Consider the following 114,796-nt stretch of genomic DNA (forward strand, 5'->3'; position numbering starts at 1 on the left):
GCATATACCTGCATAACAAACACAGTTACAACCCTAACAAAAATGGGGTGTGATCACACATGAGGTTTTATCTCTTATACATGTGTATAAGTAGTCTCAATCCAATTATATGGCCCTATAATACCTCAAAAACCTCATGTTGAACAACTACCAAGGGGATGAATATATAAGGTAGAGCTAAACCAACATGTAAGATGTAAGAGAAATAAGGAATTTAAATAAATAGCTAGGCCTATCCACACTCATCTATATCCTAAACAAATGAATAAGTTTTACCTAATTCCAAGAGGTATAAAAATAATTGATTTTAAATAGTTCTTTAAAGAAGATAACCAATCAACAAGGAAATACATTGCTAAATTCAAGGATCAATATTGTAATGGTATACAAAATCCTTTCATAAACTTATAAGTATTTTGTTCTTTATAAAGCAAAACAATCTTTCATTGGTTTCCTACACTGCCACCTAACTTTATCAATGATTGGGAGAAATAGAGACATTTTTATAAGCACTTGTATAAAATAAAACTAGAGGTGACATTGACTGACTTATTCATATTAATCCAGGATCTAAAGAAGTCTATAGGAAGTTATGATCTTCAATTCAAAACTCTAAAAACTAAGTATACTACAACTATAATAGAGCAAGAATGTAGTAGACTCATTTTATAAAGGATGTAGCGGAATATTAGGAAGAGGTTTATATGAACTAAGTTCCTTAATATAAACAACCCTTATAGACGATGCTGCTTTTTATGGAAAGATGTTAGCAAAACGAGCAGGAAAAAAGCCATTAAAAAGAACCTACCTAATTGGTTACTTGAAAGAGGTTACAATAAGCTATTTAATAACTAATTCAAACTCTAACAAAGAGTTTCTAGAAGATCAACAACAACTAACTTTTATTGTATAACTTAATTAGGGAAGACTATTTAAGATAATTGTATTAAGAAAGTTTTAAAAAATTTAACAAACCTGGTAGTAAAGATACAAAAACTATTAAAATGGTAGATGAAGGTAAATATATTATTTTAAAATCAAGATAACAGAAGAAATTTTTAACTGATTCATGTGTGGAGAGGTGAATCAAGCTCCTTGGTAACCATTCAATCCCTTCTAGTGACTAGATCAAGGAGAGAAATACTTCAAGTGGCATGACTCATAGAGAGATGACACAACAATTGCATTATCTTCAAGAACTAAATTTAAAAGCATTATAGTCTAGTTGCAATTATTTTCTAGAAAAGAGTGATAACCACTCCTAAACTTAAAACACTCTTTGGTAAAGTACAATTATAAAAAGTAAGGCCTCGTCTACTATGATAAAGGTTAGAATTAGTCACAAATGCTACTACTAAAAAACGTTATATAAACCATGAAAAGTCCAAGGATTGGCTTTAGAAGTTTAGGGAATAATTTCCTCCGAGGTATATAGGTGCTCTATTTATCATAACATTCTTTTTAAATGAGAAGACTTAAGGGGCAAAGTTGAACAAGTTACAACTTAATGATAGGCTAAAACCTCTAAAAGACCTACTAAAATTAAATGGCATAAACATCAAGCACAAAAAAGATTTAAGAGTTGGGTCCAATTCCTTTAATGCAATTTTTTCAGGGTTGAAGCAAATATAATCTATAACTCTTTACTTACACGAGAATGGATACAAGCTAACATATGTATGCCATCATCCTTGTATCAAAATTTGATGTTTTGGTTACTAGATAGATTAACTAAGATAATTAAAGATATGAAAAGGCATTTATAGCCAGCTTAAAGATGATATATGTATGGCTATATAGCAATGGTGTAGTCCTAGTCCAATTAATAGGCATGAACAACATGGCTTGCCCAATCAACTTTCCAATTAGTAAAAATATAGTATGAATAGGGCAACTAACAATAATCTTTGACAGACTAAGTAACCTACAACAAAAAAAAATGGCTAAGGATTCAAGACATAAGAATAAATGAGTCACCAAGATGTTTTGACATGTTTTATGATTTTTGACAAAGCATATAAACATATTAGACACAAGGAAAAAAATTGATCATAGAATTATATTAAGATTATCAATTGATCATGCCTAATATGACAATTTCCCCCCAGCACTACTAAAAATGGATAATAGACAAGCTAAAGTTTAGAACCCTTTAATTAAATTAACTTGGGGATCGAAGATAAACCTAGTTCAACTTTTATAAATGAAAATTTATCTCAAAATTATAAAAAAGACCTATTATCACTACTTCAACTTATAAAAACTATGTTTCCTGATATTATGATGAAAATATCTAGTTTAGATAGAAGTTTGGTCGAACATTCATTTCCAATCAAGATTGTGTTTAAGTCATACAAACATCATTAACAAAGAATGGCTTCAAATATGGTTGATCATGTGGAAGATGAAATGAAATGACTTTTGAAAGCTAGATTTACTAGGCCAATAAGATATGATGAACGGATACCGAACATAGTTCTAGTATTAAAAAAACAATGGTAAATTAAAGGTATGGATATATTTTGAAAGCCTTAATTTTGTAACTCTAAAAGATGAATATCAAATATCAATGGTAATATGTTTATTGATTCAATATTTGGTAATGAAATCCTTATCTTTATGGATAATTATTCATGCTATAATCATATCTTTATTATAGAAGATGATGTGTCTAAGACTTATTTAAAATATCCTAGTTCACTAAGGAAGTATGAATAGTTGGTAACACCATTTAGTATAAAGAGTTCTGGTGCTACAAACCAAAAGGCCATAAATTGGATATTCAATGATATGATTAACCATAATATAGAGGTCTACATTAATGATATAAAGGTTAAGTCAAAGTCTAAAGCAATCACTTAGGTGGATTATATTCTTCTGTCTTTGAATTCATGAGATTACAAAGTCTCAAGATGAATATACTAAAATGTGCATTTGATGTATAATCAAAACGATTCTTGGTATTTCTAGTATATCAACATGGAATAGAGATGGATAAAATCAAAGAAAAGTCCATCATAAAAGCATAAACTCCTTAAAATAAAAAGGAATTATAACACCTTATTGACAAAATCAATTTTCTTAGGAAGTTTGTATTAATTATTGTCGAGAATATTAGGCCATTTACTAAGCTCTTAAAAGAAAATATCATAGATAAGTTTCAATAGACCAAAAAGAAATAAGCTACTTTTGAATATATACAAACTTATTTGGCTAAATCTCTATTATTGGTCCCATCAAAACCTAGATTTAGTAGAGGCATTTGATATTGATGAAATTTTTGTTAAGGAGAATTCTTTATTCTTATAATACAAAATTTAACTTTTCTCTTTCTCTTCTTTCCCAAGACATATACACAAGTTAACCAGACCTCTTCATGGTAAATTTCCTCATTTAATTAGCTTATAAATGGGCTTCCTCAATACCATAATCCTAAACTCAATTAGGGTTCTTGCTTAGCTAAAATTCAAGGATTGAATGCTAATTTTTCACTACAAAACCAATGATTCCATGAATTTATTTATTTATATATAAAAATAGATAAAATAAAAATATATATAAATCAAAGAAACTAAAGATAAATTAAAAAAAGGGTAAGAGTGATAAAAATCACATAAAAATTAAGCACATCATTTGTTTCACCATTTCTTTTCTTTCTTAAAAATCTTTAACCATTGTGTCAACTCTTTCTATAACAGCCTTATCTGTACCATTATCATTGATATATAAGGATATGAGGGATTTTCTTTTCAAGATCATGTCCATTTTCGCTTCAGAATAATCAATGACTAGATAATGAATCCTAAAAGTTTCTTTTTCAGAAATAGAAAAACCATAGGTTTAGTAGATTCATTTAGTGGAAAAGAAAAGGATCTATCTTGGACATTTGCAGGAGTTGATTGAGGATTAATTTTAGAAAGGGTAGTAGAAGAAGTTGGTGGCATAAAAGTAGGATTTAATAAAGCATTCTTAAAAGAAGAAGCAACAATACTTTGTACTGCAACAACTATTGAAAGGGAAGCAATTGGCCTAAAAATAGTGAGCTTTTTCAAAATCATATCCATAGTTGGAACAATTAATGAAAGAGTAGTTTCAAGGATTGGTACCTGAAAAAGACAAGAATAATGGGGTAAGACAAAATTTTAAAAACAAGTCAAAACACGATATATTTTGATCAAAATATTTAACATAAGCTCAGTCCTTAACCTAGCAATTAGAGCCTCATCAGGTTAATCCTCTTTTACTATGATAGGATGTTAGGGTTTGGTAAGACCAAGTGTTGCTGAGTGAAGAAGCGCTAGTAGGATGAGATGATAAACATAAAATAAAATGCATATTTTAGAGTACAAAACATTATTAAATAAATATAAACTATCAAGCTAAAGGTGATATTGTTCTTACCAGAGTCTCTTTAGGTAGCCCTTTTGGTTAGCCTTGTACATGAGATTTTAGAAAGTTTTCTCTTGTTTATTTAAGTCGATGGTTTTTCATCAAAAAAAGATTTTTTTTTTGCCATCTCTTCTAAGAAAGCATTAAAGAGGATATTGATAGCCTTTTTGTATAATAATAGATATCTTAATTGATGGTCCATAATTAATGAAAATCTACCATCTTACAGCTTTCTTAATGAGATTTTATTGCTAAAGATTCATTATCTATCTTTTCTAGACTTCAAAGATTATTTGATCTAGATCAACCTTTTTATGATCAACCTTGTTTATGGCATATATATTAAGAAGGGTATACATTATACAAACCCCTAGTTATCTTTCCACAAAGTGAGGGCTGTAGGGTTCGCAATAACAATAGTTGTTCCTGTATATTGGATCATTCACCAATCCATATTAAAGATCCTTGTAAGTTAGAATGCTTCTCCAAACTACAACATTATCCTTTTTCTTAACACTTGTCATTTGATGTTAAGGTATCAATAACCATTTAAGTCTAGTCCTCATACAAATTACGGTAATCATGGACTTATCACTTCCCTTTTATCATGAATAATAAGGTTTTTACATATATCTTAAAAAGATAAATCATGATATCTAGTTCTAAGTAAGCTTTCACGTATACATCTTAGTTGGGGATTTAAAGTGGTTTTGGAATTTCTAAATTTATGAAAATAAATGGTAACTCATGCTTGAAATCATCACTAAAATCTATAAACATTTCACTTGATCATAAATGGGTAATCCTAGTCCTTGTCTATCATTTCTCTAGTGCCCTATAGACGTGGCTATACACGAAGGTCCTAAAATAATGGTCTTACCCTCAGCCAAGTTCATATTTATCTTCAGATAAACCTTGGTTGGCCTTTTAAACCTGTAACAAATTAAATACCTACACACCTAATAAAAAAGGAAGGCTACATGCTCTCTTTGTGTGAGATGATTTATTTTTTTCTTTTTCCTTTATAATAGTTTCCTATACTCTATAGTTCCCACTAACAGGTCTTTAAATTAGTTAGTTTGAACTTGTAAAGAAGCACAAAGTTCATTATTAGCAAGATACAAACCTTTTATTAAGGACAAATTATAAAGTGTAATAGTTTGTATCTCGTACCTAAATAAAAAGATGTTATTGGCTTTTGATCAAAAAATTACTAGATATACCAAAAATAGGATTGGGCTGCTATAAGTTTCTTCATTTAGTTTGGTAAAAACTTGTGATAGTTAGATGTGTTTAAAATATTTTAGCATTTTTATTCTTCACCAAAGTGTTTCTCCATTCTATCCAACCAACTAATATGTTTAGCGATGGTAAGGCTTGGCACTTTCACATGTTGACGTTGACAAGATCATCTTAAAGTATAAGCCACTCTTCTTTAATGTTAAAGGGAAAAATACTATTTTCTTTATGAGTGACTTTGTTCTGGTATGGTCTCATGTACTCCCCTGACATTCCTTACACTACTTGTTATTCTCGAATTAATATTAGGAATACAATCTATGCAATTTTAAAAACAAAGTAAAAAAGATTGATTTTAGTTGGGTGGATTGCTGAAAGAGGTCATTGACGAAAGATGAGGTATTATTCTTGAAATTTTGAGTTTTTACAGAAAAAAGATGGAGGAATTCAGAAAGGCTTTAATTTTTTTAAAACAAAATTAAAGGGTTTTTGATAATAAATTGGTGAATTAATTACAAAATAATGTTGCAGTTCTAACCTAAGCATAACAATTAACATAGCCAGATCAAACTTGTTTGAAATGATTATTTGGTTGACATGTCAAACAAAAACTAGGAGCATGATCAACACTTTTGAGTAAACAAAGGTTATTATCAACATTATAAATGGTTAGTTTGTTTGATCGATTCAAGCATTATATGATGAAGAATATTTCTTTATTTAATCTAGAAATAAATGAATATGAGGAGGCAATTATATATATATAAAAATAAGCATCCACATATCGATTATGTAAGAACAATGATTGTTCATCACCAAATAAGAAAATTAAGGCTAAAATTGATTATCAACAGTGAAATCAACCAATTACAAGAAGAGTCCAAATCAACCAAGAAAGTTAGAAAACAATCGATCATAGTAACAAGAGTTTGTATAATTGACCAGAAAATTCAGTTATATTCAAAGCAAGAGTCATCAATGGAATAAACTGATATATGTAGAATAAATTAGGATTCATGTAGTTACTAGAAAATGAGATGTGTAATAAGTTAGAACTTAATTTGTATTAGAATTCATCATGTAATCTTTTTATCTAACATGAACAATCTGTATATGATTAGATCTAGATTCTTAAGTGAAACTCTAATATTGTACAAATAAAAATAGGTCATCTAATTACTGGGAAAGATGATTAGCCCCATATATATAATTTCTTTAAAGCTTTCTTGCAATATATCTTTCATTATCATTTTTTTCTTTACTGTTTTATTTACAAGCTTTCCTTTACATACTAATTTATTTACTTTTCTTTTTTCCTTTTACTTATTTTCCTAATATTTCTTAGAATAATATATATTTTTTAAGGATTGAAATATTCAACACTTACATTCTATTTGAATTTGTGAGGTTTTTATATATCTTTACTCAAGATTTAGTTTCTAATTGTAGTTTTTCATAAAAAAAATAGAAATGAAGAACAAATAACATAATTGATCTAAAAAATATTTGATTGGTCAATAAACACCCAACTATATTCACCTTATCTGAAGAAGGAAAGTGACTAAGTGTCATTTTCTTATAAAGCATTTAGTTTGTTAACCATATCATCATACCACTTAATCAAGTAATTAGCCTCTTTTAAATTTCTTAGTTCATTAAAACTAGAAAATAAGCAATAGGTGTCTTGACACTCGAGGATGAATGGCCACCACTATTGAAGGCTTTGACTTGGACATATGGCAAAGTACCAAGCTATTGATTCAAATAGGTTATTGAAATGTAAAAGTAGCAGTCTCGATAGTAGGTGCAACAAGTGGCTAGCCATTGAAAGGAGGAGGATCTAAACTTGAAGTAGAATGTATCATATAGTCGCTAAAGTCCACCATCAATTAAGCCCCGAGTGAGAGGTAGAGGCTAGAGTAGGGTCTAAAACCTTGTTTAGATAAACCCAAAAAGGTGATAAAGAGAAATAATGCTCCTCTATAATCATCGAAGATGAAAAAGAAATTAGAAAATAATATAAATTATATCTTGAGATCCCACCTGAACAACTTAAGCTTCTGGGTTGAAATAGTTCTTTGACATAGTATCAGAGTATTGATTACCAAATGATCACAAGTTTGAATGTCATTACTCTTATTCTAACAAATAAAAATTAAGCATAAGAAAATGATGGACTTGTGTAAGTTTAAAGCCCAAATGACTTTTACTTAACTATATAATAATATAAATTATATATTGAAATCTCACCTAAATAGCTTAATCTTTTTTATTGAGATGGTTCTTTGACAAGAGACTTGCCTGAAGTTTAAGTTCTTGGTAATCACTAAGTAATGGATTAGGAAGTGATGTGGTAGATGCTGACACAAGTTGAGATAGTTATTTGACAAGAAACTTACATAAAGTTCAAATGTTTGATAATCATTAAGTAAATGATTAGAAAGTGTTGTGGTAGATGTTGGCAAAGGTTGACTTATGATCACAAGTTGTTTGTGGTAAGTAGGTTGTGAAACGAGTAAAAGGGTTGTAATCATTGGACATGAAAAAATAGAAAAAATCACTTTACTTCTGATCAACATGTGTAAATGAGAAAATAATTTCATAAAAATAGAAATGCCCAGCCACATAAATCTTTCATGCAGAAATATTGAAACATTTATAATCAAAACAAGAGGTATTATAGCTAGTAAGAACACATTTAGTGAATGAAAATTAATTTTATGTCTATTATATATTCATAAAAAAAAATAAAGACAATGAAAGATTTTAAGGAAGGAATAATCTGATTTTAAATTAAATAGATACTCAAAGGGAGACTTTTTATCCAAGATTGACATGAACATACTCTTAAAATGATAAATAAGAGAATCAAAGGTGATGAATTCTAATTTCTTTAAAATAGGTATTTGATTTTTGATAATCATTGTCGCACCCTCGCGAGAGCACGGCGTCCCTTCCAGGGAGCAGGGATTGATTTCAGGGTTTTTTTTTTGTGAATAAAAGAGTCGCCACTTAGTATTATGGTCACTAGAAAACCTAACTGGTCTTTCAGAGATTTTAAGGCATGAGACTGGTTGCGTAAAGGGAAGGTTTTAGCACCCCTAGTATGCCCTACCTAAGGTAACCTGCTTGGTGTTTGGTTTGTCTTATAATTGCTATGGTGTTGGTGTTCTCTAATTAGCTTTCCTAGGATAGGTTTGTTATGATGAATGGACTTGGGTTCAAAGTCTAAAAGAAAGAACCCTTAGCTAATATGGATCATACCTTTAGATATGTCTATAGAGTGCCAAGGAGGACTGATGCAGATCTCTTGAAATCTGTGTTTGATTTGAAATAAATTTACAACCTATGAATTAAGAGACAGCTAAGATAGAAACCTAAGGAGATTCAATGTGCTTAAAAGCTCATTTTTTCATAGTATTTCAAGTATTCGCGACTTGTAAATTGCAAGGAAGAGAAACAAAAAAACTAAGTTAGAAATCTAAGGAAATTCAAGGTGCTTTAAAAGCTTATTTTTGCCTTAGTATTTCATATTTTCATGACTCATAAACCGTAAAAGAAAAATTAAAATGTCCCCAATTATAATTGAGGCTTCTTTCAAGGATGTGCAATTAAATTGTTCTAAATAACATATTGGGCATAAATCTACCCTTATGGTAAAAATGAACAAGTTGTATTACCCTCAACAATATTTTGGACATTTACCTTTCATAGGTTTCTTTGTCCTTATATTATTAAAGGATAATGACTTATTATTTTTAAAATATTTTGGATATTAACCACTTGGGGTTTCTTTATCCAAATATTAACAGTGAATAATAGATGAATTCCCAAAAATAAGATTTTTATATTTTTGGAATATTGGCCAACACCCTTTGGAATTTACAAACATGTTATAAAATCCAAAATGCAAGAAAATAATTTTTGTGTTTAAGAAATCTATGCTAAAACACATTTTCTTTTAAACTTTGAATATTTATGATTTTTTTAAAGAGAAATGTTCAAAATATGTTAAGGTATTGGCCGTAAGCAACACACAAGAAAACGTTATATATATATATATATATATATATATATATATATATATATATTGCAACATTTCATAGAAAAACGGGTATTTTAATACCAGATTTGTATTTCTACAATATAAAAATACAAACCACAAAATAAATACACGAGAACAAAGAATCTCACTCAATTTTTTTTTGGGCTGGGTCCAGCTCGGCTCATGTGGCCGGGCTGAACCCAGCAAGCCTAGCCGGGTCACTGGTCCAAACCAGTGACTCGATTGGGCACTGTTGCAGGTTGCATGTGTGAATTACTCACGCATACACTGCATAGTGCGAAGGTAATTAATTTACCTTTGCACAACGCCAAATCTTTTAAATGCAAATGCAAAACTGAGAAAGGAGAGAAATGACTTACCTAGTCTGCTAGCGGTCTGGTTTTTAGTTCTCCACTGTCTGTGTTCGTCCGGCCTTCTTTTTGTGTCCTCGTCTTCTCCCTGCCTTCGGGTTCCCCTGGTGCTGGTGCTTGCTGAAGATGGAGGTCTGGGAGTGACTACGTCTGAATCTTTCTCTCTGCGTTTGGCTCCCTCTCTTTTCCTTGTATCTTCGTTCCTGTGAAGATTTTCACAGTCGAAAAGATGAAAGAAAACTTCCCTTGTTCTCCCTTGTTCTCTGTCTTTTTCTCTCCTCTCTTTTTCTCTTCTTTTTTTTTTTCTGCTCCCTATTGCCTGCCTCTCTTTCACTTTTCTTCTCCCCCCATTAGGTCAGCAGAGGAGGCATATATATAGTCTATATACGCATCTCTATTTAGGAAACAAACATTACACTAATCTAGGATACAAATCTAGGTTGATTTACAATTAAATAAAACCAATTAGGAAACCAAAATATTCTAATTTATATTCTAATGATTCCCGTAATCACTTTCCTCATTAACACACCATCCCAGCCATCTGTGTTAGGGATAAAATCTCAGCCATTAGATGATGGTGAGGTCTCCCTTTTCATGTCATTTTGCTGCTGGCACAGAGGAGGCATAAATGCTGCTGTCTTCTTTGGATTGAAGCTGGAAAAAAAACATGATCTACAGCTCCAAAATCGGGCAAGGGAATCATGAAAACCAGTCGGAATAGTTGTGCAGAGAAAAGGAAAGAATTGCAGACGAGGAGGGTTGTGTAGAGAAAAGGAAAGAATTTCAAACGGGAAAGGGTACTGTTCAAAACACAAATGAACAGTACCATGCTAGAAAGTCGTATTTCCTTATCTGGCGTGGTAGAATTCCTATCATTTTCTGATGATCCAGTCCCCCTCTTCAACTTCTTAAAAACCAGCCCATTTCCTTCTAATTTCATCTTTAATTAAATCCCTCATTTTAGCACTTTTCAATTCAGTTCTTGGTAAAAAACAAAGTCCTTCAAACCGGCCTGTAATCCCTCAAATCAGACCTGCGAACTCGGGCTAGAACCCTTCTCGCGGCAGGATTCTTTGCTTCCATACTAGACCTTCAAACGAGAATATCTTGAGCTTCTGATATCGAAATCATGTGATTCAAAAACTCAAATTCATCTATACGTACATGACTACAACTTTCATAAAGGATTTAAGGTTAAATAATTTTTTTTTGAAGAATAGAATTGCAAAAAAAATTAGGGTTGGAATCCTTCTCGCGACAGGATTCTCTGCTTTTACACTAGACATTCAAACAGGAATATCTTGAGCTTTTGATATCAAAATTAGACGATTAAAAAACCCAAATTCATTTACATGTACAGGACTACAACTTTCATGAAGGATTCAAAGTCAGATAAAATCGTTTTGAAGAACATAATCCGGCCGCTATTTGGTTGGTCAAAAAGGGTTTCCTGATCTGATTCGGGAACTGACAATACCGAGCATCCTCATATGATTGAGAGTTTAACCTAAGAAAAGTGGGCCCTAGGACCCAATAAAGGTGTGAATCAACTCTTTAATATGTGATGAATGACAACGTGTAGCTGAAATAGCCAGATATTGCCCGAAATCAAGTCAGAATCAAAGCCTAAGTTGGAACAAAATTGGTATTACAACAGAATTGCGATAGCAACAGAATCAGTTTTTTAATGCAGATTCTAAGGGATTTATTCAACCTTAAAGACTAGATAAACAAGGAACGAATTTAGCATTATGAAGACTCCTAATTAGCCTAAGAAACCTGATATTTTGACATCAAAAGGGGAGGATAAAGAGAGCAGAAACCAGCTGAAACATGGTTTGAAAAACACTTCTTTCTTCTATGCTTTTGTCAATTCCTCAACAATCATGAACTAAACTCCTGCATTTTGTTCAAGAGAGGTACACACCATCTCCAACACGTGGGGCCAAAAAATGTGTAACAACAATCATTACACCAATTAATTTGGACCATTTTGATTTTAGTATCAAATTGATGTTCAATAAGTTTATAAAATTATAGAAAAATTTTAAGAACTCACATTTATATAAACACAGATAGAACCAAATAAACAAACATCTATAAAAATAATAAAATAGTGAAATTCATTAAAAAAAAATCATTGGAGTGTAGTCTCATGTATGACTAAAGATGAAATCTGAAGTAATGTCACACGTGTGAGCGTGTTATTACGACGCCAAGATCAAGAAGTCACCACTTAATTATTTGGTTCAGGGTCACTACGAGACCCGAGTAAACTGGTCTTATATGAAATTCTAGAGTAATGGATTGATTGTGGTCAGGGAAGGTATTAACACTCCTTATCACATTTTACTTGAGATAAGCTGCATTGTGTGGTTTGGACGTGGTTTAAAGGTGTTGATGGGTTCCTAACCGATGGTCTGTCTATGACTTAGAACAAATATTTATGCTTATGAATAAATCTGACATTTCAAATTTATTATGGGCTTGTATGCCCAGGTAAACTCTTATAGGAAGAATCTATATAGGTGCCTTGACAGGGATCACCTGTCTTGGAGATATTCTAATGAAAAAAATACTCCTAATTAAAATGAGTGAATATCCAAAATAATTCTGAGAATTTTCTAGCTAATTCTTGAAACTTAAATGCTAGCCTATTGGTAGGTTCAACTTTTATACCAGAATATTGATCATTAATTTTCACGAATTAAAATTTATAGGGTTATTGAAATATTGATTAAATCCTTAAGGAATTTTACAAACTTGTAAATTCCAAATATACAAAAAAAAAAAAATAATTTCTATAAAGATAATGAAAAACAATTTTCTCTTCTTTTTATAAATAAAATATAATTTCTTTATAAGGATTGAACCATATGCAACAAGCAAAATTCCTTTTTGGTTTTTTATATTATTATTATTTATTTCTGTAAGGCCATGTTTAGCAAAATTATTTTTTCTTGCCCTAAAAAACTGTCAAAATGGACTTAAGGGTGTGTTTGCAAAAAAAAAAATCCTTAACAAAAAGTTATCCAAACAAATAAAGCTTTAAGTACTTAACCAAAAACAAAATCAAATGAGTCAACCCAAAAACACTGGTTCAACCATTAAATGAACCAAAAACCAAGGCTTGAACCAAAAACAAAACCAAAATAAAGGTTTAAACTAAAACAAAATCAAAGTTGAAAATTAACACAAATCATAAAAAAATTTCACAAAAAAAAAAAATCAAACACTCAAATCATGAAAAACATTCATCAAGAACCCAACAAATACAAATCTTAATCAAAACAAGTTTTTATGCAATCAAGGGCAAAGTTTTATTTGCAATCATGCAAGGATTCATAGTCTAGCATCCATTCACTTTAATTATCAAAGAATCAACACGATTTTGTCAAAATAGGTTTTGATTTTTTATTCAAAACCAAAACTCTAGAATTAAAACCCTCAGAAACTTATTATTGATGCAAATAAACCCTAGATTGCATACTAGTCAAGTTGTTTGAATGGTTTAGTGCAAAGAATTGGACCAAAGATGATCCAAATCATAAGGCTAAGACAATATTTTTTCCAAGGAAGAAACTGACCCAGCAACCCATAAATTCTCAGCTTTCTGTTAAACTCTGAACTAGCCTCTTAGGCATCTAAAACATGCTACTTTTAATCCTCACAAATCACATTACCAATACTAAACATATTTGAATCTAAAGAACTAACAAATAACATCAAATCATCAACAACATGCATGAATTTTCTAAGTTAAAACTACCAAAGCTAAACAACAATTATATTCATGCTATTTGGATTCAAAACTTGACATCTTTAACATCTATATGCTAAAACATACTTGTATGAATCATGAACTTGCACTAAAAGACATCAAATTGATCAACATACTTCTAAAATCTCTAACCCACAAATAAAAGCAACTTACTATTTTATAATAAAACAGAGTCAAACACTAATCAAAATACTTCATATACATCATCAACATGCTATTGGACTAAAAAAACAAAATCAAACAAGCATCAAAACCAAGAATCATGCCTTTAGTGCAAACCTCTTTAACACATTATTGACCAAAACTAAAATAAATTATCATAACAAAAGCTTGAGCAATCTAAAACATGCTTAAAACAAGAACAAGAACAAAACAAACTCTGCCAAAAAACATCAGATTATTCCAACATCATAATCAAACTAAAAAATACAAGATAAGCTCAAACAACATCAAAAGGGATTTGAACATTAAAAAAACATGAATAGGCAGGCCATATGGAGTCCACATTTGAACTTTTACATGGTTATACCTTCTCCAAGCTTGCTGGTTATGGACTATTATTTTCCTTCTCTTTTTTTTCCTCTTTCCCTTTCACTATGTTTTCCTTCCAAAGCTTGTTAGACCCTCTATGTTATTCTCTTGAACTTTCACACCAGAATCTTTTCATAATGTATTTCTCCATATTTTTTCTCTTATTTTGTTTTTATTTTCCAGGGGTATTTATAGGATTTCGCAAGGGTTCTTGATGGATTCAAATATAAATTGATCAAAGCTTAGCCCTTTGATCAAAATGAGAGAGTTTTGGACAAATATTAACAATTGAAACCTCTGTCCTTCATTGGTTTTGGGATGGTGGTTTTGTAACAAATTTGCCTAGGTGATTTTTTTTTGCTTGAAGACAAAGATATGCATCCCTCACCTTCTGATTTTAGAAGAAAGATTTATGACCTTTGATAAGAACCCTTTGGGAATTTTTAAGTGTAAACATAATAAAAAGTTGAGTGGTTTGGCATAAATGGGTATCTCAGTCAAGGCTGATTGAGTTGGCCAATTTCAAGGCTTCATCGGAGCAACTCCGATGTAAACGTAATTAGAAACCACCTAAACTTGGTAGAGGAGAAGCATACCTTTCGATTGGATCCATTCTTGCTTAATTTGAAGGTTTGTAGCTCCAAATTCATTCATTTGAAAATGCCAACTCAATCAATCGAGAACCTAAAAATGCAGTGATGACTAATCAGAGAAAAGATGTTGTTGAGTTCGTTGAAGAAAATAGGATGTAAACATTTGATATGAGTAGTTAATCTTTGTAGAGGGGTTGTTTCTTAGTTGAATAGTGGTGGTTATAGCCTTAAAGGTGGTCGGAGACGCCACATTTATTCTCTTGAAGGTGCTTACTCAATCAGCCAAAACTGTCAAAAAGAAACTAAACAGTGACTAAATGACACATCTTCTAGGTTAAACCCTAGAAATTATGGCATTTAATTTGGGATTTGACAAATTTCACTTCAGTACCTATTATTTCAATTGCTTTTAATTGCACCCGTAATTGACTCCCAAACTTTTAATTTCATATAATTTCACCCCTGCTAAACTCAGTCATCAGCCCCAAAGTTCAGTGCCATTTTCATGTTGGTCATTAGTTTTTAATTTGTGCACTTGAACCCTTAATTAACATCAAACTTTCAATTTTCTTCAATTTGGCCCCTGATTTGGTCAATTTCAACCCCTACAATCACGCGCCTTTTTTCAGTTTGGTTATGGATTTTGGATTTCTTCAATCAAGTCCCTAATTGCCATTCAAACTTCAATATTCTTACAATTAAGCCCCTGATTCGTTTAATTAAACCTTCCAAAAACCAATTAAGTCCCCAGACTTTAATTTATTCCATTTAACACCCAAATTGACTCCAAAAACTAATTGTCCTTGCAATTAAGTCTTCAATAAGATTAATTAAGCCTTTCAAAATTCTCATTAAGTCATTACCTATCCAAATTTGTATTTCTTTACCTCAAATAAAAATAGTTTCACCAATGAGGCCCTTTGTCAATCAGAATGAGGTTGCTAATTTTGTCAATCTTATACACTTTGGTCCTCCAACTTTTCCACTTGTCATTTTGTTTCTTCACCACCAACCTGTGCAATCTTCTAAGATTTCTTCATGTATATCCTCTTGTATTTTGGATTTTCTTTTTCTATTTTTTTTGTTTTTTCTTTTCTTGATTTTTTATGGGGTTAAAAGTGGATAACATCAAGTAGCATAAGTTCTATGACTTGTAAGATCCAAAGATAATCTAGACGACTTGTCTAATGGTAAGAAGAATAATAAAACTAACCTTGAGATGCTAAACTTTGAACATTTTTTACTATTAGGATGACCAAGTCTTTGATGCCAAGTTTTAAGGAGAAACACAAGTAGTTAGGAGAGCTTGAGGAATAAATATGGTAGATGTCTTAGTGAAAAAAATAAAGTTCATCCTTACTCCAATTGGAAAGAAGAATTTTCTTAGTTTTAAGTTCCTCAACATTAAAATAAAAATGTTAAAAATCATACTTAGTAATAAATCAAGATTTATTAACCTTTGAATAAAATTATAATTCATATGACTTTGTTTGTCATGCCACAAGTCACAAGACTCAAGTAGGTAAGAAGAAGATGTATCATCACTCTTCTTCTCATCTATGGTTTTAGTGGTTATTATATTCATTTTAAAGAGGTCATCATTACGATACCCCTTTCTTATAAACATTATTTTTTAAAGAGAATTCAAATTTATCACTTTTGAAGATCAACTTAAAACTATTTTTACTCAACCATGATCCAAACATTAAGTTCAATTTCAACCTTGAATCACATTATCGAGGGATTTGTTTTCAAAAGTATCTTCAAAATGACCTTCCCAACACTTAATACCTTGGATGTTGATGAATTATCTATGTATAAATATTCATTATCCATTTCTATATAAGTGAAGAATATCATTTTCTCGGCAAATACATTTCTTGTTGTTACCCACCAATGCTCAGGATTTTTTAAATCATGTTGACTTTGGAAACAACAATAAACATGTTCATTTCTGAAAATTTTTCAGTAAGGTGATCAACCTCGTTGATATTGACTTCATTAGTCATTTCTTTTCTTGGGTTACTTTTTTGAACCCTATTTTGTTCATTATGATTTGTTCAATTATCACTATTTTACATTTTAACTGCATTGTATATGAAAATAGTATCATGTGAATAATACTTTTATTAAGTAAGTTCCTATAAAAGATTGGAGGGGTCATAAATGATCTCGCTTAAAACTTAATTTCTTTAGACAAAACTTCTTAGACCGTATATACTCACCACATTAACTTTTCTTATATGTAAACAATAATGTATACAAGAATAGTGTTGTATACGTGAAAACATTTGACTAGATAACTTTGATGTTATTTTTAAAGAGTATGCATTTATTACTCTTTGCTGACTATGAACCTTTTTATACTGACAACTTTAGCCTTGAATTTTTTGTCTAAATCTTTCCAAAATGCAATCCATTCAGGATGTAGTTTTTTCACATGAAATTACTATGATTCCAAGCATCCATAACTGCCATAAAAGTGGGATCAGATTCATCATTTGATTGTTTTGGCACTTCTTTAAAATTCAATTCATTAAACCTTTTGGGCTTCTCACCATTCACTATAAAATATGATGGTAGAAACCTTATTATCAAAGTAGTAGGTGCTGAAGCAACATTGGTAGGTTTCTTGCCAAGCATCATAAAAGGTGATGGTGGAATCTTCACTACCGAAATAGAAGCAACATTGGTTAGAACAACTAATACTCGAGATGGTGCCGTGATCAATATAATTTTCTTTGTAAAGAATTAGCCAATAATATTAATAAATAAATATTTTGGCTCCACAATAACCAAGTAATATAAAACAAAATTGTAATAAAGTAACTTAACCAAAAAAAACTAAGCAAGATAAAAAAAATAAACACTTTTGTTTATTTTAGTTCAAATTAAACATGCATTGTGTCAAACTAATATGCTTAAAAAGATTGACAAAATTCATAATCATATAAACAAGTTTGCAAGTAACATGTATAAACTAAATAAAGATATAAACATGGTTTATAAAAGCCTAGTTCATAAAATTATATACCATGTAACAAATCATAAGGATTCAAATAAATTGCATGAATGTAGCAAACTAGATAAAATGATAAACTATAACAATTAAAAATTAAATGCTAATTTTTTTAAAACAAATAATTTTTTTAAAATATTTGTTCTAAAAGAAGTTTAAGATGTATGAAAGTATATGATATTTTCTCTCTCTTAAGACTAGTTAAAACAAATAACAAGCATAAAAAAACCACACATGATAGCATAAGCACAAGAACATACTAAACAAAAAACATGTTAAGCATAAAGTCTTAAGATTGTATTGGAGGGGTCATAAAAATAAGCATAGATTAGATTGTTTAGTTTATCATAACAAAAATATAAATGTGAAATATATATATATATATATATATATATATATATATATATATATATATATATATATAACATGTTATCAACACAAACAAAAAAACATATATAAAGATTGTAGCATGCATACTAAACATACATCAACTTATAATTAATATCAAAATAAAGTCCTAATATGCGTACTAATTAAAAAATATATCTATGTTTAAATTAAAATTTAAAAAAATGTACTTACTTGCTGGAGCACTTTAACTAATAAAGTTTTTATTATTATAAATGATAAATTCATTATATTTAATACTTTATTACTTCTCTCTTGGTGCAAAAGTTATATGCAATATGTCACCTAAGATTTCAACAACAACACCTTAGTTTAGATGCACTTCTAAATATGGTCTTTGAATCAAACTAGATGAACTCAATAAACTCTCAACAAAATAAACATAAGCTTTAGATTTTGGAGATATAAAAGCTTAAAAAAGAAGGAGAAATACACTAAATCTAAGGTAAAGAAGAGTATGTAAAATCATAAAATTCTCTTTAACTCTTCATTCACTCTATTTTTATAGCTGATTTTGAAAGATAAAAAGTTGAAAAATTAATTATGGTATTAACCATAAATAATTTTTACATCAATAACTTTTTATTAGCCACCATAAATCCATAATAATACCTGAACATTATGGTCATAAAACAAATATTTTTTGAGTTTAAAAAACTTGTTCAGGTTCTGTTGAAAAAATATTGGAAAAACTATTCAGGTTATTATTTTCATGGGTTAGAAAAAATAATGGATTATAAGAAATAGTTCTTCATAGACCAAATATAAGCCCAAATTTAAGTTGGTAAAAAATAATTTTTTATGGCCTATAAAGTTATTTTACAATGAACCCAACCTAGGCCCATTGTTTGGGTTGACATGTGCGTATGAGCTTAAGTTCAAAGTCCAATTTGCTTAGGATCTCTCCCCTCTAAAAGCTTTGGTGTCATTTAGGCTCAATTTTAACTTTTCAACTTTTCAATTTATAAATACCAATAAAGTTTTGTTTCTTTTCTATGTGAGATAAAAGCTTTTAGAGAGTTTTGGGTTTCACCAAAACATGTTAACTAAGGGTTCTTTGAGATTAATTTCTTATTCACCTATAATTTATTTAAATCATATAAATGTTCAATGTTAAAGAGATTTTGCTGGAGACTAAACTCCAACAAACTTCTACCAAAAAATGAGTGGACCTCACTTTTAATTTGGCTTTAAATATGTTTATTAACCATGTTTTAACACAGTTTTCCAACATATATCTCTATGGTCCTTAAAATTGTATAATAAAAAGATTTATTTTTAATTCATTTACAAGTCAATTCATTTAAATGTATCAACAATAACCATTAAGCACAAAAAATGAACATAACTGGAAATTTTTAAGAGTTTGAATTTAATGAATTGGCCATTAGCTTTTAGGAGAATGAAAGGAAATCCTGCTTAGGAAAAAAGGATATAAAAATTTATTTTCTTGAAATGTTAGTTGCTTCATTGACAATTTTATTTTATGTTTTTATTAGTTTCGTTTATTGGTACAAGTAACATGTAAATATATGTGACGAGGTTTCAAAATCTAAGATGTTTACGAATAAGACTTATGTGTTGGACAATCGATTAATCTCTTAGTTCAAACAATCTGATACTGATATGTAAATACTGATAATAGTTTTGCCTGGACCCAATGGGTGCTTGGTGTACGCCTAACACCCAAAAGTAATTGGGTCCATGTGTTGTATTTGGTTTTGAGCCTATTAAATTGAGGTTTATTCGTATCCCCCAAAGTCTTTGTGATATTGATACACAAAGACTAGTAAAAATACTCGATTATCATGATAAGTTCATCAAATTTTCTTTATTGAGAAGAATGATGGAAACCCTAGAATTATTTACCAAAGAGCCCATGTGTAGGCGTGCACCATGTTTGAAGAAAAAATCTAAGTAAATAGAGGGGAACCATGGAGGAACCCATACTTAGAAAAATCTCTTTGAGGGTTAAGTGAGATATAAAAGACTCTATACGTAGAAAATCTTTCTAAGAGATTAAGGGAAACTTATGGAGAAAAAAAACTCATACTTAGAAGAATTTTTAAGTAGCCGAGAGGAAACCGTAGAGAATGAGCCTATACTTAGAAATTTTTTTAAGAGGCAGAGGGGAACCTGTAAAAGGTGAGCCTATTCTTAGAAAAATTTATAAGAGGTCAAAGGGAACCCATAAATGGTGAGCCTATACTTAGAAAAACTTATAAGAGGTTAAAGGAACTCGTGAAGGGTTGTTCCTTGTAATAATACGAGGCTCGGAAGCCATGTATCGATCCGAATCATACTAAAGAGAGATATATAGGCTCATGGTTTCTTAGCCAATGGTGTAGGGCTTAAGATCTCACTTTTATAGAAAGATCTTATAAAAGAGTGGGAGGCCTATAGCCTCCTTAGTGATGGCGTGGAGACTTATGAGCCCCCTTCTAGAGAGTGGTCAAATTAAAGTGGATGAGGTGTGTTACCTTCCTAGTTTTTTCATGGGGCATGGGATCCCCCTATTAGAGAGTGATTGTACCTGAGGGTGGGAGATCTAAGATCATCCTTGGAGATAGCTTGAGGACTGAAAGCCTCACGAGAGAGTCGTGTTAATCCAAGACTATACTGGAGAATATAAGATATAAGATCAATCTTTGATGAATTGGCGAGAGGCCCTTAGTTATCATTTGAAGAATGTGTCAGTCTAAAATTGCACTAGAGAATAAAGGATTAGAGGTCAACTCCTAGTGAATTGGTAAGAAGCCATTAGGCATCACTTGAAGATATATAGATAACAAATGTATGTTAGAGATACACTATTTTTATTTTAAAAATAACCTTACATTCTCATTGAGGATTATGTACCCTAAGGTGACTTTAGTGATAGGTATGGACTCAGATGATGGTATCCCAAAATTAGTCTAAACTCATGACGACCTAGCTCTTGAAGTCTGACTACTCTTTAACCCTCCCTATCAACCTTTTTTTTTTCCGGTAAGCAGCCGCCAACTCGAGGATCTTATTAGTCAAAGTCTAGAACATGGATTGTTCTTTTAATAAGGGATGTTATTAGAATGAACATGTCCTAGAAGTGGTACGTGTTTGCATTACTACCCTAAAATTTGAATGGGTGATCCTATTTTGACTTAAGGGAGTAATAAATCCTTATAATACACCAAATGCCTATAGGTTAGTCCTTCATGTGTTTTTTCTTCGAGCTTTCATTTCTACTAGAATAATGATTTTGCTTGGAAGATCCTTTATGTTGGTTAGCATTGTAAAAATGAGGAGGCCCATATTGTAGCACACAAGTGTTTTCCACCCGTATGTGATTTTTCATGATTTGCTTCACCTTGAGTAAGCTTTTGTTTGGCAAGGTATAAATTTTTCTCCAAAGCATGTTCCTTTACTTTTCTTATCAAGGCCTTTATGTTTACTGACCTCAAGAAACTCTTCCACCTTGAGCATCTCCTCATTAAACCTCTTTAAATATATCTATGTAGGCTTACCTTTTTGCTGGGTAACACCAAATAGCTTCGTGAAGCTTTTCTTGGTAGGCATGTTAGGGCTAAAACGTGCCACTAGCTTGACACAAAGGTCAATGAACCCTTCGATGGAGTTTGGCTTGAAATTATTGTACCAAGCATGTGCAGACCTTCGACAAGGCTGTGAGAAGGATTTTTCACATTGAGTCGCTATCTTAGAAGACCAACTCTAAGCTAATACACATATTCTGCAATGCTCCCACATGCCATCATAGTTTTTTATATTTATTTTTATGAAAATGTAGTTCTTAGGGAGTTGAGTGTTTAATACTTGTTTGGACAAGAGAGAACCCCTCACATAATAGGGGTTATAGATATATATAGACCGTCTCTTAGTCCTTTTTCTGTTAGTCTTTTTGGAGCCCGAGGAGTTTGGCATGGAATGATGGCTACAGTAACTGGTGTTCATCCCATGATAGTTAGGAGGAGTACATTCAAAGTACCGACTTTGTGCATAAGTAACACAATGGTATGAGCAACCCCTTGAGGGACTCTCGTGAATGTCATTCTGCTTAGTCTCCTCTGGGTAGTGTAATCATCTACGATGGTGCGACTGATAGCCATGGTGCTTAGACATTGTGTTGCTGAGGGTGTTAAGACTTGTTGAGGTGGCAATGTCTGATTGTATTTTTAGGTTGCCAACATGACCCGAATGAGAACTTGCACATGATCAATGAGTTGTTGAATGTCTGGTTGGGCAGAAGTGCCCGAGATGGCAGGTAGATTCATCATGCATCCTGTCTTAGATGTGTCTTTGTTATTTGTCATATATAGAATGACTTGGAAATGTCAAAACCAAGTTTTAGAAAGAAACTGATAGCCTTTTGATTTGTTTCTTACATATGACGCCAATTGATGAGGTCTCAAAATCCAAGATGCTTAGGAATAACGCTTATATGTTGGATAATCGATTAACCTCTTAGTTAAAGCAATTCAATCCATTCTCCCTAACCAGGGTTTTTGACGGCTTGATATGGAAAACCCAGGTGGTTAGTTATTGGTGGTGCTTGATAAGCCAATGTGAATGGTAGCTGGTACATGCAGAAAGTCTCATTGGATGAATGTAAGGACTCTCAAATGCTTAAGTTAGCAACTTTATGGAGAGAGAAAATACAATGATAAACTCTGAAAATATGTATGCTAAAAATATTAAGAATGAAAAGATTGTGAACCTGAAACTTGAAGGATTCATAGGGTATTTATAGCCTATAAGTCTTGTCTTTTGTAGAGAGAAGAGGTTGAAGAATCATTTTATCCTTGTGATATTTTGAGTTGTATTATACTTAAAGTAATACGTATTGGATCAATATAAAATATTGAAAGACCTGCACAAGGGTTCAAAAAAATTACCGAGCTAGAAACACTCGTGGGGTCATCCTGGAAAAATCCCAAGGAAGTGTTGGGCTCAGAGCACTTGCTTGAGCCTATGGAGATGCTGGGGTGCATGCCCAACAAGGTGTTGGTCGTGCGCTCAGTACCAAGAAATAATTGGGTCCAGGCATAAGGCGTTACGCCTAGACCTAATGGGTATTGGGCGTGTGCCCAACACTTAAAATTAATTTAATTGAATCTAGGCGTTATGTGTGGATCTAATGATAGGTGCTTGCATGCCCAACATCCAAAATTAATTGGGTTTAGATGTAATGCCTGGACCCAATTAATTCAGGCAATAGTCTTGGCTCGTTTTACTTGATGGAGGTTTTTAAACCCGTTAAATTTAGATTTATCAATATGATATTTTTTAAAAAAAGTCTCAAACACTGAAATATTATATTATTAGATGTTCTTATAACTGTAGAGTGAATGACAAAATGAACATTTTTATTTATGAAAACCTTGTGCAAGATATTTTGCATCTTAATTATGTTCGCACATGGAAGATATGGATAAGTTCCATAAAAGTTGAACTCTTGGGCTGATCCATCACTAATTAATGATGTATTAATTAGATAATCATAAACTTTTGGTCAAATATTTTGCTCCGAAGGTCAGCATTTTCCAATGGTACCTTAATTTAATTATAATATCATGAAAATATTAAATTTATTACTGGAAATTCGGCAGATTGTTTTTTATTTTTTTTTAATCATCACACCCTATTGTGATGGTACAGGGAAAATTGAAATGAAGTCAATAAAGTGGGTTTTACTCACTATTGACCAGTGTGAATGATAATATGGAGTCATGGGTCATTCAAACAAATAAATATATAGTCCATGGCATGATATCTTGTCAATTATCTCTCCATCAAAAAGACGTGGAAATGGAATCTCAAAATTCAACGTATCACTATTACCTTCTTTTGTTTTACATTATCTGATCGTCATATTTTCCACCACTGAATCATTTCGATTCTTGCCATTAAGTTCCCAACACTGCCTCTGTATTTGTCTTTTTTAGGGCCCTGCATGATCCTTTTCACCTTATCTGGAGATCTGGGTTGTTGGCTGATGGACTAGGAGGACCTTATTAGCTAGGAGCTTCCGTGAGCTTAATGGCTTTTGTTCATATTCTCATTGTCAATGATACTAAACTTTAGACCCACATGCAGGCATGACTACATCTCTATAGATGTACACACAGATGAGAAATCACACTAGTCAGATATATTCCTGCCGCCGAGAGAGACGGGAATATTGTGTATATACGTTGGCTCAAACCGCATATCATCAGATTTAGTCACCAAGAACTCGTTCTCTCTCTTCTTGTCCAGGTAAGGTGTATTCTATTTAGGAAAATGATTCTTTGGCAGGGCAATAGTGCAAAGGAATTCGGTACTGTAAAATATTCTTCTCTAATTTTACATAAACGTATCGTTTGTAGAAAATTTATTGATAATTGCTGTTATGTACTATCATTTTATATAGTTTTATATATATGGTATTATTTTTTTTATTAACGTGGGTGTCCGAGCCAGCTTGCGCACCACGAACTCTGAAATTAATGACCATGTAAGCTTCCAGTGACCCTAAGGTTTGTGGGACTCGAACTGGTGACCTCTAAAAAGCAAATTTAAAACCTGACCAGTTAAATTATATCCCTTAAAATTAGTTTTATACAATATTTTATTGGACTGGTGCGTGCATATCATTTTCCCCCCATTATTCCCTAATGAGTATATATCCTTATATTTACTAAGACAAAAATCTTCGAAGGTTAACTCTATGACTAGTTGTCATTGATCTAATTATGGAATAACAAGATGGAAGTCAATATATATTCTATATATCTTATAATAATACTAAATAATTCTAATAGCATTAAGAGTCTGCCACATGATCATACTTTCTCTTTTTTCTTTATCAAATATATGTAATTTGGTTTCTATAATTAACAAACAATGATCTGAAATAACTCTAGTATTCTAAGAGCACTCATCATTTCATATTTCATCTACTTAAACTATGTATACTAATTAAAAATCATATTAAAATTGATATGATTTTAAGTGATTTAGAAAAATAGAAATAATATATGAAAATCAAAACAAGAACTATATATATCGACTTTAATATGTTATATTAATTAGTAAATTTGATAAAATATAGTATTATTCTCTCTTGTTTTTTTTTTCTTGAACATTAAAATATAGTATTTTACAATGAAAAGCTGAAGGGATAATTGAGAGTTGTGACCCCTATTGGTATGGGAAATGTGACGACGATATGGAAAGGATGAAAACCAGATGCGAAGTGCTAACGCCGAAAATGATGATTATACGCACAAGAGTTTTCGGAATAGGGTTTTCTCTCTGCATAGTGTTATACGTTGACAGGGACATTATTTTCCATTGGTGAAAGGAAAACAGAAATAGAATCAAAGGGAGGAGCAAAAATTAACCGCTAAAGGGTAGACAATATATACTTAATTAGGTGATATGGACAAACCATTACAAGCCGAAACGCAAACACAAAATTAATTGCCGGAGTGAAATTCGTTATAAACTGTAAAACAAAGCCATGATGGAGTATTGAAAACTTTTAATGATCAGGTGCATTTTGTATTGCATTCACCACCTGCATATATATATATATACCTTTTGGACAAACACAAAGATGCTTCTATATATATTTATCTCCATATAGTGACATGATCAGAAAAGGAGAAATATTAATGCATGGTGATGTTGTTGTCATGTCGAGAGATGATTGATGCCATTAAAGCTAACCCTTAATTTGTTCATTCTCACTCAATCCTGGTCGATGAAACCTTTCCCTTCCCTTTTCCTTTCCTTTCCAAAGGTTTTGACAAATAAAATTCATATACTTTAATATCACTCCTAATCATGGCATGTATTATATATTGCGCTATAATTAGTAGCAAAGATAACAAGATTTGCCCTCACATGAGCAGCTCATCAAGCTGGGATTCTTGTGCTCTATCCATGTCTAATGCCTTTACACCTCTTATCATGCATGGACCCCCAACACCACTTCAAACAAACGAGAGAGAGAGAGAGGTGTAAAATGGAAGCAAAGCAAAGGCACACAATTCTAGGGTGAGAAATGTGCATGGTGGGGTCAAATTTTGTGGAGTCTAAACACTCTTTTGGTGCATGACAAAGTATGGGGCCGCCTCTATTCCACCCAATAGCAATTGGGTCCCTCGTACGGGGCTGGATGGAGACTACCACCTTTGTAAATTTTGCAAAATCACGCAATGAGACATAGGAAACATGCCTCAGTGGACATACCCCATTGGTGGGGTTTTACTGTCACAAACCTCTTATTTTGTGTGCCAGTCTCTTCGAAAAGGAGAGGTAAAGGTAAAAAATAAAACGCGAAGCAAAGAGCCTCATTATCATATAAATAGCTAGGGAGACAAGAAGACACCAAGGGAGTCTGTGTAGCCATTGACTCTTTCCTTGAGAGCCCCCCATCATAAGCCATTAATTATATATGTGTAGTATGTTTTTATGTGTGTGAGAGAGAAAGAGAAGCAGTATAAAGAGAGGTGGATGATGGTGAGAAAAGTATTTGACTTGTAGATTTCACAAGGTTGACATTTGCCATAAAGTGTTTTGTATCTTTACAAAGCATCCAAAGCTTAAAACATGCACTCTTTCAAAGCTGGCTCTGTCTCCAGCTCTCCTTTTCTCTCTTTCTCTCTCAATCTCTTGGATTCTTATGAATGAAGGGAAGGAGCTAGGTGGGAAACACTCTCAAATTGTCACCAAAAGGGACGGTTGGTTGGTGCTGGTCGACCTTAACCACAAAGTGAACTTTAGGGTTTAAAAAGCTACGTTTCTGATGAGATTTGAATTTGGGTTAACCTGGTTTTATTGGGGCTGGGGGGTTTATATGTGCTGTGCATGCATATATGCATGGTACAAGAATTCAAATTAATTGTGCTTTAGCCATGGAAATATATTATTGATGATCTTTATCGGCTCACATGTAACATGCCTTGAAACCCTAATATACAAACAATTGCCACTTGGCACGTAGAGGTCAAAAGGCATCAAGCATGCACAAAGTTGAGTTCATGATGACACTGCACATGATATATATCCAAAAGCATCGATTTATAGAGATTACTTGGAATTTTAACTTTGACTACCTAGCCATACATATTATATGCTATAGAAGGGATCATACACATAAAGAAATGAGATATCAATGGCCATTCTTGCTTCTATCTCTAAAGATGAAGCTATCGATCTAGCTCGACAGGCAGAACAGCACTAACTTGCTGCTCTCTTTTGCTTGCCATTTCTTCAATTTTAATCACTGGTTCTTATTGGCTCGAGCTTCTTTAGATTTATTTCTACCAAATGTAGGTGCTACGTGGTATCATTACTAAAATCAGTGAATAAACTCATCAACCACTCTTTGCCAAAACGAAAAGAATTAAAAAAAAATAAAGAATATAACAATAACAATAATAAATAACAAAACAAAAAAAAAGTTTATTTTAAATCTATGTTATTTCTCTAATTTCATCCTTCAATATTTAGTTTATTGGATATTGAGCTTCATAATTTATTGTGATTTGATTTTTATATGGTTATCTCAGTCTTATGACCCGTGTTGCAGGTTTCACTAGTTAACCTCGTTGACTTGATTTTTTTGTGTCTTTTTTAATTGGTATTTTTTTTCAATTTCATCTTTCAATATTAAATTGATTAAGAATTAAATTTCATGATTTTATTTTGGTTTGCTTTCTATGAGGTTATCTTGGTCTTATGACTCGGGTTGCAGGTTTTGAGAGTTAATTCGACTGACTCAAGTTTTTTTTATCTTCTTTTTTTCCAATTGGCATTTTTTTTCATTTTTATCTATAAACATTGGGTTGATTAGAAATTAGACTTCATGAATTATTCCAGTTTGCTTTCAATAAAATTATCTTGATCTCATTACCTGAGTCGCAGGTTTAATAGGTTAACCCAGGTAGACTCAAGTCATTTTATTGTGCCCTGTTTTTATATTGATTTTTTTTCATTTTTTCATTTAATAATGAGTTCATTCAAGTCGCGAGTTTGATAAGTTAACCCAGGTTGACTTGAGTTATTTTTTCTCTTTACTTTCTTTGAGGTTATCCTAGTGACCCAAATCAGGGGTTTGGTGGGTTAACCCAAATTATTTTTTCAGTTTACTTTTAATGAGGTTATCTCAGTGACTTGGATTGACTCAAGTCATTTTTGTTTATTTTCTATAAGGTTATCATCCCAAACTCATGATCCAAGTCACACGTTTAATAGGTTAACTTAGGTTATTTTTTTTGTTTTTTTAATATTTTCTCAATTTCATTCTTCAACACTGAGTTAATTGGGAATTGAGCTCTATAATTTATTTTGATTTGCTTTATATAGGGTTATCATGGTCTCATGATCTGAACCACGGATTTGGCAGGTTAATCTGGGTTGACTAGGCCGATCCAATATGCTTTCATTTCAATATTGTTTTTTTTTTTAAATATTGTCTTGAACTTTTGTGAGTAAAAGATGTTTTTACTAATTGTCCGGGTTATTTTTAGACCTATTAAGTTGATCGTGTCATATCATGTAACCTCTGCATGGTTTAAAAAGTTTTTTTACTAGGAAAATGTTAGCAACGTTTGGATGTTTCTTTTTATGTTAAAAAAAAAGTTTTATCCAACTTATAACGTAACACGAGCTAACTATCTAGTAATAATTAATATCCCATAATGTAACATTTCTTTTATAAAATATAGTTAAAACATGCTTTCCTTATCACTAAATCACCATAGTTTTGTTAAATAGTCTGTGATGACTTATATAATAGTTTTTTTTTCCCATTATATATATAATGAAACTACATTTTTGCCTTTGGGTAGAAAAAAAGAAAGCCTTGAAGGTAAGGGTACTTTGATTTTTTCCATTAGCCATTGGCCATTAAAAGATTGTTAGAGGTATGTTAGTTTTTTTTTCAATTTTTTTAGTATAGTAATAATACACTTTTACCCTCAAGATCAACAAAATCTAAAGTTGTTGATCAAAGTTTTTTTTTTAATACTTTTTATATGCTTTTAAACAGTAAAAATACTTCTTTACTCCTAGGATCATTGTTGTTAAAATCGTGAGTTCACTTGTAAAATCATATGATTTTACGAGTCAACATGTATCTAACGTGTAAAATCAGACTAAAATCTCGAAACCAGTAAAATCGGACTTAACTCATGTAAAATCAATAAAATCGATAAACTCGGTAAACTTTGTTCGATTTTATGAGTTTACTAATTTGTGATGTGAACCAAGTTAGGTTCAAATTTGGCCTTTAAATGTTTAAAGACTAGTTTTGCGAGATTGGACATATCTTTCAAACTGTACATTGGATAAAGCTAAAATTTTATAGGGAAATATTAGAGATATGAAAATATATTGTGGTAAATTTTCAGGTTAAATGAAGTTTGGAAACATAATAGTTCAGATGGTCAACGTTAGTAGATGAATCTTGTTAAATTTGTCAAACTAGACCTTCGTATATTGTTTGAGATATATCTGGAGCTACCGATGGAATTTTGCCGCGATTAAAGTTGGGCTGGAAACTAGACATTTGAAGGTTTCTAACCATATATTATAGGCTTAGTAATTAATCCAGACGAGAGACAATAACATGTTTGAAATCAGGACTCAAATCTGTCAAGAATATGCAAAAATTAAAGATTCAGGCTACATGAAGGAATTTTAACATTAAGACTTTTTTATTATTATATTTTATTTATTTATTTAATTTTAAATAATTATTTTTAATTTGAATTTTTTCTAGCACATTAGACATTGTTTAGGGGTTTATTTCATTATTGAATTTATGCTAGTTAATTACTAGCTTAGACTTATTAGCTTACAACCCAAAAGAGATCTATTAGAACTTATTGTGATGGGAACAATCAAGTTGTCACCATTTTCATATGTACTTTCTACCATTCAGTGATTCTCTTGTGTTAAGAAGTTTTGTTTTGAGACTTTTTATTTCTTCATGTCATTAATTTATTGATTCATACTATCTATCTCTCTCATTTTATTTAGATCACTCATTAATTATAATATTGTTGACTCACTTTATCATATTTTAATGTAATTAATTTCTTGGCTAGAATTATCAATATATAATTAATTAAAAAAATTACTTATGATTTTAGAATTCAAGTTTACAATCCAAGTTTCGATTGTATTTTTTGTTTCGTGTCAAAAAAGCGTTTTTAACAACCTTACCTAGGATAAAAAAAATGTTGGGCTGTGGGATTAGGGTTTTTTTTCCCCTTTCTTCATTTATATATATATAGTGAAAATACGTTATTGACCTTAGAAAAGAAAAAAAAAAACAAGGTTTGCATTTGGGGGTACTTTTGTATTTTCACACAAGTTTTTTTTTATATAATTACTAGGTTCATGGGGGTGTTTTGGTATTTTTCATATTGAATTTTTATTTTTTTTATTTAAGAAAGTTGTCGGAGCGTGTTCATTACGCGCCAACGAAAGGGTGGCATTGGCACCATTAATTTGGGCGACATGTATGATGTCATTCAGTGGCCAAATATGACATTTTGTCGTGTCTTTGGAAGTACCATAATGTTCTTTTTCTCACAGTGTGACACATGATGGTCAGATTATCGCTGGTGGTCATTTCCCCCCTTCTTTTCTCTCTCCTACAAGATGAAGTGAACAATTGTCCTATTTGTTTTTTATTTTTCAGTTTCAGTCCTCATTCTTTTGATTTTTTATTTCGTTCTTATTCTTTTTATAAAGTTTTGTTTGTTTTCAATGTAGTCCTTCAATTGTAATTTTTCATATGTTTTTTTTTTCATTTCGGCCCTTATTCATTTAATTTTTAATTTATTTCCTTAGCTATTTTGTTAAAATTTTATTGGCTTTCAATTTCATCCTTTAATCAAATTTATATTGTTTTTTTTTTTTAATTTGACCCCATTCTTTTGATTTGTTTCTCCTTTTATTGAAGCTAGTTTCCAGTTCAATTTAACCCTTTAATTGAAAGTTTTTGTTTGCCCTCTAATTTTTTTTATATATTTTTACCCTTATTCTTTTAATTAATTTTTTTCTCAGATTCTTTTGTGTAATTGATTTTTTTTTCTTGATTTTATCTTTTCACATTTGATTTTTTGGGGATTTAACCTCACTTTTTTTTATTTGTAGTGCTTCCGATTTAATGACTCAAGTCACGAGTTTGAAAAGTTAATGTCACTTAACATCTTTTTTTTCTTTTATGATCTTATCATTCTGCATAAGTTTTTTTTAATATTATTTTTGTGATTATCTTCTATTTATTTTCTATATGTTTATAATAGTTTCATGATCTAGGTCACGAGTTTAGCATGTCTTTTTGAATATAAGTTTTTTTTTTTTTAAATTCCTTTGTCTATGTTTGCTTTTTTAAGATATTATTCTAATTCATCTATATTTTCTTTTGTTTTATACCAAAGAAATTAATTTTTCAAAATAAAGAATATTCATTTTTAAATAATAGTTCTTATATGTTCAGCATTGCATGATTTCTTTTCTTAGGGTGTGGGTTTATTCAATCAGTTTTATTTTGTGTCTACTTTTATTATCTTTTATTAATTGAAATAAACAAGTTCAATTAATACAATCGAGTAAATATCTTATTTTATGTGATTGAATATCTTGATCTACATTCATTTCTCAATGTTTTCAATTTCTCTTTTAGTTATTATTAACGACTTTTTTCCGTTTATTTACATAGATTGTTATCAATTTCTTTAATTATATTCTTGCACAAACTTTTCGATTTATTATTTGAATTTTTTTATGCAAAAACACACATCGAGATAGCCTGCATAACCGATATTTTTTTGGAAAAGAAAAAATTACATCCCACGGTGAAGCACAAGTTAAATAGCTTTAATTTCTAATTTCTACGAGACAATTAGAATCTTTTCTTGTTAAAAATCTATAATTATTGAATAAATTAAAAATACCATAATACTTTTACGAGTACTTATTTACTCTCTATATTTTTTTTTATCATGTACTTATTTACAAACTGACTAGCCTGTTGCAATTACCATTTAGAAATTTCTTTCAAATCATTTAGGGCCTGTTTGAGATTATGGTAGTGATGACAGTTCAAAGTGTTTTTCACTTAGAAATATATCAAAATAATTTTTTTAAAAAAATCATTTTTGATCAGCACATCAAAACGATATAAAAACATATTTTTTTTTATTTTAAAAAAAACAAAATTTTTAAAAACGCGTTGCACAAACACACCCTTAATGTCATTCTTACAATTATAATATAAACTTATTTCATTTCTAGTCTTATTTCATCACCCTTAATTTTACAATGCCATCACTTCGTTCGTTTTGTTGAGTAAAAATAACACATGACTTCTCTCTTCCATGCATGCAATACGGATAAGCTTAATTTCTTATCGCAACCCTCCTCCTATCATTTATCAATAGAAAAGGGCCATCTCCAAAAATCGTATATCAAAGAAAATTATCTGGCTGCTGGGCCTCAGCCACATTTGCTGGCAAGGGGTAGCCGAGTTCACCGCCACCTTTTCCTCTCAATCCATGAACCAGACGGGTCAAAATCCACCCAGCTTGCATGCCCATATACACCACTAAAGTCCAAGCACTCTCTCTCTCTCTCTCTCTCCATGCCTCCCATGCAAGAAGATTGATTACCCACAATCTTCACATCCATACATGCATAGATAAAAGTGGACAGATGCTCCATACACGCATGCAATGCATCATAACCCATAAAATGCACCGCTGCTGAGGCAAGCAGCCAGCTAACAGCCTGCACAGAACAACAACGACAACAACACTATTCAGTACTGAATAGTGTAGATTCTCGATGTCTTTTGATGATTTGTAGATTCTCGATGCCTTGGCCTAGAGCCATGGACAGAGAAAAGAGAGAGAATTAAAACAAGAGCACGGCATAACCCCATTTTAGTTTTTTGCTTTCACAATCGTTGAATAAAAAAACAAACCCTCTCTGCAGTATCTGTGTGCCTCTCAGAAGAAAGGCATGACCAACTAAGATTTTCCTCTTTTGCCTAGTAAAATATACGGAGGAGTATAATAGTAGGAGTAGGGTAGCTGTAGTGGTAATCAATAAAATCCGGCTTGACCTGCCATTTCTCTTGCCATTTCTCCTGTGCTTGTCTCTCTCCTTGCTTTCTCTATCATATAAACAAAAGCACAAAATCCCTCTCTCTCTCTCTCTTCTTCAATTCAATTCAAAGCCCCGGGTTGTTTTGTTTTGATTTTTATTTTTAACAACAGCAAAAACCGAAGTATAGAATCTCGAGATTGGCGTCTAAGATAAAAAGTCCACAACAGCTTCCTCCCCTTACCCCCTCTATCTCCTGCTCTACTACTGCTGCTATTACACTTTGGTTTCTGAAAGATACAGTAGTTACTAAGAGAGCAAACGAAACCAATCCACAACACTTTCTCTGTGTCTGATGAACGAGAGAGGTGGCTCTCTTGGAGGAGAGAGCCTGCCTGTGGAAACCAACACTAACACGACTACTACTTCCACCACCAACATTGAAGAAGACACACAAGAACCAAACCAAATACTCTCCCTTTTTCATTAAGGGGACAAAAAAGATACCCCCCTCTCATTTAATTTGTTGTTGTTGTTAAGCATTTCAAAACAGCACCTGGGTGGTCGGTGTTGGTTTTCTTTTATTAGGTGTTTTTGTTGATTTTTATGGCGCTTTCTATACACAGTAAGGACAAGCACATGGATTCAAGTAAGTATGTGAGGTATACACCTGAGCAAGTTGAGGCATTGGAGAGGGTGTATACAGAATGTCCTAAGCCTAGTTCTTTGAGAAGACAACAACTTATTAGAGAGTGTCCTATTCTCTCTAACATTGAGCCCAAACAGATCAAAGTCTGGTTTCAAAACCGCAGGTACATTAATTCATTAAGAAACAAAGCTACAGAACCTCAAATCTCTCTCACACTGTTTGCATGTTTGTTTGGATCAAATTTGGAGATCTGTGGTTTGTTTCATTTGGATCCAAATGAGTGTGTTCTTCTTCTGTGTTGCTTTTTTTTTTCCTGTTTCAGATTTTAGCCTGGAAATGAGGAATGTGATATGGGTTTGATACCTCAACAAGGCTTTATAAATTGCATTTTTCTATTGGCTTGTTGATTGTTGTTTACTGCTCAAATAAGTTTGATGTCTTTTTCATGAGAAATTTAATTGTGGCATTAATGGTTTATTAGGAGAAAAATGGAAGGGGAAAAGGGTATGGTTCATTTGTTCTTTGTTTCGTGTGCTAACTTTGTTATCGTTGTTTAAAAATAATCAGCATGGTTGTGAGGCGCGTATTGGGGCTTTTCCTAGAAACTGTGGGCTTGTTTTGGGTTTGTTCTTCCCTTGTCTTCTAACTTTTTGAAGCTGGAAAGTATAGCTCAAGAATAAAAGATCAGTATTTTTGTTAATATTTTCTCAACTTTTCTTTTCTTTCATAATTGTTTTCAAATATTTTTTGTTGATGTGTTTGGATAGATCAAGTTTCAAAGGTCTTGCCTTTCTTCTGAATTGGTAATAAATTCTTCTTTTGTTTCGTTACTTTTTTAGAAAATAGCCTTTTGTTTTTGTCTTGGCTTTCAAGGAGATTAATGATCACAAGCAACATTCTTTGAGTAAAGTAATTGTTATTTGTTTATTGATTCTTCCTTGGAAAGGCCTTTTTTTTGTTCGTCATAATCTCACTATCGCTCAGTTTGAATGGATTACGAGGAGTTTACTCGGCATTCATCGTGGCTTTGAAATTGAATGGATGGTAATGACAGCTAAAAAATATGCTTTTGATGACGTCTTTCCTGGTTTTGCTGGTACTTTATCGTTTCCCCCCCTTATCTCTGTTCCTTTGCAGTAGAGAGATTAAGAAACGCATCTTTGTTGGCAGGGCATAACTTTTTGTTCTTTTTTTTTTTTCGCGTAATAGTGTCTTTCTTCAGCAACGTAATAAGCTAGGAGGCGGTTTGCTAAAAAACAAAAGAGATAGTGTGCCAAGCTTCATTGGTGTTCTCTTTCTACTTTTCTGTTATGCAACTAAAATGTGTGTTTTAACACAGCAGTTTCAAGATGAAGATATAAGTCATTTTTCTTGGATTGTCATGACAATATAATTGTGAAAGCTCAGGGACAATTCTGAAGGTTTTTGGAATTTTTTGGATGCTGGCTTTTGCGTTTAATTGTTTGACATGAAATTTGAATGAGTTCCTGCATTTTGACTTTATAAACTTTCCTTATGTCCGTTCTAATTTGGCATGACCATTATTTTGAGATTTGCGTCATTGTTGTTATGTTAATATGTTTCCGAATTTTATTTATTTTTGCAAATTTCTGCATTCTTTTGGTGACCATGTTTGAGAAGTGAGCTGTTTAAGTTAGTGGCTTGGGTTTTGATTGTTCTATTTTGTAGATGTCGTGAAAAACAGAGAAAGGAAGCTTCTCGTCTCCAGACAGTGAATAGAAAGCTGACTGCCATGAACAAACTGTTGATGGAAGAGAATGACCGTTTGCAGAAGCAAGTCTCCCATTTGGTTTATGAAAATGGGTTCATGCGCCAACAAATTCAGACCGTAAGATAACCTGCATTTTTCTATTAATTATGGTGAATTAGTTACCTGCTTCAGTGGTCTTTCTTGACATAGATCATTACCTAAATTTTGTCTGTTTTCTCTGAGATAGCTTTTGTAAGAAATCATCAAGTTTTTATTCATGTACATGTTGCAATAAGCTTTTATTTGGTGGATTCTACACAGGCTTCGGCAACGACCACAGACAATAGCTGTGAGTCTGTGGTCATGAGTGGTCAGCACCAACAACAGCAAAACCCAACACCTCAGCAACCCCAAAGGGATGCTAACAACCCAGCTGGGTAAGTTATTACATTTTCTTTGAGTCAATGTGATCAAGAGACTGTTTTCTCTTTGGCTTAACTGCATTTTGAACTTTACTTTTGTTAGTCTTCTCGCAATAGCTGAGGAGACCCTGGCAGAGTTCCTTTCCAAGGCTACTGGAACTGCTGTCGACTGGGTCCAGATGATTGGTATGAAGGTAACACCCATTGAACTTTTTGTCATTCTTATGTACTGTGTTATTTTTTGTGTACTTTAATTCTTATTGTGTGGTAAATCTAACTTCCTATGACAATGTAGCCTGGTCCGGATTCTATTGGAATTGTTGCTGTTTCCCGCAACTGTAGTGGGGTAGCAGCACGAGCCTGCGGCCTTGTGAGCCTGGAGCCCACAAAGGTACATATCTATCTAAATAATTTAAATTATACAGGCTCTTTTTTATTTTTTTTCCCATTTTATAGCATTTGATGAATGTGTCTGTTCAGGTTGCTGAAATCCTCAAAGATCGTCCATCTTGGTTTCGCGACTGCCGTTGCCTTGACATATTGAGTGTGATTCCTACAGGAAGTGGAGGGACAATTGAGCTGATATACATGCAGGTTTGTATATTTGTATATTGTGTATTAGGCCTTGCCTTAGCCTCTTTTTGGGCCTGACATCTGAATTAATTGTTGTATTAATCTATTCATTGTGTTCATCAGACTTACGCACCAACAACATTGGCTGCAGCACGTGACTTTTGGACACTAAGATATACTACAACCTTGGAAGATGGAAGTCTTGTTGTGAGTCTTAGTGGTTTTGTTTTTCTCTTTATTTTCTTTCTTAATTTCAGGTCTTTATGATATAAAGCATTCACTTTTCTCAATTTTGTGCAGATATGTGAGAGGTCATTGACTTCTTCTACTGGTGGCCCAACAGGACCTCCTCCTTCAAGCTTCATAAGAGCTGAAATGCTTCCCAGTGGCTATCTAATTCGACCATGTGAGGGCAGTGGCTCCATCATTCACATTGTTGATCATGTTGATTTAGATGTAAGAATATGATCTATTTCAAGTTTCCAAGTTTTACCGGAATTGATATTTGATTTATTCACTTTATGCATCAATTTGAAATATCTGTTTGTTATGCTAGGTTTGGAGTGTTCCTGAAGTTCTGAGGCCACTTTATGAATCATCCAAAATTCTTGCTCAGAAAATGACCATGGCGGTAATGCATCATCATGACTATGACCTTATTTCTTTGATTCAGTGAAATATGTTTCATGTTGGTTTTGTAATTTGATTCTTCAGGCCTTGCGGCACATAAGACAAATTGCTCAAGAGACTAGTGGGGAAATTCAGTATGGAGGGGGCCGCCAGCCTGCTGTTCTAAGGACATTTAGTCAGAGGCTCTGCAGGTAAAGATATCCCAGCATAACACTTGGTTACTGGGGCAGTGCCATTCTGTTGAATTGCAACCCCCATGATCCCACCAAGTCAGCATATTTAAGCTACCACTTAAAATATCTTTCTTAGCTGCTGCTCTGCCAGGTCTTGCTTGTTTTAGAGCATAAGAACCTGCAATGGGTTGTAATCTTTGTGCTCTCAATAGTATTGTTTCTTTGTTAACTAGTTTGTGGTTTGGATTTCAGGGGGTTCAATGATGCTGTGAATGGGTTCACAGATGATGGTTGGTCACTTCTGGGCAGTGATGGTGGGGATGATGTGACCATTGTCATAAATTCATCTCCAAATAAATTTCTAGGATCTCAATACAATGCATCTATGTTTCCTACATTTGGAGGAGGGGTGCTGTGCGCGAAGGCATCGATGTTGCTGCAGGTAATCTCTAGAAATCAGATTATTTGGTGGTGATTGTTTTTTTCTGATCTGCTCTAATACTGTGCCAGAAACTCTGCTTCCCCTTGCACATCTTTTCAGCTTATCAATAATAAATGTTGTGTTACCTTAATAAAATGGTGACTGTACATTTCTCTGCAGAATGTTCCTCCTGCTTTGCTTGTTCGTTTTTTGAGAGAACATCGTTCTGAGTGGGCTGACTACGGGGTTGATGCCTACTCTGCTGCATGTCTTAAAGCAAGTCCTTATGCAGTTCCTTGTGCCAGACCTGGTGGCTTCCCTAGTAGCCAGGTCATTTTACCTCTTGCGCATACCATGGAGCATGAGGAGGTAAGTGTTTTGAGTGTATTTATTTGCCTTTGGTTTCCTTTTTGTTACATCATAACAGTTGATGTACCATGTGATAATGTTGCTTTTTCTTGATTGGTAGTTCTTGGAGGTAGTTCGGCTGGAGGGTCATGCATTCTCCCCAGAAGATGTAGCATTGGCTCGGGATATGTACTTGTTGCAGGTTGGTTTACCTCTGCTTTTGAGTGGAAAATGAAACTTGTTTTTTATTTCTTTCCTATTTTTAATGGGGATCTTTGTCCGGAATAATTGATTACATTTTTCAAATCTAATTTGGCAGCTATGCAGTGGAGTTGATGAAAATGCTGTTGGTGCTTGTGCTCAGCTTGTCTTTGCGCCTATTGATGAATCCTTTGCTGATGATGCACCATTGCTGTCATCTGGATTTCGTGTCATACCTTTGGATCCTAAAACAGTTGGGTGACCTCTACCATCAATCTGCCATAATCATGACTCAAAAACTCTTGGATGTCGTTTTTGTTATGTTTTCATTTCTATAACTTGTTTTGGTTTCTTGTATCACAGGATGCACCTGCTACGACTCGCACTTTAGATTTAGCCTCTACACTTGAAGTAGGACCTGGTGGCACACGTCCAGCTAGTGAGGCTGACACCAACAGTTATAACCTTAGGTCAGTCCTGACAATCGCGTTCCAATTTTCATTTGAGAACCACATGCGAGACAATGTGGCTGCTATGGCTCGCCAATATGTTCGTGGTGTTGTGGGGTCTGTTCAGAGGGTTGCAATGGCAATTGCTCCTTCCAGGCTCAGCTCCAATGTGGGGCCAAAGACCCTTCCTGGCTCTCCTGAGGCTCTTACTTTGGCACAATGGATATGCCGAAGCTACAGGTATCCAATATTATCTTTTTATTCATTTAAATATGGCAATTTTTCCAGCTTTAAAATAGCAAAATCAAAATCAATAGTGAAATTGGTGTAGTTTTAGTCGATGTCTACTGAAATAGCTTGTTATTGTCCTTGTCTCTAGAATTTTCAAATTAATAATAATTGGTGACAATATAATGAATCACTTCTGAAGTTGTTTTGTCGTTGCAATGGATAAATTGAGGTACAGAAACAAAATAATTTAATGGTGTATTTTGAATAAAAATGGTTTAGTGCCTGGAAGGCATAGAACTCTCAGTGCACTGGGGCAGAGTGTTTGTAACTGCTGCATGGCCTGCAGTTTGTTTCTTCTTTCCATAAATTTACCGGGTCTTGTTACTATTGGTTTTTAATTTTTCTCAATTTCACCACTGATCTATTTATCATAATCCTGTTTATATTGAAGGATCCATACTGGAGGAGAACTATTTCGGGTTGACTCCCAAGCTGGCGATGCTTTGCTGAAGCAGCTGTGGCACCATTCAGATGCAATTATGTGCTGCTCCTTGAAAACAAATGTAACCACCACTCATTTATTCTGTCCATTGATCAACTAGAGGGAAAGAACTTTAGGTTCTGGCCAGGATCTTAGCATTAACATGATTGGATTAAAACAATTGCAGGCATCTCCAGTTTTCACTTTTGCAAACCAGGCCGGACTTGATATGCTTGAAACTACTCTTGTGGCCCTTCAAGATATTATGCTTGACAAGATCCTTGATGAAGCAGGACGGAAGATTCTCTGCTCTGAGTTCTCTAAGATAACGCAACAGGTGAATATCTCTATACCTGGAACCGAGTAATTGAGTTCCATTTGTGTTCTGCTTTTACCTGGAACCGAGCATCACATGGAAACTGTTTTAACGTGTCATCATGCTATTATACATTTCAGGGATTTGCTTATCTGCCAGCCGGAATATGTGTATCCAGCATGGGGAGGCCAGTCTCCTACGAGCAGGCGGTTGCATGGAAAGTTCTCAATGATGATGATTCCAACCACTGCCTGGCCTTCATGTTCATGAACTGGTCCTTTGTCTAATGGCTGAGAAAGATGTTTAGAGACCTTGGCTATCTATTGAATAGTTACTATCTATTTAAGTTATAATTCCCTTCTTGTTAGTCTCCCAAGACCCCCATGACTATATGTGGAATATGAAATGTAAGTGAAGGCAGAATATCATGAATGCTTTTGTCTATATGTGATGCTGATGTGCGCTTGTCCTTGTCAAATCTGAATATCATTGTCTTGGTAAATCTGGTGAAAATTTCAATTAAAATGGATGCCAATGTCGGGAGTGTGTAGGGCAACACGGAAGGGACCACCTTCTAGTAGGGTAGTTGGATTGAATTTTCAATCGAAGTGGTGGATAAATTTTGCTATTTTTCGTTTATTGAATGCCCTCTGGGTCAATCCACATCACAAATCATGCTGCTGGTAGTGTTCCTAGTAGGGCATGATGCTGTCTTCGTTTCTTTTGTCAAATGAGGCGTTAAGTAGTCAATTTTCCGGGGACATACTTGAGTAACTAGGACTTGAAAGGTTCGTAGCCCATGTAGATACAGCTTCTGAAAGTCTCTTAAACCTGTGAGCTACTGTCGTTTCCATGCTTGATAGATGTCATGCTTGTTTGTATAGAGTATAATAGTGTGGTATCTGGTAATAATATTTCTTTAATTTTAACATCAATATGTTAAAACAATTTGAAAATATAATTAATAATTAATTTGAAATAAATAAAAAAAATTTAAGTTTTTTTAATATACCTATTTGAAATTCAAAAACAGACTTCTACAAGGTCGTGAGTATATCTGAAGAAAGCTTGCATGTAATACATGAAATATTGGATATACGTTGATAATGAATTCCAGGTTTAATATTGTTTTGCTTTTGTAAGTTCTAAACCCCGTAACCTCTCACAGGAAAAAAGATAATGTCATTTAAAGTACGAACTTCACGGTTTCTGATGGCTGAGCACGTTGAAGTTGAAAGTGCTAGTGGCTGTTGCTGGAGCACACACTGCTCGCAACCTGTGTCAGCAAAATTACAGCTCTGTTCAAGAACTAATCAGTAGCCATAAATAAAGGGGATAGGGACGAAAGATCAAAGCAAGATGATAGCTGAGAGATCAAATCAAGATACCAAATATTTATCGAGAAGAGCTATTGGCGAGTGATGATTCAAATTCAAAGAATCCAAAAGGAGCGAGCTAGCAAGCTAGCTAGGTAGCTAGCTAGCTAGCATTTCGTTCGTAGGGGCTAATCTCCTTTGGGCAGCCAAATCCTGTCAGCTGTTATGTTAGGACAAAAAACAAAGAGAGAGACAGCAAAATCGTATGAAGAAGAGTATCCACAGTAGTACAAGGCAAATAAACTTATGACAAAACAGCTACGTAGCTACTAGTTCGCAGAGGGCGAATAAAAAGAACGAGCTTCTTCTGCCCTGCAATTTGCCACCTAGCTACGTACTAGATGATGGGATCTTGAAGCGAATCTATATTCCTTCAGAGGATCACATTAATGAACACAAACGAATCACTTTTTTTACTATTTTTTGCCCTCATCTCTTCTCTCTTCTCTGCTTGCTTGAATGCAGTGCATGTTGTTTTGCATTTGTTATTATCGGGCATGCAATTTTATGATGGAAAAATTAATCCCACTTCTTTTCATTAAATGTGAAAATCTCATTAATCAAGTTTTGTTGATAAAAGAAAATAATAAACTCTTCTATGTTGTTTTCCATGTTAAATAATTTACTTTATAAAAGAGAAAAAAACTCATCTCCTATTATATTGAAGTTTTTATTGGAGGCTTTTTTTTTAAACTAACATTGGATTAAAAAAAATTGATAAATTAGCGTAACCCAAAAAATCCTCGAAAAATATCCTAAGTTCATAAATTAGGCATAACTAACATGCAATGAGGTATGAACACAAATAATTAAAAATTTAACATTTAACATATATACAACTTTCTTCTTCAATGTTAATTGTTCATTAAATCTCTCTTCAAACACTAGGTTTAGAGAGGTTGTTGACTTGAAAATATCTTATTTCAGTGTTGAATAAAAATGTTATATAGTCTCTCTATTTATTTAAATTTATTATGATATCATAAAGTACTTGAAAAGACCATGACGAGAAATCAAATCTTATATCCGGGCTCTTTGACTGATAAAATATTTATTTGACCTATAAAAGGTCTATTGAACTAGAGTTGCAACAGGAATTAGCATCCAACTTTCAAGACATTATTAAGAACTTCTATCATATTTGTTATAATATTGTCATAATAGTGGTCCTTATCATACAAAAGTGCTTATTTTCCTTTCGGTTTAGATTCTAGCCATTCTTTGATTCATGAGTCCTTCTCATTTATTTAATCATACAATGTATTAAATTTTTTATTTGATGTTTCATTATAAACCATTTACAAATTTTTCAAAGTTAGAACTTTGAACCTAATGCTGAAATTGCTCACAAAGCGACACAAATAATACTGGTGAAATCCAAATAGCTCAAGCCATATCTTTACCACAGTATTTTACAGGAATTATGCTACTTTTAACGGGCTTTATAGTTTATTTTTATTAATATTTAGAAATAGACATGCAACAAAGGGCCTTGGTTCTCCCCAGAGGCTGTTAAATCTTCATTTGTTTACTGTCCAAATATAGCGTTTGGGCTTTAGGCCGATATTTTCAACGAAGCATTATTTGTTCAAGCCCACTACGGGGATTGTTCAGGTCCATTTTGTTTTTCAAAAACGAAAAGCTACCTTTTACAATAATAATTATGAGTTTTTTTATTAGTTGAAGGTATTATAATTATAATTTATTTAAGCTAGAAAATATTAAATATTTTTATTTATTTTTATCATAATCATTTATCTTACTATTTAGTAACTTAGCTAATTATCTCATAATTATGCTAGTTACTAATATTATTATAGAATTAGAACTTACAAAGTATATTGTTACTTTTAAAAACAATTACGAAAAACTAAGTATAATTTTAAATATAAAAAAAAAAGTTATTTCTTGCCTTCGAGAAGAAAAGGAAAACTACTTGTTGCATTTGAAACATTATTTTATTATTTTGTAAATTGAAGGAGCGATAATTATAATGCCTTGAAGTAATCATTAGTAGCTCCAGTTTTGTTTTTTTAAATAAAATCACTCTATCCACGTATTTGTATCTTACAAAACTTAATAACTGTTTATTCGTCAGAAAAAAATATTAAATAATTTTTTTACAGTGCACCGCACAAATAAATCAAGCTTTTAATCACTAAAATTATATAAAAAATATTTTTTAAAAAAGATTAGTTTTTTTTTAGAAACACTTAACATTTCTAAAGATTTTAAAGAAATAAAAATAATTTTGAGATAAAATAATTTTAAGAATTCTAAGACATTATAGCTTTCAAACTGTGTAAAAAGTTTTAAAATTTATTTTTTGCAAAGACAAATTGAATTTTTGAAATTGTTTTAGAAAAACACTCAAGAAATCAACTGCAAAAACTTATAAAAATTTATATTTCTATGATTAAACTCTTTAATAGATAGAAAAATTCTTAAACATTTCAAAAATTTATAATTTTATTAATTTCTTGAAAAATTCAAAATTTTTAATGGCTGAGCAATTTGAAATTTTTTGTTATTTCGTAGAAATTAGGATTTTTTTTATTTCCTAAATTTTTTCAAATGTTTAAGTTATTTTGGAACAAAATGATAATTTTTTTTTAAATATTTTAATGAGATAAGGAATTTTTATATCTTAGAACTTTTGAATATTTTTTCAAAATATATATTATTTCTGAAACATTTTTTTTTCTTGAAAGAAACTAAAATATTATTTGTAACATCCCTATTTTTTCAGGACATAACATAATTTTTGACATAGAAAATATGAGAATTTTTTATTTGAAATCCCCACCAAATTTCTACCAAAAATTTAGTAGTGTTTCCTCTGCACATGAAACATCCCAAGTTATCAACAATAACATGTATTACTTTTATATTGATTTCCAACCAAGATCATTCAACTATCACAACATCATTACATCAATCATAATTTCTCAACAATATAACAAAACAATCACAAAATGTTATAATTATAGAAATTAAGGAATTAAAAGAATTAAGCATATATCAATTCAAAATAGATAAGTGACATGTGAATAATCATCCATATTTTACATATAAAAAGAATCAAGTATTAGAATTTACATATTTTATTTAAAATTCAATTCAAACCAAAAAAGCAGAAATGATAAGGACATAGATAGATAAGACAGGTCTACTCCAGTCGGGAAGATGAAGGCCCTGGAAAATATAAGAAATAATATATAAACTATTTACATTTTACAAATCTAAATTCATTACATCAAACCAACACCCGACTACCCTTAATATATATATTTTTTGCCTATCTTTCTTAACATCATTAACCTTTTAAAGCCACATCATTATTATTCTTCTATCTTTTAAACCATAATTACTGATATCAGATTCCATGGTATTATTGGCCACCCATAACCCAGGTCGACTAATCATTGTTGATATCGATTTTAATATCAATATCATTAGTCATCACCATATAAATAATTAATCAAAAGTATGTCGATACATTTTCTCTATGTATCATTAGCTTCCACTACCTTAAACAATTAATCAAATTCAAATGAATATTAGATGACAATGTTACATTGACATTATTAGGCCCCATTACCCAGTACGGTTAATCAAGTAATAGTTTATGCCAACACCAATGCAAACTCATCGGTATTATTAGCCTCCAATACCCGGAGCGGTTAATTAAGTTATCTTCAACATTTCTCTTTTCAAGGTACTGTCGATATCAATGTAACCATTAGCTTTCCAACTTTAGAATAACCAATCAAATTCAAGTGAATGTTGATGTCAACATAATTACATCGACATAATTAGTCCTCAGTACCATAGTTTTGAAACCCGACCCGGTGGTCGACCCGATCTAATGATCGGGTCACGGGTCAGATGGGTTGACCCGGGTCAACCCAAAAAACAATTAACTTGGCAGGCAAAGATATCTCTGAGGGCCACTTCTTTTCAGCTTTTTGTTGATGGCATCATGGCAAGGAAGAGCTCCAAAATTAGAATGAAGGGAAAAACCTGTTAAGGTTCCAAGGTAGTTCAGAGTGACAAGAGTTCTTTTATTTTTAATAATGGGAAATGCTGATTTATGTTTTTAGTTTTTTGATTTTTTTTTTCATAACAAAAGGTGCAAATTTATGCATAAATTTTTTCATAACAAAAAATGAGAAATTTCAAGATATTTTGAAGATATAAAAACAACATAAAAGTTTATTTTGAAAGTATGGTAAATTTATTTTTAAAAATGATTTTTAATTTAAAATATATTAAAATAATATATTTTTTATTTTTAAAAATTTAGATAATCTAAAAATATATAAAACATTAATTTAAAACTAAAAAAAAATTATTTTTTTAAAAAATACAGTCGAATTGCCAAACAAGAAAAAAAGAAAGAAAAAATAACCGAGAACTCTAGACGCTATTGGATAATCCACGTGTCAAATAAAAACACTCCACGCACACCCCGAAGTTCTCAAAATATCTTGACATTTCTCATCTCACGGAAACTGCTCTTATTTTGATCCTCATCTACTCCCTTCCCCCACCGACACTCGAAAACTCAATTCTTCACTTCATTTCCCAGGCAAAAAGATCGAAAACAAATCACCTTTTCCTTCACTTTCTTGCCATCCAAACACTGCACGGCCACTGAATCATAACTAGAAAAAGAAAGGTTTGCTTAGATGTGGGCACAGCCGTACGGGAATACAATAGACATCAAAATACCATGTTTAACTTGGAGCTCATCATCGTACCAGATAGAAATAAATAGAGATGAAGATGGGGCTTACCTGACTTGCACCTCTGAAATTCATGGCAGCTTATAAAGGGTTGAGAAAATTGTAGCTGAGTTATAAGGTAAAAGAAGGACAGCAACGACAGCACAGCTGCTTCAATTCTAAGAAATCTATAGCCGGGTTTGCCCGGGTCGACCGGGTTCCGGGTTGACCCGCCGGGTTTGCCCGGGTCAGCGAAACCCTGGCCGGTTTTTACTTAGACCCGGACCGGTTCCAGGCCCGGGTCGGCCGGGTCCCGGGTCAACCTGCCGGGCCGGTCCGGGTTTCAAAACTATGCTCAGTACCCTAGAGCAGCTAATCAAGTCATTTTTAACATTTCTCTTTTTTTCCCTTCTAATTATATTTTCATAAAATTATAAATTTAATGAGTCTCCAATTTAAAACAATACAAGTTACTCTTAAATCAAGTCAATAAGGTGTGAACACCTACCTGCTACTTGTGATGTGCCTATTCTTGTTCCATGCTAGGGTACAATAACAATGATATTCCCTGTCAAAACAAGACCAATAAGTTACTAATATTCATAATAACTTGGAAACCTTGCCGAGTTTCCACATTATCAATACTTACTTTAAAACAACACACTCAAGGTTGTCAAAAACGCTTTTTTGACACGACACGAAACATACAATATAAACTCGACTCGTAAACTCGAATCGTAAAATCGTAAAATCGGAAGTAAAATTTTTTAACTAAAAATCGTAAAATCGCAAGTAAAATATTTTAACTAAAATTGTAAAATCGCAAGTAAAATATTTTAAACAATACAAATATCCAAACATCTTAAAATACATAATTCAAATAAAAGTAAAATCAACAATACAAATATCCAAACATCTTAAAATACATAATTCAAATAAAAATTCATACATGTCCATAGTATTTCAAAAACTAAAAGTTAACACACTTAAAACAAACAGTCTGTAGGTGTGTCATGTAAACTAAACACACCCTCTTTGCCTTTGTCTCCCTCATTATTCCTAAAACAGTCATCAAAATCATTACCATCTAAAGGATTATTACTGCTACTACTAGTACCAACACCGATATTAGGAACATTAGTGCTACTACTAGTACCAGGACCAACACCAATATTGTCAACAATATTTAACTCCAAGCTCCTTGAATTATCTGGATTGACATCATTCTGAATCTCCAAATCATCTTCAGTTCCATGACACTCCATCCCAACATCATTAAGATTTTCTTCATCATCACTTTCATCTTCTTTACCATTTTTCCTTCGTGTTGCACTATCAATGACACCAAGCAAATCAAAGTTGGATGAACCATCATGTTTCTCTCCCTCGGTTATCCAATCATCATCAGATGAGAGATGATCAAAAACTTCACCAAAATCATTAGCTTGCTTTTTGACTTGGTTATCATTTAATTTCAGATTGCACATTACAAATACCAAGTCATTCATTTTTTTCTGGTGCAAACGATTTCTTCGTTTTGTATGAACCTATGTAAGCAATTCAAATTAATACCATATAAGATTCTTATAAAATATACAAACATTAAAAGGAAAAAGGAAAAAACTTACCATCTCAAATGCACTCCAGTTTCGCTCGCATCCAGATGAACTACAAGTCAAGCTTAGAACTCGAATTGCAAATTTTTGTAGCTCTGGACATTCATCCCCATAAGAATCCCACCATTTAGCTGGAGTCTTTTTATCCCTTGTTATCTTGGCAGCCTTAATACCGAACAACCCACTTGCATCCTTGAATGAATCAAGTTGCAAGTCAATTTTACACCTTTCACTTGCGTCGGGCACCATTCTTTCTAAGCATTGATATAATCCAATTTTAATGTTGGCATTAACTTTAAAATTAGAATTATAATGATAATGAGGATTCAAATAATATGTTGCTGCATGTAAAGGTATGTGAAGTTGAAGTTCCCATCTTGCATCAATGATATTCCATATAGGCATATAACTACAAAATAAAAATAAGAATATTATCATCAACATTACATGACCTAGCTGGTAAACATTATAATCAACTGATAGTAGTAAATAAATAATTAGCAAGATATATAATCAATACCTTTTTTTCACAGAACCAAAATTCACTTGTATCTTCTCTTTTGCTTGATCCATTGCTTCATATATAAAACCCATAGCTGGTTTCTCATCTGAATCAACTAATCGAAGAACTTTTATCAGAGGATATGCTGCCTTAATACATGTAGTAACATCATGCCAAAACTTGCTGTCCAAAACACAACTTTGAATTCGCTTCCCTTCTTCTGTTTTTGAAAACCTACATGACCTCCATTGGATGGAAGTAAACATTGTCATCAACTGTATCTTACAATCACTTAAACATCCAAGAGTTAAGTATGCAATAGCAAATCTAGTGGCAGCAGGCCTAATCAAATCCTTTCCTTTTGTAAAGTGTCTGAGCATGGAAATGAGAATAGTTCTTGAATATATGTATGAGGTGATTCTCCTCCCATTAGCAATAGTTACTTTATGAACCTCTAGTTTCTTCTCAAAATCTTCCAATATCAAGTCAATACAATGGGCAGCACATGGTGTCCAAAACAATCCTTTTCTTTTTCCCATCAATAATTGCCCTGCTGCCTTATAATTTGCAGCATTGTCAGTGACTACTTGCACCACATTTTCCTCTCCAATCCTCTCCACAATAGCATCCAACATCTCAAATACTTTATCAGCAGTCTTGGATATATTAGAGGTATCTACGGATGATAAAAAAATTGTCCCTTTAGGACTATTAACCAAAAAGTTGCAAATAGAACGCCTTTTCTTATCAGTCCATCCATCAGACATTATTGAGCAACCTGTTTTTTTCCATTCTAACTTGTACTCTTCAAGCAAGTTGATCGTGTGATCTACTTCTTGCTTCAAATACTTCTCTCTAATATCATGGTAGGATGGTGGCTTAAAACCTGGCCCATGCTTTGCAACCAATTCAAGTGCTTTAACAAATTCAGGGTTTTTCACACAGTTAAATGGAATTGCACTGGTGTAGAAAAATCTTGCAATTTGTCGACATACTTCTTCTCTAAGATCCTTTTTTAGCAGCTGATTGATGGTGGTTTGTGTACTTCCACTCCCACTCGCTACTCTCTTTCCTTTGTCCACTGAGGTAATTTCATTCCCTTCATCATTATCTTCATCTTTTCCAATATATTGGAAAGCCTTTCTTTTCTTCTCAGATGCTTCTTGATTTTTCACCAGAACATTCAAAATTATCTTCTTTACATCTTCTGGTACTCGCTGGCATGGCTCAACATCCTTTCGAGTGCAAGCCAAATGATACTTGAAACGGTAAATGCCTCCACTAATAATTTTCTGACAAAACTTGCACTGCACTCCTTTTGAATTCTTGTCAACATCTATACCATATTGCCATCCCACGTCAAGTCTATTGCCACTTGTAGTTTTTTTAGATGCCATGTATCCTATAGTTCAAGAATCATTTGTTTCTTGCAGTTCAATCATTTGTTTAAGAATTACAAATATGCATGTTGTATCCTACAGTTCAATACATTTTTTATGGAAACTATTCTAGTGAGATAAAAAAGGCAACTATTCTAGTACCCAACAGTTCAGCACAGATTGTAATTTGTAAATCAACAAGGGATACAGTCCGCATATGGTAAACTGTATACATTCACACACCACTCTTATGGGGAAAATTCAAGCAAAGTCTTGACGCCAATTAATAAATTCAATTAAAGCTGGAAAGAATACAGTGCAAACCAAATATCACTAAACCAAGAATACAGTCCGCATTAAATTGCTTTCATTTTGTTTGCTAGTTTTCTTCTACCATTCACAGTCTAACAGGAGCTCATTTTAAAGCAACCAAACAACAAAATTATGAGAGAAACCAATTAGCATTTTACTGCAAAAAGCCTACATGGGGAAATGCATTTTTTTATGAAGGAATCTATAATTAGATGAAAAGCTTGAAACAAAAGAGAACCATACAAATTACAAAGGATAGACTGCATGCAGTCAGGGCTACTAATTATTGATTCGGTAGTGCAAGATTGTCTATTGATACCAGAAAGCTGCCAAAGGAAGTTCAGAAATCAAAGGAATTTGATATGAAGCTTGCAAAATATTAAGCAATAAAAGTCGCACCAAACAGAGAAATGAATTTTAGAAAGTGATTTTTACAGGAGAATTAAAATGATTCAGATAAGCCTCATTGACCTGTTTTTTTCCCCCTATAAAATTACTGGGTTGCAACATCAAAGACAAAAGTGAGATATGTATGGATGAAACTCATATGCTTCTATTTTACAGAATACCTGCAATCTTGGAAATTGGAATGCTTCGTTGCTTCGTTGCTTCCTTGCTTCGCTGAATCTTTGCCTATGCAGATTGCAGAATTACAGAATCTGCAACACCAAAGCAACAACACAGCAGTAACCCATTGTTAGAAAGCTTCACAGAAGAGAAACAAGGCTGCACACGATTCACAGAAGAAATTACTAGCAGCAGTGTAGCACCACTCCCCGTCTCCCCCTCCGAAAAAAATACCCAGAAGCAAATTGTAGAATACCCAGAAGATAAACATAGATTCACAGCATACCCAGATCATTTTTTTGTCTCTAATCACCACCATTAGACAGAAAAAAACAAAGCTTGGGATTCTTACCTTTGTCTCACCAAGAATGCTCCGGATCGGGGGGAAAGTGTTTTCTTAATTTGCTGGGGAAAGGGGAAAGGGAAAAGGGGAAGGGGAAGGGAGACTGGGAGAGTGTGAGACAGGGAGGGGACGATTGGACGAAGTCTGGAGTCAGGGAGAGTGTGAGACAGGGACGAAGTAACCGATGGGGTGAGGCCGTGAGGGTGGTCGCCTGGTTGGGTGAGAATTGGGAAAGAAAAGAGATTGTGACTTTGTGAGACAGGGACGAAGTCAAAATTTTTGCATTTCTAATTTTGCATTCGGTGACATTTTGGTGAAGTCGGGAAAACGTAACGTTTTTTAACGTTTTTGTGAGTTACAGTTTTATGCGATTTTGGCACTGTTTTATGCGATTTTAAAGATTTTTGAGTTTTGCTTCCGTTTCTACACGTTTTATGGGTTTTAACTCGTAAAATCGTACGATTTTACGAGTTAAAACGCATTTTTAACAACCATGAACACACTCATTCTAGTTACACAAGTATTTTCCTTTGATTATCTATGATTTTTCATTTAGTAGAAAATCCTATATTTATTTACTTACACTTGATTTCACTTTTCTAACACAAATTTTCCATTATCTCAATAAGTCCTCCATTTCCTATTTCTTTTACCAATTTTTTTTAATATCTTTTAAACATAGAAAACAAAAATTTCATCCCCAAACTACACCTAAATTTCCTCTATCTCCCCCTCCTCACAATAAGTTTGGTTGAATCAGCCAATGTCGTTGTCCATGGCATAATTAAATTTATCATAGACAAACTCATCTACTCCAATTTAACATAATCTTATACAAAATTAAAACTAATTTTAACATTATTTAACAATGACTATTTGGCTGAATCCTCCCTCTAATAAGGGTCAAGAGTTTTATAAATTTCAAAGCAAATTAATCCTTTATTTACACTTAAACATTTTTATTAATACAAATTAACAAAATATCTTAGTTATTTAAATTAAAAACCATTTTTTAGGATTTCAATATTTTTAAATGTTTTTTCTTAATTAAAGGTGGATTGATATTTTACATTAAAAAGCTAACTCCATAAAGTTACATTTAATCATGTTAACTCCATTATTGTTTTGTGTGCAAGGAATTTATCTTAAGGCCTAGTTGGTAGAAAGGTTGCCAATTATGTTTTGTTCTGTCTGGAATAGTTGTTATATCTTGTACCATTTTAAAAAATTAAACAACCTAAAATAAATTTCATCACGAGTTGAATCTCAGTTCATTCTAGATTTCTCAGCCAAATTATTGGCAAGATGTTCCAATTTCATTCCGCCTATTCTGTTACGTGAATAGTTTTTTTCATTTTCTTTTAAATCGATATTTTTTTTTCTAATTTCATCCTTCAACATTTGATTTATTGGAGATTGAACTTCATAATTTGTTGTGGTTTACTTTCCTTATATTTATCTCAGTCTCATAACTCATGTCACAATTTGGTTAGTTATTCGGTTGCCTTAAATTTTTTTATCTATTTTTTTAATTGATATTTTTTAAAAAAATTCATTAGTCAACAACATCTTCAATATTTGGCTGATTATGAATTTGGATTTGTCATTTGTTTTGGTTTTTTTCTTTAGAGTTATCTCAGTTCCATGACCCGGGTCAAAGGTTTTGCGAGTTAACCCGGGTACACTTAAGTAATTTTATTGTATCCTTTTTTAGATTGAATTTTTCTCAATCTCATCATTAAAAAATAGGTTTATTGAGAATTGAGCTTCATAATTTGTTTTGATTTGTTTTATATGAGGTTATCATGATCTCATGATCTAATTTGTAAATTTGAAAGGTTAACTAGGGTTGACCTTGGTCGATCTAATATTGTTGTCTCAATATTTTCTTAAAAGGATGTCATCTTAATATTTTTTTAGTTAAACTATATTTTTTTTCTAATTGTTCAAGTTGTCTTTAGACCCGTTAAGTCAATCAAGTCATATCAAGTTAACTTTCACATGATTTTTTTTTCTATTAGAAAAATGCTACACCTGAAAGTTTCTTTTTACATTAAAAAATTGATTTGACCCGCAACATATCACATGCCAACGATCTAGTAATCATTAAATAGAGATGTTTAAATTTTAAAATGTTGTTTAGATACTTGATATTATGTTTAAAATTTGAATAGCATAATTTCAATTGAATTGGAATTGAAATTTATGTATGTTGAATTAATATTTTGAATAATATATATATATATATATATATATATATATATATATATATATATATATATATATTTGAACAATACAACCCTGAAACGACAAGCTAAAATGCTCTAAAACCAAAATGTATCGTTCTAATTAAAAAAACAAAATCTTAACTAGAATAGAATTGACAACCTTGATTGGTAGCATCAAGTGGATTTATTCATCAAAATAACAAATAACAGTTTTACACCCCTTTCACGCGCGCACACTCATATATATTATTAAGTAAAAAACTAAAAGAGTTAGCAATTGACCATTTTAATTGTTGTAGCTCTACATTTATTGTCATTTTGGATTTACATAGTGTTAATTTTCTTTTGTTTTTTTTTCCTTAAACTTTTTTTATTTGATTCTTCCGCATTTATTCTATTAATGGTTGGGATTGATAATTTGTTTGTAAGAATTCAATGTTGGTTTCATGGGGAAAGAAAAACATTTTGCCATTCTTCTCGAGCTTAATTTTGGAAAAGATTATTTGGGTTTATTTGTTTTTCATGAGATCAAAAACCAAAAAACTGTAATTGATCATTAGAAAAACTTCAATCCCTCAAAATAAAAAGAAAAGTTGCAGGTTTTAAAGGAATGACTTTATAAGCATCCAAACTATTTTCTTTTAATTTAGTCCTTAGTTACAAAAAAAAACTCTTCAATTTAGACCTAAATCCCATCTGACCCAAGCTCAATAAAGGCCTTAGTTGAGGACATAATAAGGGTAGGGAAGTAAAAAAGATTGTTGACCAATCATGTTAGCGCATTTTGATCATGCCCATAACTTGGGGTCATGATTTTTGCTTTAATCCCGGGTAAATCAAGGGGTGATTCGTTATATCTTCGCATCAAAATTAAAACAGTTAAATATCTCATATTGATTATTTTTTTAAATTCATCTCATGTTTCTATTTATTATCCGAGTTTTCTTTAGCCTGTCAAATTAACTTGGTCACGTCGTGGTGGCTTCCACATATTTAATTTGATGCTCAACCTATGCAAACAATCAGGTCAAGAGATTTAAATGTTGATCTGCTAGGTCGATCTTAATGATATTATCAACGAGTTTTCCACGACCTAACTATTTTTTTCGTGTTGAAGAAAACAATGTCGATTAAGATTTTTTTTTTCTAGACATATCAGACTTCAACTAGGTTAGCTTTGTCCACCATGGGACTACACCTAATGTTTACAAAAATAAGTTCATAAAAATATTACTCACACCTCAAAATCTATACCTATAACGGAGCATAAGCAACAAAACTAGTTTGCATCTATAATAAAAGAATCAAAATATGGTGTTTTTATGACAAGGATAATTTTGCCATTTGAGAATATAAAATCTAATAGTAGTAGTGTGCTGAAAGAGAAATCCATAAGATTTTGGGTCATTATGTCTTCGTAAAAGCCCCATCTATTTTTTATTTTGTTTGTTTTATTTTTTATCGAATATTTTTTTTAATTTGTTATTAACAAAAATAAGTTCTAAGAACTTCAAATTGAATTTATTAGTTTTATCAAAATAACTAGAAAATTGATATAATATTTTTTTCTACATTATATAGAATTGGTAAAATCTTTTGATTTTACATATAGTCTTACAATTCATTTTTTTCCCTCAACAATTTTTATATGGAATCTTTTTTAATAAGATTGTTTCAATGAAAGTAATTCTTTTCCTTTAAATAACATTGTTTCTTTTAAAGTTTGTCATGGTAAAAGAAAAACCAAGGTTGCTTTGTAAAAAATTTTACTTCCTTATCTTATAAAATACATCCTGTTTTTTTTTTTTTTGTTTTTTTTATGATGAAATGACTTCCTTTTTAATACAAGAGATAAAAATCTAACTATTTAATAGAGATCAACATCATAAAAAACTACCTTACTCCATCGATTATCCACTTACTATGATGTAGAGTACTAAAACTAAATTAAGCTAATCTATATACTAAAAACTCCAAAACACAAATTTAATACACATAACATTATGATATTGTTGATACAATTTATTTTTAAAAAAATCAAGCCCAAACGGTTAGGATGGTAGTCTTTTTAACATCATATATTTCTCTCCCTTAAACCATGCACATCTCTCCCAAACAATATACACTTTGCTTGGTCAAAATAAGTTTTGTAGACAAATATAATGCCCTAAAAAGGAGTAAAAAGATCTAATGGATAAGATTGGTGTTTAGATCCAATGGCCAGAAAAAACAAGCAAGATATAATGGTAAAAAAAGAGAGAAATAAGATGCATATAAATCAAGTAGGACAGAAAAAAGATCTTAATGAGATGAATTCATGAACACATTGGAGGCCAAAGTAGGCCACATATAATGTCCAAATGCAACAAGTGGCTCACTTATTGGCTAGCCCAAACGACTAGCATTCCAGGTGTTTGGGCCAAACAACTAGCTTTCTAGTTGTTCGAGCCATGCCTAGTAGGCTAGAAACCTGGCATTTCGAGCCTTGACTTGATCTCGACTCACCTTATTTTGTTCAATCTTTTCTTGACACATATCTTTATGCTTTTCTTCAAGTTTCCAGATGATATAGATGGAAACAACATGAGAAAGACAATAAGCATAAGAACACAAAATTCTACAAAAAAATATCACACAAAAACTCTAATTTGCAATTTTATTACTGCATATTTTTCTCAAATAACTTGTCTCTGTAAGAGGTTTGCAACTCCTTAAATAAACCCAAAAATCAACTTAAACAAATCAAGAAATTTGAAAATAAAGGAAAAATAATAAAAGTCCTAAAAAAATTAGGAAAAAGTAAAATTATTAAGCATAATATTTAATTTTCTAAATTAAATAGAAAAAAATAAAATAATCGAGGAAAAATGATTTTCCTTAAAAATCTCCAACATCACCAAGAGTCGCATGTACAAACTTTTCATGCATATAATCTTTTTATACACACACAATACTTTTTCTATGTAGTGTAAGCACCATTTATCTAGTCAATGGTTATTTCTTTGTACTATAACCAGCCAACATCTCTATCAATAATGCATGCATGACAAAAAAAATTCTCAATTTTTTAGGAAAATATTGCCACCAACGCCTCCATCAATGGCAAGCACGACCCTACATCCAATGACTTAATTTTCTAGAAAAATATTTTTTTTCTCCATGAAATAAGTTCAGGTACTGGGTGTATAACACAAGTAAGAATGAACAAGTCCTAGACTCCATACATAGACTCAAGAGATAAAAATAGCCAATAACTTCATTTTATTTTATCATCACTCCCTGTCACTCTATTTTATTTTATTTTTATTTTATTATTTTCTCCTCTTACATTTATTAACTTAAATATCGAAATGTCTTCTATACCCACAAAAAACTTGGTTTTTCAGAAATAATCTAGGCTAGATATAAAAACATGCATTCAAGACTAGTCACCCACCTAATATAAGGTTTTTTGACGAAGTCATCATAATAAACCTACCCATCATAAAATAAACAGTTTTACAAACCCTAACCAATCTAAAATAGGAAATATGGATTCTAATAGTTTGGTGAACTAGATCATGGTCGTGTAGTAAACTCCGATGACTAAATGCCAATGGGTGTGTTTCTTTAGTACATTTTCTTCCGTCATTAGTCATACTAATAGCTTTTGATTATAAAATAATAATATCAAAACATAAAAATAGCTTTTCTATAAATGAAAATAGTTTTGATCTAGGGAGTGTTTATTTATTTATTTATTTATTGTATATAAATGGAGTTTGGACAGAATACTACTTTTACAGTATTTTTTATTAAAGTTTGAATGATCGGAGAAAAAAATTATTAGATTGTCTTGGTATTGGTCCTCCTTACTATACAAAAATATGGGTTTACATAACAATTATCTACAATATATTTCCACTTCTTATGTGAGGGAGGAAGCAATATATATATATATATATATATATATATATATATAAAAGGGATATCTCTCTGTAAAATCTTCAAATTTTTAAATAATGTTTGTAATTCAAGAATATTGAAAAAAGTCATTGTAATTTAACTTTTAGTTGAAGTAAAATGCGAGTCGAATATCTCATCATATCATCAACTACGAATTTTTCAAATAAAAGATCGGTAGAAGTGAAGGATTATTCTTTTTGAACAAAACTAGAATCTACCTTTTGAAATAAACAGAGTTAGAAAACATGTACTAACAAAAAAAAACTAACTCAAACCTAGCTAGAGAGATTATTTTGCTCATTAATTAAGGAATTTACATTCTATGTTTTCACTAATTCTCTAAAATTAAAAGAGAGAGTATTCAATGAGGATTGAAGAGAGTGGAGATGGTGGGGAGGGAGAGGGGATGATGATGCTAACATGAATGAAAAAAATAATGACTTAAATAGTGAAGAAGAATATTGGTGAAATTGAAAAATACATATGAAATCCTTTGATGAATTAGCAAAAACAGACGAAGCCAATAGTAGGTTTGGGGTTTACCTTTAAAATAATGCACATAAAGTTTCGGGTTATGTTTTATATATTGGGCTTGAAGACCATAAAAAATCCCAATAAGTCGTGTAAGGATACCGATTACAGGTAATCGGGCAAGCAAGCAAGAAAAACCAAAGGACATTTTTAAATTGTTAGTTAGCAAGGAAGGACCAGGTAATGGTAGAGGAATAAATAAGGTGGCGTTTTGCTACTGCCCCGTAATAAAATGATAAAGATAAAAATATATTTAGTTGAATAGGTATAGATAAATATATAAAAATAAATATGTTTCTATGATAATTTTAAAATGAATTTATGTATTTTTATAACAGAAGGTACAAGAATGACATGTCTCGAGAGACAATATTTATCATTTATTATTCCTCAAATATCCCTGCAAAAAACTCTTAATGCTAAAATTGTCTAAGACATATAAGGATAAAATTAATTATTATTATAGTTTTAAAACTCAACTCGAGGGTTGATCCAAGGCAAAGCTTGGGTCACTGGTCAAGGCCCGGATCATGAGTCAAGTTGACCCGAGTCAATGTAAAAATAAAAGTGGTTATTATCATAGTTTTAAAATTCAATTTGAGGGTCGACCCGGGGCAAGGCCCGCGTCACAAGCGGGGTTGATCGTTAACTCTGGTCAATATAAAGATAAAAATGATTATTATCATAATTTCAAAACCCGACTTGGAGGTCGACTGAGGCAAGGCCTAGGTCATGGATTAGAAAAATCAACACGAGTTGACCTAAGTCAATATATAAATAAAAATAATTATTATAATAGCTTTAAAACTCGACTCGGGAGTGATCTGAGGCAAAGTTCGGATCACGGGTGGGGAGAGTTAACCTGGCTGACCTAATTGTTTTTTAAATAATCAAAGCGACCTTATTTTAACCAACAAAAGTATTTTAAGATGAAACATTAACATGATTAAAAAAAATTATAGTTGAATTATAAATTGATCTAAAAAAACAATGGTTGACTGGTTTTTGTGAAATCCAAAACATGTATCCTTTATAGAAAAAAAATACAAGAATATCTTGTAATTTATAAAAAGACAAGTTGAAAAGTCATAAATGAGATTAAGCAAAATAGTTTGGGTTTAACCCACATGCATGTTTGGCTCAACTTGGCCTGGGCAAGGGTCTTAGGCGAGCCTCAATTCTTGGGCATCAGATTCGAAGCCTCGAGCTTGGGTCTTAGGGCTAAAGCTTGGGTCCAAGAGCTAGGACTTGCGGTCTAAGCTTGAGTTTGAGTTTATTTTTTGCTAATATTTATAGGATTTAAATTTATTAGAAAATAATTAATTATTTGTACCAACTCATATATATATATCTATCCCGTCCATGAATAAAAAAATATCTAAAAATCTTCTTCTTTAACTCTTTAACTTGAATATTTTTTTATACATAGAATGTTAGAATTTAAATCTAAAAAAACTGCTAGGTTAATTTATTTATGATGAATAATTAAAGCACAATGACAAGAATTATTTTTGATAATTTTCAATAAGTTTGTGTTTCAAAATCCACTATATATAAAAAGTCACAAACAAAGATTGTTTTACATAGAATTTTATAGGTTCTTCACCTCAATTTTCATCTTATTCTCCTCAATTTTAAGCTTTGTTTTTAACAACATTCCACGCACTAACAATACACCAAAATGGTGTCTTAAAGGCAACAGAACAATATTTCTATGGAAAGAAAATAAACAAATGAAGGAAACAAATACTTCAAATTAAAGGGTGTTTGCTATGTCAATAACAAATCGATAACGGACAGCTCCTTTTGCAAGACGGTCCATGGCCTTGTTCACATAATCCATGGGAATAACTTCAACGTTAGCCTCTATGTTGTGTTCGGCAGCAAAATCAATCATTTCTTGCGTCTCCTTTACCCCCCCTGCCATGCTTCCTGACACTAGCTTTCTTCCTGCATATATATCACAGATTTTATGAGAAAATTTCTTGTCAGATACATGGACTTCCAAGTGCTAGTTTTAAAGAAAGTAAATGAAAGAAAAGTGAGGAACATCAGATGGTTTTTCTTACCGTAGAGGGGCATTGCAGGCACCTCCAAGGGCTTTTCAAGACTTTGGGCACCCACCAATATTAGTTTTCCATTAGTCTTTAAGAGATCAAGCAATGGCTTTAGAGGATGAACTGCAGCGACAGTGTCTATGATACCGTTCATGGTGCCAGTAGCAGCCTGCAAGATCAAATAAATAAACAAGAAGAGGAATAGAGAGTGGACTTTTGACAAAAAAGTGCAAGTGTATTATTCCTCATTTACCTCCATTTGCTTCATGTCATGACTAACTATAAACGAGTCAGCTTTGAGTTGCTCAATTGCTTCATGCTGTTTGCTCGGAGATGTGCTGATCACAGTCACTTTCATTCCAAATGCCTTCGCAAACTTCACCGCCAAATGACCCAGGCCACCAAGACCAACCACCCCCAGATGCATCCCAGCCTTGTCGAGCCCAAAATACTTCATGGGACTAAAAACTGTAATCCCAGCACAGAGCAGCGGAGCTCCACCTCCTAATGAGAGATTATCCGGAAAACGAATGGCAAAGTGCTCGTTAACAACATATACATCAGAATATCCACCATAATTCTTGTCTCCGCCGTCATAAAAAATAGTGTAGGTGTAAACAGTTTTGGAGCAGTAACTCTCCATGTCGTTTTGGCAATTCTCACATTTTCCACACGAGCCTATTAAGCATCCCACACCTGCTTTGTCTCCGACCTTGAACCTGTCTACCTTTTTCCCAACCTGGGTCACCACACCAACGATCTCATGCCTGTGGTTGAGCAAGATAATGAATTAGGTAAAACCGGCTGGTAATGTTTCTTCTTCTTCTTCTTCTTCTTCTTCTTCTTATTATTATTATTATTATTATTTCGGAGATGATATGTTAATATTAAGGATAAAACAGAAGGTGCATGGAATTATGATCCGATGAAAGCGTACCCGGGAACAACAGGATAGATAGAAATTCCAAAATCATTCCGAGCTATGTGCAGGTCAGAATGGCAAATCCCACAATATAAAATCTTGATTGTAATATCGTTATCTCCATTAACCCTGCAGAAAGCATAGCAGGAAAAAAAACACAAGAAGGAGAAAGAAATAATCATATATAAAATCCATTAATGACTTAAAATGTCATACAATTGAAATTCTATACATATAACGTATGTAAATAATGAAGGATGATGCTAGAGATTTTCCTTTTTTTTTACCAAAATTCTTTATTAAGTGACAAAGTATATATCATGCAATTGATATGAAAAAAAAAAAAAAACATATTTCTCATATGCGCATACGTACCTTCTAGTAAAGTGGAAAGGGGATAAAATTCCTGAAGAGTCTCTAGCTGCCCATCCAAAAGCCTTTTGAGTTTCTTCTTCTGCTTGTAACCTTGACATATCGATATATATATATATATCAGACTTAATTGGCTTCACTGTTTTGATGTTTATGTTATTGGCAATCATATATGGTCCTACTTATATAAGTTTTCGAGGCTCGAGAGAAGATTTTTAGTTTCGGCGAAGGGTGAGCTAAGCATGGTTTAAAATCTCAAAGTGTTTAACTATTTTATTGATTGATTTTTTCAGTGATAATGAAAGGTTATGGTTAATGGCGGCTACTGGCTAGCTACCTCTTCGACAAGAAAACAATATTAGTCCCTCTTCTCGCTTCTTCTTGTTGATTTTTCTTGCGTTTTCATCATGAAATTAACAATATTCCATCTTCTTGCTTCTCGTTGATTTCTTCTTTACTTGTTTGTCAAGAAAACAATATTTTATGTAAGAAGGATTGTTATCATGTTAAGTTCTCAAGTAGCATGGTGTGATGATAAAGAGTTAAAGATTTGTATAATAAGTTTTAAATTAGAATTAAAATGTGTATTTTTTATAAAAATCTGAGATAGTCGGGATTTTATTCACTCACCTAAACTTATAAAATATATTTTTAGAGAAGCTCGAATCCAACAACAAGTTATCAACAATCAAGTTCTTATATTTATTATTGGAATTAAAAAAAAAAAATTTGCTTCTGAAAAGGACAAGATGTTGCTTTTCCATTATTAATTTCTCCCTTCTCAGATATTTGCATGTTTTTATTTTATTTTATTTTATTTGGAATAGAACGAATTCTAGTGAACCACTGCTTTTATCAATCTAGATCCCTTGATTTGGGGATTAATTCAACCTATGGTGTCTAAGGTTTGAAAATGTGCAATTAAGTCCCTCCGTCCACCCTCCTCCCTCTCTACTAGTTGGTCGTTAATGGTATTAAAATCAAAGGCATTAGTTTATTAATTTTCTATTGTTTGAAACTGACTTTTAAATGATGATGTATGAAAATATTGCATGTAATGTCATCCCAATCTCATCTAACATTATAGTAAAACATAACAAACGGATTGATAAATTATATACCAGTGATGACATATATGCCATATGTCTGTGTAAATAAATAAATAAATAAATAAATAATAGTGATATAAAACTAATGAAAATATTTTAAATTGATTTTTTTATGAAATATTTGTTGTTTGTTATTTATTTACTTAAATCAATTGAAATTTCATCCCATAAGCTATTGATTTAAGATATATATTGAGTTTTTTTTTTATTTACATCTAATATTAGAAAATAAAATTAAAAAAGGAAAGAAATATCTTTAATATGAGATCAATCATTATGAAGGTCATTGCAATGTCTTATAGGAGGCTCTAATTATATAGTTTTTTATGTGTGAATGTATATATACACTAGCTATGTGACTCGAGCTCTATAGCTGGTGGTAATTTTTTTTTATACACATATAAAAAGTATACAGGCTATTATGATGTGCCTTTTTACATAAAAGAATTCCAAGATATAAATTAAAAAGCTTATACAAGCATCTGAAAAATAAATCGATATTCATTTATGTAAATAAACAAAAACAATCATCAACAATAATTAAAAGAGAAATTGAAAAAAATAAAAGATGAATGTAGATCAAGATATTTAATCTTGTAAAATATAATATTTACCCGATTATACTGACTAAATTTATTTATTAAAGTCAATAAATGATAATAGAAATTATACAAAACCAAAAACAAAATATATATGAATCAAAATAATATCTTAAAAAATTAAACATAATTTTTAAAAAAACAAACTCTATTAAAAAAACCTGCAAAACTCGTGACCTAGATCATAAGATCAGGATAAAATGATAGAAAAGAAATTGAAGATAATCTCAAAATTATTTTTTTTTATAAAAAAATATAAAACAATAAAATCATAAAAAAAAATGAGAAATAAAGGATGTTGAACTGCATTAACTTTTCAAAACAGTGATCCAAGTCACTAGATCAAAAATAATATAAAAGAAAAAAATCACGAAACTCAATCCCCAACAAATCAAACGCAAAATAATACAATTAAAAAAAACAATTACACAGAAGGATAAAAAAAAATTGTAATTAAAATAATGAGGGTGAAGAATGAAATAAAAAATTAGAAGGCAACAAAAAATATTTAGTTGGAGGGTTGAATTGAAAATAAAAATAACTTCAACAAAAGAAAAAACAAATCAAAAGACTGAGTGTTAAATTGAAAAAAACAAAACAACATAAAATTTGATTGAAAAATAAAATTGAAAAAAAAAACTTTAACAAAAGGGCCAAGAAAAAAAAATTGAAATCAAAAGAATAAGGAAAAAAATGGAAAAAATAATATATGACAAATTGTAATTGAAGGACAAAATTGAAAACAAATAAAATTTTTATAAAGAAAATAAGAACGAAAATAAGCAATCAAAAGAATAAGAACTGAAATTAAAAAACCAAAAACAAAATGGAAAACGGTGTATGTTTTCAAGTTGGAGAGAGAAAAGAAAGAAGAAAAAAAAAAAAACCACTGACAACAAATCGTTCATTATCTGCCATCATGCACCATATCAAGAGGAAGAGGACATGGTGGTGCTTCCAAAGACATAGTAGGAGGATAGATTTGGCCACTAGGTGGTGTCTCACCCATCGTTCAAATAAGCACATATCAGCAATTTTTTGGATAAAAAAAATCAACTATCCAACATAAAAATACCAAAACTAAGGATGAAAATACCCTTTAGATGCATGCTTTTTTTTTTTAAAGAGTAAATACATTATTTTACTGTATTGTAACAAGAAAAAGACAAACATACCCTTGGTCAACATTTCTATTATTTTATTGAGGTAAATCAATAATTTTACTATTTGATGTTTTTTTTAAAGATAAAAATACTTTTTAATGACTAATAAACCTTTAAAATATACTAAACCACCCCAACACCAAGGCTTCCCTGTTTTACACCAAAGGACAAAAAAATAATTTTATTAATTTTATTTTATCAATCTATAATATATTCCGTGTCTAGTACTAAAGTGTATTTTCTTATTGCATATCTTGTTTTTTAGTGTGACCCTTCTCTCCGTACCCATCCGAGCATGATGGCTAAATAACTAGTCTCAACATTGTCTATAATTTGATTAACATTTTTTTGTTGTAAACTTGACAGATAAAAACTTGAAGATTATGATGGTATTGGATTTTCTAGTTTTCAAATAAATAAAAAAAAAAAACTAATCCAAACCAAACCGGTTTGACTTAAATTGATTTTGGGTTAATAATTTTTAAAAAATTAAAATTCCAAGTTTGGTTAGATTTTTTCCATCAAACCAGACCAAAACTCCCCTAGTTGCAACCCCACCCCTCCCTCCCTCCCTCCCTCCCAGCTCTATTACTGCACCAAAGTACAAGAGCTTCTTCTGCCCTTGACCATCATTTTCCCTGCCAACTAGTTAGGTTTCACTTTCGGTTGTAAGGACTCAGTACTGACAGTCAGCAGATCCTCAAATCCTCACTCCTGCTTCTTCAAGGGAATCCTCCTCCCTTCTCTTATCTTGTTATTTCCATTTCATAATTTCATATGGTGACAAAACTAACTTCAACTTAGTTCTTCGAAACATCTAACAAGGAAAAACCTCGAAACATGTATTAAAAAATCAGAGTTATAATGTCATCTCATCAGAGTCTTTAATTTTCATAAATGAATTGATTTATATTTTTGAAAAATGAAGTAAAATGTGTTTGTTCTTTTCTAAAGTCTGGCATAATATTGTTGTTTATGCTAAATATTTTTTTTGAGATTACTGATCTTATCTTGTCCCCCATGAATTGTATCTGGCCGGGAACTGTACTGCCAGTCAATGTGGGAGCCTCAGCCACCCAATAACGTACATTGCCATCGATCAGCCTCTGCCTAACAACTTTTTCTATTTTCTTCCTTCACGCGCTGTGCGCTCCGTTCGTCTTCCCATGATCTTCTCTCTTTGTCATGCAAAAAACATATATAAACCAACCCCACCACCATATATATATATATATATATATAAACTTCAGAGAGAGAGAGAGAGAAGAGAAGCAGGATAAACCATGAAGAGGGATGGTTCATCAACATCATCATCATCAGGCAGGAGTGAGAGTGATAAGGAGAGAACAAAACTGAGAGAGAGACAGAGAAGAGCTATTACCACCAGGATCTTCCATGGACTCAGGAAATATGGTGGTTACCAGCTTTCACCACGCTCTGATATCAATCAAGTCCTCCGTGAACTCGCCAAGGAGGCTGGTTGGGTTGTTGAGCCTGATGGCACCACCTACCGCTATAAGGTATTTAAAGTTGAAATTTCTTACTGGCCTCCATCTCCATGTAATTAATTTGCATTATTTCCTTGATTTCCCCAGCTGTGCACCCAAAGGGAACTAAAATATGTTTGTTAATTTCTATGCTTTGATATGAACACAACCTCTTTAACTAGATGCTCTATAATTGCTCATTGCAAGGTTGTGAGCCGGTGCCCAACTTGTGGGGTGATCCCAAATACAAGCACCAACACGACACCTACCACCAGCAGCACCGTCATTGCTTGTGGCGGTGGTGGTGGAGGAGGAGGAGGAGACTGCTCTCCAACCACGTCGCCGCGCTGCAATATCGACCCCACAATGATCAACCCCTACAACAACAACAGCCATGCTGGGTCTACATCCTTGTATGGTCATGAACATGGCTCTGCAGGTGGTTGTACCGGTGATGTTGACAATAATAATTCTCTTGCTTTCTACATGTACAATGGACTAGCTAGTGGGCTCCACCACCCATCCACAGCCACAGCCACAGCCGCGGCCGCCATCATCGGAGGTGGAATGAAGGTGCAGGTACCAAGTCAGCAGCAGCTTCAAGGGACGTACATCCAAGAGGCAAGGGCATCTAACCAGAACACGCCTGTGGGATCACTAGACCAGTAACTGGGAGTCTTGAATTCCAAAATTGTTCTCGTGTATATCCTGAAATTTACCACTGCTAGAAAGAAAGTAGGAAGTAGAAACATGAAAAAAAAAATGGAATACATATACAGAGAGAGAGATAGCTAGTAGCGTGGAGCAGGGTTGGCAAAGGTGTCTTCTATTCCTATCTTAGCCAAACATTTGGTGCACGAGCTTCTACCGCATTGCTTTCCTTTTCCTTGCAAGCTCTATTACCAGGACCAGGATTACTTTTAAATTTAATTAGTTAAAAAACTAATTTTTCCTTCAACTTCGTCTAAAGGTGTCTGATTTCATGTTTAATCTCTGACAACCAATGTTTATTAGTTCAAAATGTCATTGACAACAGAGAGAACGAAGCACAAACCAGGAAATGTCAGCGTGTCAGATCAATCTCCTTGAGTTGCCATCACGATTTACGAGCGGGATGTTGAATGCAATAATCTTGGCACAAGGAACGTATAAGTTAGTCCCTTATCAAAGAGAGAGTGCTTAAGCAGAAAAAAATAATTTCTCAAGCGTTCATATAAGCCGTAAAGTCATTCATGCAAACTACTAGTTATTGTCAGTAGAAGCACAGTTTACGCTCCTCCTAGCCCAAAGCTGGAACCTCCTTACAACACAGCTTAATCCTCACAGTAAAATGGGAATCAAAATAAGAGTCCGCCATGACTTCCCTGATGATCCTGAAGGGAACTCGACAGGTTATTCAAACATCCATCAAAACCCAGGGATTTCACCAGGCACAGGAGCCAGCTCGTTGTTGCTGAACTTCTCCTCATCGAAGAACCTTGCACGAACCACATTACCCCCAAAAAACCGCCCATCGAGATCAATCAATGCTTTTGTTGTTTCTTCTGATCTCTCAAACTGTACAAAGATTCTAACTGCCTCTTCACGAGGAAAGTTTGGTTCGGTGATCTCAAATATAAGAACCCTAGTGACTGTCCCATACTTCGCACACTCGGATCCAACCTCGTCTTCTAGTTCATCATCTACCTCACCAGGGCCCACCTTTCAGAAAAAGAGAGAAATTTTCAGCAAATTCTCATCTTCATTTATGAACCCAAAAAATGAAGCATGGGATAGACACTTTATATTAAAACCATACAGCATTTGAAACAGCTTCATGTACAAACATGTTTTGTTTTATTTTTTTTCAAAAAAAAGTGAAAGAAACCAAATAGCAATCACATTAGAAAATACATTCCAGTTCCATCACCAAACAAAAAAATTGAAATATCAAAGGTCATGATAGACGGCACAACAAAAATCAACACAGAAATTATTTAACCAACGACTCAGGTTCAGAACTTAATCTCGTTTTGACTGTGAGGAGAAAATTACATACTCTTAGAAGCACCCAGTTGTCCGTCAAACAATAATAGCTTTCCAACCAAAGGATAGTAATATCAAACTGATAGCAAAATGGGAGTCAGAATTGCTCAAATCAGTGGCTACAGAAGAGATTGGACTGGAACCATTTTGTATCCTATAACCTGGTGACTTTAATTACAAAACTTGGACGCTCAAATGAGTGTCTATAGAAAGATTGGGCTGAAACCCTGTTGTATATTGCAATTCTGCCAACAAAAAAGAGTGGTTATCAAATCCAGCCATCTAAGGGAAAACGCAAGCAGACGTCAACTGGTTTCTATTAACACCACTCCTCCAAATTTACAAATGAAATCTTACTCAAGCTTAAGAGGACTTGTAAACAATAAGAGTATAATAGAACAAAAGGAAACAGAAGAAATTAAGATTCACTCATAGTGATCTGGATGAGTGTAAACTCTTTGGGACTATACATTGGTGAACAAGTATCCACGAGGTTTGAAATTTCAGAAAAGTATGTTACAGCTACAAACTTAAGAGCTTCAAAACCACAGCCTTTAGTGAGAAAGACAGTGAGCGATGATGCGTGAAAACTAGAAATAAGCAAGCTGGTAAGAGGAAAGGTGGGTATTGGTGGGTATCAGACACTTAAAACTCTAAAACATCAAGTGATTCCAAAAAGAACAAGGATAGAGTAGATTTCGCAGAAACACAGTTGCCAACAGAATAAAATCCGCAATGCCAAACGCATTCAATGCACAGATTCTCCTCAAGCAGATGCTTCATGGCTAGTTCTATCAAAAGCCCAGAGTTCTCTCTCCTTAGGGCACTATAACGCCATTCATAAAACTAGATATGGTAGGCTAGATATTCACTAGATGAAATTAGAACAAATATCAAATCTTAGTGAAGATCAATACAGCAACAATGGGCAATCCCAAGTAGTGGATAGCATGCAAAGTAGTTTGTTGTTTACAGAGGGAAAGATATAAAAGAACAGAATCAGTGGAGCATGTTACAAAATACAAAAGAATAGATGGCAAACAAAGAATAGAAACAGCAACTTGTTGCAGTTTTGCAGATTCCCATCCGTTAGTTTCTTTACATTTATAGTGTGCAAATACATTTATTTAAACCAATCAAGAAATATACATACATACCATATTCCTAAGGAGCAAAACCCGAGTTGGAGGAGTTCCATTGAAATTCACACTCTTCACCTTCTTCTCGCTAGCATTCACTATAACCCCAGCTCTCCTATCAGTCTTCTTCGCCATCAATGGCGTCGTAATCCCTTGCTCCTGTTTCCCCAATCCTTGCCCTTCCTTCCACCCCATCTTCGCCATCATCCTCTGCGCCGCAGTCATTTGTCCACCAGCACCAACTCCCAACCCCACCGTCCCTGACGTCCCAATACTAAACCCATCCCCATTCCTGGGTGGCGAAGAACTCCTCGGAACACCTCCACTCATGGCAGCACGCCTTCTCCACGCTTCCTCCCCAGAAATATTCACATCCCTCTCCCTATCCTTCTCCCTCTCCCTCTCCCTCTCCTCCTCCTCCTCCTCTTGCCTCCTCCTCTCAATCTCCCTCAACCTCTCCGCTTCCATCGCCTTCCTTTTTTTCTCCCTCCTATAATCTTCATAATCATTCGGCCTGGCCGGATCATACTCCTCAACAACCACCGAATTCACCCCTACCAGTTCCGGTTGCGGAGTCACCTCATCGGGTAGCACAGTCGCCGCCGCCACGAGCGGAGAAACTAAAGATTTGGAAGCAGAGATTTGGGGTTTAGGTTTGTTAGGGTTTTTTAAAATAGTTAGTGGTGATGTGATGGGTTTACGGAGAGTAGGTGGGGCCATCAAGGTAGTAGAAGACCATACAGTGGAGGTGTTGGTAGTTGATTTTTCTTCCACCGCCGTGGCGGATGGTGGAGGCAGATCTCCATATAATCCACCACCAAACATTTCTTTCTCCAAAAATTCAATCCTGCTGTGAATTTCGTCAAGGTGCTGGATTCCTATATATATAAATATAAAATTATGGAATAATTATTAAAAAGTACTTGATAATCTATTTTGCAATTAAAACTAGAGATTGCGACAATAAAATTACAATATTCTTTCATATTTCAATAAAGTTCTTTCAGTTCTTTTGTTGAAATATTTTCTTTTATTATAAATATGATTTGTTAAATAAAAGCTTAGCGAATCCTTTTGTTTAAAGGACTCGCTCGATGCCACGGTGGTAGGGGATGGTAATTAAGGATCCAATCTATTTATTTTATTTTAATGTGACACTGTTGACCTTTATTATTAGTTATTTTATGCATTTTTAAAGTTTGTTTGTTATTTGTTATTGTATTTAAAATTATATTTAGTATAAAAATATTTAATTAATATATTTTATTTTATTTTTTTTAATATTTTATATATTAATATAAAAAATAAAAAAATTATTTTAATATATTTTCTAGAAAAAAATATGCACTATAATATCAAATACACTATTAAAGTTTCAGTGTTTTTTAAAATAGTTGTTTCACCTTGAACTAAATTAAAAAAATTTAATTTTTTTTTATTTTTAACATCATAATTATAAAAATATTAAATTTTTTTATCAATTTAATATTTTTTTAAATAAAATATTCAAATATAATTTTAAATGTAGAAGCAAATCAGCAGCAATGAAGACAGTTTACTAACTTTGCTGTGGTATTGATTTCTTTTATTTAAAAATAGACATAATTTCATGACATGATACCTTCAAACGGACCAAAACACTTATAAAAAAAAATGAAGACATTTCTATTTTAATTTATTTTTTAAGCTATAAGGCCATAATATTTTACGCCAATACGGATGAATTGTCAAACTTTCTAGATAGAATATTAACCTGGCTCACATGTACAAGAAAGCAATCCAATAAAATATAAACAAAAATAATAATAATTAAGGGTTTTACAAAAATAACATTTATTGTTATTATAAAATTATAATTTATAATCATGTTTTAAAACATGTTAAAAATAAAAGATATTCGATTGAGTAATACTAAGAAAAAAATCTAAATGGTTTATCTCAATGAGTTTCAATTAAAGTAAAAATAAGCATAAATAATTTTAATTACTCTATTTAAAGTAAAATAATTTATATTGGATGCAAAGACAAAGAGAAAAATTTAAAATGAAAAATACACCAGACAACTGGGCTAGGTGGCCCAACTTGTTTAGCTTTTTTAAACATAGATCTGCTAGAAGAGGTTTATTTGTCTAACTCTTTAAATTTTCTTATGTAAACATAGGATGGACATCATCGTTCATTTTCCATACTACGACCATAAAAAAGATGGTCAAGAGATCGAGCTTCTTAACTTAAAAAAATTATTTTTCAATCTATTTTAAACTAAAAACACATAAAAAGCACCTTTAGACTCTTAAAAATTGATTTATCAACTCAAGAATTGCTTTGAAAAACAAAGATAAAATTGAAACAATTTTTTTCTTCTTTAACCTGATATACATTTTCTATCAAGATGAAAGGAAAAATAATACCTTAATGAAACTCCTCTCAATGAATGGAACTCATCAATATAAAAAATGATTGTTTTGGTTGCCGGAATGTGGATATTTAACAATTGTCTCTCTCTATTGTTTTTTTTCAGTGAGTCTCTCTCTCTTCAATTGAATTAGGGACTTAAATGTGGCTTAAATGTATAATTATCAAATACAAAGGACTAAAAAAGAAATTAAGTAAAAGTTGAAGGCAAAAGTTTGAGAAAAGAAGTTAACATAACAGTAAAGAAAACAAAATGGTCCAAAATTTTATCTTTGATTTAAATTTTAGTCCCTTTATTTCCTTTTATTGTGAAATTAAGAAATTCAAACTCTTTTTTCACACAATCGAGCATCATGTCAATGTTAAAAAAAAATTTCTAACACCTCGAGAACATCAATTCAAGTTTATCAAGACAAACTATCAAAGCCAATTTTAATAAAATTAAATGTAGAAGAATCAAATTGAAAAAGAACAACATTACTAGTAAAAAAAAATGAGTAGTGCTAAAAGAACGACGACTTTAAATTTTTAATTATCTGCTATTATAAAGCTTATTTTTTTAGCATAATTGAACATTAAGCTAATGTTGAGATATTTGCTTGATACTTTCTGAAACATCCACACATATGCTCTAAAATATATATTTTTTAAAATATAATGATAAAATAAAAGGTGTAAATTAAAACTAAAAATCTTGAAACTTTTGAATTCCATTTAGACTCAATATTAAAAATAAACATATTAAAAAATGTTAAAGTTAATAGTTAAAAAATAAAAAAGAAAGAAAGAAAAATTAAAATCCATTTAAACTCAAAGTTAAAAATTGGATTTTCCAGGGTATCAATTTTGTTAAGCCCACTTTAAATCTATTATATCTTAAAACCTAGAGTTGCAATGGAATATGTCTACTAATTTGGATGAAAAATGGGTATAAATTGTTAAATGTAAATTAATAAGGAGCAACATTAATAACAACTCTAGAGTTTCATTTGATTTGTGGTTTGCGCTTCATTACCGCTAATCATTTTTTTCGATGTAAAAGAAGAATTCTAAAGAAAAAAATAATCTGAGACCTGAGTTATTGGTTCAATTAGTAATTTAGATAATATAAGTAAAAAAACAAAATAACAATAAATAAACAGACAAAAAAAATGACAATGAAAAAAGATGAAAAGAACCTCCCTTGAGCTCATTCAGATTATCAAACAATTCAATGTTGAATGATAAAATTGAAAAAAAACAACAAAAAAAAAACAACAAAAAACCCTAGTTAAAACAGATGAACTCATAAACTTCATGACTATGGACATAAGATTGAGATAACCACATATAAGAAACACAAGAAAAAAAGTTTGAAAACCAATTCTTAATAAATCAAATGAGAACATGATAACTCCATAGAAAGAAAAAAAAAAAAAAGTTGAAGCTCAATATTTAGCAAATAAAATATTGAAGAATAAAAACTAATCTTTGAAACCGGTGACTATGATCATGAAGCCGAGACTAATCCCATAGCAACAAAGAAAATATATGTCAACCCGGGTTAACCCGCAAACTCTACGACTATGAGTACAAGATCGAGGATAACCTCATAGAAAGAAAATGAAAAAACAGGTAGGAACACAAATTTTCAATAAATCAAATGTTTAAAGATGTGATTTAAATAAATCAATTTTAAAAAAGGACCCAAAAAAATAAAAGTCAACCGGCGCTAACCTTTGAAACCGATGACTCTAGCCATGAACCTAAGACTAATTCCATAAAAGGAAAACCGTAAAAAATAATAAGAAAAAACTCTAAAAAGGGCAAAAAAAAAAAAGCTTTAAAAAAAAGAGGAAAAAAACCCAAGCAAACTTGGACAAACATCCTAAACCTTGTCTAATATTCAAGCTAGCCTAATATCTTTAGTTCTCCTCACTATACTTACACTTAAATTAATGGGTCCAAAATATACATTATTTACTATTTCTTATTTTATTTTAGTAAATATTGATTAACTCAACGGAGTTAATATGGTGTTTAAGGAGGTGTACTTCATACATTAACTTCGTTTTTGAATCTTTGAGTCAGCATCTAAGTAGATTTTTTTTAATATATGAAATTGTGAGAGTATGTTTCTAAGATAATTAAAAGAAAATTTTAATTGGAAAAATTACCCTAACCCTTTAATAGTTTAGTTATTTCTTATTTTGCCTCTATTAATTTGAAAATTACTATTGACATATCATAGTTTATAAGTTATATAACATTTTACATCTTTAATAACGAATATAAAAAACAAGTTAAGAAAAAAATTCATAATATTTACAAGATTATCATTATATTTTAAATAAAAATTAAATAGTCATTGCACTGTTAAAATTATAAAATTGTTATAAAGTTAAAAAAAACTCTATGTCAAAACAAAACCAACCGCTATCAACTTTCTTCTGTTGGAATCTAGCAACACACATCTCCTTTCTCACACACTGAATAGACCTAATTAGCCTCTTTGACATTGTTGAACCATCAAACCGTTAGCAAACACCCCATTTCACTAGCAGTAACAATCTTCTAACCTCACATGATAGTCACGACCATAATCCTTGCGTCTAGCCTTCATAACCGAGCAAACCATCATTGATAACCACCCTTTTTCTCTTGGTAGTAGCATCACTAACAACACTCTCATTACCGTTCTTTCCCCCCCTAAACCACGATGAATACCACTATTTAACATTACTCCTCTAACCTAAAAAACCACCGTCTAGTTGAACAATTCCATAAATCAATCAAACTGTCACTATAAATCTCACTTAAGAACCCAATAAAATCATAAAACACCAAAAATAAACCCCATATATTATTTAAATCTTGTTTCTTTCATAAAAATACCAGTCAAAACACAAAAGCACTGCCATCTCTAGTGAAACCCAACAACAAATCCTAAGCACCATAGATGCTTTTTATAACAATAAGAGAGGAAAAAAATGATAAGAAACTTAAATCTAAAACAAAGATATGAAACCTAGATTTAAAAACTATATCAAAATTATGAAAGTGTGTACCATTTTTTATCAACAACTATTCCAAGATTTGATTCTTTTATTACCAATAACAACCTTGAAATTTTTTCAAATGACTCATATGAACCAAATAGATAATCAAGCACATTCTGTATGTTTGCAACCATCATTGAAAGATTATCCATCACAAGGTTTGATATTGCATTAGCAACAAAATTTGCATCGAGTTGATGGTAGTCTTTTTGGACAAAGGTCGAGGTACATATGTGCGTTCCTTTTAACTTTGCTATCTCAAATGAATCCGATCTTTTATGATATCCCTATATAAATATTATTTACTTTCAGGTGCTTGCACACATTGTAATTGAATAAAGGTCAAGGTCGACCATTGAACTCAATATTCAACCAAATATGCAATGTGCCATCATTGCATTAACTAAATTATTTTTACTATTGAATGTTTGTCCAACCTCCAAATTAGAGCCTCTTGAAAAACATCTATGACTGAGTGCCTAATCATGAGAAGCATCAAATGAAGACCCAAAAACATCTCTAATTTTAGGAACATGAGATATTATTTCATCATCAACATCAACTTCAACATCATTATCAATATTATCATCAATATTTAGTATCACACTTGGTTCTAACATCTCATCATTTTTATTGTCACTAGGATCAAAATAGTGAAATCTATGTTGATTAGTAAATGATTGTCAAACATAGTATTATCAATCATTTATAGAAAATAATCCGACAATAAACTATTTTTCCTCTACTAAATGACCTTGAAGGAGTGATAAATTGTGATGCATTTATACCTACTCGACTAGAAGTTGGGACACCCAAAGAATTTAATTGACGACTTGCATACAATATACCATAATGTTCAATCTATTTTGGATGAAAACATTATTCATTGTCTTGAAACTGCCATCATATTGGTGTTCACCAACTTGACACCACCAAGTTATATCAACATCAACATCATTATAATTCCACCTACGTCAATGAAATATATATATTTTTTATTTTCATACATGACATGCCTAAATTACCATTTAATAGTAAATTGGTCTCGTCATTGTATGTGATATTATTCTTCACATCAGGAACAATAGTGTCACTATAATTAATGACATAACATAAAGATATTATAATACATTTTGTAAGAAAACAACAACTTTGATTTCGCTCAATTGGATATAATTTTAACCAAATTGTATTAACCCAACTGTAATTGCCAAAATTCATAGAAAATTCAAACAAATTCCCAAAATTTAAAGCAACGTATATTTCACCAAAATTAAAAATAATTTATGATATCAAATCTAATTAATATTTTCATACTCAACTGCATGAAATCAAACCCAAATTCATAGTAAATTTAAAAAATTCAAAGAAAATACCACATCCAACAACTTATCCACAATTCAACGCAACGCGTAATTCATCAAAATTATACCTTATTTATGCTCTATTGTATGAAATCATCAAGCATAATTGACAATAATATTAGCTCATTTCAATCAATTTATAAAAAAATCCCTAATTTGACAACTTATCCAAAATTCAACACTAATTCATTGAAATTCTTAATTTTTAATTAATTGATGTTATTTTCATGTTCAACTACATCAAATCAATCCTAATTAATGGCATTCATAGCTAATTTATCATTAATTCAACCTAAACCCTAAACAATAATTTTATTTCAACTAAACTAAACATAAAATATATATATATATATATATATATATATATATATATATATATAAAGTGCTGAGGTGGTGGCAACAGCGGCAACAATGGTTTTTGAAGAGGAATGCGTTTTAGGATGCTTGAAGACTAAGATGAGTTTGAGTTTTAGTGTTTTAAGGGGAAAAAAACAAGTGATTGGTTGATTTTTAGAGAGAGGATTGTTGTTGACATCATTTTTTTAGAGAGATGGTGTTGTTGTGTCTATTTGTGTTCTTCAATCTAGAAAGGAGTTTAAATTTTATGATATGTCGCGTTTCTGAATCGCGACATGTTAAATTGATGTGTTTTTGAAGTGTGACAATCATCTTGTTGTGCTTGAGAATAATGATATTTAGTAAATGTTATATTTTTAAAATGTTATAATGTAAAACTATATTATTTTACCAAAAAAAAATTAAATGGTATAATTCCGCCAAGATTTTTAGATTACTGTATTAATATTTATTTTAAATCCTTATATATAGCCTCCGTAACTTTTGCAGCACGGTACAAATTCGTTATTAACACACTACATATTCTGTCCACTCCTGCAGTATCACCCTCGTGTGAAATAATCATTTCTCCTTAACAGAAAAAACGGTTTCTTCAAAAGATCACATTTTGGCGCTTGTCTTTCTCTCTCTTTCTCCTCAAACTTTCTTTAGCAGGAGCAAAGAAACTATCAATGGCCGAGAAAGATCAAACTGAAATTGATCTTGAAATTCAGGCTCTAGTTTTGCATGTTGCTGATTGCAAAAAAAACTTAAAACGAAAGTTTGATGAGCTTCTGCTAAGAAATAAACATGAAGCTGAGGCGATCCAGGCAGAAATTGCAGCACTGAAGATATTTCAACAAAATGAAAACAAAGGAGTGACTGGGTTAATGGCACCGTTTACTCAACCCAATGAAAGCTGGGCCAATCTTGAAGCCAAGAAAGAAGAAAAGGGTGGAAATATAGGATTCAATCCATCTGGTGAGAGTGGTTATGGTGATAAAGTGGAACAAGAAATGTTTTATTTGAGTGGCTACAGCAGAGAAACAATAGACTTGAAGAAAGATGATTCTGTGCAAGAAGGGTCTGTCTGTGAAAGAAGGGAACAAGAAAAGCCAAGAATTGTACTGGGAGGTGTAGATAATGAAGAGAGAAGTGGTGATAATGATAAATTGGAGCAGCTAGGTATGTCATCTTCGACCAGTGTCATAGGAAATACAGAAGATAATATGGAAAAATTGGTTCCTGAAAGTGGAGAAGGCAGTGAGCCAAAGAAAGAAGGTTTTGTGAAATTGATGAATGGGGGTGAATTAGAAGGTAAGAAATTGAAAACAAAAAAGGTCAGTTTTGTTCCACCTGAAAGTTCTTATAATAAGCCAACCGTTCATACCAAAATCAAAGAATTCAGCAGAAAGATTACTGCATTGTTGCAAAAATTTAAGAAAGACCAGCACGATGCGGAGGAGATCAGTCATGTGAAGTGGCTGAATGGCTATGCTAAATCAGCTGAAGATTGGGAGTCTGCCAAAACATTGAAGGCTACAACAGTTAAGCTGGCCACAAGCTCTCTCATATGCTCATTAATCTCATGTTGTTGCTGTCAGATATGAAAGAAATGGCACCAAAGTTTCAAGTGATGAACTCTTCTCTCAAATGGCTAATTGGAGATGAGAATTATATGGTAGCAAGCAGGATTCTAGCTCTCCTGGATTTCGTGGATCAAGAAGTCCAAAGCACAGGAATATTAAAGAAGTTAGAGTTACATGAAGGAAATTCAATGATCAAGAAAGTTGATATCGATAGTAATGTTCTGAAGGAAGGCTTATTTGATGAGAACCAAGTTAACCAACTCATTCTTCAATTCTTCCATGAAATTCTGCGTTTGGAAAATAATCTAAAGCGTCAAGGAGAATCAGATACAGAGAAGTCATTGAAGGATTTAACAACTCTACTAGAAGCTGACCTCAAGGAATGTGAGAAGGAACTGAACAAGATAGAATCAAGGCTGAATGAATTGAAGGCATTATGCGGACTTGAACCAGATGATCTGAATATATATCCAAAAATAGAGTTAAAGATGAATGAATTGTGTGACTAAAGGAAGATGAAGACCTAACAAGCGATCGAAGAAGCTTCATTCAAGCTACATTGGGTATTAGCTAGTTAGGAGAAGAGAAGAATCACCAAGATTTAATTTTTTAGTCATGAATCTTGAACCCTTTCTTTTTTTTTTCAATATGGTATTGAATTTTATGCTTAATTTTTGGGAAGCAACCTGGAATTAAGTAATTTGAGCAAAGCAGATTTAAGTTTTCACTTCCACTGCATGCCATGCCAGCCTATGTATGTATAATATAATATAGTTGCATTGTTTAACTTCAATTTACACATGGCTCTCAACTTGTACTCTCAGAAGAAGCCTGGAAGAGCCAAATGAGTATTTTGACAAAAATATTGTGATAGCTGAATTAGATTAAGATTTTAGATCAAGTAAATCAACAATGGCTGACAAGGGTGAGAGAAGATAGCACAAAGAGAGAAATCGAAGAATTCAAGAAAGCTCAAGAAGATGCAAATAAGAGAAGGAATGAGCTAATAACCAATCTTGAAGCAAGAACAAAGTGCGACGGGGCCAATGAATTCAAGAAAGGAGTTTGTGGGAATAAAGGGTTGGCTCCTGAGTTAGAAACCGGTGATAGTGGAGATGTAGAAGATGAAACAGAAGAGTCGAAGAAAGATGATTCTCAGGGACAATGGTTTCTTCGTGGTAAAAAGAAAGAAGAACCTGATCAAGAATTGCGCACATTGTTGGATACTCTGGCCAGTGAAAAAGAAGACTCAGAAGAAGAGCACGAAGAGTGGTTTGAAGAAGGTTCTGCCATTAACAAGAGTACGTTCTTAGAGGGGATAGGGTATAATTCCTCTAATGATCTTGAGCAAGAAGAAGGTTCATGTTCTCAATAGCATGGAAGGATTTCATTCGATTTGGCAATTTGAGTAGGCCACAATGGGAGTTCATCATGGAAGACCTTTTCCATATGATTTTATTCTGACTGATTTGAGTCCTTTTCCATTCAGGCATGATATTGATATCCTGATTGCTATAATATATTCTGTTAAATTTGGCCAGTTGCTATTTTTAATACAATATCATTCATTCAATTTACACCATTTCAAGCATGCATACACCTTCTGATTTTTGACCTTGCCCTATAGAGCAAGGATCAGACCATATGATTAGTGTAGCTGGTCTACTTAAGATGCATTTTCTTTCTAGGTTCAGCAGCTAGGGGATACAGTGGAAAGAATGCTTTGTTAACATGTGGTTTGAGTTAGAATCTGGAAGGGATGTTTAAGGTGGAAAATGCATCTGCCCAAGTTACAGAGATTTTACGTACTTCTTGTTCATGTAGCGAGTTATAGGGCTTAGGTGAAAGAATTGCAATTTTTTTTTCCCAACAGGAGGTTTCTAATCTAAGCACTCGCTTGCTTCAATTGTTTAAGTGATCTCAATACCTTTATCATTCTCATGTTTTCCACTTTTAATCACAGGTCAAGTATGTTTCGTCCATCATTCATATTAACTCAAGTGTAGGCTAAGAATCTGTATTCATTATTGCTCATTTTTTGTTATCAACATTAAGAAGTTATTATCTCTGCTTTTTTCAGCATGTGATGGATTTGTTCAAATCAGCGTTTGGCTCTTTTGATTACCATGAATTTCTTCAAACATAATTGCTCTTGTTGTGTTCATCTTTCTCAATAACCATTATAAAACACATATGCATTGTCATAATAATTTTTGTATATTTTTATACCATAATATAATTTTGAATATTTTTTGTTAACGTTCGTAAGGATTGTGAAAAGAATAATTATCCTAAAATTTTGGCTATTTTACAAAATGAATGGCTTAAATAGACTCTCCAACAATGACATGCTATTTTGAAAAATGAATGGCTTAAATACACAAACAAGTCATGATTTTTGCTTTACAATACTTTTTTTTTTTTAAGATAAAAGTTTATTAACACAAGTAAATTGTTTGATCATAAAGGGTTTTTAAAAAACATGTAATGTATATTGAGGTTTGTGTTTATGAAAGAATAGGATAAATAAGGCTCAAATGATGTTTAAGGATGTAAAAACATAGAATCACTTATTCTGTTTTTAGATCTTCTAGGCTTGTTACCTTGATTTTGATATTTTAATAGTTGATCTCTCTACAACCTCAATTCTTCATCGTTGAAATTTTGTCTTCGATTCTAAACTTTGCACAATCATTAAAGATACCTTTGAGAGATTTTTTCCTTTACTTGTTGATCATTTTCTTGTTCTCTTTTATAAAACTTTTTGTATATTTTGTATTTTTCCTCTTTCTTTTCGTTTAGAGGATTTCATCGATCATTCAGAAATTTTCAAAACATGCTCATAATGAGAGAGGTGATCCTAGGCTGGGTTATTATTCAAAAACATTTTTTAAGACTCAAAGGAGATTACAATGGATAAATTTTCACTTGTGAAGGATATATCAAAAATGATCTTTCCTCATCTACAATTCAAATATGCTTATATTGATAAATCTTAGCTTTATTTAGAATTTTTAAGAAGAAGTGATGGAATCAGACTTGAATGTGCACTATTTATCATTATTCACGTCATCAAATCATTTAATTCTATTTTGGATGTAATTGTGTTATTTTATTAAAAACTTTCCTCTTTGGGGTTCATTGAGAGTGAAATGTAATTTTAAAGTTAAAAAATGAGAGACTACCCCTCTCAAATATCCCAAAAAAAAAAATTCAATACAAAAGATGAAAAAAATATTTGAAGAAAAGAAAGAAACTAAAAAATATATAATTTCAATAAAACATTATTTAAAAAATGAAAATAAAATAAAATTAGGGATGAAATTATGGAAAACATCAAGAAAATGTTGAAATAAGCTAAATAATTAAAAACTAGAAGGCCAAAAACTAAAGTAGAAAAATGCGATAATTAAAATGTCAGGACAATAAAAATACAATCAAGGGCAAATTTATAAAGAAATATTAATGAAAGGGTTAAAATGGCTAAATAATTAAAAATTAGAAAGCTAATGATTGAATTAGAAAAGAAGGTGAAATTGAGGGACCATTTTAATATATTAAAGGATGATTGAAAGAAATAAAGATAAAAGGTTGAAATTTACTGACATGAAATTAAAGGACATATTTTTTAAACATGAAAACTCTATTGAAATGAAACGATGTATTTTAGGCAAAACAACGTTATTTCACAGCAAAAGCTCAAAACGACATTGTTTGGAGTGTAAGTTTAAAACAATTTTTCTCCTCGCTGCATGGCCCCTCCAACTTCATTCTTTTCCTTTGTTTATGCATGATTTTTTGCAATACTCCCCCCCTTTCTATCTCTTTCATGCCTCCTAATAACACCAAACAACACACCAATCCCCTCCGCTGCATGTGTACTACATTATCAACTAAAAATACGTGCTTTAGCCCTTTTAAGCCGCCGTAAAACTGGTGTAAAGATGCCAAAACAAAAATGCTTGGTCAATGTGAACAATCAAAGTAGAGGGTTGAGATTAACCCAAGAGAATAATGGCCACGATCATTCTACTAATAAAAACTCCAAGAGCTTCATCATTCTCTATAAATAGAGGGAAAAACAAGAAATAAGGGAAGCTAGGCTAGAGAGAGAAAAATATCAAGATGGATAGAGAGAAGAAAATGAGAGTTTGAGCCTAAATAAGTGAGGGTAGATTAAGTCGAAAGGAATGAGAGGTGAAAGAATAAGAGAGAGAGAAAGAGAGAAGAGAGGGAAAAACCTGAAATCTTAAAAACCAAAAAAATTAATATAAATAAAAGAGTTTTCTGAGATAGGAAATAGCTGAAAGGAAAGAAGAAGAAAAGAGAAAGAAAAAATAAATAAAATAAGCAAAACAATAGAGAGAAAGAAATCTAAAGTAGAGAGAGAATACCACATCACTTGCACACCACTGTCTCTACCACCACTACAGGTCCTCTCTCATCTAGAACCAGTCTAAAGTTAAACCAAATCTTTTTTTTTCTTGTTTTCTAGTAGGGTTTTTGCATTCTTTTTACCATTCACAAATGAAAATAATGAACATTACACTATTCATGCATGGTTACTATTTATCCATGTATTTTTAATTATTTTTTTTTCTCACTTCTCAATAGTGCATTCTTGCCTTTTTATGAATGCATATACATGCAAAAATTCATTTTTGAAAGTAGGTTACTATTCTCCCATGCATTTTTATTTTATTTTATTTTTATTTGTTTTGTGCTAACATTATTTGCATATAATAAACCTACACTTTTGCCTTTTTATATATGTATATGTGTCTGAATATTTTTTTAAAATAACAAAAACAATGTTGATGAGTTTTCGTTAAGTTAGCAACAATTGTTTTTATTAAGTTTAGGATTTAACAGCTAGGTCAACATGTCTCCTAGTTTTTAGACATTGACATAGGTCTAGTAAGATATTTTTAACCTTATAACATGTTCAATAAAAAGTCGAAGTGTTTTCATCAAATTGACATCATGTTTTGAAAACTTTGATTTCAATGGTTAGGTCGATGTGTCTTCTAGTTTAAGGGACTGACATTTTAAAATAAAAAAAGATCAATAATATGTTTATGAGTCTCCTCCAAGTAGGGACTGACGTGGGATAAGTGTAGTATTTTATTCAACTTTTTTCTTTGTAAAATAGTAAATATTAATAATGAAAGAAAGAAAAGAAATATTTCTAAATAAATAAATAAATCATTGAGTTGTGAAACTTTTTATTTAAGGCCCGATGTTAAATCTACGAACATCCACCAGTAATAAATAACATAAGAATAAGCTCAAAAAATAATTTGGACAATTAATGAATGTATAAAATAAATTTAAGAGAAAACACATTACTAAGATATTAAATCTAAGGCAACAAATGTTTATGAAAACTTGTTCAGTAGTAGTTTGGGTTAAAGGTAGTATATATAGGGGTGCAAGTTTTAAGGTTTTAAGTAAAGTTTCTTCTGTTTGGTTGGAGAAGGAAGTGACTCTTTAGGAAGTTTAGGAGGCTGGGAGGATTTATGAAGGATTAAACACTCTTATGCTCAATGAATTCAATTTTAATTTCTATAAAAGGCATGGCCACTCATCATAGAATAATTTTTTTTTCTAGTTTTGCAATTCTTTAAAATTAGTAGGATGCCAAATTGGATTAATAATGCATACATTACTTCAATCCTGAAACTAATTATAAATTCATAAACTTTAGACATGTTAGTCTTGTAAATAGGATATATAAGATCATTACCAAGATCTTGCAATTTAGGATTAGACATGTTATTGATGAGGTGATTAGTGATACATAGTATGCTTTCATATCGAGAAGACAAATCCTTGACAACTCTCTCTTAGAAAATGAAATTGCCGATTGTATACGATGACAAAAGGTTTAAGGCTTCTTTTTTTAAATGGATTTTCTAAAGGTTTTGACTCGGTATCTTAGGATTTTATCTGTAAAGTTATGGGTTCTATAGGTTTTAGAGGTAAATGGGTTTCCTGGATAAGATAATGTATATCTACGACTCATCTTTCTGTTCTCATCATTGGCTCACCATCCAACGAGTTTTTTATGCAGAAGGGTATTCGAAAGGGGGATCTAATGTCATCATTCTTGTTCAATATTGTTTTTGAAGGATTAACGATATTATTTAGATAAGCAATGGAGAGTGGGCTTTACTTTGGAGTCTAGATCTATTCTCAACAAGCAGCACTGCTTTAATATGCTGATGATATAATGATTTTTTGTCCTAATGAAATTAAAGTCCTAAAGAATGTTAAAATCATTCTTCACTAGTTTAGACTATTCTTAAGTTTTAAAAGTTATTTATCACAAGAGTCTTTTAATTGATGTTAATGTTGATTTGGATAATACTAAAGGGGTGGTTAACTCTTTAAGTTGTAAGTCAAGCTACTTATATGCTAATTACTCGGGGTTTCCTATAGAAGCTAATTCGAGACTTTATTCCACTTGGAAACCAGTTTTGAAAAATATTAGGTCTCATCTTCGAACTTGGAAGGGTAGGATTATTTCAATAAATGGAAGACTTTGTTTAATTAAGTATGTGTTGTCTAATCTTCCACTTAATTATTTGTCCTTGTTTACAATTCTTTCTGGAGTGATAAAGAAAATAGTCTTCATGTAATGAAAAAAAATTTAGAGTGAAGATATGAATACTCAAAAAATCAGGAAGGTAGCTTGAAATTCTCTAATTAGGCTGAATGGTAGAGGTGGGGTTTGGAATCAAATCTTTTTTGAAAAAAAAACAAAACAATATTGTTTAAATAGTTATGATAGTATAATAATGATGTTGCTAAAGCTTGGATAAATTTTATAAATTAAAATATCATCTTGATAGTAATGAGGTGGTGCCAAAGTTTTCAGGAAATCTTCAACTATTTGGAGTGGTATTTGTGCAAATATCAGAAGTGTTCTCTTGGTGTGCAAAATATAATTTTTATGGCAATGGGAAATGAGAATGACATTGTATTGGGACTGGTAAAAGATAAAAGAAGAGAAATTATTACAATTGCTATCACAGGGTCTCTTTATGCCAAAATGTTGTTAACAAGAGAGTTTGGAAAACCAAAAGGTGTATTTTTTGTTAAGAGTTGTACTTTTTTTATTGAGTCTTTTTTTTTGCCAAGAGAAAAACCTTTTCGATCAAATTAATATATGGTACTCTAGTGCTCCTTCAAAGATAGAGTTTCATCTATGGCTTTCAATCTTGAATAAATTACATGTAAAAGACTTCTTGCATTGAAGAGGTATGTTACAAGATAATGATTTAAACTATTCTTTTTGTAAAAAAGAGATTGAAACTACAAATCATATTTCACTTTATTGTTAAATAGTTTTGAAGTTGTGGTCTCTGGAGGTAGATTGGTTAAGTCAACAATTGACCTTGTCTCAATCTTTGGATGACTTTTTCTTATTATAGAATGGCATAGTACGGGCATCTATGAAAAAAAAAGGTGTGATGTTTGTTTTTCTTTGATATAGTTTGGTCTGTTTGAAATGCCAACAATAATTTGATTTTTAACGAGAAAGAAACATACTGGGATAATGTATGTTATTCTCTTTTTTGTCGGGTTGCTACTTGGGCAAAATGTAATGATGAGAGTTTTTACTATACTAAATTATATTTAATTCATTAATCATATGATTTTTTATGGTGGACTAACATGATAAATATGAGAAATGATTCTTCTTAATAGATATGTTAAAGTGAAATGTTAACGTGTCTTCAAATGGCAAACTACGGCCTTCAAGAATTGGTGGTGTTTTAGAGATCATGAAGGGAAATTCCTTTGTTTTTTTTTCTTGTTCAACAAATAACATGGAATCTAATGAAGCTAAGGTCTTAGAAATTTGAAAACCTATGCTTATGAGTATTGACTGATGCTATGTTTCTACAAATCAATGGGTTGTTGAGTTTGATTCTTACAATGCCATTACTTGGATTAAAATGGAAAATATTATCCGACCTTGGTGTTTGTAAACTAAATTCAATAATATTTTAAATGCATGTAATATGCTTCCTTCCATGTGTTTTGATCATATTTATAGAGAGAACAATCATATAGTGGATCATTTGATCAGACAAAGAGTTATTATCATGTTTGCCTAAAATACTTGATCATATTTGAGCTTTTTAATTATAACTATTGTTAAATAGATCTGATAAGTTATGCATTTGAAAAAATATTCTAATGCATGACGGAGACTGGATTTGAAGATGTAACGTTGCAGATAAGCCATCGAAGAAGGGATTATCTTTAGTGCAATCGGTCATCAGATTATCGATAGGATGAATACCTGACAAGGGATTGATGAAGCCAGCTAAATCGGGTATTAGCTACGGTGATTTTGTCTCAGCTACAATAATAGCCCTGCCACTTACTCATTATGCACACAGATTTTAAACATAAACTTAGGCATTTCCAACGTGATAATAACACATGCATGATCAGATTGATGGATTTGTAGAGGTTTCGGAATGGCTTTGCTCTTTTCTTCTGCAGATTGAAAGGATTAACAATATGATCAGATGATGTTTGTTAGCCAATAAACTCAACGATTTAGGCACTGCCAAATTTAACTAGCTGGTATAAAAATTAAAAAAATCTTGAACTGAAAGCTTTCATGTAGATGATGGATTCATATCCAGTCAAATTGTCTTCTTTATCAAATTATTTAGGAGGGAGGTGGTATTAAGAGTTGTGTGCAGGAACTAAAAGGGGAAAAGACACTACTAAAAAATGGAGTAATTAGCAACGGACTGTTCCGTTGCAAATAACACTAAAATCCGTTGCTAAAACAATTTAGCAACGGAATCAGCAACGGCAAAAATCCGATGCAGATTTGTCGTTGCTGATTTTTTTGCAACGGATTTATCCGTTGCTGATTTGGCAGCAACGGATAATCCGTTGCTAGTTTTGCAACGGAAAATCCGTTGCTGACAATCAGCAACGGATTATCCGTTGCTAATTGTCAGCAACGGATTATCCGTTGCTGCCAAATCAGCAACGGATAAATCCGTTGCTAGTTTTGTGAATCAGCAACGGATTCTCCGTTGCTCATTCATGCATCAGTTGCAATCACCAACGGAGAATCCGTTGGTGATTGCATTTGTTTTTATTAAATTAATTTTTATTTATTTATTAAAATGACTTTTAATTTATTTATTTAATTATTTATGGATATTTTAAAAGTTGTAGAATTTATATAACCAACATAAATTAATTAATATTAAAAATAATTATATCATTAATAAAAAACAAAATAAAAATAATATTCATATTATAAAAATTTAGTTAAACTTGCATTAATACAATTAAGTTCAAATACAATAAAAAAAAAACAACAAAAGATACAATCATGGTGCTGGTTGTGAAGACGAACCATGATATTGTGGATCAATACAAGATTGATCAGGATATAAAGGTCGAGGTGTAGGTCGAAAAATTGGTTGAGATGCGGAACCCATAGGTGTCATTATCTGAGGAGCCATAGGTGGCGGTATTGATGGAGTCAAAGGTGGTGGCATACCTTGATTAATATTTGATGTCCCACCATGGTATCCAAGATTGTTCACAAGATATTCTTTCATGGAATCCATCTGCCGTTTCATTTCAAGAATAAAATCATCTTTTTTCTTTATCTCCTCTTCTTTATCCTTTATCTCCTTTTGCAATGCTCGATACGATGAACTGGGATATGATGACTCCACCGAGTAGGAATGTGATGAAGAGCTTGTACTAACTTTTGATTTTGGCATACGAGGTGCACCATATACCCTACCCTTTGTAACTCCTCCTGAAGCCACACACCAAGCTGCTCCATCAAATGAAGGATGATTTTCCCGATCAGTTCCATACTTTGAAATCATCTCCATTTTATAATTTTCCTACAAATAAAATACATGCAATAATAAATTAATTTGAATGTTGAATAATACTTAAGTTATATTAAGAAATAATCAAATAAAAATACATACAACCACTTTTTTAGACTTGTTGTCGACGAAGCTACCAGATTGCTTAATACTTTGATGCAAAGCTGAAAAGACATCATCCCATGGAGGTTCTTTTCCACCAGCTTTCTCTTGCTTTCAAGATTAATAAATATTATAAAAGATAAATATACAAATTTTAATTTATTATCTTAAGCATAAAAAAAATAAATCCATACCATGTTAGCTCGATATGATGCAAATGACACTGTTTCTCCACAATGAGTGCTTATTTTACCATCTGTTTTGGTTAATCGATTCCTCCTAGCAGATTCAGATCTCCTTTGAAATTCAGGGGTGGACCAAACATCTTTGATCATTTGATTCCAATCATCATTGTTTATCCAGGCAGGACCTTTATCAAGACAATCTATAATATTTGTAGTGTTTTCTTTTGACATAGCTTTCTTGCGAGCTCGTGTCAATTGTTGATTCAAAGCTATCCTAGCCTTATCTTTCCAAATATTACGAACAATCGACTCATCTTCCTCAGGAAAGGAATATTTTTTCTACCAAATAATATATATACCAAGTAAAAAGAGTGCACAAAATTTCAAATTATATAAATAATTAATCATATTGTGTTATCTTGTTCAGAATTTGCAAGATGATGTAATAACTAAAGAAATTAAATGATATTAAAGAGTAAACAAGAAATAAGAACAAATTATAACACAAATCAGTCATAGCTATTCAATTGATAATTTTCATAATTCTACATTAAAGTGATCAAAATTGAAAAGAATATTATGGCAATTAGTGTTGGTTCTTACCTTAAACTCTTTAAAGAGTTCATCCCTGCACATTGGATCTACTTTTTCCCAAGAGTGCCATGCTCCCTTAAAATTGGACCTGAAAATATCTCCGATTGCACGGCCACACGATGCGTTATTGAACCTAAAAATATATAATAACAAACTTATATTAAACAAACAATGACACAATAATAAGTAAATTTTTTCATACTTGAAAATATAACCTTAATAAGTTAGTTATTAAAAGTTTGAACTTACTCTGTTGTTTCATACAAACAAAGCTCTTTTTTTCTTGTTATTGGATCTATTGGCGTGTCAAAACCCTTCCTTTTAACACTTTGATCATAATTGTATGGAGAAGATGTTGAACCGTGATATGATGGAACACCATCTTGATCCTCATTACATACATCTCTCTCATCACATACACCTCTCTCATTACTACCGTCTCCCTCATCTTCATTTCTAATGTTCACATCATCATCATTACCATCAACTCTCCCATAAGTCCCATATAAATTATGTCCTCCAGAAACAAGTTGGTTATCTCGAGAGAAACCTCCTTGAGTTTGAAGCAAATCTTGAAAACGAAAGCCCTCACAATATTGATATGCATCAACCCTCCCATAATCATGTTGAGGAGGATGTGTACTCTCCAAAGTGGGTATATAATACTCATTTATGTTCTGATACACAGGTTGATGAAATGTGGATCCTTTGTTATTATGCCTTGATGTAGTTTGAAATGACTTGGATGAAGTGGACCTGTCACTCCTTGATGTGGACCTGTCACTCCTAGAATCTAATATGGATCCTCGTCGAGGCATGCTAAAAACCAGAAAAAATAACTAACATTTAATATGAATATATACAACATAACAATAAAAAGCTTAAAAAAGCAATTGTACACAAGCAGATAATTTGGATTGCTTGGTACACCCATCCCACAACGGCTCCTCCGCAGCTTTCAAAAGCTTAAAAAATTTAGTTGCATCCGGATTTGGAATTTCTCCTGCTACCACAGGACTAGACACATTATCATTGTAGAATGCATCACCCAACCCCACTGCATCCATAACCATATTCCTATATGGATTCTCTAGACAAACATCATTCACAACATGACTCATTCCAATCGATGAAGGTCCAGCCAATATTGGTTCTGCGACATAAGGCTCCCCATGTACAGTCCAATTTTCATAACAAGGTAAAAAACCTTTTGTCAATAGATGTTTACAAACATCATCTTCCTTTAAAAACTTTTGATTTTTGCACCTCACACAAGGACATCTAATTTTTCCCCCAGATATATTTTTATCAATTGAAAATGCAAAATTGATAAATCTTCTAACACCGGTAATGTATTCAGGACGAAGGCGGCCATCCATAAGACGACGATACATCCACGATCGATCATCCATGTTAATCTAATTAACATGACAACACCAATAAGCATTTTTTGAAATAAACATACTTCTTTAACTACTAGTACTTAAACAATCTTTTAAAATAAAATATGTTCGGTTAGTATTTTATATTTTGATTTATATTTTCTAACTAGTGACAAAAGTAGACGTTTAGATTATGTTCGGTTAGTATTTTATATAGCATAAATGAATGAAGAAAAAAAAATATTTAGTTGAACAAATATTAAATAAATTTATCTTTATAATAGTTTTGGAGTTCATTTTTTTTATTGGTCCTTCTAACTTTTGTTACCACCTCAAGTAGTTTTTTTTTTATTTGGATCATTTTATTTTTATTAGATCCATCAAACTTTTTAATTTTATTCGGATATTTTTTTGCTCAACTAAGAAATGGTAAATGAAATCAGAAACATGCGAGGTAATACAAGATTAAAGAATTTTTTTCATTTTTTAAAAAAGATAAAAATGCAAATATAAAAAAAAAAACATAATTTATTATGTGTTACAATAGTTACTCACATTTGTATCTTTGTCTCTTATCATATACATTGTATCTATCTTTTATGTCGTAGTGAAATAATAATTAAATAATAATTATAATACTGGTGGATGAAAATATAAATACATTTGTTTTTTAAATTTTTTAGGCACAATCCAATTTAGTTGATTACAAGTTCTACACAGACGAGCAATAAATATTGTTAATATTTATGGTTAAGGTAATGGAGGTGTGAATATATTTATGTTAAACCTCTTTCTATGAAATACTTATTATTTATATTTTGTTGTGTAATCAAAGTTTATAGTTAAACATGTAAATTAACTATTAGTCTCTTGGATGAGGATTTGTTGTTGTATTATGACATTTTTAAAAAAAATATCAAATTAATATTCTTATATTTTTAAATAATTTTAATATAACAATGTTAAACAAATTATAAAAATTTATTTTAATATAATTTCAATAAAAAATCACACGACATTATTTAATTTGCGTGGGTATACATGTTTTTCACGCGTAATTATAATTGCAATCACCGAATTTAAAGAATACTATTAGTCTCTTGGATGAGGATTTGTTTTTGTATTATGACATTTTTTTAAAAAATATCAAATTAATATTCTTATATTTTTAAATAATTTTAATATAACAATGTTAAACAAATTATAAAAATTTATTTTAATATAATTTCAATTAAAAATCACACGACATTATTTAATTTGCGTGGGTATACATGTTTTCCACGCGTAATTATAATTGCAATCACCGAATTTAAAGAATACTTACTTTTCCGTAAAACTCCTAAAAGTGGTTTTGCATTTTCCAAAGTGTTGAATAACAATTTAAACATTTCCTTCAAACATCAATATCTCTCACCCATTTCTCCCATCTCTCCCTCAAACTCCGATCAACAGAATTCAATATCAAATTCAACAGATTTCAAGCTGTTTCAACAGAATTCTTATTTTATCAATTATGTTGTGCATATAGTAAAAGGAATCAACTTTTCCATCATTGTAATGTAAGTATTGTTATTTACCACACACCTAAATGTGTAATCATGTTTCTGAGAGTTTGATTATACTCAATATCAGATGTAATGAAAGAAAATCATTCAATTAGTTTTCTTATACAAACTGTCAATATTGTCCCAATGAAAGGCAAAGTTCCAACTACTTGAAAAGATTACAATAGGCATGCCCAACAGAAAAATTACGCACGATATAATTAAGCAACCATGTAAAAATGGAGCAAAATAGACTTACCTAAAACCCAAGAATCAATGGCACAAGGTGGAGGTTTTCTTATTGCAACCCAATCAGATGTAGCATATTGTGATCCAATAAGCCATTCATATTGCTGGAAAAATAAAAAACATAAACAGTATGTTACATCCATCAAGTTATAACAATTGCTAGTCTTTAAAACAAATTAGTGCTTTCCTCTCTAATCCTTTATCCTTTGTGTGATTGGAAATGGATATATACTAATTAGTGCTTTGCTAGAACTGACTTCACAGTGTAAACATCAAGCTCCCATCTTTTATATTCATTCCAAACAAGATCATGACCTTGTGAACCGAAAACAGCAAAAGAGTGTCTAATATTTCCAATTTCATAATTTAAATGGTCAAGTCCAGTGACCTCACAGCACTTGACCCTAGCCTTTTCCACAAATAATTCTAACAAGCCCATACGATTGCTTGTAGTTTGTTAACTGATCCTATATCCACTGATAATGGCTAAGCAAGCAAAGATTTTCACCATCAGTTGCATCATTCACACAGAGAAACTCAGCTAACTGACTAAAAAATGAACCATTGCACAATGCTGGTGCATTTTACATGTATCATTACAGACAAACCTGCTAAAAAACATGCAATTGTTTCTGCAATTACACAAGTTGGCTCCAAACAATTTGCTACTTAGTTCATGCAACAATCAGAGTCATCTAAAACATGGAATGTGGAAAGGAAATAACTGGAAGTGTGAATAATTTGCAGACAGAGTCTGAAGGTCCAGCCCACAAAGTAACAACTGCTGGATTAGGTATTTTAGGAAGAAGGATGTGTATTTCTCAACAATGACAGGGAAGTGAACTTGTGCCATTTCAAAGGTTGATGTTTAAATAATGTTATTCTTTTGTACCAGCTTTTCACATAACAGAACATACGATGAAACTCATGCATTGCCACAACGAGAGGCCTAATTATTTGATACAAGGAAGCATTTACACGAAATTGCTAAAAGGAAGTCAGTAAGCCCCAAGAAAAGAATGGAAGAAGAAGGATGAGGTTACTGTGGCAGTAAGCAACCAGGACCTAGGATTTCAATATCTAAATGCAATTATATCATGTAATTAATGTGCTAAGCTGCTTGGTAGATTCATAACAATATTCTAGTACATGTATTCAGTAAGCTTATTAAATAGATTGAAGGTAATCCAAAACAACAATTACTGCATAATCCAAAACAGCAGCTGTGTGGGAATATAAAAAGGATATGGTGTAAATTATAAATAAGAAGGAATCACAGAAAATAAATTCTTCAATTAATAAAATTTATTACTAGCCATTTCATCAATTCTTGAACTGTTAAAACATAAAACCAGCACAACAATCATCAGTTCATCTTAATAAGGTAAATGCGCTTACTGTTTGATCATAGGCATCTATTCCTTCACTGTCTAACAGTAAGAGATTGTACTGAGTTCCATCAAGGTCAGTTCTCTAATGTGGCAGTTCCTTTTGTACATGGCCGATGAGTGGATGCTACTTGAAATCCACTGCTCCTGCCAAGAAGATACAATACACAATTCCACCTCTTAGTTAATAACTGACACATGAGGTCAGTTGCAGAAATGGAATGTCATAACAATTAACTCTAAAATAAGCTTCAACAAACAAAATTCCAGTAGACATTCATTGATAAATCTACTAGTGTACATCTTAGGTAAAGGAATTGTGCATAACATCTTAAACCCATCCAGTTATAACACTTGCTAGTCTTTTAAAACAAATCCAAGTTAAACTATGAAAAACAGAAAGGATATCCAAGTTAAACTATTAATTTTTAATATTTTTTTGGCACTTGTCTTCTCATCACAATTTTTTTCTTCTAAGATCTAACCTGAAAAATTTCAATCTTAAACATGATTCATTTTGAAATTTTAAAATAACTAGCATTTAATTTATAACAAGGAACTAACTTATGGTTTTCAAAAACATAATGACTAACTTATAAAATCATAAAAAATGCATAGACTAAATTATAATTAACTCTAATTAACAATGGCAGCAGATGCAGAAAATGGTAACAGTTTGTATAAAAACAGTAAATGACATGTAGAAAAATTGCATGAACAAAGGAAGCTAGATGCATTAAATGATATTCCATGTAAATGACATGTAGTATAAGAGCACAAGACCTCAAAAGGACAAAGCATTAAGGAGACCATATTAAATAATAGTAAGAACGCAACACACCGCTTTCGTGCCAAGAAGAACCCAAAGGCTGATTAATTATTGAGGAAGATAACTTGATGCCACGCTTAAAAACCTAAGCCATCATATTGAACAAAGTCATGTCAGGACCCAGAAATTAAAAAAAAAAAAAAGCCAAATAACAAAGCAAGCATTAGGTACTGTAACAAAATGAGTAAATATTACAGATTTTTATCCAAAATTCAATAGCTGAAGCATACATATAGATGAGTCATATAGCCAGTTCCAAACTCCCTATTATATCTAGAATGCCTTTGAGTTGAAAAAAATAAAATAAAAAAATTGTTAAATTAAGGAAATTTTTAAAAACAGAGAAAGAATATTAAAAAAAATAAATGAAATTAAATAGTGAAATTACTATATTTCATGTACTAAAAAATCATGTCCCATTTCTTATACATTGTTTCTCTAACTTTTTTAAATTCTCAATGTGACTATCATATTAAAAGCCTGCCACCTAAACCATTTGGTGATCAATAACGTTTCCAAATCATGCATGCTGACCTCAAGACAGGACAATCAAATGAAAACAGACAACATATATAGCTAATGTGGGAAATTAACTGATCACCATGCAAGGAGGAGGCAACCATGAATTCTAACCTCTTTCACTACACAATTTTGCTACTTATATATATAACAAGAAAAATAGCAAGAAAAAAAAATAATGAATGAAGAAACAAAAATAAAACAGTAATCTTATTAACAAAACACAAAATCAACAAGCAAGTTTCCTTATATATATATAAGCATATGAATACATTCAAAACACCTAGGTGTCTGCACACAGGAGGACAAAAAGACTTGCAGACATCAAAGAACACCCAGCATCAATAATACTAATTGTTAAAAATTAAATTGGGGGTTTTGATAAATTTTCAATTAAACATGCATAATTTCCATCAATCACTCTCTTCCAGACACAAGAATTGCCAGCATTCAATTTATGAACCGTAACCCTAAAAATTAATTTGGGGGTTTTCATAAATTTTCACTTAAACGTGCATAATTAGGATATAAATCATGGTAAAAACATTTCATAAACCTTATATTTTTGAATTAATAGCCTAAAACCATTATTCACAGTATCGGGAAAAAAAATTCTTACCTGTGTTCTTCAGTTACAGGTGAGGGAGATGGATCAACACAACAGAATAACACCTGAGATTGGGAAAGCTAGGTTAGAACTGTTTAGTGTAACTTAAATTGAAACAAAGAAAACAAAAACCATAAATTAATTACCTGAGCTATCGAAGAAAATAGTGCAAAACCTAACCCGTTTACAGAGAAGGGGTAAAACAGGATGTTCGATGGTGATGATGATGGATCTGGTGCGATGTTGCCATGGGTCTCTGTTTTTGTTGGTTTGCAGAGAAATATTGAAACTGTTAAGATGAAGGAGAAGAAGATGAAGAAAAAAAATAGGGTTGCTGAAGACGAGTGCGAAGATGATGAACAATTTCGGGTAAAGGAAGATGAAATCGATGAAGAGAGGGTGATTTTTGAACAGTTAGGAATCGATGTTATTGGGGAGGAAGAAGGATACTGGAAGAGTGGAAGTAAATTAATTTTCAGCGTAAATGGTTGTTGGATCTATATTTCGGTGTGGGGGGAGAGAGTGAAAATAAACGGTTCAGATTTTATGCAATCAACGGTCTACATAATTTTAGTTTTATATTAACATTTTAATTTTTTTTTTCAATTAGCAACGGAAAATCCGTTGCTAAATTCAACGTAAATTTTGCAACGGATTATCCGTTGCTAAAGTCCGTTGCTAATATTAAAAAAATAATATATGTGTAATCCGTTGCAAATCCGTTACTGAATTTAGCAACGGAATTATCCGTTGCTAAATTCAGATGCAAATACCCCCTGTTTTTAGTAGTTTTTAGTAGTGAGAAGAAGAAAAAAACATTAGTTTTTTTCCAAGTTAGCTCCTGCAATTTTATGCTACGTGTGTTTATATATACGTATGTATGTATGTATAATAAACCTAACAGAATAACTGTTTCTTCAAAAGAACCACATTTTGCCGCTTCTCTTTCACAATCCCCCTCTTAGCATCAAAGAAACTGGATCTTGAAGCTGGAAGCACAATGAATATTGGTCACTCCAACGAATCCAGAGATCAGAATGATGAATTCAACAAAGAAAAAGATACAGAAGAGTTAAAGGAAGATGATTCTCAGGAACAAGGGATTCTTGGCGTTGAAAATCTAGATGAATTATCTGCTGAACAATATTTCAGATTTTGGGATAATGAGCTTGTGCTTGTTGAGCTGACCACTCGCCTTGAAAACGTGCCTCGTTATTTTGCGATTTTTGACATTAATATCAAAGAATTAGAGAAGAGAAGTGATACTGAAGACAAGAAAATCAGGGAAGTAATTGAACAATGGAAGAGACGTGAGAAAGAAGTAACTGAGAAAATGGATGGCTTAGTGAAACGCTATATTCAGGCTCTTCTAACAAGATATTCCTTTTTTTTTCAAGTTTTTCTTCGAAGACATCGGTTGAGGGCAGAAAGAACCCACCTTGAAGAAAGCATAAAGATTGATCAAGCGAAGGAATCCGGTGATCTTGGTGAATTCAAGGAAGAAGAAGACAATGGGAATAAAGGGTTTGCTGAGTCACGGACTGCTGAACTTGATCAATCTAGTGAAAGGTCTGTTGATGGACATTTTTCATCATATATGGGAGAATGGGATCAAGAATGGCAGGAACTGGGTTCTGGATGGGAAGAAGATTATAAAGAAAGTGAAGAAGGTTATGAAGAAAATGGAGAAGTCAAGAATAAAGAAGATTTTATGCAGTTGATCGCTTTGACGGTGAAGGTGACTTTTGATCAGTCTGAAGAGTCCAATCCTACATATGTTTCAAATATCATGGGATTCGGTGGAAAGGTATATGAGTTGATTCATGGAAGGAAAGCTGATTTGAAGAAAGCTCAACATGGTTCCAAGAAGATGAGTCTCGTGAAGTGGCTAAGAGGCAGTGTCAAATCTGATGAACATTTGGAATTAATCCAACCCGTGAAGGATCAAGTGGTTGGACTGGCAACAAAGGCGTCTTCTCTGCTTGCCACTCTCATGTTCTTAATGTTGGGGAGTGAAGAAATGAAAGCGAAGTTACCAGTTTTGGAACTTTCAATCAAATGGGTAACCGAAGCTGGGGATTCTGTGGTGACTCGCAAGATTATTTCTCTAATGAAAATGATAGTTGAAGAAATGAAAAGAAAATCAGAGAAGGGGAAGTCAGTTGTTCCTGATCGTGCTCCCATTGATCTAACAATATTCACTGAGTTTTATCAGCTGATTCTTCTTTTTCTCGATGGGATAGAGTGTTTGGAACGTATTCTAATGCTCGAAGCAGAACCTTATTCAGATTCAGATGAGTCAGTGAAGAATTTGTTGTGTTCAGTGAATGAATATGAGAAGGAATATTCGGAAAAGGTAGAATCAGGGATTAAAGAGATACATGAATTGAAGGGGTTATATTCAGGAAAGCCAGAAGAAGTGACTGTACATCATGGCCTGGAGATAAAGATAGAAGAATTGTGGAACAAAGTGTGGAATTCAGAGGAAGATATGAAGAGAGTGATGTAGCTGAGTAGGATAGCTAACAGCACTGGCTGAGATGTGACTAGAAAAGGGGAGCTGAATTGGTTTGGATATCTTTGTCTTCGTTTTCATTTCTTTTGTTAAACTTCTGATGTTTGATCGTTCGTTCTGCCTAAGAGAACTTAAACAAAACCTTCTTCTTCACAATAATGAATACTTGCTAATGCTTCATGCTTACATTTCATGCTTCAGGTTTCTGAATTTCTTGAGTGCATCTTTCCTTGTAGAGGCTGCTACGTGTTGTGATAATTGTATATATGCTCTTGCACGCCATCTGTGTTTGGTTATCCAGGAAATTTATATGTCAGGTATACGCTTATTTTCATGTAAAATTAAATGCAATTTTGAGCATCTTCCTAGTGCAACTGAGGCCCTCTAAAATAGCTAAGAGGAAGAAGATGCCACGCACATTTCAGTCTTATGATGCACTTGATCAAAATGAATTTTCTAATTAATTGGAAGAGTAAGATCCATTGATGAGTTAGAGTTTGCAAGCTCAGATACTCCAAGGGTTTCTTCTTTGCCCAATTCCCTAGTTATTCAATAAAATTACCGATAATTGGATAAACTAAAAGGCATGGTGGCTTTGGAACACCAAATCGAAGTTTTTATCAGGCCTTGCAGAGCATCTTTGATGAGTGGAAGCCAAGTCTAATTGAGATGATTTTCTTGGAAGTGAAAGATTATGTGCATGAGAAGATCACTTTTGTAATCATGTTATTCAAAGGCTTTTTGAACTATGCGATGAAGCCTAATTTCTCAACTTATTATCTCTCATTATTATATTATTATAGAAAACACCAAAAAAGATGAGTTTTATTTGAACTGTTCACACACTCACAAAACAACGTAGATTTACTATTTATTTTTTGATAATTCATTTTGGTTTTTAAAATTTTATTTTGGATGATTTGATCCTAATTGAATCGAGTTGCTTTTGATTTCTTAGGTAATGGTGGAATTAAAAGAAGAAGGATTGAAATGAAAAAAAACATTAAATATAGATAGCGTGCTAGAGATTTCGTAAAACATACTTTTACACCCTCAAACTTCAACTATAACATTATTTATACAATTTAGATTCCTTTAATTTTTTTTTAAAAAAGTCACTTTATGTACAAAATTTTATTTGTACTATTTTTCAGTTCTTGGTTAGAAAGAGGAGAGAGAGAGAGGGGGGGTCGTTGAATTCTGATGGTGAGAGAAAATAATTGTTCAAGCCATTTTCAACCACCAAAATGGATTTTTTTTTTCCACGGGTTCCATTCAATTAGATAGGTTTTATGGTAGTGTTTTAGAGCCTCAATATTTCCTGAAAAAACATATCTAAGTCAAGGAAAATAAATTTAACTCCGTTTGATTTTAGGTTTTTGGACCATTTTTTGGTTTTTTAGGTTGTTAGGTTGGTTTGTTGGTGTTTAAAGGATGTTGATGAGAGTTTTTTTGGTTGAAATGGCTTTAAAAATTGGGTTTTAAGGGCAAAAGAGTCACTGCCCTATTTTTACAGCCAACATTGTAATAGAGTGATAGTCGAAATATGGGCTTACAGACAACACGTTGTTTGCCTTGGCAAAAAACGTGTTGCTGCGTATTTAAAAAAAAAAATAGAGGTAGACAACATGTTATCCGTCCCTTTAAAAAAATTAAATTAGTCCCAAGCATGCGAGTCTAGCTTGAAAGCCCACCCACAAGCCTTGGCTTTTCCTTGCAATGGCCCAGGCGCCATAGGCCGGCATGCCTAGACTTTTTTTTTTCCCCTCTTATGTTTACATATATATTTAGGTGAAGTATGAATTTAAGAAAAATAATTTTTTATTTAACATGATTGAGTCCATAATCCAGATCACAGGTTTGACAAGTTAAGTCACAACATTCTGGCTATTGTACTTTTTTTTTCTAGTTTTGCTTTTTTTACTTACAACCTTTTTTAATTTCTTTTTCAAAATAATTTTTAAATTTATGTTTTAATTAATATCACTCATTTGTTGTTTATTTTTATTTTTGCTTATTTAACCTTTTTTAATAGAGATTTTTTAAAAATTATTTTGTATGTATTTAATTTTTGAAGAAATTTTTTTTATTCATATGTAATTTTTTTATATCTTTTGTATCGATGAACTTTATTTTATAAAATAAAAAATATTTATTTTTGGATAATATTTGTAATATGTGCAGCCTTGCATACCATTTCTTTTCTTTTCTTTTATTCAATCAATTTAATATGTGTGTCTATTTTTATTATCGTCTAAATAAATGAAAAAAATTATTTCAATAAGCAAATCTAGCAAACACAACCAATAAAATGTCTCGTCTTGCGGAATTAAATATCTTAATATATATTTGTCTCTCAATTTTTACAGTTTTATTTTTAGTTATTATTAATGACTTTTTTTATTTATTATTAAACATAGTTCTAGATTTATTTGATTATATATATGCATAAAAAATTTTATTTGAACTTAGAATTTTTTTTTTTAAACTACTAAAACATGTCTTAAAAGCCTGGATATACATTTTTTTTAGGAGAAAAAAATATTTAATCCTCGGCGGAGCGCAAGTCAAATAACTAATAGGAAACACTAAAAAGTATGGGTTTTTTTACTGTAGATGGGCATTGTTCACATACTCACAGAACACTGTAGACTTACTGTTAATTTTTTAATAATTCATTTTGGTCCTCAAAGTTTTATTTTGGTAGATGTGATTATAATTGAAGGTCAATTGCTTCTGATTTTTTAGGAAATGGTGGAATTAGGAGAAGATGGACAAAAAAAAGGCACCAACACATGAGTGGTCTACTAGTGATTTCATGAGAAATAGACTTAGGTTCTCAATCTTTAAAAATAACGCAATTTAGGTCCTTTTAAATTTCAAAAAAATCACTTTTGATATAAAAGTTTATTTGTGTTATTTTTCAGTTCTTGGTTAGAGAGAGTAGAGAGAGGGGTCACCAAATTCTAATAATGAAAGAAAAAGTCGTCGTTCATGCCATTTCTAACCAACAAAATATTTTTTTTTGGTGTCCATGGGTTCTATGAGATAAGAGGGGCTTGATGGTGGTTGTTTAAAGTCTCAATGTTGCCTATAAAACATATATAAGATGAGGAAACCAAAACTAACCTGGTTTGGTTTCAGGTTTTTTGACATTTTTTTTTTGTATTTTGAGTTGATAAATTAGTTTGTGTGTATTCTAAGGGTGTTAGAAGATGTTTTTGGGTTGAAATTGCTTCAAAATTAGGGGTTTTTTGCCAAAAAAAAGCATTGCCCTGATTTTTCGGCCACCACAGTGGTGGCCAATATTTGAGCTTGCAGACAACACGTTGTCTGCCTTACCAAGCGACATGTCGAGTGCTTAATTTTTTTTTTTTTCAAAACAATAGGGGAGGAAGGCAGGTCATCCGCCTCTTTAAAAAAATAAAAACTAAGCCAAGGCCCAGACGCCTAACCTTGAAGGCCCACCAATGTGTCGGGGCTCTTCATTACAGTGGCCCAGGCGCACTAGGCCATAGGCACACGAGTTTGGGTTCTTTTTGGCATTTTTTCATTTATGTTAAATATAAATTGAAAGGAAAAAAATTTATTGAACTCAGTTGAGTCTATGACCTAGATCATAGATTTGACGGGTTAAGCCACAACACTTGAGCTATTATTTATTTTTCTAACATTGCTTTTTTAATATATATATATTTTTTAAATAATATTTAAATTTATGTTTCAATTAATATCATTCCTTTGTGATTTTTTTTTCTTATATAACCTTTTCGGGTAGATTTTTTTAAAAAATTATTTTATATGTATTTAATTTTTGAAGAGATTTTTATGATTCATCTATAATTTTTTTTTTATCTTTTTGTATAGATGAACTTCATTTTCAAAAAAAAAAAATATTTTTAGATAATATTTCTAACATGTGCAATCTTGCATAATATTTTTTTTTATTTTATTCAATTAATTTAATGTGTGTCTATTTCTATTATTGTTTGATTGAATAAAAAATTAATTTTAATAAAAAAATTCAGTAAATACAACCAGGTCAATATCTCGTCTTGCAAGATTAAATATCTTAATCTATACATGTCTCTTAATTTTTTCAATTTTATTTTTAATCATTATTAATGACTTTTTTTCCCGTTCATTAACACAAATAGTTCTAGATTTATTTAATTACATGTATGTATAAGCTTTTCGATTTACACTTAGAATTTTTTTAATGTACAAAAACGCGTCAAAAGTCAAAAAGATCTGCATGTACACTTTCTTTTGTAGAAGAAAAAAAATATCAAGCCCACGATAAAGCGCGGGTAAAATAGCTAGTATAAAGGTTATTTGGGTTATGCTTTTATATAGTGGGGTATGTATATTATTTCTGGATTAGGTTAATTTTGATTTAAATTTTAAAATAAAAAATTGAATGGCTTGTAAGTGATTACTAATATTATTGAATTATTCTTTTCATAGAGGCACGTGCGATTCAAAAGATGATAGAGCATACGAAGGCACCCAAGCAAAGATCTTTGTTTAGATAAGTTTTGATATGTAGATCAATCACCTTATCCAAGAACCAAAATGGTTATCACTTTATTCAAGAATGCTTAGGCAACATTTCACATTTTATGATACTAAGGCTACACCCTCGTGAGTATATATATTTCTATACACTTAATGTAGAATTTCTTTATATGTTATGGCTAATTATTGCAAATGCTTTCACTAATTATGCAATGAAGGTAAATGGTATGAACCATGTTTTCATATAGTTTTCATAATTATAATTAAAGTCTTTTATATATTTGCAACACCCCATTAAAGAAGCTGTTTGGAAATGCATTTCAAATAGTATTTCATGAAGATTTGAATTTGTTTTTTGTTTAAAAATATTTTTTATTTTGTTAAATTATTTTGATGTGCTGATATAAAAAGTAATTTAAAAAAATATTATTTTAATATATTTTTAAATAAAAATTACTTTAAAAAATAATTATTACATTATACGCTACGGAATTATATATCAATTAATAAAAGCAGATGTTGTGTTTTGAACGGAGCTTTGGATCGTGCACGAGGGGAACAGAAGGATTAGTGCCTTTTGGTTAAAACAAGAGCTAATGCGATGTTCCTATCAGAAAATTCTTTTGGGTTTGTCCTTCGGCTTGCTCGTGCCTTCCCTGTGACTCTAATCAAGTAAAGTACCCTTAGGGCTCCACGATGACGCAGAGAAAGGGGACAAAAAAACAGCATTGGGTCTCTGTTTAGCTGATCTTTAGCTCTGAACCTGTTACTTTGCATTGATCAACTCTGCTCAGCTTTTGTTTATCTTTTAACGTCCCTTGTCTTTGGATTCTACCACCACACTTTATTTGATAAATTCCAGAATTTAACTTCCATGCATTCGACTCTGTAATACATCTGATTTTCTATCCATCTACTATTCTTTTTAACTTTGAAAGGTATAACTCAACTGGTCAGGTTATAAATTTACTCTATAGAAATCACTAATTCGAGTTCCACAAATCTCAGGGTCACTAGAGGCTTACATGATCATTAACTTCAAGGCCCGTAGTATTAGTCAAGATACGCGCAAGTTATCCCATAAAAAAAAAAAAAGATAACAAGTTCCTTTTAGGTCCTGTTTACGGTTCAAGACTGTCTTTTAAAATTTTTGAATTTTTTGAATTTTAAATTACTTTATTTTTTTGTATTTTTTATTATTTTGATGTACTGATATTAAAAATAAATTTTAAAAAATAACATCTAATGTACTCCTATATTGTCACTTATATCCCTATCCGTGGCTTAGTTTTAAAGTAATCAATTGATTCTTTATATATTCACATACATTTTCAAATTATGTATATAGACCAATGAAGTTCAAACTATGTTTTCTTATCATTGAGATTTTTATTTTCTATTTTGGAAATTGAAAAAAAAAATTACTGTTTTAATTTTTTTTATATAAAAGGGTAAATTATATATAAAAAAAATCTCCTGAGATATCATGAAATAACAGTTATTAAATCTTGAATATATGATAAAAAAAAAAAAAAAAAAACCTCTTAAGTTGAAGTGAATATTAGAAACACATTCTCTTGTATTCAAAGTATCCTTATAAGTATTTCGAATCATTTCCTTAATATTAAAAACGTTTTGAATATAAAAGGATAGTTTTTATAATATCTTCTTGTCAATGTAATTCCACAATATCTAGGGAGGTTATTGTAATTTACTCTAATAAAAAAAAGAAAATAGAAAACAGAAATGATAATCTAAATATATTCAGGGGTTTGTTAACGAGGCACAAACATGGCGAGATTAGTGGCCACCGTCTACATCAATCAAACTTCTTATTCACCAATTAGAGGAGGCAAAACCAACATGAATAAAATTAAAATAATTCTCTTCGGCTTGATATTCTCCAGTATGTCAACACAACCTTAGCTGTCACCAGGGAAGGCTACTGAAAAAACTATACATGACGAGACTGATCCCTTCTGTTCCTCCATAAACAAATATGCCCTCACATGGGGGAGTATGCTGGCATGACATGTTTGTGTTTCTACCCATAACCATGCCTGTATCTGAAGTCTTATATATATATATATATATGAAAGATCAGTACTGGCATGAGCCAAAAGCACATGCTACCTTGCCCCACATGACCTCCATGGTCAAGCTCATCATGCATCTGCCAGCTGCAATAGATAAAAACAGATTATAAAAGAAGATGCCGAAATGAATTGCTCAAAATATTGCGGGTCTCTCGATCTCAGCACTTGTTTGTAGCAATGGATAATTGTTTTGATGATGACTCTCTTGAGCCTTTATCATCAACTAGTACAAGATCAGGTGGTGATAATGAAGTGAAAGCTGCAGTTCATCAACTTTTGGAAGAGGGTTGGTTCTTTGGCAAATTGCTGGACGTCAACAGCAAACCAAGAATGCTCAGGTGCTATTCTGATCCTTCTCCGAGCTTCGATCAACAGATTTTAGCAAATAATTGTCCTCCGAGTGGAAAATCTTCATCCACAAGAGAATTACTCCCTCCTGGTAATTTGACTCGTGCACCGTCCTTACCGCCTAATATAGGGAGATCAGAAGAGAAAATACAAGAAACAGAGAGCAATACTAGTGCTAGTGGAATGAGCAGAAAATTGACTAGGCAATTATCAGATCAAGTTTTGATTCGAAAACCAAGTTGTGTGAAAAAGAAAGAAGGAATAAGCCAAGTGAAAGTAGCAAGTCATGCTAATAGAAATAGGAGGAGCAAAATGGTGGCGGAGGGGCAATCATCACAGCACAGCTTGATAAGAACACCATCTTTGCCACCTTATATAGGGAGGGAAGAAATGAATGAAGAGAGTGAAAGCGATGAAATTACGATGAGCAAATTGATTCGGCAAGCAATGCCTCTCTCTAAGGATATCTTGCCTCGGCAACGTAGCTCTAAGGTACCAATGATATGATATCAACCACAGCCATGCTTCAATCCCATATTAATTATTTGGATTTTTTTGCCGAATTGGTCTCGTGACAGTTTTGGATTTTAATTGTTTTAATGTGTTGCTTAATTTCACAAAATATATATATCCTAATGAAGTTACAGCATATTATCTGCAGATGATCTTGCCGAAGTACAGACCACCAAGAAACTCAGAGGAGGAAAGAGGTGATGCATTGCAGGATATTGCCTCTGAAACAAGTAGGTTTCCTAAAAATCAAGGGAGATTAGAGAAGAGCCTGAGCAATCTTGAATCTCATGAAGTGCAAGGGTTTAAGGACAAAAGGGGCTTCAATCCACCAAGTATGGTTGAGATATTTGCCGGTTTGCAAGAGAAGAGAATATATATAAAGCGAAATCAAGACAAGGTGAGGGAACCTTATCCCTCAAGTTCATGGCAAGTGAACAGTTGCGCCTGTGCTCCTCCGATCCCAGTTTGGGCTTCCAAAGACTCCGCACAGGATATGAAGGCGCAACTCAAGTTTTGGGCCCGATCTGTGGCATCTAACGTGCGCTAGAGCGATGATTAGTAGCTTGACACAATCAGACTGTCCATTGTTAGGCCTTCTGCAGCTCCTGAATTAGGAGCCGAAGAACATGCCACACCACTCACAGGCCAAAGAATTAGAGGAATTGCTTGAAGGGAAGAATAAATGACTTACTGCTGATTCTTTTGTGATCATTCTTTACAGAGATACAATCATTTGTAATAATAACATTTTCTTGATGGGAGGAGTATCATAAGACTTTTATTTTTCTTCCCCTGATGTGCGACGATAGAATCCAGCTTCAATGAAATCGTAGGGATGGAAAATGAAGGATGTTCAGGACGGGTTAAACTTCCACCACCATGTTTATATTTATAACTTGTTTGTTTTTATATTTTAAAAATATTTTTAAATTTAAATTAATTTTTTTGTATTTTTTAATTGTTACAGTACCATATAACTTTTTAATTGAGAATAGAAAATAAAATATTTGTGTTTTATAAAAATTTAAAAAATATAAGAATTGATGAATCATAAAAAGAATTGTTAACGTTAATTAATGAATAAAGCAGAAAATCGATCCTCATTTTAAGAAGCAAAAAAGGAAGCAAAAGAAAAATACATATAAATATTTGACCTCGTGATGTATGTTTGTAACTTTCAAATTTTTTTATTTAATTGTGTGGTAATATTAGTAAGAAAGACAATGATTTAAATTATGAAAAAAATGATTTTTTTGTCAAAATTATCTTTTAGTAATTGTTTTTATTAAAAAACATATACTTTTTATTAGCAATATGGTTTATTAAATAATAAATAAAGAAAATCCTATAATATCATTTGAAAAATATACCATAATATAATTATTTAAATATCATTTGAGTAAATTTATTTAAAGTACTTCTTATTATAAAATATAAAAATAAAAATTAGAATCATTAAAAAAAAAGCCAGGAATGATTGCGCTAGAGAGATTGCCCTTTGCACCTTCCCAAAACTATAGAGGTCAAGCGCGCGTGGGTTTAAAAGTTCAAAATCAAACCAAATTAAAATTTATTTTCAAACTTCGATCTACCTCATTAAATATCATTGAAGTTTTAAACCACTTCCATTGAATTTCTCTCTTAAAGATTAATTAAAAGATACCAAAATCATAGTTATTGATGGTCAGAATTTAATCATTCAAAAACTTTCACTCTACTCTTTTTTTCCGATGACTTTTTCCCTCTCTAGGCATCCAGAACTAAAATATAAGAAAATGAACATATAAACCAAAATGTAAAAAAAAAAAAAAAATCCAAAAGAATATGGACCAAATATAAAAAAAGTAAAATTTGAGAGACCAAATTGAACATTTATGTGTCATTTCAACAGCAAACACATGAAAACATTTATTTTTTTTTAATATCAAATTTGATCCTTAATTTTTAATTTTAGTTTTAAAAGAAAAAGAAAATTATATTTTTATAAAATTGGACTCTAATTCAATGTCAGAATTTTTAATAACAACTCAGACGTACAAGGATATGCAAATCAAAACAGATAACAACAAATAAAATCATGTCAATATAACAATAGGTTGCATTTAACTAGTGTTTCTAGGATAATATATACACCAATAAGACATAAACATCTTTGGTTGAAAAGATAGATACAAAAATTTAAAATAAATATGTTTTTGAGATAATTTTAAAGTGAGTTTTTGTATTATTAAACATGTAGTACATGGAAACATATCTTATCTGATCTCACTGTTCTCGTCTTTTTTGTTCCAAAATAGTAACCAAACACAACCAATAGAAAATACATAGAGATATGTCTTTTTTTTTATCTATTATCTTCATTTTTTCTGTTCACAGATAGTAACCAACACTACCACAAAAATATAATAAAAAATAAATAAAGTTTAGTGATCAAAATAAAAATTTCAAGGACCAAAGATAGAAAAACAATGTTCATCAATAATAAAAGGACAATGTTTACCCCAATCTAGGGGTGAGCAAAAAAACCAGAAAACCGATTTAACGAGAAAACCAAAAAAAAATTAACCGAAAAAACCGAACTGGTAAAAAAAACCGATTGAACCGATTAAAATATTTAGAAAAATATCCGGTTCGGTTCGGTTTCCAGTTTTGGTGTGCCTGAACCGGCCAACCCGGATCAAACCGAACTGGTTCGGTTTAGGAATGAAAAAAAAAATAAACCAAGCGGTCCAAGTCGCGGGCCGCCTCCTCCCATTACTTTCCCTTTCAACAACCCTAGCAGACCATTTATCTGCTTTCCCTTTCACACAGTCATCCCCTCCCCTCCAACCCTTTCAATTTTCATTCAAATTTCACAGACACAGCCGCCCCCTCCGAACACCCTTACTCCCATTAACAGCCGCCCCCGCGCCCTCCTATTAACAGTCGCCTCCTCTTCACCCGTCAACGAGCTTAGGCTATTCTCGGACGACCATTCTTCGAATCTTGAAAGAAACCGTCGTGCGTGTGTGGTGGCGAAACTGTTACCGCTTCCAGAGCTTCTTCAATCTATTGCTTCTATCAAAGCCGATTACATCGCTCAGGTAATCTTGTCATGTAATTACAGATTCAATTAATTATTGATTGTTGATTTTATATTGTTTCTATTTTTCTATTTTGATGTGTTAATTATTTTAAACAATGTAAAAATAAAGGTGGACGAAAGAACACACTCTGGAAAGGAAATTGGAATCGTTGTCCCTGTCTCAGATTCTCAGAAGACGATCAATCGCAAACAGTATGTCCTCATTTTCTTTTCCTTCTTGTCTTTCTCACTGGTAGATTGGAATTTGAAACTGCCAACAAAAGTTTGTATTCAAAGTTAGCTTTTTGAAAATTGACCCTATTATTTATTGTGGCTTAAGCTTTGAGATAATGATTATGAATTGGTTTATATGAGTTGAAACATAGTTTGACAAAGATGGATTAGCCGATTGCTGGGAAAATAGTTTTCAATTCTCTTTGAAAAATGGCTGTGAAACTCTCTTTCTGTGTGTCTCTGTATCGTGTGCGTGTGCACATATGCACCTGTAGTTCTTGCTTCTCTCCAGTTCCTTTCGTTTGCAAGTTATTGTTGCTAGAGTAGGTGCAACTAGTTCTTTCCTCTACAAGTCGAGTTTGGTAAGATTGATTATAAAGAAAAAGGTATTGGTAATGCACAATTAAGCATTGCATTTCATTACTGCCTTTTGTAGTTGGTCTATCACGTTGACATAGTCTTGTATGTAAATTTCTCTGTTTCTCGTGTTTAATTTTGATTTTAGTGCTGATGTTAAGTGTGGCTTGTTTTATGATGGATAATTATGTTGGCAATATTGGGCTTCATGAATGATGATGTCAGTTTATTTCTGGTCTTATAAGCTATACTACTGCTAGATTTGTGCTCTTTATTTATATGGAAAATTCTTATTCAAATCTTTGATATTTATCGCTAATGAAACTTCAATCTTGCCTCAGGTTGTCGACCAAGTCAAAATTCCTCCTACAAGTATACAATATTGTCTTTCCTTACCTTCAGGTTAGCACACCCACTTTTTTATTGATTTTGTTGTAGATGTTTTGCATTTATCGTGGATGCAATTTTATTGTGGTTATATAATGATGCATACAGTTTCTCTATAAAATTCATATTTAAGATGTGTATGAATAATTTATATGACAGTTGGTTAGAAGATTTGTTATGATTTAACATCTGATTTTAATATGTGTTGTTACTGCAACATTACTGTGTTTTTGTGCAGTTTGAAGCTGATTTCTTTTGAGTTCTTCATTGTTTTTTGCTGTTGTTTTAAGTTCAACATGCAAAAATATTAACATGTCCTTGATTGTTAATTAACGCATTTTTATTTTTTATTCTAACATGTTTAATTTTTTATTTTGTAGAATTCAGTGGAAAGTTGCATCTAGCAACAGACGATAATTAGTTCACATATTGATGCATTTATTCAAAACATATGGTAAAAATACTATTTTTTTATTTTTATATCTTGTAATTTAATTTATCATATTATAATTCTATATTTTGAATTTCAGGTATCAAAGTGGCACTATTGAGACGATGCTTCAATAAAGAATTTTGAAAGGAACTGAAAGTGCAATGTTCTTGATGTGACTTTTTATTGAGACGATGTGCAAATTAAGATTTATTTTTTTGGCTTGGAGTGTTTTATTATAATGTTATTTGTTGTTTTTTCTTTAAGCCCTTTGAAGGCATTGGTTTGTAATTAGGATTAATTTGGATTTTAACTTATTGATGTGTGACTGTGTGTTATTTAAATTTTTTTAAAGCAGGAGAAAAAAATTAGGAAGGTAAAAAATATATTGAACACAAGATTAACAATAACAACTTAATATAAATCAATATTTAGTGGCAAAAAAATTAAATATACTTTGGAATTTTTTAAGAAAATTATATATTATTAACATCAATTATAAGCCCATATCCACTAAAAGCCCATTACGAAGCTCATTAAAAGCCCATTACGAAGCCAGAAAAATAACCATAGGTTTTTCCATTTTTGGACCCCAAAAACCAGACCCAAACCGAACCGAAACCGGTCGGTTTGGACCGGTTCCGATTCGGTTTGGGTCCTTTTTTTTTCCCTTCCGGTTTGGTTGTTTTTTAAAGGTAAAAACCGAACCGAATCGAAAATGATCACCCCAATCTTTTAGTAGATAAACGTTGTTTATATATATATATATATTCTTTTAGTTTATTTGTTAATATAAAAAATAAAACTTTCATGAATCTTTTAAAATATCATATCTTTATTTGGACAAGAAAGATATACGTTGCTTGGTAAAATTCTAAAAACTGCTTTGAAAGCCATTTGAAAGCTAAAAGTTATATATATAAAAAAAAAACTTTTGGATTTTTAGATCTCGTAGAACATAACAGCCTTTTAGCAGCAGCACAACCATAGCTAATAACTCTAATTATTGTAAAATTATAGTTATAGCAAACAAAACATTAATGAGGAAATAAAAAACTAAGAATATAATTAACAAAAAATTAAAGGTGAGGCTAAATTAGTATAGAGACATGTCCACAAAATACTATTTATTGGAATAGTATTTGGTTTTTTGTGTTTTTTTTTTAGTTTTTTTTTTAATTTTACCCTACAACAACCCAATTTTTTTATTTTGTTTTTTCTTCAATTTTTTTATTTAGTATTAGTTTGTTTTGAAAATTATATTTTATAATTGTTTTTTATTTTTTTTATCGATCTTAACCTTCAATATTAGATTTGTTAGAAGTTGAGCTTCAGAATTTTTTTTATTTGCTTTTTATGAATCTATCATGATCTCACGACACATGCCGCAAGTTTAACAAATTAACTTGAGTTATTTTTTTGCTGTTTTTTCTAATTGATTTTTTTCTCGATTTCATCTTTTACATTGGGTTAGTTGGAACTTGGACTTCATATTTTTTTTTATATGTTTCTATGAGGTTATCCTGATCTCATAATCCAAGTTGCGGGTTTGACAGATTAGCTTGAATTGACTTAAGTATTTTATTTTATTTTATTAGTTTTTTTTTTAATTTTGTCCTTCAATATTAGGTTAATTAGGAATTCATTTTCATAATTTATTTTGATTTGATTTCTATATAATTATCAAGGTTTCATAATACGTGTTGCAGATTTGACAAGTTAATCTAGATCGATTCAATAAGTTGTAGTGTCAATATTTAGAAGAAAAAAATATCATCCAATATGATGCCATAATATTTTTTAAAATATAAAATTAAAAAAAATATATTGTTTAATATATATCATATTTTAAGTTCATAAATAAATTTTTTTATTAGAAAACTCCATTTTCACCGGTATTTATCAAATTTGGGATGAGAAAAAATTAGGGTTGGTTTGAATATTTCTTATTAATTAAAAAAGTGGTTTTTTTGTAATTACAATTTAATAGTAAATACACAATCCAAAAATAAATATAAATTCCATATAAATATAAGTTTTACCATAAATATATAATGAGATATAAATAGTCAAAATATAAACTCAACAATAAATTTATGAAAAATAACTCAATTTGTTTTATTTAATGGACAATTCTCAAATCTTTTCTTATATCTCTAATTAAAGGATCATTTCCCAATAAGTCTTTAGGTCATTAAAGGTAAAATCACTTGTTTTGCAAATCACTATTTTAATATAAAAAATACCTCTTACTCTATATAGGGTAAGCATTTCATTTTTTTGTTATATTTTAAAGATTCTTTCAAAAGTCCCTATATGTATAATTGTATCTATTATATCATTAACTTATAATTAGATCTCTACCATAACATACTTTATTTATACTGATTTATAAATTTAAATTTAAAACTGGACATTTCTCTTCTTAGTACCTTAAAATGCGAGACACACACTTAATTTATTCTTTTTTATATGTTTAGTTACAGTGTTTGAAATAATCCTTTAATTCTTATAATATTATATTGGTCTTATATCTTCAAGATATCAGTGGGTACTAGTTATAACAAAAACTAAATCAATTGAAGAAAACATTATAGCTATCCTTATAAAATATTATGGAGTGTTATAGTGTTTTTTTAAAACATGTTTCTTTTTTTGTTATGATTTTTTTCAAAATTATTTTTGTCGATTTTATTTTTTAATATTGAGCTGGTTGAGATTTTAGCTTTATAATATTTTTCTTTCTATTTTGTATTTCTATGATGTTAGCGTGGTTTGCGAGTTTTTCAAGGTAAACCAAGTTGCCTCAATTTATGGATTTAGTGGGTTTTTTTTTAATTAAACTTGACTTTTTTATAGTTTATTTTTTTCTCATATTGTTGAAACAATAGAAAGCATTGTAGCTTTCTTCACAAAACACTTTGGATTGCTACAATGTTTGCCCACATGTTTTTTTTTACACGGTTTTTTTTTATCATGATTTTTTTAAAATTATTTTTGTCCATTTTATTTTTTAAAAATTAAACTGGTTGAGAATTTAGTTTTGTAATTTTTTTCTTTTTAATTTGTCTTTCTATGAGGTTAGCGTAGCTTGCAGGTTTGTCGAGGTAACCCAGGTTGCCTCAGTTATAGATTTGATGGGTTTTTTTTTATTGAACTTGATTTTTTTATAGCCTATTTTTTTTCTCATATTGTTGAAAAAATAGTTTTAGAGAACAACCATATTATTAAACTTTATAAAGTAACAAATATTAAAGGATGTGGGAGAAACCATTATTCACCCAACAACCATTCCACTATGGATTACAATGGTAATCCACAATGTTTTGCTTTCTTTTTTTTCTTTTTTTCTTTTTTTTTTTTATGATTTTTTTTCAAATCTATTTTTGTCGATTTCATCTTTTAAAATTGAGATTGTTCAGAATTTAACTTCGTAATTTGTTTCTTTTTATTTTTCCTTCATATGAGATTAGCATGGTTTATAGGTTTGCCAAGGTAACCCAAGTTGCGCCAGTTTACAAGTTTGGTGGGTTGTTTTTCTTTTATTTTTTTAATTGAACTTAACTTTTTTTTATAGTCTATTTTTTTCTCATATAATTAAAAAAATATTTTAGAGAAAAATCATGTTATTAAACTTTACAGAGTAATAAAAATTAAAGAGTGTGAGGAAACCATTGTTCACCCACACACATTACATTGTAAATGACAATAGTAACCCATAATGTTTTGCTTTCTTCCTTTTTTCTTTATGTTTTTGAATTTTTATCATGATTTTAAAAAAAAAAAAATTTCAATTTCATCTTTTAATATTGGGATGGTTGAGAATTTAAATTCATAATTTGTTTCTTTTTATTTTACCTTTCTATAAGATTAGCATGGTTTGCAGGTTTGTTAGGGTAACCCTCGAGTTGCCCTGGTTTACGAATTTGGTGGGGTGTCTTTTTTTAATTGAACTTGACTTTTTTCTCGTCTATTTTTTTTTATATAGTTAAAAAAAATAGTTTAAAAAAAAATCATGTTATTAAACTTTATAAAGTCCATAGACCTATTCACAGGTTTGGTTAGTTGACTTGGATTACGGGTCTGGCAAATTTAACTTTTGTAAATTAGTTTTTTTTCATCCTTAGATACTGGATTAATTAGGAATTCAGTTTCATAATTGGTTTCATTTCATCTTTTATGAGGTTATTATGATCTATAAAACATCTCAGTATTGGGTTGGTGTTTGATTTCGCAATCATTTATTTTTGTTATCATGTATTTAAATGAAAAATAGATTAAAAAAATTATAATCCTAGTGGAGTCCATAACTTAGTTCATAGGTTTGATGTACTAACCTGACTTACCCGATTCATAGATTTAACAAGTTTACCCACCGATATGATATGTTTTTTTTTTCTTTTAATTGTTTTTATTTTATTCCTTTTCGATTTCATTATTTAATATTAGATTGGTTGAAAAATAAACTACATTATTGATTTTTATTTGCTTTCTAGGGATAATTGTCTCCAATAAGTGTCTATTTTTATATTGGTGATCAATTTTGTGAGCATTTGTTTTTATCATATAATTAAATATAAAAATATAAAAAGAATTATTAAACCCAATAGAGTCCATAATCCAGGTCGCAAGAGGGGAGGTCGAAAAAAATTATCATCTTGCAGTTTTTTTTTAAAAAGTTAAATCATGTTTTTATCCATCATCAAGATTGCATTTGAACCTATAAAATTGATCGATTTAAGTTGAGTTAACTCTCACACGGTTTAATTAAAAACTTCAGTTAGACAAAGAATTGAGTTGTGAGGTTTCAAAATTAATTCACGTAGTTATGTTTAATAACACTATTAAAAAATTCTCCTACTCTTGATATTTTTTTTATATTTTTAAAAAAAATTAATATTAACCCGTGACGAAACGCAAGTCAATATACTAGTTTTGCCGTGAAAAATAAAAGAAAGGAAAGTGAACACATGACTTGCAAATTTAATATTTTATAATCTACCCCTCCCACCTCCAATATAGTAATTAAAAAATAAGAACATAATATATGCAAGTCTACATATAAGAAATTTAAAAATATAAAGATAGATGAGTTATTTATCTTGTTTAGATTGAAGGTGTGTGTATATATACACAAGGGCGGAGGCATGTAAAGGCTCGGGTGGGCTTTAGCCCATGGCAATATTTTATCAATATTTTTTAACTAGTTTTATGTAAAAACAATTTGTAATTCTTGATTGAGGTATTAAACAATTCTGAAAATTTGTATAGAGACTTCTAATATGATGTTTTAGCTTGGGTTAAAATTTCAGAATTTTTGAAGAAATTCAGAAATTTGATAAAAAATCACAATTTGACCAGTTTTACATTATTGTGTGTAATTTTCAATCCGACCATCAGATTGAGCTGAACTTTTACAAGGGATCTTAAAATATATTGAATAAAATCTGGTTAAAATTTTAGGATGAACAGAGTTTGGTAGTGCTAACAAAAAAAAAGACCGTCAAATAAAAGCAAAACTACTCATTAAAGGTAAAATGGTTATTTGCCATTAAAAAATAAAACAAATCAGTTCTTCCTTTCTTTTATATGTTGCCGACTAGGCAGAAGCAGAATAGAAAAAGAAAGAAAAGAAAGGGCGAGAGAGAAATGGAGAAAAGTAAGGGAAAAACATAAAAAAAAAAATCCAAGGAAAAAAATAAAAAAATTGAGAGAATAACCTTGTAAACTTACAAAGTCCAACTTCTAAAATATTAATCTAAGGAAGAATCAAGTGAAGGAAGGAGGAATTGAGAGATGGAAAAAATTTAAT

General features: G+C 31.7%; 6 protein-coding genes and 1 long non-coding RNA gene across 8 annotated transcripts; 3 read left to right on the plus strand and 4 right to left on the minus strand.

The window, feature by feature from the left end:
* The first annotated feature begins 33,269 nt into the window (after nucleotides 1–33,269).
* On the plus strand, nucleotides 33,270–40,567 carry LOC7485133 (homeobox-leucine zipper protein ATHB-14). Its single transcript, XM_002298856.4, has 18 exons — nucleotides 33,270–34,296; nucleotides 35,823–35,982; nucleotides 36,166–36,281; nucleotides 36,370–36,460; nucleotides 36,562–36,657; nucleotides 36,747–36,860; nucleotides 36,963–37,046; nucleotides 37,140–37,295; nucleotides 37,396–37,470; nucleotides 37,554–37,660; nucleotides 37,895–38,084; nucleotides 38,244–38,432; nucleotides 38,533–38,613; nucleotides 38,731–38,865; nucleotides 38,976–39,301; nucleotides 39,744–39,855; nucleotides 39,961–40,110; nucleotides 40,230–40,567. The coding sequence occupies exons 1-18, from the start codon at nucleotides 34,091–34,093 to the stop codon at nucleotides 40,374–40,376; spliced, it is 2,535 nt and encodes an 844-aa protein (XP_002298892.2). The 5' UTR covers nucleotides 33,270–34,090; the 3' UTR covers nucleotides 40,377–40,567.
* A 6,611-nt stretch (nucleotides 40,568–47,178) lies between these two features.
* LOC127904227 (uncharacterized) lies at nucleotides 47,179–49,707 on the minus strand. Its single transcript, XM_052446685.1, has 3 exons — nucleotides 48,329–49,707; nucleotides 47,821–48,217; nucleotides 47,179–47,739 (listed from the first exon to the last, which is right to left on the minus strand). Exons 1-3 carry the CDS (start codon nucleotides 49,705–49,707, stop codon nucleotides 47,179–47,181), a joined length of 2,337 nt encoding a protein of 778 aa, XP_052302645.1.
* A 9,482-nt stretch (nucleotides 49,708–59,189) lies between these two features.
* Nucleotides 59,190–61,254, minus strand: LOC7487569 (probable mannitol dehydrogenase). The gene is made up of 5 exons (XM_024611537.2): nucleotides 60,970–61,254; nucleotides 60,610–60,723; nucleotides 59,926–60,439; nucleotides 59,685–59,841; nucleotides 59,190–59,565 (listed from the first exon to the last, which is right to left on the minus strand). The coding sequence occupies exons 1-5, from the start codon at nucleotides 61,134–61,136 to the stop codon at nucleotides 59,372–59,374; spliced, it is 1,146 nt and encodes a 381-aa protein (XP_024467305.2). The 5' UTR covers nucleotides 61,137–61,254; the 3' UTR covers nucleotides 59,190–59,371.
* A 3,431-nt stretch (nucleotides 61,255–64,685) lies between these two features.
* LOC7485134 (uncharacterized) lies at nucleotides 64,686–66,282 on the plus strand. The gene is made up of 2 exons (XM_002298857.4): nucleotides 64,686–65,357; nucleotides 65,532–66,282. Exons 1-2 carry the CDS (start codon nucleotides 65,121–65,123, stop codon nucleotides 65,991–65,993), a joined length of 699 nt encoding a protein of 232 aa, XP_002298893.3. The 5' UTR covers nucleotides 64,686–65,120; the 3' UTR covers nucleotides 65,994–66,282.
* Nucleotides 66,283–66,503: 221 nt separating this feature from the next.
* Nucleotides 66,504–69,515, minus strand: LOC7487570 (DNA-damage-repair/toleration protein DRT111, chloroplastic). Its single transcript, XM_002300365.4, has 2 exons — nucleotides 68,507–69,515; nucleotides 66,504–67,025 (listed from the first exon to the last, which is right to left on the minus strand). Exons 1-2 carry the CDS (start codon nucleotides 69,311–69,313, stop codon nucleotides 66,732–66,734), a joined length of 1,101 nt encoding a protein of 366 aa, XP_002300401.3. The 5' UTR covers nucleotides 69,314–69,515; the 3' UTR covers nucleotides 66,504–66,731.
* Nucleotides 69,516–91,196: 21,681 nt separating this feature from the next.
* On the minus strand, nucleotides 91,197–94,884 carry LOC112327533 (uncharacterized). The gene is made up of 5 exons (XR_002981839.2): nucleotides 94,669–94,884; nucleotides 94,535–94,587; nucleotides 93,409–93,481; nucleotides 92,578–92,714; nucleotides 91,197–91,283 (listed from the first exon to the last, which is right to left on the minus strand). It is a non-coding gene; the product is annotated as an uncharacterized LOC112327533 (long non-coding RNA).
* Nucleotides 94,885–103,674: 8,790 nt separating this feature from the next.
* LOC7487571 (uncharacterized) lies at nucleotides 103,675–105,386 on the plus strand. Of its 2 annotated transcripts, none has more exons than XM_002298859.4 (2): nucleotides 103,675–104,491; nucleotides 104,661–105,386. In XM_002298859.4, the coding sequence occupies exons 1-2, from the start codon at nucleotides 103,829–103,831 to the stop codon at nucleotides 105,057–105,059; spliced, it is 1,062 nt and encodes a 353-aa protein (XP_002298895.4). In that variant the 5' UTR covers nucleotides 103,675–103,828; the 3' UTR covers nucleotides 105,060–105,386. The 2 variants fall into 2 exon arrangements, with proteins under 2 accessions (XP_002298895.4, XP_052301814.1); XM_052445854.1 differs by having other exon boundaries at nucleotides 103,676–104,491; nucleotides 104,724–105,386.
* Nucleotides 105,387–114,796: the final 9,410 nt, after the last annotated feature.

This window comes from Populus trichocarpa, chromosome 1, assembly GCF_000002775.5.
Source record: "Populus trichocarpa isolate Nisqually-1 chromosome 1, P.trichocarpa_v4.1, whole genome shotgun sequence".
NCBI lineage: Eukaryota > Viridiplantae > Streptophyta > Magnoliopsida > Malpighiales > Salicaceae > Populus > Populus trichocarpa.

Bases quoted from the DNA above. Each gene is read 5' to 3' on its own strand.
- LOC7487570 (XM_002300365.4), bottom strand. From the start codon at position 69,313: ATGTTTGGTGGTGGATTATATGGAGATCTGCCTCCACCATCCGCCACG. The intron at 67,026-68,506 runs GTATGTATGTAT...TTTTTCTGAAAG, and splicing joins TTTTGCTCCTTAGGAATATG to GTGGGCCCTGGTGAGGTAGA.
- LOC7485134 (XM_002298857.4), top strand. From the start codon at position 65,121: ATGAAGAGGGATGGTTCATCAACATCATCATCATCAGGCAGGAGTGAG. The intron at 65,358-65,531 runs GTATTTAAAGTT...GCTCATTGCAAG, and splicing joins GCACCACCTACCGCTATAAG to GTTGTGAGCCGGTGCCCAAC.
- LOC127904227 (XM_052446685.1), bottom strand. From the start codon at position 49,707: ATGGCATCTAAAAAAACTACAAGTGGCAATAGACTTGACGTGGGATGG. The intron at 48,218-48,328 runs GTATTGATTATA...TTTATTTTGTAG, and splicing joins TTTGGTTCTGTGAAAAAAAG to TTATATGCCTATATGGAATA. The intron at 47,740-47,820 runs GTAAGTTTTTTC...TTGCTTACATAG, and splicing joins ACTGGAGTGCATTTGAGATG to GTTCATACAAAACGAAGAAA.
- LOC7487571 (XM_002298859.4), top strand. From the start codon at position 103,829: ATGGATAATTGTTTTGATGATGACTCTCTTGAGCCTTTATCATCAACT. The intron at 104,492-104,660 runs GTACCAATGATA...TATTATCTGCAG, and splicing joins CTCGGCAACGTAGCTCTAAG to ATGATCTTGCCGAAGTACAG.
- LOC7485133 (XM_002298856.4), top strand. From the start codon at position 34,091: ATGGCGCTTTCTATACACAGTAAGGACAAGCACATGGATTCAAGTAAG. The intron at 37,471-37,553 runs GTAATGCATCAT...TTGATTCTTCAG, and splicing joins CTCAGAAAATGACCATGGCG to GCCTTGCGGCACATAAGACA. The intron at 38,085-38,243 runs GTAATCTCTAGA...ATTTCTCTGCAG, and splicing joins AGGCATCGATGTTGCTGCAG to AATGTTCCTCCTGCTTTGCT.
- LOC7487569 (XM_024611537.2), bottom strand. From the start codon at position 61,136: ATGATTGCCAATAACATAAACATCAAAACAGTGAAGCCAATTAAGTCT. The intron at 60,440-60,609 runs GTACGCTTTCAT...GCTCAACCACAG, and splicing joins ATCTATCCTGTTGTTCCCGG to GCATGAGATCGTTGGTGTGG. The intron at 59,566-59,684 runs GTAAGAAAAACC...ATATATATGCAG, and splicing joins GCCTGCAATGCCCCTCTACG to GAAGAAAGCTAGTGTCAGGA.